The 142,361-nt window shown below is 52.7% G+C and overlaps 2 protein-coding genes across 2 annotated transcripts; one reads left to right on the forward strand and one right to left on the reverse strand.

Moving 5' to 3' along the window:
* The first annotated feature begins 5,824 nt into the window (after nucleotides 1-5,824).
* Nucleotides 5,825-47,505, forward strand: Trpv4 (transient receptor potential cation channel subfamily V member 4). Its single transcript, XM_075982858.1, has 16 exons — nucleotides 5,825-5,888; nucleotides 18,822-19,237; nucleotides 23,410-23,582; nucleotides 31,673-31,825; nucleotides 32,678-32,818; nucleotides 33,440-33,738; nucleotides 36,554-36,733; nucleotides 37,002-37,160; nucleotides 37,381-37,473; nucleotides 37,902-37,975; nucleotides 39,015-39,180; nucleotides 39,383-39,449; nucleotides 40,821-41,137; nucleotides 42,967-43,094; nucleotides 46,241-46,362; nucleotides 46,870-47,505. Exons 2-16 carry the CDS (start codon nucleotides 18,852-18,854, stop codon nucleotides 47,025-47,027), a joined length of 2,616 nt encoding a protein of 871 aa, XP_075838973.1. The 5' UTR covers nucleotides 5,825-5,888; nucleotides 18,822-18,851; the 3' UTR covers nucleotides 47,028-47,505.
* An 11,516-nt stretch (nucleotides 47,506-59,021) lies between these two features.
* Nucleotides 59,022-103,612, reverse strand: Fam222a (family with sequence similarity 222 member A). Its single transcript, XM_075982871.1, has 3 exons — nucleotides 103,473-103,612; nucleotides 77,692-77,819; nucleotides 59,022-61,440 (listed from the first exon to the last, which is right to left on the reverse strand). The coding sequence occupies exons 2-3, from the start codon at nucleotides 77,771-77,773 to the stop codon at nucleotides 60,164-60,166; spliced, it is 1,359 nt and encodes a 452-aa protein (XP_075838986.1). The 5' UTR covers nucleotides 77,774-77,819; nucleotides 103,473-103,612; the 3' UTR covers nucleotides 59,022-60,163.
* Nucleotides 103,613-142,361: the final 38,749 nt, after the last annotated feature.

The raw sequence follows: 142,361 nt of genomic DNA on the forward strand, positions 1-142,361 counted from the left end.
ATTACCCTAGACTCCGGAGGTAGTAACAGGAGGGTCAGAAGTTCAAGGTCACCCTCAGCTACACAGCAAATTCAAAGAAAGCCCAGAATACTTACTTGCAACTTTGTCTCCAAAATAAAAAACTGTCATAGTCCTCGCTTCAGACAGACTAGTCACATCTCACAGACCTTCATCTACACCAGCAGCCACCCAGGGACCCCTGTTAAGAAGCCCTAATGGCCTCTCCTTCCCTGTGTGACCGGTGAAGTGCCCCTGGCTAGCGGTGGCTAGGCCACACCCGCAGGCTACCAGGCCAACTGCCCAGAGGATTGGCCTCACACCCAACGGCTAAGCTCTTTGAGTGGCCGTGCCCATGGTTACGGTCATCTGAGGAGACGGGCTTCCACCCCACCTGGCCTCAGGTTTCTGCCCTAGGGAGAATTCCAGGAGAGTCTGATTGAAGCTGGGTCTTTGGCAGGGTGGAGTCTCAGGCTCTGGGAAGAACGCCAGCTCTTTTCAGGACCAAGGTACACAAACCAACTCATCGTCCTCGGCCTCCTTGTACTGTGTGTCTCCATGGCTTCTGGGAAGTCTGTGACTTCAGGGGGCGCTCATCTGAGCCTGGCCTAGGCTGTGTGGCTCTGGAAAGATGTCTTTGTCCCTCTGGGTATAGGCTCCCTCTCCTGTATCCATGAGGAGTTCCAGAGGACAAAGGTCAACACGGTACCTGGTGCACACCAAGTCCTACATAACTGCACATTTCCCAGTGCTAGTGTGTGTGTGTGCATGTGTAAATATATATGCTATTTATATTGCTGAAAGGAAATATTTTTAACAGCATTTAGAGATTAAGCCAAACTTACATTTTCAGTTTAAAAATGAAGCAAAAGTGTAAGAGCTGATCCCCTCAAGGATTCCCTCACTTGCAGGGCTGTGTTCCATTCCCAGCGCCACTTACAGCAGCCTCGGACTACTGGGAGCACAATTATGGTCAAACTCAAGGTCACAGACATTCTGAACCTAAGTGAGAAACCCTCAGTTGCTGCACTTAGCATCCTTGTTTGAGGTGTCGCGAGGAAAACCCATGATCTCTGCCAGCAGCTTTGGTTTTATCGGTTGTGCCGAAGTTGATTCCAGTCACCGGGGAAAGCAGGCTACGCACCGAGTCAGCCTTCTCCCCTTCTCATGACCCCTAATTTACTTTTCCTTCCTTCTTTCTTTCTTTTTCTCCTCCCTCCCTCCCTCTCTCCCTCCCTCCCTTTCCTTCTTCCTATGTGCCTGTCTTTATAAATCTCTATGCACAATGCATGCAGGTGTCTGCAGAGGCCAGCAGAGGGCTCCAGGGCCACTGGAACCGGAGTTATAGGCAGCTGTGAGCTGCCACGTTGGTGCTGGGAACTGAACCTGGGTCTTCTCTAAGAGCGGCCAGTGTTCTTACCTGCTGAGCCATCTCTCCAGCCTAATTTTCGCTTTCTGTTCTGCTTCAGTTCTGGCTTTGTAATTCAGGGAACTACTCTAGGCCCCCAGGGACCTCGTCACTAGCCCTTGGGTCCAGTGTAGGGCAGGACTGAGGGGTTCCAGGGGAGAGAGATGGGGGTGGAGGCACATGGTGGAGCCCAGGGGAGAGGAAGAGAGCCCTGGTAACAACGTCTGCTGTCATAGTTTTCTGTCTAAAGTGGGGTCGCTAAAGCCAGTTCACAAGGTCACTGGGTAGCATGATGTTAACTACGTAAGGCCCCGGAAAACCGGGAGAGTACGTGAAACTGGTCAGGTTGAGACAGTGCTGTCATCCTGAGAGCCATGTTGGCCAAGGACACGGCACAAGTGCCATGACAGACAATGGTACTGTACCCAGCGACACCATAGCCAACTTAGTCTGCATGGACATACTCTGAGATATTTCTAGAAAAGCAAATTTGCCAGATGGCAACTTTCTCAGGCCATAGCCCACCCTGAGCACGACTGTCCACTGAGCAGCTACAGATTTCCCAGGCGCTGACCACACGTCCTGAACATTGCTGTATTCAATCCTGATCCACAAGGTTACTGTCCATTATACAGAGAGGGAAGCCAGGCTCGGGGAGGCATGGCCACCTCTGCCCAGGGACACACAGCTTAGAAGTATGGCAGAGCCACACCAGAGACCAGATTTTCTTTTAATCTCTCTTGATAGCCTAGGACATAACCACATTCCATGTGAGTCAGGGGATGCAGCCATCTTCAGGATATTCATAGATACAAGGAACCATCATCACAGTCAACTCCACAGCGTCTTCATCACCCTAAAAAAACAAGTCCCCCGGGGCTGGAGAGATGGCTCAGTGGTTAAGAGCATTGCCTGCTATTCCAAAGGTCCTGAGTTCAATTCCCAGCAACCACATGGTGGCTCACAACCATCTATAATGAAGTCGGGTGCCCTCTTCTGGCCTGAAGGTATATATTGTATACTAAATAAATAAATAAAATAAATATTTTTTTAAAAAAAAACAAGCTCCCAACTCCCCAGCTGTCACCGTAGGTCCCATTTCTTCCCCTTCCTCCAGTTCTGCAACCACAACTATTGTCTCTATGGAGTCTTGTCATTTCCTAAACATTTGACTGTACAGCATACGACCTTGAATTCAGGTCTGGTTTCTTCACTTCAAAAGATTACATTCGCCGGGCGATGGTGGAGCACGCCTTTAATTTCAGCACTCGGGAGGCAGAGGCAGGTGGATCTCTGTGAGTTCGAGGCCAGCCTGGTCTACAGAGCAAGTTCCAGGACAGGCTCCAAAGCTACAAAGAAACCCTAGCTTGAAAAGCCAAGAAACAAACCCCCAAAAATCTCTACATTCGTTTATTTATGAGTTCACCCCAGAGAGGGAGCCCACAGCAGACAAAAGTATAGATACCACCAAAGCCCAACTTGGTGAACAATGAGTTTTATCGAGATTGCTTAAAAGAGCAGAAATGACTCAAAGACAGAGGCATCACCAAAGCCCAACCTGGCACGGTGACAGCTCACACATGGGACACACTGGATCACATGCACAGCTTGCTGGTTTCTGCTTCTTCCGGGTCAACTTTGCAGTTCAGCCTACCTGAATCTTCATTGCAGCTTGGCTCTACTTACTCTGTGGGGAGGGGCCTAATGAATCTGGTCAGTTTCGGGGACTTCCTGAAGCTGTTTGAGTTGTTTACCTCCCTGCTAGGAGCTTCTCTGCAGAGTGGAATGTTTCTATCAAAACTGTTACACCACATCCTGCACAGACGTCTTCCTTTTTTGAGGTTCATCTGTATTGAAGCAGGGATTGGTGAAAACAGTTAGATACACCCGCCTGATTTATCTGTTCAGCACTTGGGTTTCTTTGAAGCTGTTTGAACAACACTGCTCTGAACACTCTCCTGTTTTTGTCAGACTCAAGCTTTCGGTTCCCTCAGCTGTGTCCCTTGGGAGAGGAATTGCTGTGTCATGTGTCACTGTGTTCCTGACATTTGAGGAACTAGCTGCCTGTTTTCCACAGGAGCCGTGTGCGCAAAGCCACTCAGGCTTCTGTGTAGACTGTGGTCCTGCCGGCTCTGCTCTGCCGAAGGGTTAGCTGCTTGGGCTCAAATTATCCCAGCGATGGCGTCTCCCATAAGTGGCCTCTCGGGTGCTTTTCCACTCAGTGCTGAGAGAATCTTTCCCTCCGGGATGTCTCAGGCTGCTGATGAGGCAGGGCTTTCCTGTGACAATGTCTCAGGCGTCGTTGTCCTGTTCCCACAGCTCCTGGATCTCTGTAGCACTTGGCCCTGGGCCCATAAGCACAGGACACAGGCTTTGTGCTCTCCAGGAGGCCCTGTAGGGGGAGTGGTCATGCCCACCAGGTAAGCCATCCTGGAGCTGTGTGGGATTCCGGACTGACACTCCCCCCGCCCCCCCTACTGTGGCTCTATGGGGCTCCCTGTCACTCAAGATCTCTTATGTTTCTTCCCTCCCAGCCAAAGGTCAAGAGCCTCTTCGCTTTCTGGGTAGCGGTAGGAAGTCCACCAGGGGACCCACAGTATTCAGTGGCCCCAACTTGTATTTGCTGGGTACCCGCCACTCCGCCCTCTCTGCTTGTCCCTCTCTCTGGGCAGATCTTTAGGCTTTCAACTAACCCCGCTTCCTGAGTTTTCACTTTCCCTGCTGAAGTACACCAGGTGTTTACCAAGATCACCGTGCGTGTATGTGTGTGTGTGTGTGTGTGTGTAAGTAAGTGAGGGCGGTGAGGGAGGGGGAGGTAGAGTGTGCGTGCGTGTGTTTGTGTCTTGCTGAGGAAGAGACACAAAGACTCACACACACTAGGCAAGCCCTCTGCCCCAGCCTGTCTTGACTTAAGAGCACAGAGCAGTAGTACTCGGAATGGGCAGCCATCACCCCGTCCACAGTCACCCCGCCCACCTTCTGTATTCTCTCCTTCTGAAGCTAAAACCCCACCCAGTAAACAAGACCCAGGCTCTACTATCCCAGGCTCCATCAATCAGGCTCTTGCTAGGCAGCCCAGGTTATCCGCCTCTGCAGACTCTTAATCCTCCCGCTTCAGCCACCCCAGTGCCAGCATTGCAGTCCTTGATCAACCAGCTCTTTGTGTGTGGTGTGGGGGCCAGAGGTGTGCCTCAGGTGTTCCTCAGGGTCATCCACAGTTTCCAGGATTTCTCACTGGCCGGAAGCTCACAGGTAGGCTAGGCTAGCAAGCCGCAGGGATCAGCCTGACTCTTCCTCCCAGTGCTGAGACCATGAGTGTGTGGAACCAGGGCTTTTTAAAAATGTGCACCCTAGGGGACTGAATGCAGGCCTCACTCCCAGGCCTCTCAACCCGAGCTTTTAAAAGCATCCACTAAATGCTGTATGTCTGTCCTGTGGACTGGAGACAGCCATTTTCAAAGAACCTGGAGCTCCATGTAGGGGCTCTTGTCTAATCCGTCGCAGAGCAAGAATTTTTAACCAGGTGTCCACATAACTGTCAATCACCAGCCTCTCAGCCCAAGCCAGGTATCTCTTGAATGGAAGCCTCAGTCTCTGAGTCTGTGAGATGGGTTTGGTGAGCACAGCTACTGTGCTTGGGTCCCTCCTCTGGTTCAGCCCCAACTTCAGGTGTGACAGGCCTCAGCAGCAGACTTCCTGTCAGGGAGGTAAGGGGTAGCGTGCACACCCCTCCCCACTGCCAGACTGCTGCCAGTTCACTCCTCTGGAGACCAAGGCCACCCAGAGAGCGATATTCTTTCCCCACCCTGAGGCAGCAGCCTGTGGAGGCCCACCTTCTCTCTGGGCCTGGTTCCCTCCTGTAAGTGGGCCCAGCGCTGCTCACCTCAGGCCCAGGTAATTGGTGAGTTAATTATTAAGATTTATTTCTGAAGTTTTTTGTCATGTTGCTTCTCTTTAGGCTCCTCCCATCCTTCTCTCACCCCGCCCCCCTCTTGCCAGTTGTTTGCCCCTGAGTGCTGTGCTGTGCCCAGGCTGAGCAAGGACCTTCCTATGCTCGCCAGGGCAGTCCCCTCAGCTGAAGAAAAGTAACCATGATGAGAGTGACTGCTGTTTGGGGCTCTGTGACGACCTGGTGCCACCAGAGCTTTCAGAGAGGAGACACTGAGGCACAGACAGGAAGGATCGTGGCTTGGTGGTAGAGTGTGTGAGGGTGGCAGGGAGTCCTCAACAGCGCGGGTGCCTCCCGGGCTTTTCTACCAGCGGTGATGGACATGAGCTGCCGGGCAGGCGATGGCCTGGGCGCTGGGACCAGTGATGAATGGAAGAGCGAGGCACCGAGCCAGGTGCCTGCGCACAGACCGGGGAGGACCCTGGGGTGGGCGGGCGGGGGTGGGCGGGACCCCGCGGGGCGGCGCGGCCAAAGCGCTGCCGGAGGAGAACGCGGCGGGATCAGGAAGCGGCCGTGCTGCGCCCTCGTCCCGAGGTGAGTGGGACGGCTCCGGGGAAGGGGTCCGCGAGGTCCCGACGCCCCCGAGCCGACGGGGTCTAAGATTCGCTGTCCCCACTGCGCGCGGGAAGCGGGAGGCGCCGCCACTGTGAGTGTCACCTGTGGATTATTGGGCGCCGACATGGGCCTGAGGGGTGCAGATCTAGGTCACCTAGACCCAAGTCCCCAAACCGAAGGCCAGGCAGGGCCGTCACCTGCCCAGGACCAGCCCTAGGGCTCCTGGCAGGGATGGGCGCGGGCGGAGGGAGCTGTGAGCTGGCAGCTTCTCGGCCCGCTTCTAGGAGTTTCAGAAAGATGGCTCAGCCGGAGAGGCTGCAAATCTTTTACCTTAGCTTCACCCTGGAAACTCGTGGTCGTCTTCAAGGACAGAGAGAGACCTCCACACTCCCAACTTGGCTGAAAATTCAACTTCAGATTCCCTTGAGGCTGTCTTCCTGTCCAGAGGGGCCCAGTCCAGCCATCCTCTTGTACAGAAGAAAAACCCCAGGCTTGGGGTAAGGATGGAGCCAAGTGGATCCAAACATGTCCCCAGCAGGCTCTGCACAACGGAGCTGGGGCTGTGAAGTGGGGGTAGGGGGAAGTCTGACTCTTCTGCTGGCGGCTGGGGTAGGGGGTGGCATGAACCTTGAACTTCTAAGCACATGTCACGTGCGAGCTTTGTTTGGGGAGGTAAGAAACCCTGGCAGAGCTGAGTCCAGCTGCCTTGGCTGTTGGCCATGTGGGGATAGCTTGCCATGTGGGTACAGCTGCCCAAGGTGAGATGCCTGCCAGGCCCAGGCCCTGTCATCGCCAGTTTAGGAGCCCATCCTGGGTGGGCTCTGGGCATGCTCTGCCCTCTTCTGCGGTGTGACCTTGGCCTAGTCCCCTAGCTGCCTGAGCCTTGGTTCTTCCTCGTTAATACAGTCACTGGGAATGCACTCCAGGGCTGTTGTGGGGACAGAGCCCTGGAGGAGTTTGCCGCTCGGCCACAGGGGTTAGATGTTGGCCATTCCCTCTCTATTGCCTTAGCAGAGGCACAGGATGAAGCCATTTTCCTGCCTCATGCTCTACTGTGGAGAATGTGGGAACCTGAAGACGGCAGACCCCTCCTTCTTGCCTTTTTAAAAAAAATTTGGACGTCTCTGGGAGAGAGTGCTCTCCACAACCGGCAAACACCCTGCTTGCTTTGCTCTGGCTCACTTTGAAGCCACAAGGGATGGTCTCTTTACATGGGTTCACCAGACACAGGGGTCCTGTGAGCCCTGAAAAGGTATCTAGGTTTCTGTGGAAATACAGAAAATGGCCAGGAAAGAAGGGATTGTCCTCTCTCCTGGGCCCCACCAACACCCTGTCCCCAGGGCACTCTGGAAGCTCAGTACTCATGGATGCTGGCACTCGGGTACCTCAGCTTGGACTAGCTGTAGCCGGAGGGGTGTGAACAGGGCTCGCCTGCTGCACCCTCCTTCCTCATGTAGTGGTGGCTTCCAGGTGGGCACCCTGGTGCACCTGGGAGGGCCCAGAGGATGCACACTGGTGGTGGGTGTTGTTAAATGCAGAAGGAAAGGCTGGAGCAAGGAGGGCAGACCCAGACGGCATGAGGATGCCTTTGATCAAGGTGGTGACTGGGCCACACCTTAAAGAATAAATGCAGAACCAGAGGGGAGGGCGTTTGGAGGGACTGGTGCTAGCTAAGACACGTCTCATGTGCTACCCACTGTGGGTGTCGGGTGTGTGGATCAGAGAGACTTCCGTTTGGCCAGGGTGTGTGAGCCAGGCCAAGCCGACCTAGAAACCCTGAAAGTTGGGGTGAGGGGTGCTGCTGTGTTCATTTGGTATAGAAAAATCCCTTTAGCTACAGAGTGGAAATGATTGCAGGGCTGGCTTGGAAAGTCTGTGGGTACGCAGGCTGGGGAAATCTGGTAGTCTTCAGAAATCCAGGACCTCACTGAGCTGAACCCTGGCCCTGAGCAGATGCTGTCAAGAGGACCTTAGTGTTTTGCATTCCAGAGTGGGGCCCACGAGACTGGACATCCTTACCTCTCACGGGCCCTGGCCCTGCTCTCTGCCTCGGTCTCTCCTTGTTTGACTTTGGGAAGACAATCTAGTCTGTCTCCAGCAGGACCTGGGAGATGGTTCCTGTCTCTGACAAGATCTAGAGTCCGAGAGAACATTTGTTTCACGCTACGGGTTCTCTAGAATGTTCCACATCACTGGTTCAGAGCACCTGTTAAAGATTAATTCTGCTCCCTGCAGATACTCGTGGTCCTGGTCCCTGTACCTGCTGCTGTGAACTCTGGGTACAGGGTCAGTCTGCCTTGGTCTGCAGGGTGAAGTCATTTCCCTTAGAGTCACTCAGCTCACAAGGGACCTAAGTCTCAATTGTCCCTAATCCCTGCGACGGCCAATCCCCATTTGTTGGGACCTTCTCCGGGGATGACCTGAGATTCGAGGAAGAGGTCCTACAACCATAGAGGAGGCTGGATTGCTTCTCAACCCCTAACCCTGCTGCTTTCTGCTGGGGGTTTGAGAAAGTCGCCAGGCGTTTCCAAGCCTCTGTTTTCTTACCTGTGAAAGGGGCTCGCTCTCAGGTTCACTCTGCCAGGCCAGCCGAAGACCCACAGGCAGGCCCTGAAACCCTGGTCGCCTTCCTCACCCAGTGTCTTCCAGCCTGTCTAGAGCATGTTTCCTGGCATCCTGGAAGCCCTCGATGTCAGGCAGCACGCCAAGCTAGACTTGTGTTGAATGACCGATGGAGCCATCCAGCCACGCAGCAGTGCTGGGCAGTAGCTGAGGGCCAGGAACCCTCAACTTTCTTGCTCTCCTGGCTTAATGTTTAGAAGCCAGGTTTGAGCTCCAGCTCCTCCAGCCTCAGTTTCCCCATCTGCACATCGGAACAAGCACTCCCATGTAGGACATCAGAGCATGTGCCTTGTTGAGTCTCTGTGGACGTACTCCAGCTCAGTCACCATCTTTCAACCTTACAGTCTCATTCCCCCTGGAGACACACCTTACATCCAAGGACACTGAGTCTCAGGAAGGGAGAAAGCCGTCTCTGCAGAGACAGCTGGCTCCTGGCAGTGCTGGAAGCCAGCATCTGGTAACTGTCCCCTTGGGTCCTGGAACAGCCAGTGACTGGCTCAGCTTGCTGTCCCCTCTTGAGTCTGACCAATTCCCAAGCTCTGCTGTGTGACTCCAGGAAGTGGCGTCACCTCTCTGTTCCCAGAGCTGCCACCCAGGAATTGCTGTAGAGTTCGCCAGCACGAGCGAGACTTGTGTGACTCTGGCTGCCACCCCTGTCCTAGCCCAGCTTCCCTGCCTTGGATGCCCTTGGGTCCCGCGAGCTGGACGTTAGGCCACTTGCTCTTGTAAGTTGGCCACGCAGGAAAGCCAGGCCCTGCCTTTCTCTGTGACTCTTATTTCCGTCCCACCCTCAAGCCCATTCCTGACCGTTGCTTCCCCTTTCTGTCCCAGGCCCTGGCCACTCCTAGCTGTGTGAGCCCAGGGACGTCACCCCACCTCTCTGCTTATGTTCTCGCAATAGTAAGGGAGGGCCCCACACCACCAGGTCGGGCACACAGGAAATCTCCTCAGATCTGCTCCAGATGAGGTCAGGGGGTTGGAGTGGCCCCAGGAGGTGGAGTGGGGAGTGGGCAGCCAGGCAGTGGGAATTGGTGTTTTCCTTCAGTAGTGAGTAAGGCTGCCTCCCCCACCCACTGTCCTGCCTGCCCTGTACAAAGGGCTCCTCAGTCCCCTGGGTGACTGTTTTTCCTGAGGGTGGAGTGGCCTGGGGCCCACCCGGTTGACCAAGGAGATGACTGCCTATGGGCAGGTCTGTGTGTATGTGTATGATGGACCCATGGCCCTGGGGAGACTGGTAGGTGAGTAGCGGTAATGATCATGGAACTAACTCTTCTAGGTGGGGAGCCCATTGGCCTGGCTCCTTCCTGTGTCACCTTGACACAGAGTAGGATTCGAGAATGCTTATGAACTGGGAATGGGAGGAAGGAAAGGACAGACATGTCAGCACCCTGAGGGCCATCGGAACCCCATTTGAATATAAACTCTGACCCTGAGAGCCAGGGGACGTGGGGGAGTGTCCTGTCTAACTGAACCTCAGTTCCCTTCTCTACAAAGTGACTCAGGATAAGTATCATACTATGGGGATGCTGGATCTCATAGACAGCCCTGTGTATAGAAGGTGCTCAATAAAATACCTGTTTGTGGGTGAGAAAGCAGAAGTTGTGTAAGTCGTCACTTGGGTAGAGGCTCTGCTGTGGAGATCAATTGTCCCAAAGGAGGATGACGAATGTCTCTGACTCCATCACTGTGGCACCCCAGGGATGCCACAGCAGGTGCAGAGGTGGTACTGTCTAGCTGGGGTCACACAGTTACTTCACTCCAGAGCCAAGCTGCAGACTCCAAGGCTGTCAGTTCTTCACTACCCATGATGCCAGCTGCCAGGGCATCACTGGGGGGACAGGCTGGCCCTTGGAAGAAGAGCCTCCTGACCTCACACACTGTTAGCTCGGCTGTATATGTCTCCAAGACTCTGTGTGACATGGGAATAGGATAGTGGTACCTAGCTTGAGGAGTTAGGATGTAGATCAGAATTTGTGTAAAGCATTGGTGTAAGACATTTAATGCCCCCACTGTGGGTGGGGTTTCCAGTGGGCCTCCACCGTGATTCCAATTAGAATCTCTGGAGATGGCCCAGGCAGGGACTTGATTGGATTTATGCCTCGGGGTCCCTTCCTGCTGAGCCCCATTGCCACAGGGCTGCTTTTCTGTCTATTCAGGACTTTGTAAGGAATTGGGGGAGCTCAGTCTCCCAGCTGAGAGCTGGATGCTCTCTCTCCTGACTTTCTTCCAGAGGTCATGAGAGTGTGCAGTAGGCCCTGAGAAAACCCTTTCTCAGGTGAGAAGGTGAGATCTCTAACCCAAAGGAGCCCTGGCATCGGAGCCAAGAAGTCTGGAGTCCAATGCCCACCTAGCCACTATGTCTGTGGGCTCCCTCCCTGCTGTGAGTTGAAGGGAGGTTAGGCACAAGGACACAGATAACCATTACTGATCACTACTTTGTGTCAGAACTGAAATGATAGCACTTAATCCTTGCAGCAACTCTTAGGATGGGAGCTGTTACCTTTGCAGTACTGGGGGTAAAACCCGGGGCCTAGCACATGCCAGTCAAGTGCCCTGGACCACAGGTACATCCCCAGTTCTTGGTTCTTTGAGATAGGATCTTCTTCACCCGGCTCAGGTTGGCCTTAGACTAAGGATCCTCCTGCCTCACCCCCAGATGCTGGGATTACGAGTGAATGCTACCACACCCCGCTGTATAAAAAGCAGGCAGGTAATGCACCAAGTAATTATGGAACGATGATAGGCGCATTTGCCGCTAGGGGGCAGTGCGTTTCACCCCATTTTACAGGTAAGAAAACCAGGGCTCGGACAGGAGTGCCCTTGCAAGCGACAGGCGAGGTGCAGGATAGACAAGGCAACATTCTGAGGCTATAAAACCCTCTCTAGGGCTGTTTGTGGCTGGGACTACCCCCAGGACAGGAGCTGGCTGGGGAGAAGGAAGCCCAGGTTTTGAAATCCTCGCTTTTTCTGAGCTGGAACCTGGCGTTGGTGGACCATGGCGAACACAGAGCCTTCCAGTCTCTGTGTGCCAGGCTCTGTGGTGCAGAGGTTTTATACGTGTCCGGTCCTCCACGGTGCAGAGAGGAACCTGAGGCTGGAGGAGGGCAGGGACTATCAGAGTCCCTGAGCTTGGATGGGTCCCTTAGGTGTGATAGGTCTAATCACATAGCATCCACTGGGCCTTTAAAAATGTTCAGCTCAGTGGGTTTCTAGTGTTGCCAGCTGAATGAACGTCACCCCTAGCTCCGGAGTGTGCCATCACCCTACAAGGAAATGGAGTCCCACAGAATGTGGCCTTAGTGTCCGAACCATATCTTTCCACCAATCCACATGGCTTCTAGTCAGGCCAGCCCTCCAGAGCTGGGTCTCCTAGAGATGCCCCCATCCCAAAGAGTTCCTAGGGCAATGTCTGTGGCACAAGCCAGCCCTCCAAGGCTTTTGAAAGCCTGAGCGGCTGCTGTAGCCACAGCAGTCTTGCCCTCCTTGGGGCCAGTGAGTCACCCAGCCTTGCCCCGCTTGGATGGTGTGAGCGTCGAGGGGGACACCCTCCAGGTGGAGGGACCCCGCAGGACACTGGAGCTCTGTCTGCTTTGGACAGACAGCCACTGTGCAGCAACCAGGAAGTGGGCTGGGCTGAGACAGACTAGGTAAATACAGGCAGGGAGGGCCCTTCATGGCGTGATGTGCCCCGCTGCTGCCTGCCAGGGGCTTGGGAAGCTGCGGGCAGCCACAGCCTGGCAGGCAGCGGGTCTCACGCTGCCAAGGGACGGAGCTCCTGTTTGTTGCTCCTAGTGGTAGCTGCTCTGCAGACGCTGCTGGAGCCCACCAGCCAGCGGGACCCATCCACTCATCCTTCCTCTACATTTATGCTCTCCTGCCTCCGTTCCCTGCCCGCCCATCTGTGTCCTCATTATAGCAGTGGCAGGAGGGTGACCCTGAGGGCTCACATGCCAGCCTGGCCGCCTCCAGCATACACTGACTGTACTTAACTCACTGTGTGTCACCCAATTCTTGTGACAGTGCCCCGATTGGCACCGTTCACTCACAACCCAGGATGACCCAGGTACTATCCCAGGGTCACTAGTCACATAGCCCCCCCTACATGCTTCTTCCCCAGCCCTTTTGCCTGAGTCCCCCTACCCTTGTAAAATAACTTGTTAAAGGCCAGGCCTGGCTGGGGAAAGTGGCTCAGTGAAAGCCACGGAAAGCCCTGACTCTAATCCCTAACGCTGCATACACTGGACATGGGAGTGCAAGCCTGTAACTCCAGCACCCAGGAGGTGGAGAGACAGGAGGATCAAAAGTTGAAGGCCGTTCTTGGATACTCAGCAACGCCAGGGCCAGTTTGAGATGCATGAGACCCTGTCTCAAAAAAATCCAGTTCCCGTGCCTGTGCTTTGCCCTGCTTCCCCATCCCGGAGCCAGGAAGCGGTGATGCCACTTCTGGGCCACAGCTTCCTAATCTAGAAGACGGGCTCAGTGAACTGGTGTTTTGTCTAGTGTCCGCTAACCTTAGAGTCCCTTCCCCCAGGACTGAACCCCACAGCTGGCACTCGTGGTCATGTGGAGTTGTTCGTTTTGTTTGTTTTTACTCTTGGTCAGCCACCCAGCTCCCAAATAATCACACATGGAGACTTTTTCCTACTTATGAACGCCTGGCCTTAGCTTGCCTTGTTTCTAGCCAGCTTTTCTTAGTTTAAGTTATCCCATCTAGGTCGGGCAGTGGTGGCTCACACCTTTAATTGCAGTACTCGGAGGTAGAGGGAGGCAGATCTCTGTGAGTTCGAGGCCAGCCTGGTCTACACAGCTAGTTTCAAGATGGCCAGGACTACACAAAGAAACCCTGTCTCAAAAAACAAAATAAAACAAAAATTATCCCATCTACCTTTTGCCGCTGTATAGCTGTTCTTTCCTTCTTATTCGTGTCTGGCTGGTCCCTTCTTTTCTCACTCTTCAATCTCCTCTCTCTCTCTCTCTCTCTCTCTCTCTCTCTCTCTCTCTCTCTCTCGGTTTACATATTTATTATGTATACAGTGTTCTGCCTTAATGTACACCTGCAGGTCAGAAGAGGGCACCAGATCTCATTACAGATGGTTGTGAGCCACCTTGTGGTTGCTGGGAATTGAACTCAGGACCTCTGGAAGAGCAGTCAGTGCTCTTAACCACTAAGCCATCTCTCCAGCCCTCTTTTACTTATTTTTAAAACTCTCTCCTTCTCCCCCTCTCTCGCTGGGTGGTGGGGGCGCACGCCTTTAATCCCAGCACCTGGGAGGCAGAGGCAGGCGACTCTCTGTGAGTTTGAGGCCAGCCTGGTCTATAAAGTGAGTTCCAGGACAGCCAGCGCTACACAGAGAAACCCTGTCTCGGAAAACCAAACAACAACAAAAAGCCCTTTTATTTATTTTAGTGTGTATAGCTGTTCCACCACATGTGTGCCCAGTGCCCATGGAGGCCAGACAGGGCAGCTAATCCCCTGGGACTGAAATTACAGTTGTGAGCTGCTATGGGGTGCTGGGAATTGAACCTGGATCCCCTAGAAGAGCAGCTGTTCCCGCAGTCCCCTCCCTCCACCTCATGCTTTTTGAGATAGGGTTTCACTAAGCAGAACTGGAACTCGTTGTGTGGACCAGGCTGGCCTCGAACTCACAAAGATCCCCTCCGGCCTCTTCCTCCTGAGTGCTGGGATTAAAGGCGTGCGCTACCACCCTGTGTTCTTTCAAGAGGAGACTTGGGGGGCTGGAGGTGGCTCAGGATGAGTACCGCCTTGATGTTCAAGGCCCTGGGCTCCTGCCCTAGCACTGGAGGGAGAAGAAATAAATAGGAAAGGTTGAGCTGAGAGTGAGCAGGAGCCATGACAGACACAGCAAACAAATGGCTGAGACAAAGGCCACCAGCCTTTGCACCCACACCAGGGTCTCCTGTCCTTCATCCGTTTTTGTCTTTCCCAGAGCAGTACATGCAGGTGGCAGCTAACAGTTGTCCATTTGGAATGTGTTGATCCAAAAGGAAGGACGTAAGAGAAAGCAGCCCCCTGCCACCATCCCCAGGAGCAGAGATGCCCAGCACGCCCAAACCTGCCCCCGGATTTAAGCTGCTTTCCCGGCTCACATAATCAGGTCGGCATCTGGTAGACTCGTGCCAAGGTTTCCACGAGGCTAGGCAAAGCCCTGGGATGATGAAGCCGGCCCCCACTTCCACCCTGTGTGAGCAGAGAAGACAGCGGCGCTGGAGCCCTCTGGCCACACTGCATCCTGGGATCTCAGTACCGGGCATCCTTGGTGTAGCCTGCTGTCTCTTGAAGCTTCTTCGCTTCTTCAGTCAGGTGCCAGCTCACCTGGTAACCTCTGCTGTTGAGCTAGTGCAGAAACCAAGGCTCCAGAGACCGCGAGCCTCATAGTTAGGGCCTAGAACCAGTCCTCAGAAAGTATGATGTCAGTTTGCACACTTCCTCCACGCCCCACGGTCCAAGGGGCCTTGACCGCAGAGCGTATCATCTTGGGCCATGTTCCCGATGTCTCGGCCTCTGTGCACAGACAGGAAGTAGGGGGATCTTGGCTGGGACCTGGATCCACTTGGATCCCACCACCACCGCCTGGCTCCTGGGGCCACTCCTGAGCACCTGTGGACCATATGGCCTTCGACACCACTGGCCATCTCTGCAGGTCTGTCTAGTGTGTTGTTCCCATAGAGGGACTGCTACCAAATCTGCTCACATTGATATCCCCAATCAGACACAGGCCTGGCACACAGTGGGTGTTCAGGAGGGTTTTATAGCATGTGGACAGGCTTGTGATACTGTCACTGGGCCCTGAGAGTTGTACCCTCGCTGAATCCATTCTGTCGAAACTGCCATTTGGGGGTGGGGGGGCGGGGAATGCTAGTTTGCCACATAGATTGTTGAAGGGGGTATCACTGTGTACCCCAGGCTAGCCTTGAGTTTGAGCATCACCACTCCTGGCTTCGATGTATAGATTTTTTTCCTTACGTTTATCTGAGACAGGGTTTGTCCTTAAATTCACTGTGTAGCAGAGGATGACCTTGAACTCTTGACATCCACCCCCCAATCCACCTCCCAAATACTGGGATTATAGATATGCCATACCATGTCTGACTGATATGTAGATTAACAAAAAACACAATAAGGACATTGGGACTGAAATATGCAGGAGTAAGTGGTTGGTTGTGTGAGGGTGTCTGTCCTGTCCTTGAGTGCACACTGTCCCAGATGTATGGCAGACATCCTCTCCTTTAGGGACATCAGCAAACCATGCTGGCATGAAGGGGAAGAAGGTCCATGCTTGTTCCCAGCATGGCACGTGTGCAAACATGGAGGAAGGAACAGAACATAGGAGAGAGGCCCCACCCCCACTCCCCCATCCCCCCCCCACTCCCTCCTCTCTGCTGCTGGGCCCTCCCTGCTTGGCTGGTGGAGGCTTGGAATGTGTAATAGCAGCCTTCAGGGCAAATTAGAACAGGGAGTGAACTCTTCCTGGCCACAGAGAAAGAACCCAGCAGCATGAGGGGAAGGAAGGCGCTGTGTGTGTGTGTGTGTGTGTGTGTGTGTGTGTGTGTGTGTGTCTGTCTGTCTGTCTGTCTGTCTGTCTGTCTGTGTCATTCTGGGTGACTGAGGATTGAGGGGAGAAGGATCCTCTCAGGGACCTTTTCCAAAGTCATATGCTCCCTGGGTGGCCTTCTTTTCCTCAGCCATAAAATGAGAAAAGTTATGTTTATCAGGGTCCTGGGGGTTTGAGTGAGGGAGATGCTGGAGGGGCGTGGCCAACTTTCCCAGGGGGGCCACAATGGAGAAGGGGGGGATGGGAAATACGGCCGGGACTGTGTCACATCCTGACAACATCCTGATACAAGGAGCGACAACATCAGTGTGGTGGGTGTCCTGAACCACATATGGCCTACTTCCTGTCACAGCCTACACCTCCCTTCCACAGGTAGAGAGTGTGAGGCTCAGGGGGATTAGAGGGTGATAAGCCCTCCCTCCCCGAGTGTCCAGGAAGCTCTACGGCCCTGTTGTTGGGTCTTACCTCCCTCTGGTCTTCAGGTAAACTCAGGGGCTGAGGAAGCAGAGTTCTGCAACCCACTTTCAGAGATCTTGGCTTTGCCACTAACCTATGTGGCCTCAGGCAACTTACTTCATGTCTCTGAACCTCAGTGTGTTTCCTCATCCATAACAGGATAATTGTAACAGTGTCCCCCTACGCGGTATCGTTCCTCAGCCTCCGCCCTGTTGGCTTTGGGGGCTGGCTCTTTTGCAGTGTTGCCCTGGGCACTGAATGAGGGTTCATGGCGTCCTTTGACCCAGTAGATGTCCGTGGCTCACTCCCCTGTACAGGAGGACGACCACGTGTCACTGAACATAGCCCCATGTCCCTGGTCTGCCATTCCAGGAGGCTTGGATGGGGGCAAGTGTGGGAGACACTTAGACTCTGTATTCCCAATGACGATGGTAGATTTTTGGAATTATCTCAAGGTGATCTGAGCTAATCATGATCTTTGTGGACATGCCAACATCATGTGACTGGACCAGGGCTGGCTGACTCCAGGTGTCCTGACTTGGGGTCCCCCCAGGAACTTGGATGCTGTCCAGCTGGGGCTCTGTAGAGGAAGAGATGAGACTTGGTGTCAGCTTTTTAGTGGGACTTGGGCATGGTCACAGGGCTGCCCTGGCCAGGGGTGTAATGATGAGTAATGTTGATGGTTGATGGCACATGGCTGGCATTGCTTCTCCCCTGACTTTCAGCAGCTGCCCTCTTAACACCCCTCCCCCGCCATGCCCTCACCTAGTGCAGAGACCAAAGTCACAAGGCCCCATCACAGGGAGATGATGGCAGATAGACAGGACCTGTGGCCTCAGAGTCCTAGCTCTGAAAGATGCTTCACATACATGGGAGACCCCAGGAGGAAGTGTGGTCACCCTAGTTTCACAAGTGAGAAACCAAGGCCCAGAGAGAGAAAGCCGACTAGACTCGGCCTCATTCCTCCTGCTATAGGTCTGAAGAAGCTGCCATTGTGCCCATTATCCAGAGGGGAACACTGAGGCTCTGGCCCTCCAGTGACCTGCCCACGGGCACACTCTGGGCAAACATCACAGCTGACATTAGAATCAAGCCTGCGTGAATCCAAAGTCCAGATTCTCTCTTCCTGCTGGCGTCAAGAGAGAAGCCAGCCCCTGCCAGACATTCCTCCCCTCTACGTGCCCGGCTTTGCCCACACAGGAGGCCCCTTGCCATGTTCCCACCTGGGCAGCCTCTCCTGGCAGTTGTAAAGCAAACATGATGGGCATCAGTTTGTTGCCCTTCTTAGTGTGGGGTCTAAGGACACACACACACCAACTCCTGTGTGTACTCAACTGGCAAGAAAAAGATTCTAGGATACCCAGGGCCTAGCTGTAGGGAGCCCCGACCTGCTGGCTCTAAGTGAGTCACACTGGGCCTGAGAATTGCAAAGTCTTGTCTTCACAAGCCGTGTGTCTGCCCCGTGGAAGCCTCAGTTTCTTCATTTGAGAAATGGGCACAAAGGATACCTTTGTCTCCGGTCTTTCATCCTGTGGAGACTCAGGATGGGTCTGTTCCCTGCCTGGGTACCACGGCCTGGCAGTTAATCTAGGAAAGAGAGGAAGAGAGAGAGAGAGCACACGTCTAAGGCAGACTTCTCAGAGGAGGGGACAGTTGAATACACAGGTGGGCAGGAGCCAGTCAGGCTGAGGGGAGGAGCATTACTTAGCCCCAACCTCAATTTAAATCTGGGAGCCTCCAATACAGACCCATAGGAGGAGTCACGATGCTGGAGGGGCTGTGGGGACCACTGCCCTGTGCAGTAGGTCCACATGGCTCCTCAGAGCACCTACTGACCAAAGCGGCAGTTCTAGGCACGCAGAGCACTGTCCCACGTCTTCTCTGCTTGCCTGTGAAGCTTGTGTCCCCCAGCTCATAGATGAGGAAACAGGCTGTGAAATGCTGATTGGTTTAGAGTCACATGGGCCAAAGGGGTCAATATCCAGGCTCTGAAGTGACTCTTAGCCCTTCTTATCCAGCTAGTGTCTAGGATAACTGAGCTGAAGGCCGATGGATGTCTCTAGAAACTCAAAGAGGCCCCTGTTATGGCTCCTGCCTGGGGCTGGCCGCTGACCACATCTGGGAGTGGCCACCTCAGCCCCTGTCATTACAACAGTGGCTTTGAAGCAACTGGCAGCAGTGCTGTTTGCCCACGTGGGAGGGGGCTTCCTGGACCTCCACTACTGGCTGGGCTTTGCCTGACCCCCTTTATCCCCCGCAGGCTTAACAGTGAAACAGATCTGGGAGCAGCATGGCAGATCCTGGTGACAGCCCCCGTGTGGCACCTGGGGAGGTGACTGAGCCCCCTGGAGATGAGAGTGGCACCTCTGGTGGGGAGGCCTTCCCCCTCTCTTCCCTGGCCAATCTGTTTGAGGGGGAGGAAGGCTCCTCTTCGCTCTCACCGACTGATGCTAGCCGCCCTGCTGGCCCCGGTGATGGGCGTCCGAACCTGCGTATGAAGTTCCAAGGTGCTTTCCGCAAGGGGGTTCCCAACCCCATTGACCTGTTGGAGTCCACCCTGTACGAGTCCTCAGTAGTACCCGGGCCCAAGAAAGCACCCATGGACTCCTTGTTCGACTACGGCACTTATCGTCACCACCCCAGTGACAACAAGAGGTGGAGGAGGAAGGCCATAGAGTGAGTATTCCTGGCTGTCTGGTGGGAATCTCCTTTGTACTGAATCAATCACCCACCCACCTACCCACCCATCTGTCCACCTACCCATGCATGCATGCATCCAACTATCTGTCCACCCATCCATCCATCCACCCACCCACCCACCCATCCACCCACCCGTCCATCCATCCACCCACCCACCCACCCACCCACTGTCTGTGTATCCATCCAACTATCTGTCCACCCATCCATCCATCCACCCATCCACCCATCCATCCACCCACCCGTCCATCCATCCACCCACCCACCCACTGTCTGTCTATCCATCCAACTATCTGTCCACCCATCCATCCATCCACCCATCCACCCATCCATCCACCCACCCGTCCATCCATCCACCCACCCACCCACTGTCTGTCTATCCATCCAACTATCTGTCCACCCATCCATCCACCCACCCATCCACCCACCCACCCACCCACCGTCTGTCTATCCATCCACCTACCCATCCACCCATCCATCCACCCACCCATCCACCCACCCGTCCATCCATCCATCCATCCATCCACCCATCCACCCACTTATCCCTCCCTCCATCACTCCCCATGCATCTGTTTGCCCATCTCTCCGTTTCTTTGTTCATCCATCCTCCACCCATACATGGACACATCTGTCATCTGTCTTTCCACCCCCTCTCCACTACCCGCTCACCAATCCACCCTTTCCTCATCTATCTATCCTTCTACCTGTCCACCGTCTCTCCATCTGTCCACTTGTCCGTATAAACATACATTTATCTACTCCCTTATAGAACTACCGATGCCTATCTGTCACTTCACCTCTCTCTCTCTCTCTCTCTCTCTCTCTCTCTCTCTCTCTCTCTCTCTAATGTAACTCTGGCTTTACAAGTAGACCAAGCTGCCTTTGAACTCTCAGAGATCCTCCTGCCTCTGCCTCCCGAGTGCTGGGACTGAAGACTTGGCCACAATACCCTATATTTCATTAGCCTTTTCATCCACCAACCCATCTGTCCACTTTTCTGTCCACCCTCCACACCCAATAGTGTACTTGTTCATTGTTACTCACGTATGTATCAACAGGTCTGTCCACCCACGCAGCCATTTTCTGCTTCATTGTCATCCAAGTGCCCGTCCCCTGCTTGTCCAGTCTGCGCACCTATAATCCACCCATCCAAGTGCCCGTCCCCTGCTTGTCCAGTCTGCGCACCTATAATCCACCCATCCAAGTGCCCGTCCCCTGCTTGTCCAGTCTGCGCACCTATAATCCACCCATCCAAGTGCCCGTCCCCTGCTTGTCCAGTCTGCGCACCTATAATCCGCCCATCCAAGTGCCCGTCCCCTGCTTGTCCAGTCTGCGCACCTATGATCCGCCCATCCAAGTGCCCGTGCCCTGCTTGTCCAGTCTGCGCACCTATAATCCGCGCATCCAAGTGCCCGTCCCCTGCTTGTCCAGTCTGCGCACCTATAATCCGCCCATCCAAGTGCCCGTGCCCTGCTTGTCCAGTCTACACTCCTATAATCCGCCCATCCAAGTGCCCGTCCCCTGCTTGTCCAGTCTACACTCCTATAATCCGCCCATTCAAATACATCCCTCTCGTCATCAATCTATTTGTCCATATGCACACCCAGTTTCCTGTCCATCCGCCATTCACTTCAGAATGTCTCTAGGACCTCCAGCCATCCAGCCGCCACTTCAGAAGAAATCATTCATTCATTACATTTCTTTTGTTTGGTTCGTTGGTTTTTAGTTTTTTTTTTTCCAAGACAGGGTTTATCTGTGTAGGTTAAACGCCTGTCCTGGAACTCACTCTGTAGACCAGGCTGGCCTCAAACTCACAGAGATCTACCTGTTTCTGCCTCCCGACTGCTGGGATTAAAGGCGTGCGCTACTACTGCCTGGCTTCATTACATTTGTCTTTTTTTTTCATCTTTCTTTTTCTTTTTTGAGACACGCCATCGTATGCAGCTCCGACTTGCCTTTCTCACACTTCTCTTGTCTCGGCCTCTTGACTCAGGGTTACAGGTGTGTGGCACCACTCCACAATCTTTCACTAAACATTTGATGGCTGCCTGCTTCTTCTCCCTTCCTCCTTCTTCCTCTTTGCAAACCACCAGCTCGCTCACCCAGCTCCGTTTTCCACTCATTCATACATCCACCTTCCCGTTCATTCCCATCTGCCCATCATCCATCCCCAGCTGGTGTGGAAGCCCTCTGTCCCCGACCTTTAGGCTCTTAGCAGACATTTCCCCAGGCTTGACCCAGGATTGGACATCAGCCTTTTTCCTTCCTGGAAACCCCTCATGGCCTCCGTGTGTATCCGTGAGTGCCCCTCTGAAGTCTAGAGAGGCCTGGAACTGGGGTCCTCTAGCCCTTGCTGACGAAAGACTGGCTGCCATGTAGAATGGAGCCTGCTCGCCTTCTCCATCTTTGCACAGCTGAGAGCTGGCTCTTAGTATCTGTGGACTCTGTGGTGTTTCTTGAGCACCAGAAATGGAATTGATTGATCCCAAGCTCCTGCAGTGAGTCAGACCAGATTCAGCGCCCAACTCAGAAGCACCGTCAACTTCAGGGTGGGTGGGGCAATGGTAGGTGAAGAAACTTGAAAATACATGGTTCTAGATGGGAGGTGCTAAGGTTGGGTTAGGGATAGGAGAGGTGGTTCTAGAAGACTTCTCAGAAAGGTGGCATCTAGACAACATACCCACACGGCTAGGAGAATGTCCCTGTCCTGGTCTGTAGACAAGGCTGCACTTCATAAGGTCCAAAGTCCATGCCTAGCACCCCTAGCCCATGGCTCCTTTGGGCCCTGAGCAGAGAATTGAAAGGGAGAGACTGCCTAGCCCAGGCCTGCCTCTTCTAGCTGCCTTTCTCTTCTCCCTTCCTGGCCCTCTGCTTCCATCTTTTCCCCTCTGTCTTATTCGTGTTCTCTCTGTTGCATCCCATTCGTTCAGGGTTGGGCTGGATGGCAACACAACAGAGCAAGGCTCTCTGTCCTCTTAGTGTCCAGGCTAGCCCTTTCTCTCCCAGAACTGAGCGTACAACCATTGCCCATTTAATGTTTGCTGAATGACTAAATGAGTGTCTCTTCATTTTCCTTAGCCCTCTCTGGGTCTTATCATCCTTCTGCCTGCCTCTGTAGCTCAGTCAGACACACGGCCCTCAGGAACGAGGGTGGCTGTAGCTAACATGGTGTTTACTGTGTTGTGGGCCCTGGACTAAGCCCCTGAGGTGATGACGTGAGTGAGTGAGTGAGTGAGTGAGTGAGTGAGTGAGTGAGTGAGGAGATGCGCTCCTTCTCTTTTACTTTGTTCCTTCCCTGCTTTCTTCCTGTCTGTCTGTACCATAGACAGTGTTCCTCAAGGGCCAGGCAGTAGGTACAGGTGGTAGAGTGCCAGCCTTGCATGCTTTCATCCCCAGCCCTACAGAAACCATGCATGGCGGCACACGCCTGCGGTCCCAGCACACAAGGGTGAAGGCAGGAGATTCAAGATCAAGCCCTCCTTCCTTCTTCCCATCCCTCTCCTTTTCTCTCTCTCTCCCTCTCTCCCCTCTCTCCCCCTCACCCCCCACAGTGTTCAATATTCAATAAATGACGGATGGATGAGTAGGTGGAGGGAAAGGCGAGTGGGAATGTGGGAGGAGAGGTAGATGGTAGACAGGTGGTGAGGTAGGATAGATGGGATGCTAGATGAGCGGATGGATGGATGGATGGATGGATGGATGGATGGATGGATGGATGGGTGGATGGGTGGGTAGATGGATGGGTGGATGGATGGGTGGATGGATGGGTGGATGGATGGGTGGATAGGTGGGTGGATGGGTGGATGGATGGATGGGTGGATGGATGGGTGGGTGGATGGATAGGTGGATGGATGGGTGGATGGATAGGTAGAGGGGTGAGTGGACAGATGGATGATTAGTGGTTAGATGGAGGGAGAAAGGGTGGATAGATGGGTGGGCAGCAGGATGAGCAGGCTTGTCTGATTTTCCTTCTGTTTTTCCACCCAAGACACGGTAGGCCAGCTTATCCTTTCTCGGATAAAGCATTCTATACGGTTCTTCAGTTTGGTCTTCCCCTTGGGTTTCATCTTCCCCCAGCCTCTGGCTCTGTAAGGAGGAGGCAGGGCAGGCAGAGGATAAGCTCCTGGTGTCCTTCTTTCTCCTTCCTCTAGGAAGCAGCCACAGAGCCCTAAGGCTCCTGCACCCCAACCACCCCCCATCCTCAAAGTCTTCAACCGGCCCATCCTCTTCGACATCGTGTCCCGGGGCTCCACTGCCGACCTGGATGGACTGCTTTCTTTCTTACTGACCCACAAGAAGCGCCTGACTGATGAGGAGTTCCGGGGTGAGCTGCCCTGGTGGGCATAGCATGTGGGAGGGTAGAAGGGGTATCTGCACGGCTTTGTGCAATGCCTTTCCCCTTTTGCAGCTCTCTTTGGACCCCAAACATCAGTAGATCATTGGGCAGAGTCTGGGTAAACACATCAGTAGATCATCGGGCAGAGGCTGGGTACATCCTTTACCTCTTGACCAAACCTCTCTGGGTCTTGACCACCACGAATATTCATTCCTGTAGAAGAATATTTACCGAGTTTAACCATGGGGACTCTCACACACTTCTAACACTAAACATGGTGCTGTGGCTTCTCCATGGCATGGCTAACAGTGCTAAACACAGGCAACCAGGATCCCCTGTCCCCAGGGCTAAGTAGGGTGGTAGGTTGGGGTTCCTGCAAATCTAGAGATCTGCCTCACCCTTGCGAGCCCCTTCCGACCTGACTCCCTGGGCTATCCCCCCGCCGCCCAACTTTCCCTCTGCAGGGTCCATTTGTCCTATCCACCCTCAGATCCCTGTGGACCCCATGTCTCTGCGAGCTGCCCTGGCCTCACCTGTAACCAGGCATGTGACCAGCTGCCACCCTGTGCTTGTACAGGGTCACTAGAGAGGATTGGCCAGAGGACCGTACAAGTCAGTGCACAGTGTGGTCCTCGCCCCAAAGCACTGCCTGCCTCAGCAAGTCTGACCTGGTTGGCCTGGAACTCAAGTCTGAGAAAGTTTGGGGAGGTGGTCACCAGAGACACCCTTTGTTTTCTGATACTTCAGAGTAAACTCGGTGCCAAAGCAGATGACCAAGGCTGAGGGTCACTTTCCCCAGAGTTCTTCAGGCTGTTCTTCCTTCCTTCCTTCCTTCCTTCCTTCCTTCCTTCCTTCCTTCCTTCCTTCCTTTCTTTCCTTTTCTTTCTGTTCTTTCCTTCCTTCCTTCCTTCCTTCCTTCCTTCCTTTCTTTCCTTTTCTTTCTGTTCTTTCTTTCCTTCCTTCCTTCTTTCCTTCCTTTATTTCTTTCTTTTTCTTTCTCTTCCTTCCTTCCTTCCTTCCTTTCTCTTTCTCTTTTACTGTTGTAATTTGCTTTTATCAACCTGATTTTTTTGGGGGGAGGCGATTTTGAGACAGGGTTTTTCTGAGTAACAGCTCTGACTGTCCTGGAACTCCCTGTATAGATCAGGCTAGTCTTGAGCTCACAGAGTAGTAATCTGATTTTTTAAATAAATTATTTATTTTACTATATTTTTCAAGACAGGTTTCTTCTTTTAATCTTTTTAAAACATGTATTTTATGTATATGGTGTGCAATCTGCATGTATACCTGCAGGCCAGAAGAGGGCATCAGATCCCATTATAGACAGTTCTGAGTCACAATGTCGTTGCTGGGAATTGAACTTAGGATCTCTGGAAGAGTTGCCAATGCTCTTAACTGCTATGGCATCTCTCCATCCCCGGGACCTGATTCTTACAAGGTTACAATTCCTTCCAGATTTTTGTGCCCGTCCATTGAGAACTACTGGGTTCTTCCAAATCTCTGTGCCCATTTTTTGAGAACTACTGGTTTCTACAAAGTACGGTGATGCCCGATCCTGTGGTGCATGCCGGCTTGGAGTTGTGAGAGGCCACAGAGTATGTTGGTGGCACCTGTCGGCCACATATTCCTCTCCTGTGCACCCCACACGTCAGGCAAAGGGAATGTTCTAGTGAACAGATCTGGTGCAAGGCCACTGTCCAGGGCTTTGGGCAGGACAGAGTCCCAAGGAGCTGGTTCTCCAAGATACTGGCTTCTTCTGGGCTTGGGACTGAGGTGGGGGACTCTTAGCCCAGATTGAAACCCCTAGACAGTATCAGTGTAGATTTGGGTGGGGACTTGGCTGGGCCTGAGGTTGTAGTGTTGAGGACAGGGGACACCAGCAGAGCTTTAGGGCTCTCTTACTAAGAACAAACTCTGTCTAGGTTTTTGGTACTGGCTTTTGTATTCATCGTTCATGGTCCACAGCAGCACCCCCAGATTGTTCAAGCTTCAGGCGTCACAAAACCTGGCTCCTCCTCTGCGTGTTTTTCTGGCTGGAGGTTGATGAGCTCATCCGATTTTCAGGGTGGAATCTCTGTCCCCACGCCCTGCCCCCAATTTGGGTAGTTTCACAATCTCCTGTTTGTCAATGGGCAATTTAAGGTCCCTGGCTCCAGCAGGCGCCATAGCCAGAGACGTCCACCTGGTGGTCAGCTGAGGAATTGCTTCTTCTCTAGCAGGGCTTAGACTCAGATTCTCCATAACCACAGGAGGAGCGTGTGGAAGCCCAGGCCCAGGACCTGGTTCTCCATTGCCCTTGTGCTGGCTCTGATGTGGGATTACTCGATGTGCCTGGGTGGCCCCTTTAGTGGGTTCTTAGTGATTCAACAAGATGCCATCGGGCACCGATGAAGTACCAGGCACCGGGTTGATGCAGGGAGAGAGGTGAGGGCTAGGGGTAGGGTGGGGCTGAAATGAGGAACCGAGGAGCAAGGCAGAGAACAGCCCTGGTCTCAGGTGCCTCTCAGGCTTCCAGGTGGGACAGCCACAGAAATAAGTACCCGGTTAAAACCGTAAAAACGTTTCTACAAGAGGTTGTACTGGAATATTAGAGCCAGTGAGGGGAAACCCAGGAGGGTTTCCTGGAGGATGTGAACCCCTGAACGAAGTCTGAATGAGTTGCACCAGCTGTGTAAAGGAAGGGAGGAGCATTTCAGAGTGGGGACAGTGAAGTGATGGTCAGTACAAAGACCCGGTGGCCCACCATGATCTCTGGGGTGACAAGTGGGTGAAGGAGGACCTCAGAGGCCGGTCACACCAGGGGAGTATCTTGGGCTTGTGAGAGGCAGTGCCTGGTTCAGGTGATGGTTACAGAGATGACAGTCAGTCAAAGGGTGTGAAAAAATAGGTAAAACAGACACACTGGGGCAGGTGTGGGGAGAAGGGAGGTGCTGAGGATCTTGGCTGGATGGGAACATTCTCAGAGACTGGGACTCTAGGGCTGGGGCGGGACCTGGGTTGCCATGGATAAAAAAGGAGATCGACACTACCCTTAGGCCAGAGATTGGGGGGGTACATCTGCACAGCCCCCAGGGCTTTGGCCAGCATTCAGTGAAGCCCCTACTGGATGCCCATGGGAAACTGTAATCACTGATGCATTTGACAGACAGCTAGCTGGTGTTATCCCGGGTCAGCTGCCCAGGTGACAGGAGAGAGCAGCTGGAGAGAAAGGCTGTCAGGTTGGAAGTTTCCCAGGCTTCCAGCTCTTCCTGCAGCTGGGGAGGTGGTCCTACACTCTTTCCCACAGGAGACCTAGTGCAGCATAGCTATGTATGGAGGGCTCATTGCTACCCAGGGTCCTACTCATCACAATGTTGGTTGATTCATTGGTGTTCCTTTGATTGCCATCAAACTAGAGGGGAAGCCAAGACTTCTACTCTGAGGTGCCAGCCTGCAGAGCTGGCCCTCATCCCATGTTGTCACACCTTGAATCCATTTTCCAGGCCTGGTTGGTGGTAGGGTGGGGGGATTTGCTTTTTATGATTGTCTGGAGAAAGATGCTAGTTCCTATAGCCAAACACATCACAGTGAGGGACAGAAACTTGGAATAGGGTGTTGGTGATGCAGCGGGAGGTGACAGGCACCTGGCAGACTGACCCCCCAAAGAAGTTGGACAGTTACAGAAAACGTTTACACTAACTGCTTCTGTGGGACCCCCAGACATTCCATCCCACTTAAGATGTCACATCCTCTGCATATTCCATCCACACTTTTGGGAGCATTGTGGCTCTTCCCTTCCCTCTAGGACACTAGTGTAAATGCTCTGTGGGACAGGAAACCCACGGGTGGGCACGTGCTGTTTGGTATGTCTGCTTTTAGAGCTGATTCAAGGGGAGACACTCGGTAGTGTAAGTACCTGCTGTGCAAACACAAGAGCCTGGGTTCAGATCTCCAGAATCCACAGAAAGAGCCAGGCAAGATGGCACATCTGGGATCCCAGCTCTGGGGAGGGGGAAACGGGCAGATTTTCCTGATCCAGTGAGAGACCCTGCCTCAGAAGTGTGGGAGAGTGATGAAGGGAGCACCCAGTGCCGACCTCTGGGCACCATGCAGGTGTGAGCACCCAGTGCCGACCTCTGGCCACAGTGCAGGTGTGAGCACCCAGTGCCGACCTCTGGGCACCGTGCAGGTGTGAGCACCCAGTGCCGACCTCTGCCCAGGGTGCAGGTGTGAGCACCCAGTGCCGACCTATGGCCACAGTGCAGGTGTGAGCACCCAGTGCCGACCTCTGGGCACCGTGCAGGTGTGAGCACCCAGTGCCGGCCTCTGGCCACAGTGCAGGTGTGAGCACCTAGTGCCGGCCTCTGGGCACCATGTAGGTGTGAGCACCCAGTGCCGACCTCTGGTCACCATGTAGGTGTGAGCACCCAGTGCTGACCTCTGGGCACCATGTAGGTATGAGCACCCAGTGCCGACCTCTGGTCACCATGCAGGTGTGAGCACCCAGTGTCGACCTCTGGTCACTGTGCAGGTGTGAGCACCCAGTGCCGACCTCTGGGCACCATGTAGGTATGAGCACCCAGTGCCGACCTCTGGGCACCATGCAGGTGTGAGCACCCAGTGTCGACCTCTGGTCACTGTGCAGGTGTGAGCACCCAGTGCCGACCTCTGGGCACCATGCAGGTGTGAGCACCCAGTGCCGACCTCTGGTCACCGTGCAGGTGTGAGCACCCAGTGCCGACCTCTGGCCACAGTGCAGGTGGGAGCACCCAGTGCCGGCCTCTGGCCACAGTGCAGGTGTGAGCACCCAGTGCCGGCCTCTGGGCACCATGTAGGTGTGAGCACCCAGTGCCGACCTCTGGGCTCCATGCAGGTGTGAGCACCCAGTGCCGGCCTCTGGGCACCATGCAGGTGGGAGCACCCAGTGCCGGCCTCTGGCCACAGTGCAGGTGTGAGCACCCAGTGCCGGCCTCTGGGCACCATGTAGGTGTGAGCACCTAGTGCCGACCTCTGGTCACCATGTAGGTGTGAGCACCCAGTGCCGGCCTCTGGTCACCATGTAGGTGTGAGCACCCAGTGCCGGCCTCTGGTCACCATGTAGGTGTGAGCACCCAGTGCCGACCTCTGGGCACCATGCAGGTGTGAGCACCCAGTGTCGACCTCTGGTCACTGTGCAGGTGTGAGCACCCAGTGTCGACCTCTGGTCACTGTGCAGGTGTGAGCACCCAGTGCCGACCTCTGGGCACCATGCAGGTGTGAGCACCCAGTGCCGACCTCTGGGCACCATGTAGGTGTGAGCACCCAGTGCCGACCTCTGGGCACCGTGCAGGTGTGAGCACCCAGTGCCGACCTCTGGGCACCATGTAGGTGTGAGCACCCAGTGCCGGCCTCTGGTCACCATGTAGGTGTGGGCACCCAGTGCCGACCTCTGGTCACCGTGTAGGTGTGAGCACCCAGTGCCGACCTCTGGTCACCGTGCAGATGTGAGCACCCAGTGCCGACCTCTGGTAGGTGTGAGCACCCAGTGTCGACCTCTGGTCACTGTGCAGGTGTGAGCACCCAGTGCCGACCTCTGGGCACCATGCAGGTGTGAGCACCCAGTGCCGACCTCTGGGCACCATGTAGGTGTGGGCACCCAGTGCCGACCTCTGGTCACCATGTAGGTGTGAGTACCCAGTGCCGACCTCTGGTCACAGTGCAGGTGGGAGCACCCAGTGCCGACCTCTGGGCACAGTGCAGGTGTGAGCACCTAGTGCCGACCTCTGGTCACAGTGCATTTGTGAGCATCCAGTGCCGACCTCTAGGCACCGTGTAGGTGTGAGCACCCAGTGCCGACCTCTGGTCACCATGCAGGTGTGAGCACCCAGTGCCGACCTCTGGGCTCCATGCAGGTGTGAGCACCCAGTGCCGGCCTCTGGGCACAGTGCAGGTGGGAGCACCCAGTGCCGACCTCTGGTCACAGTGCAGGTGTGAGCACCCAGTGCCGACCTCTGGTCACAGTGCAGGTGTGAGCACCCAGTGCCGACCTCTGGTCACCGTGCAGGTTTGAGCACCCAGTGCCGACCTCTGGGCACCGTGTAGGTGTGAGCACCCAGTGCCGGCCTCTGGGCACAGTGCAGGTGTGAGCACCCAGTGCCGACCTCTGGTCACCGTGCAGATGTGAGCACCCAGTGCCGACCTCTGGTCACCGTGCAGGTGTGAGCACCCAGTGCCGACCTCTGGTCACCGTGCAGGTGTGAGCACCCAGTGCCGACCTCTGGTCACCGTGCAGGTGTGAGCACCCAGTGCCGACCTCTGGTCACCGTGCAGTTGTGAGCACCCAGTGCCGACCTCTGGTCACCGTGCAGATGTGAGCACCCAGTGCCGACCTCTGCCCACAGTGCAGGTGTGAGCACCCAGTGCCGACCTCTGGTCACCGTGCAGGTGTGAGCACCCAGTGCCGACCTCTGGTCACCGTGCAGATGTGAGCACCCAGTGCCGACCTCTGCCCACAGTGCAGGTGTGAGCACCCAGTGCCGACCTCTGGTCACCGTGCAGGTGTGAGCACCCAGTGCCGACCTCTGGTCACCGTGCAGATGTGAGCACCCAGTGCCGACCTCTGGTCACCGTGCAGGTGTGAGCACCCAGTGCCGACCTCTGGTCACCGTGCAGGTGTGAGCACCCAGTGCCGGCCTCTGGGCACCGTGCAGGTGTGAGCACCCAGTGCCGGCCTCTGGGCACAGTGCAGGTGTGAGCACCCAGTGCCGACCTCTGGGCACCGTGTAGGTGTGAGTACCCAGTGCCGACCTCTGGTCACAGTGCAGGTGTGAGCACCCAGTGCCGACCTCTGGTCACCGTGCAGGTGTGAGCACCCAGTGCCGACCTCTGGGCACCGTGTAGGTGTGAGCACCCAGTGCCGGCCTCTGGTCACCATGTAGGTGTGAGCACCCAGTGCCGACCTCTGGTCACCGTGCAGGTGTGAGCACCCAGTGCCGACCTCTGCCCAGGGTGCAGGTGTGAGTACATGTATACTTAGAAATGAAGGGGGAGGGAAATAGAGGGATGGAGATAGGCTCTGCTGGGTCCCGTGGTGAAGCTGGATGGTTGGAGCTGGGCATGGTGACTCACGCCTTTAATCCCAGCCCTCAGGAGGCTGAGGCAGGCAGATCTCTCAGTTCAAAGCCAGCCTGTTCTATGTAGTGAGTTCCAGGATAGCCTGAGCTATATAGTGAGGCCCTGCCTCAAAACAGTAACAAAAACCAACACAAAGATGATGGCTGACCTTTTTTAACACACACACACACTCCTACATGCGCGGAGTGTCTCTGTATCCCCACCTGGTTGGTCTATTTTTTTTTCCGAAACAGGGTTTCTCTGTGGTTTTGGAGCCTGTCCTGGAACTAGCTCTTGTAGACCAGGCTGGTCTCGAACTCACAGAGATCCGCCTGCCTCTGCCTCCCAAGTGCTGGGATTAAAGGCGTGCGCCACCACTGCCTGCACCTGGTTGGTCTTTAGCTCTCTGTTTTCAATACCCTTTCCAACATTCCTTCTGTGAACTGGAGAGATGGCTCAGTGGTTAGAGCATTTGCTGCTCTTGCCGAGGACCTGGGTTCAGTTCCCAGCACTCACATGGTGCCTCACAACCATCTGTAACTTCAGTTTTAGGAACTCTGATGCCCGCTTCGACCATCCATGGGCACTGCATGTACATGGTGCACAGACATACATGCACACCCATATGCATAATATAAAAAAATTAAAAACTTCCCTCAAGTGCAGGGTATAGTGGCACACACCTGTAATCCAGCACTCTGGAAGCTGAGGCAAGATGGAGTGTTCAAGACCAGCCTGGGCTTCATAATGAGACCCTGCGTCAAAGAGAAATCTCCCCAAATAATATTAAGTACACACCAGTCTATAGGCTGTGGCCTCCTCTATGTCAGTGTGTGTCTATTTCTGTAAGTTCATGGGCACCCTGAGTGCCATGAGAGATGGGCACTGTGTCCTCATCAAGCAGGCAGAAGGCATCTCAGAGACATGGGATAGCTAGGCCCAGGATCCTGCCCCTGCCCTAGATTCACAGCCGGGCTCTGAGCCATTTCCTACCCCTCTACCCCCAGAGCCATCCACGGGGAAGACCTGCCTGCCCAAGGCGCTGCTGAACCTGAGCAATGGCCGCAATGACACCATCCCAGTGTTGCTGGACATCGCAGAGCGGACCGGCAACATGCGCGAGTTCATCAACTCGCCCTTCAGGGACATCTACTACCGAGGTGGGTCACTGAACGGACAAGGTAATGATGAGTGAGGGGCAGCAGCCAGCCCCTTGCCCTTCGCTATTCTGAATTTCAAATTGAGGGATTGAGAGAGTCTGAGTCTCCGGGATGCAGTACCCCGTTGCTATCTGATGCCCATGACCTAGGAAACTGAACCCTAGAGGCTGTGGGGTTGGACACCTAGGCCACTGGAGGCTCCACAGCACACCATGTTGAGCCAGAGGTTCCAGGAGGCAAAGGTGTCATGTGCATAGTTCCCTGCTCCCCGATTCGGAGAGCCTAGGAACAAAAGCTGACATTTACTAAGATTGCTAAATATCAGCAAAGTCTGTGAAGTTCATGGGTGCCGGGGTAAGCGGGCCGGCTAACCTTGCTCTGACCTCCAGGGTTTATTTGGCTAACCCAGTGGCTGGGTGGGCATTCCTTTTTCCCCCCTCTATGCCATGGGCATCTTTCCCAGGTGGTGTACCCCATCAGTGGCCCTCGAGAAGCTCACATTCCTACTGGACTCTGATAGAACCCACAAAGATCGTGCATCTTACAGCGAGCAGTCAAAATTCTGAGGCTCAGAGGGCATCGCGCCCTCCAGGATTAGAGTCTGTGTCTCTGAGTTTTTGCCCTTGGCGCCCAGAAATCATTTTTCCTGTGATCCTAAAAGTCTGCTTTAGCATACAGCAAGCACTGACCGTCATGCACCCCAAATCCCACGACAGCCTTTCCGTGATTGCTGGCCAAGGCTTGGCCTTGAGGTCCCTAGCCCAGTTTCCACACCTGGTAGTCCACTCTGTAGCCCTCAGCAGGCGTGGCTGGACCCCTGCCATGCCAGAGCCTGGCTTCCTTTCTCCCCAGGTCAGACCTCCCTGCATATCGCTATTGAACGGCGTTGCAAACACTACGTGGAGCTGCTGGTGGCCCAGGGAGCCGACGTGCATGCCCAGGCCCGAGGGCGCTTCTTCCAGCCCAAGGATGAGGGTGGCTACTTCTACTTTGGTGAGCAGTGGAGACTAAGGTGGGAGACTGGGGACAGGTTGGTGTCTGCAGCCCTGGTGACTCTCCACACACTCAGCTGAGCTACCACAGGTCCTGGCCCACCCTGTGGTATACATCCCCCAGGCCATGTCTCAGAGTGGGAACTCTGCAGAGTGTTCAGACAGGACCTGGGTTCAAATCCTCACCTTGCTTCCCCCTGGGCACATGACTAACTACACGAAACTCAGTTTTCCCGTCCATAGCTGTAGGACTGTGGCAGACTGTCAGTACCAGCACCCTAATATGCAAGTACTAACACCATAGGACGAGTGGGGTGTCACAGTCCAGACTGCCACCTTGTTGCCACAATTAAACCAATGAAATACTCTGAACATCACCCTGCTAACGCCACACATGACAAGGGACTCAGAGACAAAATTCCACAAAAATCCTGCCACCAGGAGTCCAGACCCACATAGCTTCCAGATTGCACGGGCCATGTCCCCAGATAGCCAACCCCTGCCTCTCCTGCAGCCACCATGAGAAGCCCCAGGCCCACACAGTTGTGTGGAGCAGGTGGTGGCATCTGTCCCCATCCCTAGCGTGGTCCCCTGTATTGACCCCCAGTTTCCTTGGCCCCAGGAGAGCTGCCCTTGTCCCTGGCAGCCTGCACCAACCAGCCACACATTGTCAACTACTTAACGGAGAACCCGCACAAGAAAGCAGACATGAGGCGGCAAGACTCGCGAGGCAACACGGTGCTGCACGCATTGGTGGCCATCGCCGACAACACCCGCGAGAACACCAAGTTTGTCACCAAGATGTATGACCTCCTGCTTCTCAAGTGTTCCCGCCTCTTCCCTGACAGCAACCTGGAGACTGTGCTCAACAATGACGGCCTTTCTCCTCTCATGATGGCTGCCAAGACGGGCAAGATCGGAGTGAGTGGGCCCAGCTCCCCCTGGGGCTACTACTGGCATTTATGACCCCCATATCTGTTGAATGGAGCTGCGGGCCTGCTTTTCATCCAGCCCGGCTCCCACACGGCTAGCTTTACACCAGAAATAACAACACACAAATTGTATTTTTTTTAAACACTGCTTGGCCCATTAACTCTAGCCCTTACAGGCTAATTCTCATATCCCGATCAACCCATCTCTAATAATCTGTGTAGTATCAGTCTTACCGGGAAAGATTCAGCATGTCTGACCTGGCAGCTTGCTTCATGGCGTCTGCCCGGGAGAGGGGAGCATGGCCTCTGAGCTCCCTTCCTCTTCCTCCCAGCATTCTGTTCTGTTTACTCCTCCCACCTATGTTTTAACCTTTGAGGCCAAGCAGTTTCTTTATTACTTAACCAATGACCTTCTTCCATCACATATCCGTCTCTGCAGGCCCACTCCAGGAAGTAGGCATGGCGTCTCCAGAAGTTGATATGGCTCCCTAACACCCACTCAGGCTCCTCAGCTTTATCTAGACCCACTAAGTCATCCCCACTGGTTGCTCCTTGCCCCAGCCCTGCCAGGCAAGATAAGTCACTGATGTAAACTGAGTCCCAGCCTCCAGCATGCTGCCTCCTTCAGCTGGGCCCTCTCCTCTCACAGCGCCAGCACTGTGGATGCTGTGTGTGTTAGCCTCGGCACTGTGGGTGCTGTGTGTGAGGTTGGAGAGATTCCTAGCCTCGGCACTGTGGGTGCTGTGTGTGAGGTTGGAGAGATTCTTAGCCGCGGCACTGTGGGTGCTGTGTGTGAGGTTGGAGAGATTCTTAGCTGCAGCACTGTGGGTGCTGTGTGTGAGGTTGGAGAGATTCCTAGCCTCGGTACTGTGGGTGCTGTGTGTGAGGTTGGAGAGATTCCTAGCCTCGGCACTGTGGGTGCTGTGTGTGAGGTTGGAGAGATTCTTAGCTGCAGCACTGTGGGTGCTGTGTGTGAGGTTGGAGAGATTCTTAGCTGCGGCACTGTGGGTGCTGTGTGTGAGGTTGGAGAGATTCCTAGCCTCGGCACTGTGGGTGCTGTGTGTGAGGTTGGAGAGATTCCTAGCCTCGGCACTGTGGGTGCTGTGTGTGAGGTTGGAGAGATTCTTAGCTGCGGCACTGTGGGTGCTGTGTGTGAGGTTGGAGAGATTCTTAGCCTCGGCACTGTGGGTGCTGTGTGTGAGGTTGGAGAGATTCCTAGCCTCGGCACTGTGGGTGCTGTGTGTGAGGTTGGAGAGATTCCTAGCCTCGGCACTGTGGGTGCTGTGTGTGAGGTTGGAGAGATTCTTAGCTGCGGCACTGTGGGTGCTGTGTGTGAGGCTGGAGAGATTCCTAGCCTCGGCACTGTGGGTGCTGTGTGTGAGGCTGGTCTGTACCCTCTGTGTTGTGGGTCGTCCTGGCGTTGATCTGCTGACGCCACTAGCACCCCTGCCATGCACTGTGACAGTCAGATTGTCTATAGACACTGCCGGACTGTCCCTTGGGAGGCACCATTGCTTGCAGTTAGGAACCAAGCTGTGGTTTTCAGTGCTTCCCGAGGGGGGGGGGCTCAGGCCCCACTCCACCCTGCCCTCTGTGTGCTTCAGTTTCCTTTTCTGGTGTTGCTATGACAGTTCAAAGAGGCACATGCAGCTTTTAGTGAAGAACTGAGGGGGTGGCAAGTGCTCAGGAAGCCGGATAGGACTAACCACGGGGCAGCCTGAAACTCCTGTGACTTGGGAGGGTGTGGCAGAAGAATTGGAAGTTCAAGACCAGCCTCATACAGAACAAGTTCAAGGACAACTTGAGTAACTTAGGGAGGCTGCGTCTCAGTGGTAGAAGTCTTGTCTAGCACATGCAAGGTGCGGGGTTCTACCCCCGCATTGAAAGTCTGTCTGTCCATCTACCTATCTATCTATCTACTTACCTACCCACTTATCTGTCATCAATCATCTATTATCTATGTCTCTATTGATCATCTGTCTATTATCTATCTATCATTTGTCTATCATCTATTACCTATGTCTCAGTTTATCAGCCATTTATCTTTCTGTATGTCTATCCATCATGATTTATCAGTCATCTCTCTACCATTCTCTCAGTTAGGGTTTGTATTGCTGTGAAGAGACACCATGACCACAGCAACTTTTGAAAAGGAAGGCATTTAGTTAGGTGGCTTACATTTTCAGAGGTTTTGTTCCTTGTCCTCACAGTGTGACATGGTGGTGTGCAGGCAGACAAGGTGCTGGAGAAGTAACCGAGTGTCCTACATCTTGACTTGCAGGCAACAGGAAGTGATCTGTATCATTGGGCATGGCTTGAGCATGTATGAGTCTTTAAAGCCCGCCCCCACAGTGACACTTCCTTCAACAAGGCCATACTTAACTCTCACAAAGCCATACCTCCTAGTAGTGACACTGCCTTTGGGAGCCATTTCTTTTCAAACCACCACAGTCATCTATGTCTCTATCAATCATCTATCACCTGCCAATCTATCAATCATCTACCACCTGTCAATCTATTAATCAGTCTATCGTGTTTAACATCTATGTCTGTATATACCAACCATCTGTCTTCTATATGTTTAGCTATCATCTATGTCCCCATCAAATGTCTGTCTACCATCTATCTATTATCAATCTATCAGCTATTTATCTACCTGTCTATTATCTATCTATCATGAATCTGTCTATCTATGTCTCTGTGTATCAATCATCTATTTATCACCTATCATACATGTCAGTCAATCTATCATACGTGTCTCTACCAGTCATCGGTCTGTCTGAGAGCAAATGTTCCCTCTGTAGGTTTTTCAGCACATTATCCGGCGGGAGGTGACAGATGAGGACACGCGTCACCTGTCCCGCAAGTTCAAGGACTGGGCCTACGGGCCTGTTTATTCTTCTCTCTACGACCTGTCCTCCCTGGATACGTGCGGGGAGGAAGTGTCCGTGCTGGAGATCCTGGTCTACAACAGCAAGATTGAGGTGGGTGCCGGGGCTAGGAGGGAGCCCAGGATCAGGGGCTGCGGGATAGACGTTCTTTAAGGAATGTCTGGTTCTGTGGTGCTATAGAATATGAAGGAAGGGTAAGTTGAGGCAGACTGTGCAGAACCTGAGTGCTGAGGCCACCGGATTTCCTGTAGCTGGAGAATGGATTAGGGGTGAAGGTGAGGATGGAGGAAAGCCGTGCTGTGGTGAGCCTGCCTGAATCCCCAGCCTAGAAAGGCAGCTGTGCCGCCTCCACCTTTCACAGAACCGCCACGAGATGCTGGCTGTCGAGCCCATCAACGAACTGCTGAGGGACAAGTGGCGCAAGTTCGGGGCCGTGTCCTTCTACATCAACGTGGTCTCCTACCTGAGCGCCATGGTCATCTTCACCCTCACGGCCTACTACCAGCCACTGGAAGGCACGGTGAGTGCTGGCTCGGGGGCCGACGGGCAGGAGCCGCCCGGGACAAGCCTCTGTGGAGGGGACTGAAGAAGGCTTGGGGTGGGGAGGAAGATGTCCAGGCACTGAGGTGGCTCTGAGACAGGAGAGGAAGATGCTGAGGACCCAGATGTTTGGGGTGGGGGAGCATCTGGATGGGGCCAGATGTTGAGAGCAGATGAGGACCTTCTGCACCCGCCCCCAGCCACCCTACCCTTACCGTACTACGGTGGATTACCTGAGGCTGGCTGGTGAGATCATCACACTCTTCACGGGAGTCCTGTTCTTCTTCACCAGTGTGAGTGCTTGGCCCAGGGCCATCTGCCTGCCCAGTCCTCCTTTCCCTCTGTCCTCTCCTCCCTCCTCCTCATCCCTCTCCTCCCTCCTCCCTCTCCTCCTCTCCCTCCTATTCTCCCTCTTCCTTTCCCTCCTCCTCTTCCCTCTCCTCTTCCTCCTCTTCTCTCTCCTCCTTTCCTTCCTCCTTTCCCCCTCCTCTTCCTCCTCTTCTTCCCCCTTTCTGCCTCCTCCTCTCCCTCCTCTCTCCCTCCTCCTCTCCCTCCTCTCTCCTCCTTCTCCAACCTAGGTTCTCTTTTCTCTCTTCCCTGCTTCAGCAGCTGAGCCCATGGTCTCTTTCCTTCACTCTGCCTCCTTCTCTGCTATCTCTTCCTCCTCCTCCCCTCATTCCTCTGGCTCTACTCCTGTCACTGGCTGTTTCTTCCCTTCCAGATCAAAGACTTGTTCATGAAGAAATGCCCTGGAGTGAATTCTCTCTTCGTTGATGGCTCCTTCCAGTTGCTCTAGTGAGTAGAGCTGCCAGGGCAGAAGCTTCTGGGTGAGGATGGTCATCCACATAGTGGGGAGAGGTGACACTATTAGGAGTGATTTGTCCAGCAAGATGGCCGTATTCAAAAGGCTGGGCAAGACCAGGGCTTTACTATACCATGGAGAGAAAGCATTTTGACCTCTTATTCCAGTAATTGAATGCTAGTGTCTGCTGGTATTAAGAATTGTAATACTGTCTCTTTTTAGTAGGGAGAAGTGTTGCAATTGATTAGTGATGTCTGCCCAGGTCAGAGCGTATGGAGATCACTGTATGTGTGCTACATCTTTTCCATTTCCTTTAGAATTAGAAAACAATAACATTTAGCCATGAAATCTCCACAGAACTTGGGATCAATCAATCAATCTTTCTTCTTTTTAAAATCATTTTCTTTTAATTATTTCATGTGTGCACACATGGACACATGTGTGCATGTGTGTGTACATATGCGCGCGCGCACACACACACACACACACACACACACACAGGAGTCAGAGGGGCACCAGATCACCTGGAGCTGGAGTTAAAGGCAGTGTGAGCTACCTGATCTAAGTGCTGGGAATGAAACACAGGTCCTCTATAAGAACAGTATGTGCTCTTAGCCCCTGAGCCATTGCTTCAGCCCTCTGAATCTTTCTTGACAATTCCAAAGGCATGACTTTGGGGTCCTGTAGGACCTCAGAACCAGTGTCTCAAGCCAGATGGTGGTGTTTCACGCCTTTAATTCCAGCACTCAGGAGGCAGCAGCAGGCAGATCTCAGAGAGCTCTAGGCCAGCCTGGTCTACAGAGTGAGTTCCAGGACAGCCAGGGCTACATAATAGAAAGACCCTGTCTCAGGGAAGAAAAATCAAGCTGTATGGTTGACTGAATGCCAAGATGTCAGGTACCCCTGTACTCTGTTGGGGTCTTGAAGCCATTGGGACTTCTCGGTGCCCCAAAGGGCTTGAGAATGAGCCCCCTCCTCAGTCTCATTGTCCCTTCCCCATTTCTGCCTCTCCCCACCTCCACTGCCCTATAGCTTCATCTACTCCGTGTTGGTGGTCGTCTCTGCAGCCCTCTACCTGGCTGGGATCGAGGCCTACCTGGCTGTGATGGTCTTTGCTCTGACTCTGGGCTGGATGAATGCCCTCTACTTCACCCGAGGGCTGAAGCTGACGGGCACCTACAGCATCATGATCCAGAAGGTTTGGGCAGGGACCCTCTGCAGTCACAGTGTGCCTGTTCTATGGCCCATAGACCTGAGGACGGGGCACTGGGGGACAGTGGGCCTGCTCTAGCCGAGGCCAGGACAGAGTGGGGTTTGGAGAAAGAGGTGGGACAGGGGCGTGGAGAGTTGAGAACCCTGTGTGTGCCCTTTCCTCTACATCATCCCACCCCTCCCATTAGATCCTCTTCAAAGATCTCTTCCGGTTCCTGCTGGTCTACCTGCTCTTCATGATCGGCTATGCTTCAGGTGAGTGTGAGGGTGCGGGGGTGGGGGTGAGTAGGCCTAAAAGGGAAACCATCATAGACGAGGACAAGAGGTGTCCCTGCTTGAGATCCCCATGTGTGGCCAAGGTCAGCCAAGCTGCATTCTCCCCTATCAGCAAAAGCCTTCATCATCCCAGTACAGATGAGCAGTCTCAGGCCAGAGAAGCCACATAAGCTGCATGTGTTCAAAAACTACAAAATGCAGGGCCAGCGAGATGCCTCAGTGAGCAAAGGGGCTGTCACGCCTGATGACCTGAGTTTGATCCGTGGACCCACAGAGTGGAAGGGAGCACTTGACTTTCAGCCGTCGTTCTCTCACCCCCATGTGTGCCATGGCGTGTGGATGCCCTGACCCCCACATAGGCACAGCCAAATAAATGAGTGTAATGAAAACTGCAGAAGTGGCTATCTCTGTGAGCAAACTAGAACTGAAACTGAGAGGTCAGGTTAGGGTAGGCTAGGTCATAGGCCATATATGGAACAAACAGCACACATTCTCATGCTACTCGTGTTTGTGCCCAACGCAGACATTGCTAATGGATCACAGAGTGGTTTTTTTTCTGTTGTGCTTAGATCAGGTCCCAGAACCCTTCACACACACTGTTTGAGCATCCAGCTATACAGTTTGATTGCTTTGGTCTGTGAGTTGCAGAGTGTTGGCCCTATGCTTGAGATGAAGGCAGTGTGGCTTCCTACAGCCTGGTGAATGCAGGGCCGCAGCTTCCCTGCCCTGGCTGGCTTAAGGGTAGCATAGCTGGTTGCTGCTAAACCTCCAGAGCTCCATCTGGTCTTAGCAGGTAAAGATGGCACCAAGAACAACTTGGGATATGTGCAGGCATAAGGACCCGCACAGAGTAGAGCCTCTGGGACAGTAAGACAGTTGTGATCAGCCTTGGGCTTCACCTCTGGATGGAGTGGGGGAGGAGGGAAGAGGGGCCTGTGTGGAGTCTGTCCCTAGGAGTGCTTCCAAATATGCAAGTGATAGACTGCACAGGGCTTCTAGGGACAGATGGGGTAGGGCCACCCTTGCCCTAGGCACCGTAGGATGTAGCTGCACCCCTGACTCCACCCACTCAATGTCAGCATAGCCACCCTCCCATCTCTTGTAACTACGGATGATCCTGTCTCCAGAAGTCACCACATGTGCCCCGAGAGATGATGAAGGATGGGTAGCTCCAGCCTCCATTCTGAAATCCCCCAACTCCTCAGAGAGTTTGGGGGTGAGCAGAGGTGCCCCCGAGGCTCCACATGTGCTTGCTGACTTGGCTTCCTCCTGGCTGACCTGACACTAGTGCTCGCCCCTCCCATCTCTCCGGTGGGAATCCCCTCTCAGCCGTGCGTGTCCCTCCCACAGCCCTGGTCACCCTCCTGAATCCGTGCACCAACATGAAGGTGTGTGACGAGGACCAGAGCAACTGCACGGTGCCCACATACCCCGCGTGCCGCGACAGCGAGACCTTCAGTGCTTTCCTGCTGGACCTCTTCAAACTCACCATTGGCATGGGCGACCTGGAGATGCTGAGCAGTGCCAAGTACCCCGTGGTCTTCATCCTCCTGCTGGTCACGTACATCATCCTCACCTTCGTGCTTCTGCTAAACATGCTGATCGCCCTCATGGGCGAGACGGTGGGCCAGGTGTCCAAGGAGAGCAAGCACATCTGGAAACTGCAGGTGAGACATGCATGGACGTTCCTCACCTCCCATGCATGCACAGGCAGGTAGGGCCGCTGCCCATGTCTTAGAATTGCTTCATTTTTTCCCCTCAGTTTAATTCTCTCCATTGCAACTGTGGGTCCAGCTCAGGGCACCCAGCTGGCTTCATTCAGCATGAAGTCACGATGTCTGCCAGCACAGGGCCTGCTAGTCACTGTGACATAAATCCCCGAAGCAGAACCACTTATAGAGGTTCATTTGGCTCATGGTTTTGGAGGCCGAGAAGTTCAAGAATGGTGCTGTATCTGCCAAGAGTGCCATCCTGCTGTGGTGGGCGGCTTGGCCCACGAGACAGAGCTGGTCTCACAGCTTGAGTCTGTCTTCCAGTACTGCCTCATGGGGGCTCTGCTTAGGCCGCATCTGATCCTAATTGTTGACTGCACCGAATCAAACCCCTTCAACATAGGAACTCCTGAGGGATACACCGAAGCCACAGCAGACAGCAGGGGCATTTTAACGGGTTTGTGCTGAGTCTCTGCTGAGCCTTGATTCAAAAGATAGCTCAGGGTAAAGCGTTTGCCATAAAAGAAATTAAAGGACCTAAGTTCAGATCCCCAACCCATTTTGTAAAGCTGGGTATGGGAGCACTATAATCCTGTGCTTTCATGGCAAGATGGGAGGCTGGGATGGGAAAATCCCTGGAGGCAGGCAAGCTAGCCTGGGATGCAGACAGCAGACACGAGACCCTGTCTCAAACAAGATGGGAGCCAATGCAGCACCGTAGGTCCTTTGACCTGACATGCGTTCATGCCTTGGCACACTTGTGGCCGCACCCCATCCGCATGAACAAAGTGGTCATGGCGCCCCCTTGTGGAGGACTCAGCATTCTCCTGGGGGCTTTTCTCTGCTCACATGAAAATGCTGGCCCATTGCTCAGGGATGGAAAAGCCTGTGGCAGGAGAGCTGTTCCCTGCCGGGGTTCTTTGGGATTCTGGAAATCAGGGACTCCGGATCCATGCACATCCACAAACCTGGAAATCCACAGTGACTATTAAGGTCACCCCCAACCTGGTCACCCTTCGGGTCTAAGTGTTGAGAGACTCCATATGGCTCTGCTCCTAGCTTTCCCATGTGGCCACTTCTCTGAGCCCAGGTCTCCCTAGACCACTTTATTTTCATGTAAAGTGAAGCAACTCCCCCACCCCCTTTAAGCCCTAGCTCCTGTCCCTTCTGTGAAGGTCTGGGGCCCAGGCCATGGCAGCCCTCCTCCCTGCCTGGCAGTCTAGGGTGAGCAGGAGGTACCGCACCTACAGGAGAGGCCCCTGCTGCTGTGACATGGACATGGTCCTGGCCACAATGCCCTGGGTCTCTTTGCTCTGTTCTCCCACAGGGTCCTCTGGGAAAATGGGTTTATGGAGGTGTTCAAGGTAGGAGGCGCCTGAGGCTGGCGCTCTGCCAACCTAGCTCAGCCATTCAGAAGAACTATTGTTTCAGCTGGGCGATGGTTGCAATGCCTGTAATCCTGCAGGCAGAGGCAGGCGGATCTCTGAGTCAGAGGCCAGCCTGGTCTACAGAGCAAGTTCCGGGACAGCCAGGGCTACACAGAGAAACCCTGTCTCCAAAACAACAACAACAAAGAACTGTTGTTTAAAATCATGCACGGTGGTGCATGCCTCCCAGAATTTGGGAGGTGAAGGCCAGCCTTAGCTACACAGGAAGTTTGAGGCTAGCTTGGGCTACATGAGGCCTGCCCTAAAGAAAAAAGGAGTTTATTTGGCTCATGGTTGCTGTGAACCAGGCGCCTGCTGGGGCAGTTTACCCACACACCCGTGTCCTTCCTCCGGCAGTGGGCCACCACGATCCTGGATATTGAGCGTTCCTTCCCCGTGTTCCTGAGGAAGGCATTCCGCTCCGGAGAGATGGTGACTGTGGGCAAGAGCTCAGACGGCACTCCAGACCGGAGATGGTGCTTCAGGTGAGAGAGAGATGGCCCCAGAGGGATCGGTTCCAGAGGGACGGGCTCCTGCCATGTGCTTCTGGGTTTCCAACCCATTGCAACCTGAGGCTCTGAGGTTCTAGAATTCAGTCCTTCAGGAGGCGCTTGGTCTCTCAGCCTAAGTTCATTCAATTGTGAGGTGGGCACAGTGGGGCACCACCTCCTTGGGCACCTAGAACTTTTAAGGTGGGCACAGTGGGGCACCACCTCCTTGGGTACCTACAACTTGTGAGGTGGGCACAATGGGGCACCGCCTCCTTAGGCACCTAGAACTTCCAGCTGGCATCCTGTTGGGATGTTTGTATGCCCAGAGGCTCCATGCCCCCCTGGGGGGCTGGCGGAAATGGAAGGGGCTCATCCGGGTGCATTATGCTCTGTCTGCTGCCTGTGGCTGAGGTTGTGTTATGTCTGAAATGGGGAGGCTGAGGGAACATCAGATTGGGGGCTTGGGACCCCCAACTCATCTGCAGAGTGACCCATATTCCTGATGCCTTTACTCAGTTAGAAGGTAAAGTATTCCGTGACAAGGGCTTACCAGCCAGCACAGAGGCTAGCACGCCCCCGGGAGCGAGGCCCTGTCACTTTGCTCATCTGTGAGATGGGGTGTAACAGCGCCCCCTCCAGAGATCTTCAGAAGAGGAACCCCACATCACACGCCTTGTCAGTTTATAGTAACTGCAAATGCAGCTCCCTTGCTGGGTCTCATTGTGAGCCATTGCTCCACAAATAGAGGCTGTGGGGAAAGTAACAAGAAATAACTTCGAAAACACAACTTACACTGGCCCAGTTTGTTCCAAGAGACTATCACCAGACTTTACCAATGTCCTAAGAGACTATCACCAGACTTTACCAATGTCCTAAGAGACTATCACCAGACTTTACCAATGTCCTAAGAGACTATCACCAGACTTTACCAATGTCCTAAGAGACTATCACCAGACTTTACCAATGTCCTAAGAGACTATCACCAGACTTTACCAATGTCCTAAGAGACTAGCACCAGACTTTACCAATGTCCTAAGAGACTATCACCAGACTTTACCAATGTCCTAAGAGACTATCACCAGACTTTACCAATGTCCTAAGAGACTATCACCAGACTTTACCAATGTCCTAAGAGACTATCACCAGACTTTACCAATGTCCTAAGAGACTATCACCAGACTTTACCAATGTCCTAAGAGACTATCACCAGACTTTACCAATGTCCTAAGAGACTATCACCAGACTTTACCAATGTCCTAAGAGACTATCACCAGACTTTACCAATGTCCTAAGAGACTATCACCAGACTTTACCAATGTCCTAAGAGACTATCACCAGACTTTACCAATGTCCTAAGAGACTATCACCAGACTTTACCAATGTCCTAAGAGACTATCACCAGACTTTACCAATGTCCTAAGAGACTATCACCAGACTTTACCAATGTCCTAAGAGACTATCACCAGACTTTACCAATGTCCTAAGAGACTATCACCAGACTTTACCAATGTCCTAAGAGACTATCACCAGACTTTACCAATGTCCTAAGAGACTATCACCAGACTTTACCAATGTCCTAAGAGACTATCACCAGACTTTACCAATGTCCTAAGAGACTATCACCAGACTTTACCAATGTCCTAAGAGACTATCACCAGACTTTACCAATGTCCTAAGAGACTATCACCAGACTTTACCAATGTCCTAAGAGACTATCACCAGACTTTACCAATGTCCTAAGAGACTATCACCAGACTTTACCAATGTCCTAAGAGACTATCACCAGACTTTACCAATGTCCTAAGAGACTATCACCAGACTTTACCAATGTCCTAAGAGACTATCACCAGACTTTACCAATGTCCTAAGAGACTATCACCAGACTTTACCAATGTCCTAAGAGACTATCACCAGACTTTACCAATGTCCTAAGAGACTATCACCAGACTTTACCAATGTCCTAAGAGACTATCACCAGACTTTACCAATGTCCTAAGAGACTATCACCAGACTTTACCAATGTCCTAAGAGACTATCACCAGACTTTACCAATGTCCTAAGAGACTATCACCAGACTTTACCGATGTCCTAAGAGACTATCACCAGACTTTACCAATGTCCTAAGAGACTATCACCAGACTTTACCGATGCCCTAAGAGACTATCACCAGACTTTACCGATGCCCTAATAAAAGGAGGAAACTGTGTCAAGGAATGTTTGCAAGTAAGGAATGAATAGAGAGAGTATGGTAGATCCATACACAGGAATATTATTTAGCCGTTAAAAAGACTGAGGTTCTAATCCATGCCACAGCATGGATGAACCTTAAAAGCAGTGCTAAATCAGTGGTTCTCAACCTTCCTGACGCTGCCACCCTTTAGTACAGTTCCTCATGTCGTGCTGACCCAACCATAAAACTATTTTCCTTGCTACTTCATAACTGTAATTTTGCTACTGTTACGAATCATAATGTGGATATTTGATTTTGTGACCCCCAAAGAGGTCACGACCCACAGGTTGAGAACCACTTCCTAAATTGAAGAAGCCAGATGTAAAAGGCCATGAGGCCTATGGTTCCATTTATATTTCTAGAAATTGCCAGGACAAGCACACCGTATCGATGGATGCCACAGGAGCAGGGGAGGGGAAATAGGGAGCTATGGTGCGTGAGTGCTGAGAAGTCTGGGAAACTGGTGACAGCTGCCCAGCCCTGCGGATACAGGTGATAGGGCTATGGGCTAGAAAGGGACTGGGGGGGCATGCTGGGAAGTGCTAGATCAGGGAGGTGACACGGGGTTGGTGACAGGAAACAGTATTTGCAGGCTATAGTGATATTTTGTTTATGATCTAACAAATAAAGCTTGCCTGAAGATCAGAGTGCAAAGCCAGCCTCTCTAGTCAGCCATACAGGCCAGGCAGTGCTGGCCCACACCTTTAATCCTGGCACTAGAGAGGAATATAAGCCTGGATGAGACAGGAACTCGTTCCCTTTTCAGCCTGAAGATTTCACAGAGCTAAAAGCTCTCTCATGGCTTGACTGCTTTGCTTTTCTGGTCTTCAGGTTGAACCCCTGTATCTGTCTCTGGGTTTTTGTTATTCGTGCTACAGCAGGCTCCCCCCAAACTGCTTCTCTCTGCCAGGGTGGATGAGGTGAACTGGTCTCACTGGAACCAGAACCTGGGCATTATTAACGAGGATCCAGGCAAGAGCGAGATCTACCAGTACTATGGCTTCTCACACACCGTGGGGCGCCTCCGCAGGGGTGAGTGTGGCTTTGGGGGGGGGCCTGGGCTGTTCCTGCCCCACATTCTCCTGAGCAGGTCTGTCTAGAGAACGGGGAGGTGGGAGGGGCCGCCAGGGGGTCCCCTGCTGCATTGGATGGTGCTTTTGCAATTCCAGACCCAAGCCCTCTCTGTTCCATGATGCCAGATGGGGTGGGTTCAGGGTGACAGGAGATCCTAGGCAGCCTCATAGTGGGGAAGTTTTTTGTTTTTTTTGTTTTTTTTTTTTTTAAATTAAGCCTTAAAAGCAAGACACACTGGTGTAGAGGGCATGCCTCAAGGCATTCTGACCCAGTCTTCAATCTTTGTTCCTCCATGTATTGCGGTGTGCTCCTGGGCAGATATCTTGACCACTCTGAATCCATTTTCACCTCTGTAAAATGCATATGATAATATCCTCCTTCCTGCAGGGTGCCCAGTACTCAGTGGGGCTCAACGCCTGCACAAGCTGACCATCAGCCCTTTTGCTCTCTGTATTCTCTGTCTAGATCGCTGGTCCTCAGTGGTGCCCCGTGTGGTGGAGCTGAACAAGAACACTAGCCCAGACGAGGTGGTGGTGCCCCTGGACAACCTCGGGAACCCCAACTGTGATAGCCACCAGCAGGGTTATACCCCCAAGTGGAGGACAGAGGATGCTCCGCTCTAGGGGCTGTTCCCGGGCCTAGCCTTGGCCTTGCTCCTGTCTACTGTCTGCCTGCATTTCTGCATTTGTCCCGTGTCTTCCCACACCCACTTGTGTCCCCAGAGGTGAGGGCCTATGGACGCTCTGGGAGGCCCCAGGACCCTCTGGTCTCCACCAAGGCTTCTGCCCTCAGCTCTGCCCCTCCCCATATGGGGGATGGGACTCCTGGCCACCTGTTCACTCCCATGGAGTCATCTAAGCCCCTCAGAGCCCCTCTACTTGCAGGGCTCAGGCCCCCTGGCCCTCTTGTGCCTTATTTATTGCTCTCCTCAGGAAAATGGCGTGGCAGGATGCCACCCACAGCCGAAACCCCGCTGGGCTGAAGCTCATGCAGGGATACTGCAGCCAAGCCCTGACCTGCTAGCCCTGGCTAGGGTGGGCCTTCCATACTTTGTAGAGATCAAGGCCGTTGGCGCTCAATAAACATTTGTTTATTCATGGTGGAGATGGTGGCAGTAAGGATGGAAGTGGGAAAGTGACAGGCACAGTGTCACCAAGGTGGGAGGACTAAAACCCTGTGGGTGAGAACCAGGCACAAAGTGTTGGCGGCAAGGAAAAGACTGGTGGTGTGAACACAGTGGAGGTGGAAGAGGTGGTGGGTGTGATCCCGGTGGAGATGGAGGAGGTGGTGGGTGTGATCCCGGTGGAGATGGGGTGGAGATGGAGGAGGTGGTGGGTGTGATCCCGGTGAAGGAGCAGGTGGTGGGTGTGATCCCAGTGGAGATGGGGTGGAGATGGAGGAGGTGGTGGGTGTGATCCCGGTGGAGATGGAGGAGGTGGTGGGTGTGATCCCGGTGGAGATGTAGGAGGTGGTAGGTGTGATCCCAGTGGAGATGGGGTGGAGATGGAGGAGGTGGTGGGTGTGATCCCGGTGGAGATGGAGGAGGTGGTGGGTGTGATCCCAGTGGAGATGGAGGAGGTGGTGGGTGTGATCCCAGTAGAGATGGAGCAGGTGGTGGGTGTGATCCCGGTGGAGATGGAGGAGGTGGTGGGTGTGATCCGGGTGGAGATGGAGGAGGTGGTGGGTGTGATCCCAGTGAAGGAGGAGGTGGTGGGTGTGATCCCAGTGAAGGAGGAGGTGGTGGGTGTGATCCCGGTGAAGGCGGTATTTGAGAGACAGGTAGGGATGGAACAGTTAGTGGGCGGCAGAGATGAGGGAAGGAGTGTGATGCTGTGGAGAGTCACAGCGCCAGTCAGGGAGGAGACACTGGTGGGGACAGGGATGCTGGTGTGGGAGTAGCATGGAATGGTGCTGGTGGGACACAAGGAAAGGCCCCCATACACCTGTAGACTCTCTACAGAGCTGGTGGGACACAAGGAAAGGCCCCCATACACATGTAGACTCTCTACAGAGCTGGTGGGACACAAGGAAAGGCCCCCATACACCTGTGGACTCTCTACAGAGCTGGTGGGACACAAGGAAAAGCCCTCATACACCTGTGGACTCTCTACAGAGCTGGTGGGACACAAGGAAAAGCCCCCATACACCTGTGGGCTCTCTACAGAGCTGGTGATATCGCCTCCGACCTCTGACCTCCCCAGCTCAGGTCCCGCTCTGGCCAGTGCCCCCATCCCTCCCTGAGGCATCCACAGAATCATGGGTGTCTGGGGTGGCTGCAGTGGACAGAGTCCCGGGCTCAGGGCACACTGGCTTTCCCCTCTACTAACCTAGACCATGGCATCTTGTGCTGGAGAGGGGCATGTCCTCTCTGAGCGTCCATGTCCTTGTTGTTGGAGGAGGCAGATGATGGCAGAGGAAAGGGTGAGGGTGAGGAGGAAGCCAGACCTTCACCATCCTTCCTGATGGCCCAGTTCTCCCTCTGTGTTGGGGCCAGGAGCCTGTGGTTGCCCAGCCTCCCAGGGTGTCTTGCTGCCATATTCCACATCAGCACCCAGAGAGGGCGGCTACTTAGCATTCTCAACAGGAGTCCCAGAAACCACTGAAGGGACTTTGGGTGCCATGCCAGGCCCGAGCCCATCTTGTGATCAGGAGACAGGGTGACCAACCTGACTGAGCCTCCCCAGGACCACAGGATAGCGGCCGGAAGGGCCAAGTGACAGGCCAGGTGTCTTCCCCTTAGGCTGGGTATGGGGAGAAGGAGCTGGGCCAAGCGAGGCACTGAGCAGGGAGGGGCTTCCTGATCAGCATTGCTTAACTCTGGCTGAGGTGGAAATACCGTGGTCACAAACCCAACTTCTGAGCTTGCTCTTCAGGTGGTCACAAAACAAGATGGCACCTGGCTATTCCCTGAAGATGCATGCTGGAGACACGGGAGGGGGAGTGTCTATCTTGGAAGCTCCTGATTTGGGACAGTGAGGTTGGAACCATGGGAGAATGTTCCAGAGGGCTCTCCCTTCAGAGCAGAGAACTGGGCTCTAGCCTTGCCTCAGAAATTTTCAGAGTCCTGGGGACATTTGCACAAGCCTCAGTTTCTCAGGCTGAGGGATGAGTGGATAAACAGTGTGCTATAGCTGTGTCATGGAATCCAATTTAGCCACTAAAAGGGATGAAGATGCGGTGATTCTTTAAGATTCCCCAAATAGACAGGGTTGTGGTTGTAGTGGTCACACAATTGTGTGGTTCACATAGCCAGTCAACAGAAAAACGAGTATTTATCGTCCCATGCGGCAGAAATCCCTCTGATGCTACCGAATTCCAGGGCTGATCTATTAAGAGCCTGGTTCTACCACTCATGGAGGTTTTCAGTTTCAGCTACATGTGAGGCCCTCTGGGCTGTGCAGGCTTTTTCCACAGGGACACAGTGTGCCCTGGAACCAGGCACCTCCAGAAGGCACAAGGGGATGGCTCTGCCTCTGTCTCGTCAACCCACGCCATAGACCCCTCTAGCCTAGCCTCTGCCCTCAGACCATTGACCACAGTTGTGTCGTGTCTAATGCTTCAGCCAATCAGCAGACAAGAAGCAGGAACTATCTAAAGGTAGAGGAAAACAGGGAGGAAGTGATCCCCTAGCAGGTTAGAGCTGTGTGAGAAAGGAGGATGAGAGAATCCAGGAGGCTTCGCAAGCATCTGCTATGGTTCGTTCCCCGCCCCCCCATATCCTGGCTCTGCCTTAGGCAATGTCACCAAGAAAGGCTGTGGTTCGCCCCCCTTTGGATATCAGTGTGGCAATTTCTCAGATAATTAGAAAACAACCTTCCTTAAGACCCAGTAATACCACTTTTGGGTATATATCCAAAGGATGCTCAACCATGCCACAAGAACATGTGCTCAACTATGTTCATAACAGCTTTGTTTGTCATAGCCAGAACCTGGAAACAACCTAAATGCCCCTCAATCGAAGAATGGATAAGAAAAATGTGGTACATTTATACAATGGAGTACTACACAGCAGAAAAAAATAACATCTTGAATTTTGCAGGCAAATGGATGGAGCTAGAAAACATTATTTTGAGTGAGGTAACCCAGACCCAGAAAGACAATTATAGTCACTCATAAGTGGTTTTTAAACATAAATCCCAGAGAACCTAGACAACTAAGAGGACCCTAAGAGTTATACATGGATCTAATCTCCAAGGGAAGTAGAAAAAGAGAAGATCTCCTGAGTAAACTGGGAGCATGGGGACCTTGGGAGAGGGTTGAAGGGGACAGGAGAGGCAGGGAGGGGAGCAGAGAAAAATGTAGAGCTCAATAAAAATAAATTAAAAAATAAGATGGAGGGCTGGAGAGATGGCTCAATGATTAAGAGCATTGCCTGCTCTTCCAAAGGTCCTGAGTTCAGTTCCCGGCAACCACATGGTAGCTCACAACCATCTGTAAAGAGGTCTGGTGCCCTCTTCTGGCCTGCAGACATGCACACAGACAGAATATTGTATGCATAATAAATAAATATATATAAAAAAGTAAGATGAAAAAAGAAAGAAAGGCTGTGGTTCATTGGAGAGCATTAAAAGGTCACGCTTTAGCCAGGTATGGGGACACAAAGCTTCAGAGGCAGGGGCAGATGGATCTCTGTGGGTTCAAGGCCAGCCTGGTCTGCATAGCAAGTCCCAGGCCAGCCAGAGCTGCATAGTGAGACTGTCTCAAAATGAACAAGAATTCAAGCTTATATAATGAATTCAAGGCAACCATGGGCTACATGAGATCCTGTCTACAGAGAAAATAAAGCAATGTCTTTGGTTTTCAGTCTCAGGCTACCCCCACCCCCAAACTATCCCCCTTCTCCCAGTGGAAGCACCCTGGCTCCTTCAGCCCCTCCCTCCGGCAGCCATGATCCTCTCTGTGGCTTGTTCTCCACTGACCCTGGGGTCAGTGCCTGCCTGACTGGTCACCACATGGGGTCCCACAGCTTGTAAATGACTGAAGGTCAGAGTTTGCCTGAGCATCATCCCGACTTGAGCTGGTTCCACTTACAATGTCAGACTTGACAATGGTGGGCAAGGGCTCCGCTTGCGGCCAGGGCCATGCTGTGAACTTTGACTTTTTTTCTCCCTGTGCCAGTGATCTCTGGGACAGATTTCTGAGAAAAAGCCAAAACTCCCACGGTGAGCATTGCTGTGTCACCAAGCTGGGGTACTCCAAGAATCTGCTATTTCACTTGGAATACCCAACCTATGGGGACCCGTCCTGGCACAGTTGGGCAGTGATGTCACAATGAATCTCATAATTCATGATCCCAGCCCGAGGCCTGAGGCCTAGCCCATCTCCTCTAGTGTTCTTTGAGGTTCTGGGATGGAACCCAGGACCTCGAGCATGGTAGGCAAACACTCCGCCACCGAGCCACACACCAACCTTCCTTCCATGCTTTGAACAAAGCGTAGGGTGTTTTGCTCAGGGGCACACAACTACCCCGCAAGTGCGGACCTACAACGACATCCCACCCCACATGCACTCTTGCATCCCCAGTGGCCCACGCCACAGGGGACTCTAGTGTTTCTTATGGAATCTATAATGGCGCAATCCTCCTTTTGTTAACAGGAACAGACCCCCTCAAGGCTTCTTTGTCACCCCATTTAAATCTTGTGGGGAATCTTACGAAGTTGGCACTCTTTAAAATTTTTCTTAATTTTTTATGTATATGGGTGCTTTGCCTGCGTGTAGCTGCATGCACTGCGTGCAGAGGCCAGAAGAGGGCGCAGATTCCTTGGAACTGTCGTGAGCCGACTTACGTACGGGTCACAACAGGTCGGCTAGGACCTAGGACCATTGAGCCATCTCTCCAGCCCCTTTTTAATTAAAATTGTTACCTTTGTTTTTGTGTGCGTAGGCGCACACATGCCATGGCACAGGTGCAGAGCTCAGAAGACAGTGGTCATTTCTCTCTCTCTGCTATGCATGCCGGGGACTGAATTCAGACCATCAATCTTGGTGGCAAGCATCCCTGCATGCTGAGCCATCTCACTGGCCAAGCCTTAGCACTCCCCACGAGTAGTAGACATACGTTTTCTGCTGTGTGGGACAAACATCTGAGTACGACCTGGTGATTGAGTCCTGCTGGTTTGCCCAGCTCGGGCTGGCCGTGAACACAGCACCGTAACTCAGCCTCCCAGCTGGAGGGGTCACAGTCCTTCACCACCTGGCCAGGCTCATAAATAGGTCCATATCACTGAAAATGACCATGAATCCTGGCTTCAGACATGGCTGGATCCAGGGACTCAGCTGAGGTACTCACCACCCTGTCTTTTGGGCCTCAGCCCAGCTTGTGGGTTTTGTCCCAGGACGACTTTCCCAAGGTGTTGGCCCAGGTTTCCAGCTTCAGCCACCATTCCAGCCACAGACCCAGGGTTGCCTCTTACCTGGCTGGCTCAGGACATGTGTCCATTCCTGAGCCAATCTCTGAGGGCAGGGAAGCGGACTGCCCTTTCATTGGTTAGATCTTATTGGTCTAGAGTCCCTTTTCTTTGAAGGCAGGATTAAGAAGCGGGAGGGATGAGCCATCTCCCTCCCAGGAAAAGTCAGCCTGTAGCAGTTTCCGCCCTGTATCCCAGACTGGCCTTGAGACCTCAGTCCTGTCTCCACTGCCCAAGTGCAGGAGCAACAGGTGTCTGCCATCACACCCCACTTCTTGTCCACTCCCCTCTTAGCAGTTAAACCGTTTCGTCCCCTGCTGTGAGCTGAGCATAGTGTCCTACACCTACCTGGGCTTGAGCAGGTGACATGTTCACCAATGGGATGTGGGCAGCCCTTCATGGCCAGCCTAAGGCAAGGCTGAACACCTGCTGGTGCAGAGCCACATGCCCCGGGCAACTTTGCAGAGCTCACAAAAACCCACAGGTGCCTGAGACATGAACGAGTTTGGATAACGCTGAGTTTTCTTGAAAAAGAAAAAGATTTGTTGTTATTATCTTGCCTGCATGTATCTGTGCACCATGCAAGGGTAGTGCCCACGGAGGACAGAAGAGGTGTGGAACTGGAATTGCAGATGGTCGTGAGCCGCCGTGTGGATGCTAGGAACCAAACCCAGGTCCTCTGTGCGAGCAGCCCGTGACCCAGGCATCTCTCCAGCCCTTTGGTTTGGTTGTTTGGCTGGTTGGTTGGTTTTTCGAGACAGGGTTTCTCTGTAGCTTTGAGGTCTGTCCTGGAACCAGCTCTGTAGACCAGGCTGGTCTTGAACTCACAGAGATCCACCTGCCTCTGCCTACCGAGTGCTGGGATTAAAGGCATATGCCCCACCGCCTGGCTTGGTTTGTTTTTTTTAATAATTTGGTCAGCTAGTTAATGGATTCAGAAGCCAGCCAAGCCCCAAACCAGAGTTCTGCGACATTTGAGAGGCCAGGACTTTAACCAGGGCTACAAACAGTGAAGGTGAGATTTGAACCCAGCACCATGCCCTCATGGCCTCTGCCTTCCTGTGGAGGCCCTGTCAGCTGATCCCCAGACCCCGTTGCTCTCTTGGTGGCCTGTCCCTTCCTTCCTAGAGAGGCTCATTAGGGGTGAGCATTCGTACAACATGTGTGACTGATCTGTCCCCCAAGTTTAAAGCTCTCTGGGAAATAATGGATACATTAGAGATCAAAGCGAAGGGGCGGGGTCAAGTGAGGCTGGGAGGGAGCACTCTGGATTTGACTGAACAGTTGCCTCTCAAGGCTGTTACTATTCAGATGAGTGCCAGGGGTTTTATTAGCTGTGCTGGCCAGTTTGTGGTCATGTGACCTCCACCACAGGCCTTGGCCCTGTGGATATGCCTCTGCTTTGATTGGGTGATTAGGCAGCTGGGGTCTCTGGGTCTCTATCCCCACTTCTGGCCTGGCAGAAGCATGGACTTGAGAGCCAGGAACCTCCTGAGCCTTTCATTTTTGAGGACTCCCAGGTCCCTGAGGGCAATGAGGGGATTTTCCCAAGAGGGAGTGTGGGAGGTGAGAGAACGGGAGGACAGCCATGGCCATCAGAGGTCCACAGCCCAGGGACTGAAGAGCCAAGGGGTGTGGGGAGAGGCCAGGCTGGTAGTGCTCTTTGTGAAGGGAGGTTCAGGCAAGGGAAGCAGATGGCCAGGCAGAGCTGGCTTTGTGTGAGCATGAAGCTGGGCCTCCTCTTCCTCATACACCCTGCTCTGCACAGCACGGACCCTCAACACACATGACATTGGCATGGAATAGCCCTGTGGCCCAGTGCTGATCCCCAGGGGAGTGGGACTGCCCCTCCCCCAGCTGCGCCTCACTGGTGGGTCTGGAAGTGGTGGCTGGAACTGTGGTAGCTATTTTGTCACTAGGAAGGGATGCTGAGACCAGAACACGGGTGTGATGGTTTGAATAAGAATGGCCCCCAAAGGCTCACAGATTTGAATGCTCAATCACCAGGCACTATTTGGAAAGGGTTAGGAGGGTATAACCTTACTGGAGGAAGCCTGTCACTGAGGTTGGGCCTTGGGATTTCAAAAGCCCATGCCAGGTGTTGTAGTAATTCCTTCAGCCAACACGGGGTAGGACAGTCTTTCAAATTTTCCTGCCTCTGGAAATGGTCTGTTAGATACTCTAGACCTTAGCCAAAGTTGGTTGCCTCAATGTTGCAAATGAGACTTTGGGTGATTGCCCAGGTAGCCAGTTGTCTCTGTCATTTCTTGCACCTATTGGAAGTTGCTTGATTGCACTTCCTGTTTACTTGGGTATTATTATTTCCCTTCTCAGGTCTTTGATGGGGTTGAAGACTAGATAGTCATAGTTACTTTGTTTTCTTGACTGAACCAAGACATTTTTAATATAAGAGTTAGACTTCTCAGGATAGGATAACTATTGAAATAATCTGCTATTTGTTCACTATCTAGACTGGACATTTAGCATATATTTCTTGCTTGATGTTGTCATACTGGTTGTAGTTCTAATTTTTGTATGTTTTTGTCTCTTCTTTTCCTTGGACAATACCTGATATTTGTTCTTATTGTATATAGTCTTGTATTGGGCTTAGAACCCTCTTATTTAGACAAAGAGGGGAGATGTTGTGGGAACTCCTTCAGCCAATAGCCTTTTAGATGTGGTCCATTTGGGTGTGGTCTGAGGTGCAGAAGAAAAGCATGCATGCAGCCCCCCCCTTTTTTTTTTACTAGATTTGATCTCAAGCTTCCAGCACCCACAGAGGACCGTGGATCTCTACCCTTACTGTGCATTTTATCCCCAAATAAACCTTTGTTATGCTCCATTCCGGGCTATTGTGGAGCTCTTTAATATGTCTATAGTATTGCTCTCTCTGCCTGTAGATCAGGATGTGGAACTCTCAGCTACTGCTCCAGCACCATGTCTGCCTGCTGCCATGCTCCCACCACAATGACGATGGACTAAGCCTCTGAAACTGTAAGCCAGCCCCCAGTTAAATGCTTTCTCTTATAAAGCTGTGGTCATGTGATGAAAAGGGAGGGAGCCCCTGATGACACCATTGGGCTACTTATGACTCAGCCAACCCCTGGGCTACCCTGCACTTAAATTATCCTTTGATTGTTTGAGAGAATACATTTTCTTTCTCATCTTAATGAGGGAAGCCGTGGTTTCTGTCACTTACCACATAGGTAAGAAGTACAGTGTTTCAACTCCATTTTTTAGAGAAAGAAGTGAGAACCAATAAACGAACCCAGTCCAGGACACAGTGAGGATGTGGTGGAAGCAGGATTTGAACCTGAGCCCTGTCTTATTACAGGGTGCAACTTCTTGGGAGTTGTGGGAGGTGGGACCCAGGCCTTATAAGCATTGCACCACTGAGGTGTCTCTAGCCCCACAAGGATTTGTTTAAAATTCAATGTCTCAGGCCTTTACAAAGGTGCAGAAGTTTAACAGCAACCGGTGTGCCAGCACCTGGAGCCCGGGACTTGGGAGAAGCCTATTTTCTCTCTGTGAGGAGAAGGCAGCCCAGCTTCTAGAGGGTTTAGGATCAAATTGTTGTGTGATCTGAGGCAAGTTGCCTTCCCTCCCTGGGCCTATTTTCCCCTCAGAGTAGGTGTTCTCATCTGTGTGTGCTAGGATCTGCCTGCAACCTCAGCATTTGGTTATTTATTTATTTATTTTGGGTTTTCGAGACAGGGTTTCTCTGTAGCTTTGGAGCCTGTCCTGGAACTAGCTCTGTAGACCAGGCTGGTCTTGAACTCACAGAGATCCACCTGCCTCTGCCTCCCGAGTGCTGGGATTAAAGGCGTGCGCCACCATCGCCCGGCTCAACCTCAGCATTTGGGAGGCTGAGGCAGGGGCATCTCGAGTTCAAGGGTCCCTGCCCTAAACAAATGTATTCACAGTGGTTGTGCTGTGCCACTGTCCTCACCTTCCTAACAGGTCCCTAATCTACGAACCTAGATATGGGCCCAGTGACCGCTGCTTACGGATGGAGTCAAATACTTGCTCCCCTGCAGCTCACTATGAAGCCTGTGTTACAACTGAGGAAACTGAGGCCCAGGGAGAAGGCACTCATTTTCCTCCAATGCAACATAGTTTCTCTGAACAGTCTTGTTCCCTGGTACATTAATAAAAACAAAAACTTCAGTTCAGATATTGGCAGGGTCGTGCATGCAGAACTTTTCAGAGCCTTTAATAGGCCATGTGACCTGCTTATCTCTGGGGTCTGGTTCCTGTTTGGGGAAGTTGACCTGGTGTCTGTCCCAGTTGCTCTCAGTCCCTGGCTGTCCTGATGCGGTAAGATGCAGAAGTTGCACCTTGGTGGCTTTGCTGTTGTGGCCATGAATGTGGTACAGCAGGCCTGACCACCTGATCTCAGCCTGGAAACATGGGAGCCCAAGGTAGTTCCAGGGGGAAGAGAGCCTGTTGGAACGGAGACAGAGAACCACAGCGGGGATGGGAGAGGGTAGGGTGGAGGAGCTGCTTCTCTCGGCTTAGCTGCCTAGCTTGCCTCCCCGTAGCCCAGCCACGCAGGCCAACCTGATTCTGAAGGCAAATAAAACCTGCAGCATTTGTTGCCTCCAGGTGTGCACAGAGCAGCCAGGAGTGGAGATGGAGTGGGGGGGCTTCTTTCTGGGGGGCCGTGACCTCACCAGACTCACCTGTGCAGAGCACTGTGCGCCAGCAGGAGCTCCTTGGCCCCGAGCCTGCTTTGACTGCCCACTTCCGTCACTCTGGTGGCCTGACCTGCCCCGCCCCAAGGCTGCCATGTCAATCCAGGGTCTCCGTGAAAGCATGGGTCAATGCCACAGCATCTAGAATGCTCTTCAGGTCAACCACCTCAGCTCCGGAGGGGAAACTGAGGCCCAGGGAGAAGGAACCCAGCCACAGGGCAGACTGGTCTGCCCTTCTAGGGCCACTCCTGCCGCCTGTGTTTCCATCACAATATGCCAGTTTCGTGGGTTTTTTTTTTTTTTTTGGATAGTTCAGTATAGCAACTGGGGCTCAGACCCTGTCCAGCTACCTGCTATGCCCGTCTTGGCTCTGGGTGGCCCACTGGCTCTGTTTTAGACAGTTGCAGGGCTGCCATTATTTTGCAGGTGTTCCTCAGGTTCCTTGTCTGCTCTGGGAAAGATGTGACCCCATTCCTTACCTGACAGGGCCACTGAGGTCATCATGTCACTGATTCTTTGTGACTCGACCCTGGTGGTCTTTCCAGCACTTACCCCGTGTCGCCTGGTCTCCCATATCCCCTGGGTTAGCAGATGTGCCTGGCTCAGGGTGAAATTCCCAGGGAAAAGCCTGGACTTCTGCACACGGTGACATTGAGACTATTCCCTTTGAGTGGACTCTGGGTTACTGAAAGGTTTCAGGAGACTGTGGCCCCAGCTGAGGGCCTGGCTGACTTGGGACATTCCTACCTCTGCCCTAATCCCCACCACACTGGCCAGGGTTCCGTGTGGGGCTGGAGGGCTGCCCCAGACTGGTTGTCCCAATTTTTCTTGGCATAGATTATCTGACTGGGATCGAACATGGGCACAGTGAAACCCTCATGCTGTGGGATTGGACCCCTCTTCCCGTCTCCCATCCTGTTGGGTGCTCTGAACTCAGATTCCGCCCCCCACTCTCTCCACCCCTACCGTAGGACAGGTCTCATCTGTGTGGGCACCAGGCCCATGGCACTATAAACTCAGGCAGGAGACCTCCCACCTCCCAAGGATGAGTCTCTAGCAAGGTTCAGCTGGTCCCTGGTGAATGACCTCCCAGTGACATGTGTCTGGCCCAGTGTCATCTGGGCTGGCCAGGATGAGGCAAGCCTGTCTCCAGGTATTCTGCCACCATTTAAGCTGGGAGGATGACAGACAGGAGCTGGGGAGGGGCTTACGATGGGGGGTTCGGAGCCACCCCAGCACTAGAGAGCTACCGGAGCTCAGTTTTGATTCTGATTTTGCTTCTATGGGTGGACCATTGGCCACCAAAGATGACAGAACACATGGGGTATCACCCAGCTTGAAGAGCTTCATAATAACTTGGGCACAGAACACTGTGTATGCCAACCCTCCTGCCAGGCTCCCTGGGGCGCCCTCCCGTGGATCCCCAAGGGAGGGCGTCAGCGAGAGTGGAAACATCTTCACAGCACATGTCTGAGACACCATCTGTTTTCTGGTTTTTTTCTTTCTCTTCGTTTTTAAAACAACAAAGTGCAGACTGCACTTCTCACAGTAGAATATAATGGTCAATTTTAGTATAAAAAAACATTCTCAGAGATTTGTAAATGCACTTAGTGCTTGGACAGGCCTTGGAGAGATATGGTACCACTTCTGGAGTGAGTGCTGGGGCTGGGACCCAGGGACTGCAGGCCTTGACTTCTTGGGCTTATCTATGCCACCTCTCCTGACAGCAGCGCAGGTCATGCCTGGGGCGGGGGGTGCAGAGGAGCTGGATGGGGTATTCCAGTTATAGCCAGGAGGTCACCCTCTCACTAGCTCCCAGGAGACCCCACACTTGAAGGCAAGATCATCCACGTGAATGGAGTCTGAATTTACAGGCCCCTCGCTAGCCCGTGACATCTCTGTGTGGGTAGGGAAATGGTGTGCCTTCCTCGGAATGCAGGCAACTCTAACAAATACACACGTTTAGGACGTGCGTGGAGTCTCCTTGGGCACGGTGCCCTTGTGCAATGCACCAGCTGTTCCCGGCAGCCCTATACGGTGTAGTGGAGGGAACAGAGAAGAGGTTGGTCCAGGGTGGAGAGAGAAGGGTGGGATGTGATTCCTATTAGGAAGGATGGGGAGGAGAGTCAGGAGGAACAGGGGGCTGGTAGTCCTGAGGCCTCTAGGAGTCTGGAGTCAGAGTGGTCTTCACCTAGAGTAGTTGGTGGGGGGGTGCACTTTGTACCCAGGGACTTTCTAGCAGGAATCCTTCCTGCTCCTTTTCTGAGAGACTAGGGGACTATGGGTAAAGACCCAGTATGTGTGGCTCATGCTGACTGAAGCACCCCTGGTCTGAATGCCTCTGCTGGAGCTCCAGAAGGAACTTCCTGTCTGCAGAAGGTCCTCTTTCCCGGCTTCGATAGAGGAAGGATGGGCCTTGCAGGCAGCCCTGGACCCTCCCTGTTCCCTAGGGCAGCAAGTTGGGGGAGAAAGCCCTGGTGAGTGAGGTCAACCTGCCTGCCCACCGCAGTGTGGAGCGAACCAGCCTGGCTTCCCTGTGGACACACGGCCACAGGGCAGGCGGGACGGCCTGCTAGCATCCTGCCCTGTGCTGTGGCCTGCTAACCCCTCAGCACCCTGTCCATCTGTCCATCGGTTCATGTGCTCGCAGAGCAGACTTTATCTGTAGACGGGTAAGCGGATGTGGGCGTGCTGGTGGTCCAGCAGCCGGGGCACGGCCACTGTCTCATAGCCCTTGCCGAGCATTTGCTCCTTGATGCAGGGTGGCCGAATGTCATTGATGAGATACTCCAGCGACTGCAGGCTGCTGCTCAGCACCGCTGTGTTGCACACGCTCTTGCTGGCCAGGCCCGAGAGTGCGTCTGCAGGAGGCCCAGTTAGCTCCCTGGCAGCTCCTGGCCCCAGCTCTGTCACTACCGCAGCTGCTGCTGGATTGTAGCAGTCGCTAGTAGGTGTCACCAGAACACTGTTCCAAGGGGCAGCAAAATACTGGCCCACGGTGAAGCTGGTGGGCAGCCCCACACCACAATTGTGGGGCGACCCGTTGGCCCTCTCGAATGCCCGCCCGCCACAAGTCTCAGGAGACTTGTTGGCTATGGTGCTGCTACTGTAGGCTCGAAGTGGCTGGGGTGGGGGTGGGGGTGGCTTCTGAGGCCATAGCAGGTAATCCAGGCCCCCTTCTGCATACCCTGCAGGTTTGGTGGCCCCAGCCAGTGTCAGGGCTGGTGTGGCTCCCTGGCTCAGTTCTGCCCCTTTCCGGCAGTCTGGCAGACCTGCTGTGGCTGAGTAAGCCATGCTAGGAAAGCTGGGCATCGGGCCATGCTTAGCTGGACTGGGGTGGGGCACAGCCACACCCTGACAGGCGCCTGGGGCAGCGCCTGGGGCCTGGCACTGCTGGTTGAGCTGGTAGAGGATGCTATGGATGGAGGGCAGATTGGAAGGGGGCAGGGGCAGGCCCCGGCCCGGCAGAGGGATCACAGAGGTGGCAGTAGCGGCTGCAGGTAGGCTGGGCGGTGGGGCAGGTGCCTCGGGTGGCTTCGGGTAAGCCAAAGGCCCCAGAGTGCTGGGCACCGGGTAGGGTGCGATGCCCACTTGCACAGTGGCCGGTGACAGTTTAGTCCGCTTGCCCTCCACGCTCTTAAGCACACTTTTGGTGTGCCCAGCGGGCACAGCTGAACTAGAGGAGACGACCGCAGCCTTGACAATGGCCAGCAGGCCCTGGTAGCCGGTGCTGTGCTGAGGGTAGGGACTGTAGCGCTGGCCGCTGGTGTCATAGCCGTTGACCGTGCGGCTCAGGTGCTTGTGCTGCGGCACTCGGATGTTGGTGGGGAAGATCTTGATGGACAGTGGGCTGTTGGCCACCTTCTCCGCATAGGCATCCAGCTCGGCTGGGCTTGGGTAGCGGGCGGAATGCATAGAGCTGGCCACTGACTCGCCTGCAGGGAGACAGAGGCACAAGTGAGTGTCAGGCTGGTAGCTACAACCCCTCAGTCCCCACCAGGGCTCTGGGAGCTGCCCAGTTCCCCTTCCCTCGCTGGTTTTTCTTCTGTTGGTTCCACACTTCCAACTTTTGAATGAAAGCATGAAGTTCACAGAGGAAACCGCACACACATACAAAGTTTAAATAGAGTTTGCCACTTTTTTCCTCTTTGAGATAGGGTCCTGGGTGTGTTCAGGTTGGCCTCAAACTTGATGCATATACAAGAATGACCCTGACTTTCCTCTCCCTCCCAAGAGCGAGGGTCACAGTTGTGTGCCATCATGCCCTGTTATGCAGCGCCTGGGATAGAACCCAGGGCCTCCTAGGCAAGTTACCCTACCAACTGAGCATCCCCAGCCCCACTTCTGGCAGCATAGACTACCTGTGCTGGCATTCCAGGCTGGGTGTGATGAAGTAGATGCCGGGTGCTCACGGTGGCTGGCCTGTTAATATTGTGTGTGAGATTCTAGATTGTGAGACTCACCCACTATAGGTGGTCACAATTGGCCCTGCCGGGGTGTGTGTGTGTGTGTGTATGTGTGTGTGTGTAAGCTGCTGGTTCACAGACCCCTCCTGACATCGTGAGCCATTCCAGTAAACCAGAGCACATCCCAGAGCTTCCTCTGAGGCAGGGGCACAGGGAGGCACACAGGAGGACCTGTACTGGCGCTGGCAGGGTTTGGGTGGAGCCCTGGCTCTGTAGCCCTAGGCAAGCTGCTTGGGCAAGCTTCAGTTTTCCCACGTGTGGAATGGGAACAATAACGGTGCCAGTCATAGGGTGACCTTGGCGGTGCTGAGGGGCCCAGCGTGTGGGCCACACAGTGGGTGACAGGGGACTTAGGTAATGGCTTCATCATGCTGAGCCTTCCTTTCCTCATCTATGCAGATGTTGTTCCTAAGGCTGCCTCTGAGGGGGCTGTGAGGACTCAGCAGGTCCATGTGTAGTAGGCTGTGCTGGAGGAGACCAATCTGGCCCAGGGCAGAGTCTTACCAGAGAGGGACACACCCATGAGGTCCTTTCAGTTAGAGGCTTCCTATCTGTCCTCCCAGAGCCTGACCTGAATGGCTTTGGTCCAGCATTAGTCTGGATGGTCAGGCAGGGTGGTGACTAGGTCAGCCTTCCCAGACACAACTGCCAGGAGCAGCTGGGAGAGCTGAGGCCAGCTGAGGCAGGGCCTGGGCACATCAGGGCGGCTTCTCACCAGAGTGGGCATGGCAAACAGCTGTAGACAGATGCTGGTCACGACTAGGGTTGGACCTGGTGGCTGCCTCAGCCCACAGCACACAGGACAGAGTAAGCACGATCCGCCCGGCCCCTCGGGCCAGCAAGGCCCAGGTGCAGCATGGCAGGAGGCGGTGACAACATGGAACAGGGTGTCACATTCCTCTACCTCTCAATCCACTGGCCTAACCTGGGCCCGGAAGGTAAGTCCACCCGGACCCTGCCCTGGGCCTCCCCAGCTCCGAAGTAGCCTAAAATAAACGGTGTGGAGAATGGAAACGCCACTTTGGCCAACGGAGGAATCTTTCTCTGCGATTGGATTTAAACTACATTATACAAGCAATTTCATGGGCACTTAGCACCGCTCTGAGAGTCCCGCAGAAAAGGGACCCGCTCTTCATTTGCCAGCCATAAATCAGCAGTTGCTATAATGAGCACAAAAATGTCACTTTTATGCAATTTTACAGATGAACAAAACTGGTGAAATTAGCTGTGGAAACCTACCAGACTCAGCAAAAGCGCTGCCGGGAGGGGAAAAAAATGATGGCCGTGTGTATTTGTGTTCCCCTTAAACTCTTCCCAGGCAAGCGTCTGCCATTGTGGTGTGAAAACTCATTTGTCCTCTGCACTACGCTCTCATTCGGGGTTTATCTTGAGTATCCAATGAGCCACCAACTGTGAAAATGATTAAATCTACAAAATCTATCTAATGGATGGAATAAATTAGGTGTTCAAAACCTTAAGAAAAGGGAGGAAATGCTGCTTCCCTGGTCTTCTTACCAAAAGAGGGCGCACCTGGCCCCCATCTGGTCAGCGGGCTTCCTGCAGACAGTGGTGTCTGGAGGCAGAGGCTCGCGGTGGCCAGCGCTGGCCAGGTACAGGCTCTGCACCCACCATTTTCTGAGTGGTGTGTGTGTGGAGGGATGGCATCCCTGTGACGTACATAGGGGTATGACATGTGGCAGCCGGCCCGGAGCTCTGGCTCCCTAGTCATTCTGACCACCTGGCACTCCAGACTCTGCCGTCCCCTGGAGCCACAGCAGGCAGGGTTGAACTGTATAACCAACAAGACCCTTTGGAAGGAAACATGGTTTTCTGTGGGCTGCTTCGCCCATGACACCCAGTCACACGGGGACCCTAGAGAGGCCTAGGGGATGAATAGAAGCGTGGCCATGTGAGTCTTGTCCAGTCCCAGCCGAGCCTCCTGAGGGACCCGGAGTAGACACTCAGCCAAGTGGCTCTTGGGTTTCCAAGTCCCATCAGCCACACAGTGTTGTCACCTGACCCAAGATAAGACGACACACAGGTCTCCATTTTGTAGGTTAAGAGGTCAGAGGTCACAACCAGCCAAGGGCAGAGCTAGACCGGTCTGTCTTCTGGGTCACCGTCACTCCACCCCAGGCAGCGCCCAGCAGGGCTGGGTCATGTCTGACGGCTGAGGGCCACCACTCTCTATAGCCATCACCTGGCTGCTCAGGCTGGTGTTGGTGAGCCTCTTCCTGGGCATGGTGACAGCGAGGCTGCTGGGGTTTCCCATCACAGGGCTGGTTTAATCATGGGCCCCACATACGCCTTTGAGATGATACCCCCGCCTTAATCCTTGGTCCCTAAAAGACCCTTTTTTTCTGGCTACCCTGGAGTGGTTCACAGCACAGCCTGTTCTGCAGTGGACCTGGCTTGGGATCCTCGGCTACTTGGCTCTTAGGCCCAGGTTGCAAAGTCCCTGTCACAAGTGCTCACACCATCTCAGGGTCTGGTAAAGGCAGGGCAATGGGACTAGGGAAAGGTCCTCATGGAGAGGCTGGAGAGCTGAGTGTCAGCGGGCTCTTTAGGGGAGCCATGGAAAAGCCCAGCATCCACCCAGCCATCTAGCCTGCCCTACCCCCGTTCCAGTTGGTCTGAGGAATCTCAGTGGCAGCTGTCATTACTGAAGGGACCATGGCACTGCCTGCAGCTGGCCACCAGACTCAGGGCTCCCTTAATGGTTTGTGCACAGCTGGGCCCCACTCCCATAGGACACAGCAGACGCTTGAGCCTGTCCCTTCTCGACCCCTGACACTGCTGTCTGCCGTATACCCTCTGCTTCCTGGGCCCTATCATGCAGGCAGGGAGGAAAGGAGCCAGCACCCTGGATGGGATGGTGGGCAGCAACAAGCCCCGGAAACAGAAGGGGGGCAGGCTGACAGATGTGGTGGACACATCTGCATTCTTGGGCACATCTTCCCTAAGTAGCCACGTCTGGTCCCCCTCGTTTGATATGAACTGGATTAGTGGCTTCATTATACTGAGAAGAATGTAGTATGGGTGGGCAGGAATGTTGCTAAGTGACTTTCATGAGGTGACAGGGTCTCTCTATGTAGCCCTGGCTGTCCTGGAACTTACAAAGAGACCTCATGAAACTCACAGAGATCCACCTGCTTCTGCCTCTCGAGTGCTGGGATTAAAGGTGTTCACTACCACCCACGGTGACTCGGTAAAAGGCCACCTGACTGCCACTTGGACCCAGCTGTGTGGAGAGGCCACACAGGTATCTCATGTCCAGAAGACCCTAAACACTTCTTCCACCCCCAGGAACATCACGGGCCAGCTTCTCACTGTCAAGTCCGGGGTATAGTGGCCGCTTGGCACTGACTCCTGGGACGGTTTGACATACTGCCCTGGGAATGAACAGTGAGGTCCAGCAGACTGAGTGGTGGGCTGGGAGGGTTTGTGGCTTGGACGCATAGGTCAATGAGGTGGCAGCCTTTGAAGAGGGGAGGCATACAGGATCTGAGACAGGGGCCAGCAACCCAGAGATGGGTGCTGGAAACCAAAACATCCAGGCCCCAGGCCACTGTGGTCTTCTGGTGTATGCTCCACATGGACGGTTCCCCAGGGAGAGAGACCATCCATTATGATTGGGGTATAAAATAATCCCCTGAAGGCCCATGTGTTGAAGGCTTGGTCCCTTGCTGGTGGCACACATAGGGCTGACGAGGTCTTAGGGTACTAATGGATTAATACACTGATGTGTTCATCTCGAGTTGATCATAGGTGGGCCTGGCTGGAAATAAGAACCTGACTGGGGTGTGCCTTTGAGCAGGGGTGAAGGTGATAGACCAACTGAATACCAGTGGTCTTTTACGTCCCAGATCTGCCACGTGTGCCCTCAGGCTGCCACGGCCCCTCTCCAAGCTGGTACTAAATTGATTCCCACTGCTTGAGTCCGGAGGGTCTTGGGAGCAGGCACAAAGGACAGGCCTTCCTTGGTGTTCCTGGCCCGTGTCGGCGTTGACAATGATTTTTTTGGAGCTCGTGTGCTGCCCCCACTCGGCTTCTCTGTAACGGCCTTCACTAAGATGCGCTGTTCAAGGTGATACTGGCCACCTGACCTAGACCTCTCTCTGCAGCCTCCTTTCCTGTCAACAGGCCCTCAGCACACACAGGGTCGCATTTTCCCCTGGGTCAGGCACTGTGCCCTCGTGAGACAGCTCTGGAGGGCCCTGTGCTCCGAAAAGGTTAGACACGCAGGGTTAGCATCAAGTAAGGGTGACCCGGGCTGCCTCTCCCTGCTTAGCTCTCCCCCAATCCATCTCCATCCAGGAAGTCCCCATTAACGGCTTGTCTGGAGATTTAAAAGGCTGGCAGGAAGTGCCGGGCGAACTGTCGCTGCCATTAAGTTAATGTTATGGGCCTTTTACAGGTGCGTTAAATAGACGCGGTTATTAACGAGTATATTAAGCCAATTAAAACCAGCCCTCTGAGTGGGGTTTAATGTTGCCTCAGGGAGATGAGAGGGCTTCACTGCACTGCTGCCAGCAGCAGGGGGGAAGGGAGGGGAGGGCGGGGCTCCGCTGTGGGGAGCTAAGTGGTAGAGCAGGGTCATGGTTACCTTGACTATGCAGACTCAGGCGGTGGGTGTTCTTACCAGGATGGGGCTGAAGGCTGGGTTCCAGGGACTTAAGCATGCAATGAGATGCCTCTTCAAGGAGAGTGGGGAGCCGCCATCCCAGAATTCCTAGTCCTGGGCTCCAGATGCCCTGCAGGATCTAGGCCTGTATCATTGAGGTGGCCCAGGGCTCAGGCTGTTTTGGGAGGTTTATACTGGGGCCAACTTCACTTGACAGGAGAGGGCAGGCCTGCTCAGGAGCTTGGGGCTCAGAGGCCTGGGGCCCAGGAGCCTGGGGCGCAGGAGCCTGGGGCGCAGGAGCCTGGGGCCCAGGAGCAGCACATTAGAACTGGGTCTCCCCGAGGTGGCCCAGTCACCTCCTGACTCACGGGAAGCTCAGATTTCTCGAGTACAGGCCGGTGCTGTCACAGGCCTGGGAGAGTGGTAATAGCATCCTCTTCCGTCCAGCCCCTGCCCTCCACAGGGGACCAGGAAGTCCCAGGGCACCACCCTTCATCTGCATTCCCCTTCACTGTGACACTATGCCCTTGGAGGTGGCAGCCTCCTGAATGCTCAATTAACGTGACACTAATTAGCCGGTGGCACCAGCAGAATGCCTAATGAGACCGCTCCGGGCTGGGGGTGGGGGGAGACGACTGGGCAGGGGAGAGCAGCTGTTCTCTGGTCTTTATTGGGAAGGACTCAAGCAGTCACGGGGTGGCAGCTTGGCACCTTGCTGGCTGTCCCAGGGACCCCAATCTGTTGCAGGTACTGACCCCTGGTGGTCAAACAGAGGATTAGACCCTGGATAATTCCAGGTGCGCTCTGGAGAGTGTGTGCGTGCCGCGCGCGTGTGTGTGTGTCCTATGTGCCGCGCGTGTGTGTGTCCTATCTCTTGGGGCAGGGGGTAAGGATTAAGTGGGAGAACGTTCCGATGTGTGAGCACATGAATAAAGCCACAAGATCTAATTACGGGACATCCTGCACCCCCACAACCCCCCCCTTACTCCCTACCCCCCCTCCTCACCCCCAGGCTGGCTGGAGCCCTGGGGTGGCCACCGTCTCACTTCCCTCCTTCCCCACCCTAACTTGCCTGTCCCTCACGATTTCTCACTTGCCCTTCAGCCTGGCTGTATCAGTCACACGTGACTCTAGTCTGTACCATGCACACAAGAGCCAACCTGACTCGTCCTTGCAGTGCATGCCAAGCCTCCTTCCCCGGGGCTCATGGCCTCTGCCCACTACCAGACACCTGCTTTCTTCCAGTTCTGTTTCCACCTGCTCACAGTTCAGAAAACAAAATGAAACACCAGGGCTGAGGGTGCACCTTGGGCAGAGCAGTTGCTGAGTAGGGAGAAGGCCCCGTGTTCTATCCCTAGCACCGGGAGAAACAGCACAGAAACAACCCTTAATTCTATTCAAAACAGCATCAAAAAAATAGGAACAAATTTTAACAGAAGAACAAAGTAATCTGAAAGCGATGAAACGTTCAAAGAAAGAAAATAAATGGGAAGATATCCCATGTTCATGGACTGGGAGACTCAGGACAGCAGCTGGGCCTCCTTGCAAAAACTAAGAAGCAGGTCCTGAAATTAGGGAATCCAGAAAAGTCCAAACCATTTCTAATTCTGAAACTTAACAAAGAGTTAAAACAATCGGGCCATTGTGGGAACCAGACAGAAAGAGAGAGGCACCAGCAGGTCAGGGTACAAATTCATATAACCACTCAGTAGAGAAGAGTGGTCTTTCCAGTGACTGTGTTGAAGATAACTCGATATCTAGATATTGGTGGCGAGAACACCAGCTATATTCAAAATAATGAGGTTGGACCATTTCCATATGCAAAGATCAACTCAAGAGTGTAGTCAGAAGAGTACAAAGAAAGTTAAAATGTTCCAAACCCCTTTTATTTACTCTGTGTGGTGGAGGAGAGCAAGCCCCACATAGGCACAAGATGGCAACTCTTCCCACCATGTGGATCCCGGGCATCAACTCAGGTCTGTAGACTTGGTGGCAGCACCTCCACCCACTGTGCTGTCTCACTGGCCTGAAGACTAGAGATGCTCGCAAGAAAACACGAGTCATACAGAACCTGCACAAAAGCACCTGACAATGGACATGACGTCACCAGAATGAAAACAGTTGGTGCTTCAAAGGGGAGTCAGGAAGTGTGAGGAAGACAGCTGTACGACGGGAGAGGATTCCTGCAACTCACGCCGTGAAACAGGACTAGGACCCAGAACACACGTGGGGCCTGCATACTCTGAGAGAAAGGCAAGTAATGGAGTTGAAACAGGAAATGCACAGACTTCCTCAAGAAGATACATAACAGCCAGGAAGCGCATGGAACATATTCAGAGCACTCGAGACTAATAAAGTCGAGGTGCTGGGCACAGGCACACACCCCAGCACCCGAGAGGCGGAGGCAGACCCCGCCTCCAAACAAAACAACACATCATAGGGCTGGAACTCGGGTCCTCGCATGTGCAAGGTAAGAGCGTGAGGGCAGCGATCTTCCCCAGCCCCACCACCAGGGAGGCTTTATTAGAACAGTTCTGCTGCTTCATATTAAATCACATGCGGCTATGTGGCCTATAAGGTTGAGAGCGGCTGTTGGCACGCAAAGGCACGCAAAGGCAGGCAGCCTCTGCGGCAGAACGCTGTTAGAGCCACACTTTTGCTCAAGTTGCCTTCTCCCGATGTCCTACGTCTGGCCCTGACACGTGTTCCTTTTCTTTTGCTGGCTTGCTGGCTACTAGGATCCCTTGCCCCATGCAGTTTTTCTTTTACATTTTTCTTTTGACAGAGGGACGGCAACCCACGTAGAGGTCAGGGGACAGCTTACTGGAGCCAGTTCTCTCCCATGTGCCCCAGACATCAGCAGGCTGGGAAGCAAGCACTTTCACTTGCTGAGCCGTCTTGCTGGCCCCTGTAGAAATGCCAGCGGCTGGAAGGTCACTGGGGCAGACTCCACTTGGCAGATCACAGGGAATGTCCCGCAGTAGGGAAGGGTCAGTCAGGCTGAAAGTCTACCGCTCCTGAGTTACATGCCCTTCAGTGTTTCTCAGTCACGGCAAGGAATGGTACTGGGCTGGGAAGGGGACAGGCAAAGTGCTGGCATTGGCACCCACCCGTGATGGTCTCCTTCCTTCTTATTCCTGTCATAGTGTCCAATCAACGTCACACACATGGCTTGTGTGGGGTCCAGCCAGCACCTGACCCCTTAATCCATCCATCTTGGATCCTGGAAGGGGGGTAAGGTTCTGGCACAAGCTACCCACTACTCTTGCACAGCTGCCCAGCCCCCCCCCCCCGTGCCCTTGAGCATAGCAGAGCCCCAGTCCCTGAACCCTCCCCCACCAGCTACACATTACCTCCCTGGGACTCCACAGAGCTTGTATTTCAGCAGAACACAACTCTGGTGAGGGCCTGCAGAGCTGAGACAGAGGGTTCTGGGGGCTGAGCAGGTCTGGCTTGGGACCTTAGGACTCTGGCCAGTTGGGAAGGCTCAGCTCTTAGGCCTAAGGGAGGGGAGGGGACACACATCCTCCGTTCTTTCAAGTCACTTTCTGCTAGCGATGTAAGCTCTGACCATTTCTGGTCCCTCGGGTGTGTGTTCTGGGCACACGTGGCGGCTGATTCTTGTCACAGTTCTTTAAGTCGGGCTACTGTGATCCCCTAGTACAGGAAAAGGACAGGGCCTCAAGCTGGCTCCCTTACTCCTTGTATCTTCTGATGTTACCCATCACAGGTAGCCAGAGCTAGACTTTTTTCTATCCACTTTCTGTCCCTTTGCTTTCTAGAAGGGGACACAGGTCCCAGGAGACTGATCAACTTGTCCAAGGTCACGCTGTCCATAGCCTGGCCAAGACCTTCCTACCTTAGTGGTAACCAGCGTGGCCCAGAGCTCAGGCCAGCCTTTTCATCCTAAGTTCTGCTTGGGACAAAGAGAGGAGAGGGCTCCACACCTATCACCATACCTAGAAGGAAAAGGCAGAAGCCTCATCCAGGTGTCAGGGTGGGTCTGGCAGCGGAGCCTGGGACATAATTCCCTCGTCTCCTTCCTTGTTCCCTCTAGGCCAGACCCCATGTCTTCTCCGGTAGGTACAGACCGGGAAAGGACTGGAGTGGGAAGAGGCGGGCCATGATGGCCTTCTGTACTCTTCTGCTCCAGCCCTGGAGCAGTAAGGAAATGTAGCCACTGCCCAACCAGCACAGTGGCCACACCTACGCTCCCAGCACTTGGAAGGCAAAGGCAGGAGGATGGCCAGGAGTTTGTGGCCAACCTGGACTACACGGCGAGACCCTATCTAACAACGACGGCAGATCCTGGGAGAGTGAGGCCCTCCTACAAGAACTGAACTGACTAAAAATGCCCCAGATGCCCAGCTGTGTCTCAATGTGCCATTATCCGTGTAAAGTGCACATGCCACTAAGGCCTGGATGCAAACAAAGACGCATACTGTATAGATCAAGTGGGGTGAAAAAACCGTAGAAAAGTCACAATGCACTCACTGAGCAGCAGCATGTACCCCTCAAGGCCCAGAGACACCCCAAATGCAAAGCCGAAGTCCCTCTCTAGTGACAGGAGAGGTGCAGGGAACACACTTGGCTGGAGAGAGCACAGGACTAGGAATACAGTCACAGAGCCATGCCGCACCTGCTCTGAAGCCCGGCAGCGATGGAGGAGGGGTGGCTGCATCCATGACACCGAGAAAGTCCCATCAGGACATGGCCTCAGCCTTCCTGAACCATGAACTTCCGGCAGACAGCTGGGCCGGACAAACTCACTTCCTGCAAAGGTAAGCCACACTGAACAAGCATGAGACCTCATCAGAATGAAGCTCGGGCAAGGTCAGGGTTGATGTCAAACTACATCCCCAGAGATGACTGTCACCAGAGAAGAGATGGCAGTGACAGTCCAGTGCTTCAAGGAGAGACAGACTGCAGGGGAAACATATAAAAGCAACTGTGTTTGTGAAGCGGGAACACAAAGCAACTGTGCAAGAGAAGAGAATGTTCCTCAAAGTGCAGGGGGGGGGGGAGAGGGAGAGCAGAAGAGAGCAGGCATGCACGTGAGAGAGCGCAGGCGCAGAGGGGAAGGAGGGAAACAAAGGTAGGAGCCTGGTTTAGAGGCTGCAATCCTGGAAAGGGATGAAAACAGGTCATCCCAAGACAGCCTGGTAAAGTAACTGGATACAGAGGACGTCTAAGTTTGAAAACAAGGGGCAGCGGTGGGGTGAGCGCAGGATGGCATGAAGTTGTGTTTTCTTTAACCCTCCCAAGTAGAGGTACAAGGAATGGAGCCTTTGGAAGGTAGGAAATCATGACTATGGATTGCCCACGGCTGCCCTGCAGCACCCTGGAAGCCAGCTAACTTTAGAAGACAGAGCAGAAGGCTAACACGATGGTGCACGGATCCTATTTCTTGAGGACACAGAGAAACAGAAGCAGGAACTGGGATAACGCCAGAGAGGCTGAGGCGAGGGTACTGCTGACCACAGAAGGGACCGAGGGCCCGGTTATAGCTCAGTGTCATTCTTGTCTTTACTGGACGGGACCAGGAGATGCCATGCACAGCTGCTGAGGCTGCAGACATGAAGTCAGCTCCACGGAGCAACCGCAGAACACACTGATTCCATCATCTTCTTCAGGGAAAATGACACACACGACTCTGTCTGTAAAGTACCTGCCTTACAAACACGAGAACCTAAGTTCAGATCCCTGAGTGTATATGAAGGAGAGGCGTGGAGACAAGGGGATCCTTGGAGTGCCTGAGCATCCAGTTTTGCCAACCGGCGAGCAATGGGTTCAGAGAGAGGTGGTGGAGGGCAATAGAGGAAGGCAGGAAGGAAGGCACACCTCATATGTAGTAAAAGGGGAGTGGTGTGTTAGGGTCACAAAGCTTAGTCTAGCTCTACAACAGGAGAGTCACACGGAAAGACAGTAATCCAGAGAACTGGTGAAGGTGTCAAGAGAAATGTGAGCTCAAAAGCAGACTGAGTGTCTTAAAATCTCTTCCAGGCCCCAAAGTGCTAAAACAACTTTGTTAGTTAAGGATTTTCTTCCCATGAAGGTTTGCAGGACTAATATCTGCACATTAAACAGAACCGCAGTATCACTACGGATTCTACGAGAAGAAAGCAGAGGGCGTTGGCTCCTTATCCAGGCAGGTGCAGGGGAGAATACAAGTGTCCATCAAACCCTGAACCAGACAGTCCTCATCGGAAACACGAAACAAAACTAAACTAAACCGAAGCTTACTTTGTACCATGAAGCGCTGCAGAAAAGAGCTGGTATTTTTTGGGGGTGATATGTCTTTAGACACACAAAAAACCTTTAATTTATTTTTAGAGGCATCTCCGATCATAGCACACACACATGCGCGCACGCGTGTGCACGCATACACACACACAATCTTCTTGCTTCGATGGACAGGCAGAGCTCGGGAAAGTCAAGATGAAGAAAAAAATCAGAAATCAAAACTTTAAAGCAACTAGAAAGTAAAATTCAAAATACAAGTCTAGACTTTGTGGCCTTTTTCTTTAAAAAAACAATAAAAATCACTGTCAAGCATTCATTGCCCAGCTCAGTGGGTAAAGACACTTGCTACCAAACCTAAGACCTGAGTGCAGTCCTTGGCCACGGGAGAAGCGGGGAACTGACTCCTGCAATGTGTCCTCTGAGCTCCACCCCCAGCTGTGGAGCACACTACTTCTCACACGCACACAGAGAAATTGTCATTTTTAAAAAATTAAGTAAAAATCAAAAAATTTAAGTCTCTAATTCAAAAAATAACTTCAAAAGGCAGAAAGATTTTAATAAAGATAAAAGCATAAATCAATGAATTAGAATCCCTGAAAGGGTAATATTACTAATAAATACTACAGGCTGATCTTTGGGGAACGGCAATAGATCACGTCATTAGCTAATGTAATCGAGATCGGGCACGAGGCTAGAGGACGGCTCAGTAAGAGCCTGTGATCCTTCGGTCCCACACAGGACCAGTGTGGTGACACGTGACTGTACCCCAGCACCGGAATGCCTGGGGCTCGCTGGTGGCTGAAGCAGCCCTAGAGCCGTGCGGGAAGCCGCACATGAGACAGGGATCAAATCACACCACACTATGTATCCTCATCGAAAAACCTGCATCAAATTATGTTCAAAATTCTTTATCAGAGCCATTCAAGGAGCAGGAAAACAATTAAAACAATTACCAGAGAAGAAAGAACAAGCAGCATTAAAAGGCTGCCAGCCCCACCGGCTCACACCCCAGCCTCACCGGCTCACACCCCAGCCCCACCGGCTCACACCCCGGCCCCACCGGCATACACACTGGCCCCACCGGCTCACACGCTGGCTTAAGTTTTACCCTGGAACGGAGCAGGCTTTACAACTCCACTTAACTGTCACCAAGCACAGGAGTGCGGGAAGGCTGCAGGTGGCAACAGCCAACAACAAACCAATTGTTCTGATGGGGGGCATGGGAGTAAGGTTAGAGCTACATGACAAGACCCTGTCTTCAAGAATGCTGAAAAACTCTAAAGCAAGAACCTTAAATAACAGATCCAAGCCTAAAATAACATCCTGAAAGTATGTTATAGAGGGCGATCCCCCCCATGACCACATTCTGGGGTTCAACCAGAATGCAAGGATCCTTCAACACAAAGGTGTCCCGTGACATCATTGCTCACAGGCTCATAACCTGTGCAGCCACCTGGAAATGTCCACGCCCCGTTCATGATCATAAACCTTTAATAAAAGGGAGACTGACTCAACTTGAACAAACACTCATTGCACAGCCAGCATTTCCTTGGCAGAGCTATCTGCAAGCTACAGTATTTGGAATGATGCGTACCACTATCATCAGTGTTCCCGAGAAGACAGCCACACAGTCCCCCTACTCAGCAAAACAAATTAAAGATAACATAGGAGCCAGATATGGAGGCCAGGGGCCCACATCTTTAATCCCAGCACTGGGGAGGTTGAGGCTAGCCTGAGCTACATAGCAGGCTCCGGGCCAGCCAGGGCTACATAGAAGACCCTGTCTTAAAACAACAACACACACAACCAAACCCAACACGGTGGTGCACACCTGCAAGTCCAGCTCCCTGAAGGGGGAGGCAGCATGATGAATGCATTCTCACTTAGACGGCGAGTCTGGAGCCAGCCTGGACTGCACGAGGCTGCTCTCAAAAAGCATGAAATTCTCATTTTCACTGAGTACTGTAAAACGGGTGAGATTAAACTGGAAAGTCCTTTTAGCAAGAGGATGCAAGGTGGCAGGGGGCAGCAGTGTTCACAGGATCAGCCTCGCGACGCAGGAAGTAGCGCATCAAAAAAACGCTCTCCTCTCCGGAAGCAAACTGGCCGCAAACGTGTTGAAGCTAAAGGCAGTGGCTGCTAGAACATTCCCGGGGACACGGGAAGAGTGTGAACCGCATGCCTCAGGACACGAGAGGAGCATACAGGCATGCCTCAGGACATGGGAGGAGTGTGAACACACAGGCATGCCTCGGGACACGGGAGGAGTGTGAACACACAGGCATGCCTCAGGACACGGGAGGAGTGTGAACACACAGGCATGCCTCAGGACACGGGAGGAGTGTGAACACACAGGCATGCCTCGGGACACGGGAGGAGTGTGAACACACAGGCATGCCTCGGGACACGGGAGGAGTGTGAACACACAGGCATGCCTCGGGACACGGGAGGAGTGTGAACACACAGGCATGCCTCGTTTTTGGAGGGAAAGAGTGTTACGTGACTCCTGGGATCCATCTGTCAAGGTGTGCAGTTGCACCATGAATGCCACCCCTAAGGAAGTGGCTCTTCAGGTCAGAAGGCAAATAAACAAGGTTACCATGGAAATCTGGAGTGGGTTACTAAGGAGCATGAAGCTATCTGTGTTATCAGTGCTACAATGTGGCTGACCTTGGAGAACCAGCCACACTGGGCCAGTCACACGGCTCAGCAGGTTAAAGGGCTGGCTACCAAGCCCAAGGGCCCTCAGTTTGATTTTGGGGACCCACATGATGGAAGGAGATAAGTGATTCCCACAAACCGTCCTCTGACCTCCCCATGTGCCTGGTGTGTATGTGCTCACACATAAAATAAATAAATGTAATTACAGAAAAAAATACCCACAAAAGAGCATGCGTGGTGCGCAAGTCAGTTGTGACAGATGTGAGCTGAACTTCTCTGTGGAGAAGGGGCGGAGGGAGGCGGCAGCTGTCGCTGGGTCTGAGGCTGCGTGACTGCTGATGCTAATCAGCCTGTGAGTCTGCCCAGAGATCACTGCGGGCTGAACGGGGTCTTGGCTCAGTAAACTCGCCAGTTTTCAACCCTCAGCAACGAGAGCCGGCTGTGGTAGTGTGACCCCTGTCCTGGCATCAGGAGGTTAAAGTCATCTTTGGTTACATGGTAAGCTCAAGGCTAGCCTGGGCTACACAAGGCCTTGCCTCAAAACAAACAAACAAAAAAGAATGAAAACAAAATGGGGTGGGGGTGGATAAATACGGATGAGCCTGGTGGACCTGGCTCTAGCTCAGAGGCAAGAGATGTTGCTTAGCGTGAATGAGGACCTGGTTCAAACCCCCAGAGTTGCCAATCAGAAAGGAAAGAGACCAGTACCTGCCTGATTCTGATCACACAAGATCTCAACCTCACACTTTAAACCAGTAAAGTTACAAAACAATTTTGTTTTGGTTTTGATACAAGGTTTCTCTCACTATGAAGACCAGGCTGGCCTCGAACTCAGATCTGCCTGCCTCTGTCTCCTGAGTGCTGGGGAAATCTTTTTAATACTATATATATACACACGTGTGTGTGTGTGTGTGTGTGTGTGTGTGTGTGTGTGTGTGTGTGTGTGTGTGTAAAAGGAAGCCTTTTGAATCAGGGAGGTCATCTACTTTTAAACAAGAGAGTGGAAGGAAGCTTGGGGAGATGGTTTCCCTTCAGAGAGCAGCCTGGGGAAGGGTCCCCCACATCTGACTTAAAACCAAGCCACAAAGGAGCTCTGGTGAACTGGGACAAACCAAGGGAGACATGCTGTTCTCATGTCACACACAGTGGCTCCTACAGGTAACCAAGACGGACAAAAACATGCACCCCATCAGAAAACAGCCCAATAGACGCACAGAATGTTCAAAGCGAAACAAACGGCCTGATTCAAAGACGCTGAATTGGTGTCATCTGAAATGAGAATTACACAGTAAACCCACCGCCCAGGGGCCAGAGCCTGTCCTGGTGCGCACGACCATGTGGGGAAGTGGTCCTTTACATGGCTGCACACTGTCCCAGGGTGTAACCGTTAAGGCTGCCAGATCACACCCACCAGAATGATGAAGGGTCTAACATGCCCTGACGCCGTATCTCCTCTTCCAGAGTTTCCCCACGCTGCATTCACACCTGGTGACAACACCGGGTTTATTGCCACATCACTTATCAGATCAACAAGCTGTGGACAGTTTAAAGAGAGGGCTGGCCAAATAAATCATGGCTCATCCTCGCCAGAGAAAGGGACACGGAAAGAGGCAGCTCTCTGGCAGGTGACCTGGAGGATGGATGGCCAAGTGAGGTGCTGGACCACATCAGATGTGCAAGCATTTGCCAAAGCACATAAAACATCTGAGGGCACACAGGAAGTGGACACCAGCTGCCTCTGAGGGTGGGGCTCCAGGCTCTCATTCCGTCCTTAGGAAGGATGGACAAGAATTTTGCTTTCAGGATAAATAAATAGTTGGAGCAGCAGCACCAGTGTGGACAGCTGCTTCCAGGCTGCAGGGCAGAGGCCATGCTGCGCCTCACTGGAGACCCATGTCCCATCCCTACTTTCTGTCATGAAGTATGCAGTCCAGGCTGGCCTCCCTCCCGAGTGCTGGGGTGACGCCCAGAACTCTGACGTGGAGGCACGTTGTGGGTGTCTCCCAGGGGGATGAGCCCAGGCCTTCCAAGGTATCTCAGTGTAGAGATTCTGCATGAACACCCCAGCAGGGGTCACACTCGACACCCCAGCATGGCCCACTCCGACCTGAGGAGCAGAAACCAAATCCCGGGATTCAGAGTGTGCAGAGGAGGGAACAGGGAACAGGAGGCAGGGGAGGGGTCTCACTCACACTTGCGAAGCTCAAGGCTCTTGCTGGGGCAGGCCAGGTGTTGGCTGGGTGGGTCCTGAGTCCTCTGCAGGCAGGCCAGCATGACTGAGCTGGGAGCCCCAGGCGGGGCACGTTCTGCAGCAGGGTTCCTGTGAAGAGGGAGACGAGGCACTGGTCACTGAGAGCTGCACCAAGAACCTCCCACCCTCCCCGGCACCCCAAGGAACATCAGAGACCGGTTGTTTTTTAGACCTCTCTCTATGTAAGCCTACAGCATATGTTCCCCAGCTTCTGGGATGAGGGGGTGCCACCATGTGTACCTCGGGCCAGATGTTCAGAACAGACAGACATTCTATCTCCTTCCGATGGAGAAACTGAGGTATCCATAGGTGCCACAAAGCCATCACAGGACAGGATCAGAGGTGGCCCCTCCTACCACATCAAAGCCAGAACTCATGAGCCTCATAAACCCTTGGCTAGCTGGTGTGTGGGCCACAGCCAACTGTTTCAGACTCCCAGTCCTGTCAAGCTGTGCTTTGGCTGGTGGTAGACCCCCACTCTCTCATAATCCTGTGATAGATCTGGCCCTAGCTCACGGGGTCATCTTTGCGGTCCATACAGGAGCATTCAGGTGTCCCTGATACCGTAAGTACTGGTGTGGCACCTGTTTGGGGGTGTTCTCATGGTACCCTGGAGGAGTGTCAGGAAGGTGTCCTGAGGAGGCGGCTTGGGATGCTCACTCCAAGTAGGAAGGGTAGGCCAGAGTCACCCACAGCAGCCCTTAGACTAGACGGCAGCTCAGATGGGCCATCCCATAGCCCGTTTTGTTATTCACCTCACCAAGTCAGATGCCAGGGGTAGCGGGGCACAGGAAGTTCATGTGTCCCCACAAAGCCTGCCTTCCTGAGGGTGTGGTAGCTACCCTGAGCACTGGGCCCAGGACAAGCCAGTCTTGGAGGCCACTGTGGAAGAAGGGAGCGTCCCAGTGGGGCCCCCCCATTCTTTCTCCCCAGCCTGGGTACCCCGAGGTCCTTGAATCCTCCCCATCCCACCCATCCCTGTCCCTGGCAGCCAGCCTGGGGTGCCTCCATCCTGCGCCGGTTGCAAACGAGGAGGGGCTGTTTAAGGGGAGTGAGGGAAGGTATTTAATACTAAACAGGTGTCTGAAGCCCAGAATTCTGCTGCTTCTGATAATGAAGTATTCATGAGCAAAGCCTTTTTTCACCACTTTCTTAGGATACTAATTTCACAACAAGCTCCTTGTTACGGCGCAATTATTCCAATCTTGTATTCCCCGAGACGGTGGCAGCCTCCCGTCTGTCCTGGCCTCTCGGTAAATGAAAGACAATCACGTAACCACCTTTCATTATGCTCTATTTTACTTTCAGCAGAGGTACCCGTGAGTAAAGATTTCCTCTGAAAGGGACTTTTATTCAGTTTCAAAACCAATTTTCTCCTATTACTGTCTATAAAGAAAAAAGAAAGAAAGAAAAAGGAAGTGGGGGATGGACAGATGTGGGGGAGGGTGGAATGCTCTTCCCCTCCCCCAGTCTCAACACAGCGAGGCAATAAAAGCAGCAATATCCACTTCTCGGCTTTGATTTCTGGTAATTTTAAAATATGCCATTACAATCAGGCAGAAATGGCACAGCTTAAGGAGGAGTGAAGTGCAGCTTATTGCGGGCTGGAGTCCTTGACGGCGGAAAGCAGGGAGGCTCTTCAGGGACGGGGATGGGAGCAGGTGGCAGAGACAGGCCTGCCGAGGCCGCCGCCGCCGCCGCCACATGCCACAGTCTGGCCTGGAGGCCACAGTCCGCCCCATTTACACAGAGTGTGCTGGTTTCCACACAATGTAGGTGCTCGCTTGTGCACATGCAATATATACCTGTGTCACACTGCATCACACGAGTGGGGTCCCTGGGGACGCAGGACTGGTCACACACACACAGCATCTGTTTCCTGCCACCCTGAAGCTCAAAACCTGCCTATGCTCTTCTCTTCACAGGTGATGCTGGACTGGAGGGCGCAGAACCTGGGACCCCCCGGGGCTGTCTGGCTCCCACAAACCCTTGGCTAGGTGGAGAAAGGCCAGAGCCTAGAGTCCCCCAGTCCTTGTACGGCTGGGAAGTGCTGTCTGGCTTATAAAAGCCATTTCATTATTCTAGGGTCCTAACCCAGGTGCATGAGGCCAGAGTCCCACCTCACTCCAGGATGAAGGCATCCTGGCAGGCACCCACCCTGGCACACGTGCAGCTAACGCGGGCATGATGGACTACAGCTGTTGACTGGGGGCAGCCCGCCTGCTGGGGTACTCCTGCTGCCCAGGGCCTCTTGTCTCCAGAGCTGGGATGTTCAAGCAGTCCGAGGGCCATGGGGGCCACCAGGCTGGGGGAAAAAGATGACTGGTGTCCGCTTCTGGCTCCCCTCAGCTTCTCAGGGCAATTCTTCAGTTTCCACCTCTGGAGGAACCAGGTTCACTGACCCCACAGCCTAGCACACCAGCTTCACGGGGAGGTGGAGAGGGGGCTTCTCAGCATCCTCAAGTCTCCCAGATCACAATCCATTCTGCCCAACCCTGTGTCCTGCTGTGGGGACCGGGGAGGGATAGATCTCAGAAGAGCCGGGGCCAGGTTGGCCTTTAAATTCTCCCCACATCACCAGCCCTCTGCCTGACCCAGGTCTCTCAAGGCTGCCCCAAGCCCTCCTCCTGGCTGCCTCATACCTCCAGACCATGGCAGCTGCTGTACCTGGGCCTGTGGCAACTGTCACAGCCATGTTTATTTAGGGCTGTTTCAGAGGGCTTGGCTGGCCATCAGGGGGTCCCTCAGCACAGCCCTAGTCACACTGCGTTGTACTCGCCAACTTCATGTCTACCGGTCTCCGCTGGACCGTGAGTTTCTATTGGGTGAGGGCCGCGTCTTATTTGTTTCCATTGCCCCAGTGTCTGGCCAGGAAAGTAGATGTTGGGGAGAAGACTCCACACTTGAGTGTTTTTTGCTCTTAAAGAAGACCTGAGTGTGGTTTCCAGCACCCATGTCACTCCAAGTCCAGGAGGTACATACACGGCACACCCTAACACAGACAAGGCACATGCATACACACGGTACACCCTCACACAGACAAGGCACATGCATACACACGGTACACCCTCACACAGACAAGGCACATGCATACACACGGTACACCCTCACACAGACAAGGCACATGCATACACACGGTACACCCTCACACAGACAAGGCACATGCATACACGGCACACCCTCACAGACATGGCACATGTATACACACGGTACACCCTCACACAGACAAGGCACATGTATACACACGGTACACCCTCACACAGACAAGGCACATGCATACACACGGTACACCCTCACAGACAAGGCACATGCATACACACGGTACACCCTCACACAGACAAGGCACATGCATACACACGGTACACCCTCACAGACAAGGCACATGTATACACAGCACACCCTCACACAGACAAGGCACATGCATACACACGGCACACCCTCACAGACAAGGCACATGTATACACAGCACACCCTCACACAGACAAGGCACATGCATACACGGCACACCCTCACAGACAAGGCACATGCTAACACACGGTACACCCTCACAGACAAGGCACATGCATACACACGGTACACCCTCACAGACAAGGCACATGCATACACACGGTACACCCTCACAGACAAGGCACATGCATACACACGGTACACCCTCACAGACAAGGCACATGCATACACGGCACACCCTCACACAGACAAGGCACATGTATATACACGGTACACCCTCACACAGACAAGGCACATGTATATACACGGCACACCCTCACAGACATAGCACATGTATACACATCACACAGACATGGCACATGCATACACACAGCACACCCTCACAGACATGGCACATGTATACACATCACACAGACATGGCACATGTATACACATCACACAGACATGGTACACCCTCACACAGACATGGCACATGTATACACATCACACAGACATGATACACCCTCACACAGACATGGCACATGTATACACAGCACACAGACATGGCACATGCATACACATCACATAGACATGGTACACCCTCACACAGACATGGCACATGTATACACATCACACAGACATGGTACACCCTCACACAGACATGGCACATGTATACACATCACACAGACATGATAAACCCTCACACAGACATGGCACATGTATACACAGCACACAGACATGGCACATGTATACACATCACATAGACATGGTACACCCTCACACAGACATGGCACATGTATACACATCACACAGACATGGTACACCCTCACACAGACAAGGCACATGTATACACAGCACACCCTCACACAGCCATGGCACATGTATACACATCACACAGACATGGCACACCCTCACAGACATGGCACATGTATACACATCACACAGACATGGCACATGTATACACAGCACACATACGTGGCACACGCATACACAGCACACATACGTGGCACACCCTCACACAGATATACAAATAAAGTAAAACTAAGGCATCCGATGAATGGTGCACCAAAACATCTGGTTACTGTGAGATGAAGGCCCAGAGATATCGACGGTCTGGCACAAAGATACCAGCAAGCCAGGAACAGGGCTGTAGTGGGCACCTGAAACACTCATGCCTGCCTTCCCCTTGCCCAGCCTCACCCAGTCTGCAGATGGTGGGTCCTTCAACCCTCCAGCACAGAATCATCACCGTCGGGCCCAGCCGAAGGCCATCTGGAGAGCCACACTGTCTGCAAATCGGACTGTTTATAAAGCTCAGGCCTTTTGTGACTTTGATAATAAAGGGGGGCGGGGGAGGGGAGGGGAAATGTCATAAGCCTCAATGATTAGAATGCTCTGGCCCCATCCCTGACGTGGGGGCTGATAAGACGTCTTATCTGGGAGACACCCAAGGAAAAGGTCCGCTCCACCAGATAACACCCCCAGCTGTCAGTGTGCCCTTTCATAGCGGGACTGGAGATAAGGGGCTGTCACAGGGGAGGGGAGGCGGAAGGAAACTTTCTGAGCCGAGAATTATGCCTGATGCCTGCATGGCAAACAAGGAGCAGATGCTGCCTAAGGGCTGTCTTTATTTTATTCAAAGAGTTGTCTTGGGTAAGAGGATGGCCTTGCTACCTTCTGTCATTGATCCCTCTGTGTCTGGCTGCAGGGGGCAACAGGCTCCCAAGAGGTGGGAGCGAGGCCCTGAACTAGCAAGGTGCTGGGTACTGAGGACAGCACTTAGTGCTTGCAAAAGCCCTCCGCATCCAGATCTGAGTGCATCCCGTCCCTCAACCTAACCACCATGGCAGCCATGGCTAGAGGCTGGTTTTAGCCTCCTTTCACACAGTAGGAAATGGCCACTGTGTGTCTGTGGGGGGAGGAGGGGCAATGTGTACAAGTTCAGAAGGATTTTTTAATTGGCAGAGCCCAAGGGTGTCAGATTCTGAGCCTCAGGCCACTGTACGACAAGTCCATCACAGGTGGGAGAATCCCAGAAGCCCCTGGCTTTGGTCAAGCCCACAATCTGCTTGGGTTCGACCTTGAGAGGGGTTGGAAAGAGAGGAGAGGCACAGAAAAAGTCCTTCCTGGAGGCCACCCCCACAACTGTCCAACAGAACAGAGCCGGTGTGCTGTGCAGCAGGGGGAACCCTGCCCTCCCTCAACCCACTCAGGCACTTGGGCAGTAACACGTGAGAACACCTTCTGGGGGGCGCATCCCTAGCCACATATGTAAGCATGACCTGCCACAAGGGCCTAGGGTACCACCCACTCAGAACTACCCCTCCCAGCCTCCGACCCCTCATAGGGAAGACACGCCCACCTGCTTCACAGCCTGTCCCCAGAGTAGGGCGGAGGTGGAGAAAAACCTGGGCTCTGGGAAAGGTGTGAGTCCATGAGGCTGCAGATTCAGCTGCTTCCAGCCTCCATCTCTGCCTTTATCTAGAATCGCCTAAGCAGCAGGTCCCTGTGGCTCTACTCAAGGCCAGATACAGGCCACAGCCTGAAGAGGAAGGTCACACCAGGTCCAGCGGGGTGAGGAGTTCAGAGGAGAAAGGCAGCTCCAGGGAGCAGCTAGGCAAGGGCTCGGCACTGAGGTCTGGGTGACCCTGAGGATGTATAGTGGCCCTGATGAAACCGGATGGGGAATTTAGATGTGGGAGCACATCGCCCTTTGACTTCAGAATAATCCACAGTACCAGCTGTATGTGAGAGCCAGGCCTGGGTCCCTGGCCTGTTGTCATATAGAACCCAGAGTGGAAGGAAGAAGCCGGGAAACCTGGGAGTTCCCACAGGCTCTGCTTTACCTGTCAGAGAAGGCTCCCTTCTCTCACACTGTCCTGACCACACAGCTGCCCTCCGGACACAGGAAGAGCCCTGCAGCGTTGAGAGGCCCAGACCCAGGAAGGAGACACAGCACCAAGTTGGTGGTCCTGGGGTTAAAGCCAGGCTGTGTGGCTCTGAAAAGCACTACCCCCTCTGCGATCCAGCCCACTGCAGAGACGTGCCAAGGGTTCCCAGCCTGCACAGACCCCAGCGGGACTCCTCTCCCTCTCCCTCCACTGTGTCTCCCTGCCTGACTCCCTCGGCCTCCCCGGTCATGTTCTTGGTCTCTCTTCCCATCAGTCTCTCTTTGAGGCAGCCAGGGCACAAGCCCACCCCACCTCCTTCCTGCTGTTCCCTCCCCCACCCCGGGTTCCCAGAGCCCAAGGCCTTCCAGGGGACCCTGTTAATAATTAAATGTTAATCTAAAAAGCAATTTGAGCTGCGGCTGGGCAGATCTGGTTAGAGATTACATTAGCATGGAGGAGGCCAGGGTAATTTTCTTTAACCCCTCTCTCCATCTCTCTAGCCGGGAATCTTCAAGTCACGGGGTAGGCACCGCTGATTAAACAGGCCCAGGGCTGGGCTATGGATAAGGGGCCTGTGAAAAGTGATTATTTCCTACCACCAATCGGGCTGGCACAAGGAGGGGACTGTCACTCTTTTAAGGGTGGAGGTGGGGGTAGGGGAGCCCCTTCGACAGGAGCCTCATCTCCTGCCGGGATTTCTACCCCCACCGCACAGGCCAGAGGCAGCTAAGACGCCCAGCTCCGTGGCTCTTGTCTAGCTCAACACTTCTCCATCCGGTCCTTTCCTGCTATTTCTAGCTTCCTGTCTGGGGAGGGCACTGGAGCCAGGGAAACACGAAAACTAAAGTGGCAATCTTGTAGGCAGAGCACTTGGGTGGGCCTCTGTGCTGGCTGGTTTTATGTCAACTTGACACAAGCTAAAGGCACTCGGGAAGAGGGAGTCTCAACGAAGAAAATGTCTCCAGGAGACTGGCCCGTAGGTGCGTTCTCTTAATCACTGATTGAGGTGAAAGGGCCTGGCCTCTGGTGGGTGGGGCCAGCCTGGGCTGCTGGTCCGGTGGTGACTAACAAAGCAAGCTGAGCAAACCTGGACGAGCCAGTGAGTAACTTCCCTTCATCGGCTCTGCTTCGGTGACTTCCCTCAGGGACAGAGTCTGACTTGAGAGTCGTAAGATGAACTAAACCCTTTCCTCCCCGCGCTGCTTTTGTTTGTGGCATCACTACAGCCACAGGAATACTAAGCCAGCTTCTCCTGTCACAAGGCTCTCTCTCCTCTGCAGGCTGTGGACCTGGCTTCTGCACTTGCTGCTCCTCATCAGCCCCTCCTTCTGGTATAATATTCTTTGTTTGCTTGCTTTTCTTTTGTTTTTTGAGACAAGGTTTCTCTGTGTAGCTCTAGCTACACACTTTGTAGACCAGGCTGACCTCAAACTCACAGACATTCACCTGCCTCTTGCTTCTGAGTGCTGGGATTAAAGGCGTGCACCACCACCACCCAGCCAATATTCTTTACAATGCTTCTTAACCTTCACTTGAAGCCCAAGTTCCATGGGGCTTTGAAGATGTCCATGAAGACACACAATGCAGTGTGACTGACAAGCGGCTCCTAAAGTAGATCCCAAACCTTTCTGTGTGGGTCACCAGTGCCTACATACAGTAGGTCCCCAGGCAAACATCTCCCGAGGGAAGAATGGGTAAAATGTGGGTCTTAGCAAGCGGCTGTAAGGCAGGGCAGGGGACTGCAGGTAGGCGGCTGGCCCAAGTCCTTCAGCACCACGGCCAGCTCCCAGAGCACAGTCCCAGGAAAGGGGCGGGGCCAGCTCTGGGAGGGCAATGATGCCATAGCCCCGGGAAAACAGCCTTGTCTGCCTTTCTGCAAGTATGCCAACTTCTGGGAACAACATATGAAGCCCCTACCGTGTGCCAGAGCCTGTGCTAACACTGAGCGGTCACAACTCTGAGGAGGTAGGAAACTTAGTGGAACAACACGGTAGGAAAACAGGTGGCTATCGGATGGGGCTATCCTACCCAGCCTACCCAGCCTGGGGGTGCCAGGAGGAAGGCCTCCCAAAAATCTCATATGGAAGGTGGCAGTACTGTGTCCTGTGCTGTGAGTTCTGTCCCTGAACTAATCGCAGTTTTAGGTCTGAACTTGATTTGAGCCTCAATTTCTTTATCAAACTCCTTTCCACAGACTGGCAAATGACTCAGGGTAGAGGCAATCACCACACCCTGGGTGTGAGGGGTCTCTGAAGAGGCAACACTGTATGCAAAGTTAAAGCCATGTAAAGCGGAAGCACACCCCAAGTCCCAAGCCCACAGTTTAAGGTAAGGGGCAGTAAGAGCTGGAGGGGAGGTCTCTCTGTGTGTTCCCCATTGGCTCAACATGTCACAGACATCACATCTAACGCGCTCTACCACAGAGACGATTGCTTTACACCTGAGGAAGCTGCATGATGGAGCTGAGCAGGATGCAGAGTTGTCGGTTGATGGAGAAAAGAGAAGAGTTCCTGGGAAGAGTGGGACCCTGGGAGGAGGCTGGCTGGCTGGAATGGTCCTCAAATGAGTGGCAGCAGGGAGAAGCATCTGGGGCTGGGGGCGAGTGGCGCCTTCAGGATACGGCTAGGATGAAGACGCTGCCCCACGGCAGCAGTGAGGCTAGGAAAAGTGCCCACCCATGTCCCCAGTCACAGGGCACCACAGTTTCCAAAGAACCCAGCCCAAAAGCTGGAGCACCTGGTTTGAATCTCAGGTCAGCTGTGAGGCTGTTTCCCTTGGGAGGGAGGTGCATTTCTCTTCTTTGTCCTTCCGGGAGCTCATCACTTCTAACTTTGGACGAGCGTCATGACTTGTGTTTTTGCTAGTTTTCAAAATATTTGGAAAGGGATTTCAGTCTTTGTCTGTCAGGAGACAGGAGGCTCAGGGCAAATCACACACGGGACAGACAGCAGCTGTTGGGGAGGAGGGCTGGATGAGGGCAGTCAGTCAGAGGACCAGAAGCTCTGATACCCAGAGGCAGAGAAAGCACTCTTCAGGAGCCAGCGCCAAGTGCCAGCAGGTCCCATCTAGTGACCCTTTTGCCACAGACTTGGCCCTGTGAGAGCCAAGGCCCCAATGCTCCCATAGTGCTCTTCACCCTCACGGTCCAGACCAAGTTTTTCACCTACAACCCATCCCACCCCCACTGACTTCCAGGTATTTCTAATATCTTCCTCGGCACAGCCTGCATGGTCCCTGTCCTCTTAACTGCCTGGTCATGCTGGCTTCCTTTCTGATCCTCTAGATAGAGCTTTTACGTTTCTGGTTTGGCCTCTCCGCACAGCACTGTCCGACAGAGTTAGGAAGGCTCCTTTGTAAGTATAAATTCTCTACAGCCAAAAGGAATTAAATTTAGCAGTGTACCCCGCTTAATCCTACAGGTTCACAGCCAGACCTCAAGGTACTGACAAGGCATGTCACGGTCCTTTCTGCACTATGCCTTTGAAATCTACAGGAGACGGACTTGGTAGCCACCTGTGGAGAGCACCTGGCTACATTGTCCCCAGCCTGTCCCTGTCACCATGTTCTGCAAGTGGCAGTCCCCAGACAGCCCATCTCTTTTTGTTTCTGCATCAGCTCCATCTTCTCCAGGAAGCCCTCTTTAACCACCCTCACAGGGCCACAACCCATCAGCACCTTTAATGATGCCTCGTGGCACTCTGGGGTCAACCTCTTGCTTCAAGGCTAGGGCACTGTCTGCCAGAGCACTGGCTCCACTGTGTGCACGCTGGAGCACACAGTAGGTATTTAAGAGGGCGAAGGAGAGGAGGAGAAGTGAAGGGAGTGAGCCGGGAGCCCCTAGCTGCCTACTTCATTTCACATTCTAATGAGTGCTGAGAGGAGGAGGCTAAGGTGTGCACGCACATGTACATGCATGCATGAGGCCATGTGTGTGCACACACGTACATGTTAACACATACACACACCCTCCCCACAACTGCTGAGGAGCAGAACCGAGGACGGGCCTCCTTTCAAAATCAGTCCACATGGAAAAATGGCTGTGACAGCACAAAGCCAAGACTAAATCAGCAATGGGCCGATTGCCGAGTGACAGTTACAAATGATCTGATGTGGAAAAGACGGGATCAGATGTGTGCAGAACAAGGGCCACCCGGCGCCTGCACATGCCAGACAACAGGCTGCTTGGGGGGCAGGTGGCTCCCCATAGCCTGGGCTCAGCATGTGGCCAGTGAACTAGGACCGGGCCTGCCTGCTCAGGGGGCCGCTGTTGCAAGGCACACATGGGTGCTCCTCAAACACTCTACAGCGGGGCAGACTCCACCCCCACCCCCCCCAAAGGGCATCCAGTGCTTAGCTCAGGGCACTGAGATGCAGCTGCTTCTAGCATGTTACTTCCAAACGAAAGCAGAATGCTGCTTTTCATGACAGGGAAGAGGGTGTCCACAGCCCAGCTCCTGTGCTGTTATCAGGACTCAAGGTGAAGCAGGCTACTTGGCACCATTAGAGACTCCATGACGGACTTTGGGACAAGCCTCTCCCCTAAAAGGGGAGAGAGGCTTCCAGACCCATGTTCTGTTACCTGATACAAAATGTCACCCCCAAAACTCCCACTCAAAGTGTTCTGTGAGGTTAGATCCAGAGAGGCTGTGTGGCTTCTGCAGGGGTGCCCAACAGTTATGCAGTAGGGCCTCAAGCCAGGCAGGCGGGCACCGAATGGAAGGATGGCTGGGCCTCTATGCCCAAATTATCCGGGTTCTCACCCACCCCACTGCACCACATAGTTCAGCACCTTAGCCTGACAAACTCTGGCACAGTGGGCCACAGAGGGCTGAACACACATCTCCCATGACAGGTAGGGCAGGGAGAGGAGGATGGCTTCCTCCTGGGTTGTCACCTGTCCTTGGGGCTGAAGGGCTGGGGAAGTCCTGAAGGAGGGGTGCCCCTTGCTTCCTCTAGTAGCAGCTAGGCAGAAGACCCATCCTTCAGGCCTCTCATACCCAGAAGGGCAAGCTACAGAGGCTGTGGAAGGAAATAATTCGTCCAAGGTCACCTGGTGGGCCTGGACATCATTCCACGCCTACTTGACTCTAAAGTCACTGAGATCGCTGTACTAAGGGGAAATCTTGGGTCTGTAGATAGGCACTGGCTTCTACTGGCGTGGGCACTGGGCTACTTTTGAAGGTCACTGTCCTGGCCCTACTTAGTTGCCATGATGTAGGTCAAGAGGCTGATGCCAACAGGGCCATCTAAGGCCAGTGAACTTGCCCTCAAATGGCCAGCACAGCCATGTGCTGTGGGAGTCCCTTCTGTGTGCTGTGATTACCATTAATGAATAAAGGAACTGCCTTGGACCTGTAGCAGGGCAGAACTTCCCTAGGCAGGGAAAACTAAACTGAATGCTGGTAGAAAGAAGGGCGGAGTCAGAGAGAAGCCATGTATCCCACCCGAGATAGACGCTGGAACTTTACCCAACTTTACCTGGTAAACAAAGCCACGTGGCAATACACAGATTATTAGAAATGGGTTAAATTAATATGTAAGAGTTAGCCAATAAGAAGCTAGAGCTAATGGGCCAAGTGGTGATTTGATTAATACAGTCTCTGTATGGTTATTTCGGGTCTGAGCTGCCAGGCAGTCGGGAAACAAACAAGCAGCCTCCTCAACAACCATGGTGTCCTACTGACCCAATTTCTATATCCACAAAGTACTACCACCATCTGTCCTGGTAGGTTCAGCTCCAGGAAGCACAAAACAGCTCTTCAGCTAAAGTGCAAACTCCAAACTGATTTCCAATCCAGCTCTGCTACTCACCAGCAGGGTGGTCCTAAGTCACAGAGTCCCTTGCTGCCTCAGTGGCTGCAGAGGAGACTAATCTGGTTGACAAGAGCACTCGAGTGTCACTCTTGGCTCTCAGAGACTACAGAGATGAACACTACAATGAAATCAGGGATCTGTCCATAGTGGCAATGAAGCAGCAGGGAGGCCAGGGACTTGGTCCAGCAGGTAGGCAACACCTTAACTCTCAGAAAGAGGAGGGGGCTCCATGGGGTACATTCGATGAATCTTCTTTTGGGGCTGGGGATGGTTCAAGACAGGGTTTCTCCATGTAGCTTTGGAGCCTGTGCTGGAACTCACTCTGTAGACCAGGCTGGCCTCGAACTCACAGAGATCCGCCTGCCTCTGCTTCCCAAGTGTAGGGATTAAAGGCATTTGCCACCACCACCCAGATCACTGAACTTTTCAAAGCGTTTGCGTGCAACAGACTACAAGACCCACAGAAGATGAGGCACACACCAGCAGCCTGAACCTCAGGCCTTGACTTCTGGGAGCCACTACAGGACTGACAGCATTCTGGAAAGGAGGCCATCTGACCAGACATCTGCATACTCCAGGGCTAGGGTAACCTTGGTACAAAGCCCAAGCATGCCCAGCAGAGGCTGGTGGGGCTAGAGAGCCAGGCGGAGTTCAGCAAACCACGGCAGATGGGGAACCACCACAGAGAAGGTGCCAGGAATGAAACTTCAGTCCTGTTTCCCATTACCCCCTCCTAACCTCGCTGGAGGGGGGACTATTACTATCCTGATGTTCTAGGAGGAAGGACAGAGGCAGTCACATGCTAGTCTTGAAACTGTAAATCCCCTGCCTCAACCTTCTGAGGGCTGGGGCTACAGCTCTTCCAGCCTAAACAAAGGGTCTGAAGTCCAAATCATGGGGCCAGAAGGGGCTGTGTGGGCCATGTGCAAGAAAGGACACAGGCTAGAGATACCAGGGGTCCTCGGAGGCCAGGTGGGGCCCTGACCCCTCACCTGCAGACAAGAAAGCGCAGTGATAAAGGCACTGGGATTCAGTCTGGAGTTCTTCCATCTGCCCGAAGTGCAGGCTTGGCAGGACCACTGATCTCTCCGTGCTCTGGCTTCCCCATCTCTAGAAAGAGCTTCATGACAGACCTATCTTACAGACTGGGGAGAAGAAGTTTGGTGCACAGCAAATACTACTCCTTTATTAAGGAAAAAATGTAAAGGGTTGTAGGTATGGCTTAGCAGTTGAGCATTTGCCTAATGTGGTCTTGAGTCTAATACCCAGCACTCAGATAAAAGAAACCAAAACGCAGAAGCCTAAGACCGTGTCCAGCCAGTATGGGGATGGTTTGGTCACTGGGGCATCTCCTGCCTTGGTAGGTGCCAGGGTGGCAGCAGCGGCACAGCTCAGCCTTGCCAGGGCACATGCCAGCAGGAGCGCGCGCGCGCTTGTGTGTGTTGCTGCAGCAGCTTCTATGCAAACATGTTAATTTGTTTTCATTTTGTGTTTTTTTTCCTTCGCAGGATAATTGGGTGAGTTTGAAGTCTTGGCGAGGCTGCTGATTATAGCTGTTTGGGTGGTGCCCTCACGGGGCTTGGGCCCTGCCTCTTGCCTCTGGTAGAGCAGACGCAGTGGGGTGTTTCCTGGGGGCATTGGCGGGGACTTGGGGTGGGTTCTGAGGGCTGGAGGGCTGACCTGGGACCTCTGACGTGCTCCCCGCCCAGACAACACGGCATGCATTGCTGAAGCGTGTGCGCCTCCCTGCGCACAGCTTTTCTTTGTGTTGCTGACTGCATGCAATTAAAAAAAGAAGAAAGAAAGAGAAATGTGGCTGGCACAGTGGTGCATGCCTGTCATTCCAGCATCTGGAGGTTGAGGTTGGAGGAGTCCAGGAGGCCCAGCACAGCGTTGGCTACGGGGAGTTCTAGGCCACCCCAGGCTACAGTGAGACGCCACCAAAACAAACAAAACCCAGAAAATTAGCTTTCCACTCTCATCTCTTAGTCATCAGAACCAAACCAACCTCACAGCTCACGTTTCTGAGGGCAAGAGGCCGTTGTTCTGGTGGGAGGTGGGTGCCTGTGTTTCCCACTCCGGAGAGGGGTGGTGGCTTGGAGATCTGAGCTCCCCTAGGAGCCCAGGTGACTTTAGTCACTCTCCAAATTTCTGAGTTTTCTCTCGCCTGGGATCCCCTGCCTTGCCTTGGAATTCAAAGCCAACGGCTGGATAGATATCACAAGAACTGGGGGCCTCAGAGTCCAAGCTGAGGTTGGGGCTCTTTGTCCCGTGGGGATCCTGCACTTGACCCCCATCCGTGGACTCACAGCATTGACACTGCTGCTGTGTCTGCCCACATCTCATAGAGAGGGACCAGTGTCTGAGGCTAGGCCATCTTTGGTTCTCATTTCACCAAGGGCATCCTGTGTCAAGTTGTAACATTTGACTACTTTATCCTATCAGGGTTCATAACGGCCTGGCCCCATGGTGACACACAGCAGGCCCAAAGCAAATGAGGTGATTGGTGGAGGAGGCTCTGAATTGGGTGGTGGTTATGGGAGATGACAGACTTCCGGCTGGTCCTGGGGGTGGTGGGCAAACCTCTGAGAAGGGGTGGCAGCTGGCAGCACCCTTCCCCCGCTGAGAGACACAACAAAGGGGCCTCTATCTCTCTCTGAGCATTTGTTCCTGGCCTGGCTGGGCCACACCACCCCTCTCCCCGCTCTGCTGGTCGTCCAGCCAGCTGAACAGACACAAAGGCCAGTGTGTCCCTGAGGAGCCAGCCTGGCCCCAGAAGACCCTGCACACAGGGAACATGAGGCTCAGAAGGGTCCAGGGAGACTGTGTGGTGTGAGGCGAGGGTTCCCATTCAGGGTGTGCAGTGTGGGGTGAGGCTTCCATCCAGGGAGGGTGTGCAGTGTGGAGTGAGGGTTCCCATTCAGGGTGTGCAGTGTGGGGTGAGGGTCCCCATTCAGGTGCAATGGGGAGGGGACAGAGGACAGGAAGGATTCTTGGTTTCGAGTTCCAGCTTCTGTACCTCCTAGTCATATAATCCTGGGGGCCAGGGCTGAACCTTGGTTTCCCTTCTGTTGAGAGGGGTCTATGACAGTGACATATCCAGCCACCTGGGCTGTCAAGAGTTCAGGGAACTGTTCCATTTGGGGGACAGACGGTAGGCAGGCTTAAGCATCCATGGGCATCTCTTCAATTTTACTTGGGAAATTGACAAGTAAACCAAGCAACCCCCTCCCACCCAGCAGTCCCAAACTGAGGGCACTGACTCTCAGGCCAGGCTGAGGTCCTGTCTTTAGTGGTGGTATGACAGTGACTGCTGTCACTAAACACCTACTGTACACAGGGACCTAGGGCAACCGCATCTCTTCCCAGTCCCACAGCTGCCCTGAAAGGGTGGCAACAGGATTGCACCACACTGAGTCGAGCCCAGCAAGAAGGGCTCAAATGCCTCCCTCCCTCCCTGTATATAAGAGGTTGTTCACCCTCAAAGGGTCTACAGTAACAAGAGAAAATCCACTCATGATGTCTTCGGGTCCAGCAAGCTTGACATCTTGACCAAGGGGATGTTCCCCAAAGGCCCAGGGTAGGAATTGAAGCCCACAGGTCATGTCCTGGTGCCTGGCTATATAGGAGGCCGGCAACCATTCCAGCAGCAACACTACCTAGGCTTTGTAGGCCGTGATCTCACAGACCCTGGAGACAGTCTTCAGCAGGATTTTATTTTCTTATTTCACTTCTTAAGACTGAGGACCAGAGCCCTAGAGAACCTGCAGCCTGCAGGGGGTGGGGCCAGAGATCCAGGCCTCTCACCTGCTCTTCGCCCCTGTTGACCCCTGAAACTCTGACCCTTTCTGCACAACAACTGTTTCCCTGCTGTCCGCCTGAGCTAGGGCAGCCAAGTGAACAGCAGAGTACCGAGTAATTAAGACGACGCACCATCCGGGTGCCTGGGAACGCTGTGGAGTTTCCCTTTTATGTTTATAGCAATTGTATGAAAATGTGCGACACGGAGCGGCACCAGCTGACAAACGAGATGAGACAGACAGGATTCCGGGCCGGCTTTTTTCTGGGCCTGATTGGCATTAATTGTGAGCGTTTACAAAGCACAACTCGGCGCCTGACATTTGCTTCAAGCGAACGTTTCCCTTCTAATAGTTTTAATGATTACATCGGGAGCTGGTGATCACCACAGGGTGGGGGAGGCTGTCTGGAGCCTGACTTCCCGGCTACCTGCTGCAGAAGGGCTGTGCCAAGTGCCAGGTTTTGGGCACAGGAAGGAACCACAGTGTGGGCCTAGCTGCTGGCACCTACGGTGTTGCCAGTTTATAACACTGGTGAGGAGATACTGGGGAGTCCCAGCGCTGGGGAGGTGAGCAGAGAGGGGATACTGGTCTGGCTTTGGCTGGAGGCTCAGCTCCTCATGGACTAAGAAGGACCCTACAAATGCTAGTTGTCTTACTGTGTGACTTGTGGCCAAATCCCTTCTGAGCTCTGGGCTTGGTCCCCTTACCTGCCAACAGGGGTAGGAATTCATTCAGACCAGGATTCTGCACACAGCTCTGGCCTGTCTCCAGATGTATCACCTTGGAGAACCCCTTAATCTTTAGTCTATTTCCCTTACCTGAACTGAACTTAAAGGGATTTCTAGACCCTAGGGAAAAGGGGTATGGGGAAACTGAGAATTCCCCACATCCAAGGCCCTACACAGCTTCCTCCCCGGGGAAAAGGCTGCGAATCCTGACTGACTCACCAGCTGGCTCACTCATCCCTGGGCACTCGGGAGCTTACACGCTCACACGGGCACTCGGGAACTTGCTCGCTCACATGGGCACTCGGGAACTTACACGCTCACATGGGCACTCGGGAACTTACACGCTCACACGGGCACTCGGGAACTTGCACGCTCACATGGGCACTCGGGAACTTACACGCTCACACGGGCACTCGGGAACTTGCTCGCTCACACGGGCACTCGGGAACTTGCTCGCTCACACGGGCACTCGGGAACTTGCTCGCTCACACGGGCACTCGGGAACTTACGTGCTTACACGGGCACTCGGGAACTTGCTCGCTCACACGGGCACTCGGGAACTTGCTCGCTCACACGGGCACTCGGGAACTTGCTCGCTCACACGGGCACTCGGGAACTTGCTCGCTCACGTGCTAGCACACCCACTCTCTTGTGCACTCGCTGGACTGTTTGTGTTTGTTTGCTCACAGATCTGTGTGTCCACCCACTCACATGCCTGCCCCCTTACACGTGTGTCTGCTTGTCATGCAGTCACTCGCTCACATACTCACCCAGGAATTCCCAAAGAAATCAAGTGCCCCATCCGGAACCTGAGAAGGCAGCAGGGGACAGGGCTAAAAGCGTCTGCAGGGCCTCCTTGACAGAGCGCATGGCCGCACATGAATAGATGACAGTTCTAAACGCACTTCATGTGTAGAACTCTGTCATCCTTAGCTCCAATTTACAGTCGAAGAAACTGAGGCACAGTGAAGTGGAATCAGACGGCATCAGAGGCGAAGCCTCTCAGAAGTTGCCAGACCAGCCCCCCCATTGCCTTTCTGTTGTGGTAAGGACTTGAATGCACAGCCAGTCAGGGCATCAGGGCAAGAGCCCCAGAGGACACGGCAATTAGTGGTGCTGTCAGCCCCACTACCAGGGTTCCATTTCCTAGAAACCCATCTCTCTTACACACATGGCTACATGCTAAGTCTGGCCAGAGGTCACACGGAAGGCCCCCACCAGGTGCATGAGAAGAGCATCCATGATACACACAGAAGCCCAGAGATATGAAAGAACCTAGTGGGGTTGGGAGCAGCTGGCTGAGCACTGGCCCTGCCAGATTCACTCTGCAGGAAGTTCCCAAGATGAACCCCACTTCTGTACTGACTTCAGCCGAAAACCTCTGACAATATTTTGAGGTAGTTTGGGATTGCAGTGGGGAGAGAGGCGGAAAAAAAAGAGGGGGATTTTTTTTTCTCTTTTGCATATGGTGGCACAGATGGGCCCATGATCCGTAAAAACTGTCTGCAATTAAACTCCCACTTTGCATGGCTGGATATGTCAGTCGTCTGAACCATGAGTGGAGGGCTCCACACTGACAGACAGGAGCTGTGAGGGGTGGGGGCAAGGCAGATTCCACAGGATGGGCAATAGCCCAGGAACCTAGGACCGGGGCCTGATGGATGACTGGATGGATAGGGAGGGACAGTGACCATATCAGCTCTTTCTCTCAGAATCCACCTTGGCGTTTACCAGATAGCCAGAAAGCTGGGTGGGGCCTTGGCTAGTGCTGGATGCCTGGCTTGCAGGGCAGTGATGGAGAGTGAGGCTAACCATGGTCAGATCCTGCCAGGAAGCAGGCCTGAGACCTGGGACAGGTGGGCAGGTAGGTGCTGCTTGCCACAATGAGGGCTCCTTGGCCACAGTTGCAGGGGCAGGGCCAAGGAGCCAGAGCCTGCAGCCCAGTTGGCAGGGGGATGGAACACAGTGCCAGGAAGAGCAGCCAAGGGTCAGGCCCGGCACACTCTCATTCCCGGAGGAATTGCTCCAACTTCCATTTAGGGGAAGCAGGTAGGGAAACCAAGGCAGGTGTCTGCCACGCTACCCCATGTGTCCGCCTCCTCCCAGTCCTGCTAACTGGGCTCCTAGTGCTCCAGCCGCTGCCCCGGGATGCTCCGCAGTTTGGGTTAACGAATGCCTCGTTTGGCTTTGGGACATCCTGAGATCACTAATAATTGTCCCATGATGAAAGAAATAAGGCCCTGATGGACCTTTTCCTGCCCACACCACGCTGCGAGAGGAAAGTCATAAAAACAGCTTGCTATCTCAGCTACTGAGGCTCCGACTAGATGTCACTGCTAATTGGGTATCACACCCTTGTCTTGTTCTCTCAGAAGCTAAATCAAGAAAGCGCCACCGCTGCGGACTAATTATATCTCCGGCCTGCAGCCTGCAGCTTGTCTCTCCCTTTATTGAGTTAAAAAATGGTCACGAACCTTCATCTTTCATCCCCCCCGCCCCCAAGTGCCGGGCCTACACTGTTCTCTGGGTGAGGCTGTTCAGGTGCACACTGCACAGAAGGTCAGTAAGAGGCCTCCGAGACAGGCAGAAGGGCTGTGGAGAGCTGAGAGGGCCCCTGCCCCAGGTACCTGCTTCATGTCCTCCCTCCCCAGCCACTCCCCTGTCAGGCCTGGGCGGAGACGGGGAACGCTGGGCTCTCTCCACTTAGCAGCTGAACCCCGTGGGTGCTCAGGGGCATTTCTGCCCTGTAAGCATGCATGCATTTACTCAGCCTACATGGATGTCTATCTGTGTACTAGGCTCTCCTATCTACAGCTTCGAGCAGCCCAAAAGCAGGTAGGACCAAGCACACAGCACCCTGGCTGGTAGAGGTACTAGACACTGAGATAGTACCTCATCACTCCCCTGCTCAAAGCTGCCACCACCAAATGCCAAGGCCAGCATTTGGCTCCTCCCAGTCCCCTCCAAGTCACCGAAACAGTCCCCCAACCGCCGTGCCATCCCTGCCTGCCTCGAACATCACCAGTCCCGCCCGACAGCCATGCTGTCCCTGCCACACACACCGCTCTTCCCAGCACGGCCACCAGCCCGTAGGGCTTCAGAACACATGTCAGGCAGCTCGCCTGGGGAGCTGTCACTTCTGTCTGACACCCCCAGGCTCGGTCTGAGTCCCAGGTCTGACGTGTGTTAACCTATACTGCTAGACTGTGCTGAATGAACTTTAGCTTCTTCATCTTTGAAATGGACCAAGTTCTTCCTAGAGGCCCAAAGAGGCGTGCGGGTGCCCGGGGGTGATGAAGCGTGTCCAGGAAGGACTCAGTAAACATTAACTGTAAAGAGCTACAGGCACTCTGGGACTGGCATGGCGGGCAGTACCTGCCCCTCACACTTACACAGTGCTGAAACAATTCAAGAAGGCCCCCACAATCTTCAGCTGCCGTCCCATGGCCCTTGGACAGCAGGGGACCCTGAGCTTGTTAAGGCCAGGCAGCCGACCTGTTTTAGCCCATAGGCTCTGATGACTGATGGGCACTGGCTGCCCAGAGCGCTAGAAGGAGTCCAAGGTCAGGAAAAGAACAAGGCCGGGGAAGAGGGCAGCGATTGATTGGTGATGTCTGCCAAGGACGACCTGGCAGAAGGGGAGTCAGGCCTGCCACAGGACTTACCATCCTTGACATTTTTAAGGGACGTGCTTGCGTCTGGGGAGAGATGGGGGGCAACTTGCTCAAGGCTGTGCAAAATGTGAAGAAATGGCTAGTCTAAAATAGGTCCCTTGGCTCCTGCTCAGGCATTTCCCCAGGACAACCTGCCCGGCCCTGCCCTCCACAGAAGACCCTGCTCACCTGCCATGTGGCCCTGGCCTGAGCCCCCGATTCATCTCACTGAGCCTCACTTCTCCACTTAAACAACAGGGATAAAACTGCCCTTGGCGGGACAATGGGGCCTTAAGCGAGTGTCCCAAAGCTCATGGAGCACACAGCAGATGTTAACAGTGATTCCACGACAGGCAGAGGAGTTTAAAGAGGACCAGAAAGCAACAGGACCTCCACTTCCATGGAACCCTCCCTGCTCTGTTTCTCCTTAGCCCCTACATGCTTTGAGAGAGCTGAAGGCCCCAGGGGCAGGGACCAGGGCCATCTCACCCCAGCCTCCGGCTTGCTGGCACGGCGGTGGCACACAGTGAATCCCTCTCCCGCAGTACTCAGGACTGGCCACCTTTTGTCTCCAGAGCCAGGAGCGGAGAAGCCCTCCGGCTGGGCAGCAACGGTCATTTCCTGTTCACTACCCACCGGCTCTCATTTTAGCCAGGCCTCACAGCCTTCCTTCTCAGGTGGACTTTGGGCCTACCTGACAGATGAGGAACCTGTGGTCACACAGATGGTGACAGTGTATGGCCTCAAGAAGCTGCTACCTCTGCCTCCATCGGTGCCAAGCTTGGCGCTGGCGCCAGACGCAGCTGATGGTGGGACTCCTTCCTCCCAGGGAGGCCCATCTCCCCTCAGATCCTGGGTCATTAAGTCTCCAAGAGCCTGTTCACTGGCCTCACCTCCTGACCTTCCAGGCTATTGTCCCTGTGCCTCTATACACTAACAGGAGTTGGGGGGGTGGAGACAAACAGTTGCTAGAGGTGGGGCACTGGCTTGTTTTGGAGCTGAGATAACTGGCCAGGACCTGAACCTTGCTCATGCATCCCCATAGGGTCCTCCACACACAAACCTTTCCTACCCACAACCCATAGGAGAACTGCTATTGCCAATAACCTACCAGGAAACCGATTTATATGGGAACACACATACCCAATGAGGAGAGAAACTAGGGTCCCCAGATAAGCCTAAGGACCCCAAGGCCCCTGCTGACCTCCCTAGTACCTAGACCATAAGGAAGCCCCTCTCCCCCTTGGACCACATGGGCCCCTTAGCTTGGACGTCAAGATGATCCCTTCCAACACCCCTAGTGGTTTCTCTCTCCTTCACCCCCTCTCCCCTCTTAGTAGCTGTCCTTCCATGCTGATGATGCTTCCTCTGCCAGCAATACCCCCAGCATCCTGGGGTTGTCTGGAAGCCCTCCCTGAACAGATACTGCCGTTCACTCCTGGGGTCCCCTCCAGCCTTGCTCACACCCCATCTATCAGAAGTTCTCTTCTTCCTGAGGACAGGCCAACAGTGGGCAGACCAGGGGTCTCTCATCAAGACTGAGACTACGCGTCTATCCAGGCGGACTAGAGACAGGGCAAAAGAATCAGTCCAATTACCCCTCCTCACTGCCCATGTCCCCACTCCCACCCTGACTACAGGAATCCACTGCCCCCCATCACCTGCAACTCCCTGACTGTGTGACCACAGGCATGAACTTATCCTGTGTCCCCAGTGAAACAGATCAAGGGTCGGACAGGGACTGAGTTATCTATTGGTCATCTGGCTCCTAGAGGCCTCTATTTCTCCATCTCTGAAATGGCACTAACTCCACCAGGGATGGCCAGGAGAGCCCCACCAGCCACTGTCTTGGCTAGCCTTTTGTTTGATGCTCGCAGTAGGCCCTCAGCTGTTTCTCAACTAAGCAATCAGTGGTCCAGGTGGAAGGAATGCTCACGCACACCCCCCGACAGCCTCCACCCCTTCACAGAATCCCTCTCCCCACCCCCAGCCCGGGCAGACAAAAATAGTCATTAGGCAGATTTCAAAAGATGTCAGTAGCTTATAATTATAGTCGACAACCTTCTGAGATAAAAGTGATTACCTTGGATGCAAATCGCTTAGCAACCAATCAGGGCGGCGGGCGGCGCCCGCGGAGGTGACCGGCCGGCAGCGCAGCCCTCCTCCCTCGGCCGCACCACCGCACAGGCGGCGAGAAAGCGCACAATAGCTCTTGACACGCAAATGGGTTAACACAATAAAGGCGCTCCGGCCGGTGCTGGGGGAGAGCGGCAATTCCCGGCCCGCGGGAGGTAATAAAGCGGCCCTTTTGTGCGCGCCTCCTCGTTCTCACCCCCGCCCAGCCCCAAGGAATCGCTGCCTGATTGAATTACGGTTCATGAATACGAGCTGCTTGCCTGCTTCCTCTAACTGGGGAGGGTTGGCAAAGCAGAGTGGGCAAGAGGGAGGTTGGGGAGGGCGCCCTGGCCAGGCCCCACAGCCCCCTGGCACTCAGATGGGAGCCACGTGTGCTCACCACGTGGGGGCCCTCTTGCTGAGGCGCTGGAAGGGTAGGGAGACCCCAGCCCAGAACCGGGTCTTCTGCTTTGGGCTCCAAGACACTGTGAGAACTGGAGATTATGCTCATAGCAGGTATAAACTGCATTTATGGAAGACTCTCTGTATGCTGTGGCCTATAGTGAGCCCTCACGGAATCCCTGCCACGCCCCTGGGAAGTGGGTGCTGCCTGTGCTCTTCACAGATGAGGACACCAAGCCTCGGCAATTCAAAGCCATGCAGCAGGGTCACACAGTCAGGACTCTGCAATAAGATTCTCTGGGGAGCTTCAGGTTTCTTATCAAAAGCATCAGGCAACCAGCCAGGGCCTGCACCTAGCCCAGAACAGCTGAGAGGCTCCAAAGCTCAGGGCATTGGACAATACGAGGAGGGACCCTTACGTGGAGGCTGCCCGGAGAATTTAAAAGGCTGTAAGGGTGCTACCTGCGTTGTCACCTGACAACTCCAGGGCCACCCTGCCCCGTTCAACCCACAGACAGCTCTGACACTCCTCTGGTACAGCCTGGATTATCTATTGGCCCCTTTGAGTACTCATGTGCCATCTCCCTCAGCTGTGCCCCTCACCTGCTGCTGGGCCACAAGCTCCACCCACTAAAGTGCTGTTGCCATCTGTAACCCGGCCTTCCACTGGCAGAGCCTGCCAGGAGCTCTGAGTGGCTGAGGTCCCCGGGTGACCCATGGCCATCATACGCCCCTCTAAGCAAGCCCGGGGGGGTCAAGCAGATGACACCGGAGCTGGCAGGTGGGTTTCATGCAATACATTCTTCCTGTCAGGGCTACAGAAGGGCCCAGCAGGTGAGGGCAACAGGGTGAGGTCACCAGGCCAGGGATGATGCCACTGTGCTCAACTGGTGCTATCTCACCCAGGATCCCATCTGAGGGCAGGGTGTCATCCTGAAGCCGGGGTCACTGAGGCCAAGCCACTGCAGCTGCCTGGCTGAGCACCTACAAAAAGACCATCACTTCCTTGGCTCAAGCCTCTGATTTCTTACCCGCAAAATGGGTCACGGCACAAGCTACTCCAAGCAGCAGCTGAGATGCTGCGAAATGCCTGGCACTCCCCTGCTTGTCGTCTGGCGCTCACTGCCAAGCCCAGGGAGCCGAGGGAAAGGAACAGAAGGAGTTGCCCAACTCTGACAGCCTTTCCCTCCGCCTTGGCTGAGGGAGTGTAAATACTACACAGAGGGCCTCCAACCGCCTGTGTGTGTATCTCTGGCGCGCACTACAAGTTTGTTTCTAAACTGGGAAGTGTCGAGAGGCCGTGAAAACAGCACTGTACCCACAGCCTCCCCTGCTCCCCCAATCTGCTGTTGCTGCGCTGTCCTCAGAAGCTTGTGTTTAAGGTAACTGCTTCCGCTGGAAATACCATCACCCTATCAAAGCGCCCTCCCCGGTATTTATTAACCTGTTACTAGAAGGTACTGGGAGGAGGATGGGAAAGGCTGTCGGTCCAGAGAGACCAGGCCTGGCTTCTTCCCCCTCACCTGCCCCTCACTGCGGGAGCAAAGACACCAGCTTCTCCCGCCGTTCCTAGGAATCTGACTGCAGCTGTTTCACCCACATCTGACCCTGGCAGTCTTAACCGGGACGGGCATAGACAAGGCAGCAGGACGTGGCCTAGGAGTTCTCTGAGCTGCGACTGTACAGGGCTGCTGTGTGTGGGGAGAGGGGGTTCTTGCCTCCCCACCCATCCCCCTGGCCCTGGCAGAGATGGACGTATTCAGACCTTGGCTCCCACTGGCCCTGCATTTGCTTAATCAGCATCCATCACACTGCTTGTCAAAATCATCTTAAACACCGGAAGGAGAATGGCTTAGGCAGGAGTCCCAGCTGAGCCAAGGCCCCTCACCTTGGGGTTGAACAGCAGGGAGGTTCCCTGGGCAGACACAGAAACCTGCAGACACACTGACCAGGAAGGTCGCAGCTCCTCTCTCTGGCTTGGAGCAGAACATCCCCATTTTCAAGAGAAACAGCCTGCTTTGGAGGCTGCTGAGCCTGCTTTTCTCTGGGGACCCTGGGAACTTCGGCTGCTGGCTGGGTACATGCTGGGGTTCTCCGGGGCCTTCTTTTGAGCATCCTGCTTACAAGTGGGAGGTTGCTCTTCTGGCAGTTATGGGCTCCCAGGGGACACAGGGCAGAGTCCGGAACACCTGTCCTTAGGGCCAGGAAGCATCAGCAGGGCCAGCTGGCACTGCCTCCCTCCCCCACCTGAAGTGTTGACTGAAGACTGAGGTCATAGGACTGCGGTGGACAGGACAGAAGGAGTTGGCCTTCACCTTCTACTGCTCGACGTGCAGCTCTGCTCATTCTGGCTCTGGCTCAAGGCTAGCTGCGTGTCACCACCATCTGACATCAGAGGTCAGGCAGTGATGTCACATGCAGCCTGCTGGGAACATGCTGTCTTTGTGAGTTATTTGTAACAACAGAGTCACAATGTCTCGCCTCAGAGGACACAATCCCCAGACAGAAGTTTTGGGGCTCCACATCTCTGGCTTTTCAAGATCTCAAAGGTTGCTTTGTAGCCCCTCCATGCTGGCCCACCCTGGACGTCCCCAGTCAAGCCCTACAAAACTACAAGAGTTCAGGGTAGAGCCACTCACTACCTTAGTTAGCTCCATGGGTGGGGTGACCTTTCCTATGGCATGTCCCAAAGCCAGCAGAATACCCACCAGGAGTCCCCACCCTCCACTACAGCCAGTTCAAATAAGTTATGTGGGCAGGACAGGGGCGAACAAGAAGCACTGCTGCCTCTGGGCGCTCAACAACCGAGGGTCCCTTGAGGACCAGTCCAGATTGCCCGACTGCCAGAGGCTGCCCCCAGCTCAAATCCAAATCCCCGTGCCCCTTAACTCACTGTGTGTTAGCCACGCAGGCGAAAGGTACCAAGTCTCAGAGGCCACGACGCTCCAATCTGCGGGTCGCGGCCATGCAGGAGTGCTAAAGATTGCCCGAGGAAGCCGATGCTTTTCTTCGGGTGGGAAGGGGAGTTGTCGGTGAGGGCGAACCCCACGCCCGAAAGCGCCTTCCAAAGTCGGGGAAGGGGGTTTCTCTGCTCAGCACCGGTCGCGTCCGCCCGGGACCCCAGCCGCTCGCGCGCTCAGGCGGCGCATCCTCGCCGGAGACCGTGCTCCATACGTCCGGCGGGAGGCGCTGCGCCTCCCTCCGGGGCCCGGCTCACCGCGGCAGCTCTGCCCGCGCCTCTCCCAGGGCGCCCTCTCCGTCCGCGCAGGGAGGCCGGCAGCCGCGGCCCCTCTCGCCAGCTCCAGCTGCAGCTTGTCTTTGTTGCTTCCTCTCGCTTGCCCGCCCGCCCTCTGCTTGCAGTTCCCGGGTTTGCCCTCGGGTGAAGAGTCCGTCTCCTCGGAGGATTGCACGCACCTGCAGCGGCTCCGGCTCCTCGCCTGGTGTGCACCGGCCCCCGCAGGTTGCAGAGAGCAGCGCCGAGAACGCACCGGCCCCTCCTCCTCCCCTCGCTTCGAGCCCCGGGTGTGGGGGGAGGGGAAGCCGGCGAACAGCGGCAGTGGCAGCCGCAGCGAGCGGTAGAGGCTGGGATGCAGCCTCGCGGGCCTTGGCGCTGAGGACCAGCAAATCCAGCTGGCGCAGGGCAGACTCGAGGATGGAGAGCCGTGCACCCGGCGTGGGGCTCGAGCGCTGCAGCAGAGGCGGTACGGCGGTCTCTCCCGCACCCGTAGCCCCAGACGGCTCGCGGCGCTCCCGGAGCTCCTGGGGCCGTAGCCTCGCACCTCCCGGCACCCTCGCCTAGCCTCGGGCCCGCCTGTCGGCCCGGCCTGGCCGGCGCGCACAGCCTCTTCGCCGACCTGCCTGCCCGGCAGTGCTGCCCGTTGCTCCGCTCCGGCGCGACTGACAGGCGCGAGCGCCTGCTGCAGCCGCTGCGTCTCGCCCCCAGCCCGCCCCCCGCGTCACTGCCCAATCAGCAGCAGCCGAGAGGCGGTTACCACGGTGACGCGGCGCCGCGTCCTCCGCGAGGCGGGGCCGGGGGCCGCCACGCGTGCTTTTCGCGGCAAAATTCAAAGGCCGGCAGGGCGGCTCTCCAACCTCTTTCCCCAAGCAGGGACGAGGAGGGGCCTGCTCCTGAAGGACTTCAACTCCCGGCATGCAGCGCGCCTAAACCCGGCGATGGGGCACCGACTGGGAGCGCAGAGCATGCTGGTAGTTGTAGTCCCTTTTTTGAGGACCTAGGGTTGGAAAAAGTGTTATTTATTGAATGCCTATTTGAGGGTGTATAATCTGCATTATTTTGTTTACTCTTGGAGCCGACCTTATGAGGAGTGTGTTAAAGACAATAAAAAAATTGGAATGCACAAGGGTGCACAAGTGTGCAGGGCCCAGTGTCAATCCTTAGGACAACACACACACACACACACAACACACTAACACACCCAACAAAGTGCATATTATCCCTAATATTCAAAGGTGTGAGATCAGCATTATGACATATATTTTACAGTTTGGTGCTTTTTCTCAGTTTACTGAAGAAATTAAGGTGACAAGATGGGCAGTGTCCTGAATGTTTCGTTCCACGGGTGTTTGGGGCTGCTGGTGGAGTTTCGGCATCAGTGCTGAGATCTGTGGAACACAAACTACATGCTTACATCTTTGTAAGCTACATCCCACAGAAGTATACCATGACCCCGGGAGGCAGACATCAGTATTCTCTCAATATGTCCTTCAGGCTGGTCTCAAATTCCTAACTTCAAACAATCCTCCTGCCTCAGCCTCCAGAGGGCTGGAACTGTGGGCACAAGTCACCATACCTGGTGAGGCACCACTTCAGATGGGGAAACTGAGGCACGGCGTCACCTAAGTCTAAGTAGCTGCTTCCGTTCTTATTTCCTGACAGTCCATTCTTCTTTACTTCACACTGGATCCTGGGAGAGAGAGTTTCCTCCTTTGTGAGGTGTCTGTCACAAAACAAGTAGACATCCAACTTTGCAGGCAGAACCTCCATGTTCCTACAGAAACATAAAGCACTGGAGATACCCCTCCCCCAGTGTCCATCTTTGGCTTTATCTTAGTGATGTCTGGGGTCCCCCAGAACTTGCTTGCTGCTGACCTTGGCCATTTATCTTCAGGGCTCGGTGTCTGTTCCCTGTCTGTAAACTGAAAAGACAGGACATTTTAGTCCCCTGTGCATCACGCTGGCGTGCGGGCACACAATGAGTTACTGCCCAGAAAGAAGAACATGGGCGTTCAACAGGCGTTAGCAGTGGTCCTCCGCTCTGGAGGGCTAGCGAGCGTATCCCGGATCCTGTGTAGATTCTAATCAGGCCTTAGCCTACTTTTAGGAGCCAACCAACCCCTTCCTAGAACCTGGGAGAGGCACTGGCAAGGGACCTCCAGGGCAGGCCCAAGTAGGCCACCCGTTTCTTATCTAGGGCAGAAGCTGGCCCCGTTTCCGGTCTCAGGGCAGCACGGTGAATGAGGTTCCCAGCAGATCCAGGTCTCCATACTTGTTCTACTTCTTAGTGGCTGCCTGGCCTTCTTCCCCTCCTCTCCTGCTCCCTGAGTGCTGGTGGGGGTGGAGATTTACCTGGAAACACAATCAGCTGCCAGCTGCTTCCCCTCTAGGCCAGCTGCCAGAGCAGCCCTGACGTCAAGGGTGAGTTGCCCAGGCAACTCGAGGGCTGGACCCAGGGCAAGGACAGGTGGGAAGACCAGATTCAAGCCCGGACAGGGTGGGAGACAATGACAGCCGAGGTCTAGGAGAGGAGAACTGGGGGGTGAAGGTGAACAGTGATGAAGGGGTGAAGCTACGTCAGAGATTCTGTCTGGGCAGGTCACCGTGACAGCCCCTTATCCTGGTGTGTGCTCCTCAGGTTACATGCCCCTTAGCCTTCGCAGCAAACCTGTCTGGTGCAGGTAGAATTACCAGGTGAAGAGGGGGCCACGGGAGTCTCCCAAGGTCACCCAATGACAGAACTGGAAGCCAAACACCAGAGCCCTCCGCCTTGGTTTAACGGTTTATCATGTCCCTCACCAGCCACTGACTGACAACGTGTGACCTTGACAGTCTGTTTCTTCTCTTTTCTGCACCCATTTCCTGCCAACCTCTCCCCGATGTGGGTCAGTAGTTTCCAAAGAACCTGGCATGATTCCAAAACAGTGTAGTAGAGCCGCTGGGGTGAGATCTGAAGGGACCGCCTGCCTCTAATGGTCAGGAAGTTTGTGAGGAGCTAACCTTGGGCTTGGGGGTGGGGGCAGTGGGCTCAGTTAGTAGAGAGATAGCTTCCAAGAATTGAAAGTCCTGCAAGATCTCAGCCTGGGTCTCTAGTGTGTCCCCAAACAGACATTCACAGTAGACCACCTCGTTGAGGTCATAGTCCTGGCCTTTGCTCTAAGTGGTAGCCAATAATAACATGATGTGCTTGGAAGCCCTGTTAGAATTCCTTTGCTACAGTCCCCAGATCCCCAGGCAGGCCAGCCCTTGAACACTGGTTACTGGGGGACCAGAGTTTGGCCACTCCCTCAGCATTCCTGTAAGACCTTACACACTGATCTTGTTGGAATTCTCTTCACGCGTGCCTCTTTCAACCCAGGGCCTTAGTACATGCTGTCCCTCTACCTAGAGGGTCTTCCCTCCCGGCAGCCAACTCTTGTTCTTCCTTAAGATTACAGGTAGTGGGCTTCCTCCTCCGGGAAGCCTTCTTCACTTCCACTTATCATGGGAGCAAGGTCTGCGGCCTTCATGATATGTCTAGTCTGATATTTGTCTGTTTGCCTGAGCTTGGCACTCCCCAGGGCTCCTTAGTACAGGTCTATAAACAGTTGGTACTCAAGAAAGGTTTATTGAATTCATCTTCCAATTAATGAAAGAGGTAGCCCAGATTTTTTTCCTTTTTTTCTTTCAAATAGTTTTGCTATGTAGCCCAGTCGAGCCTTAAGGCAGATCTTCCGTCTTAGGTCTCCTGAGTGCTGGGATTGTACCTATGAGCCATCCCATCAAATTCTCTCTCTCTCTCTCTCTCTCTCTCTCTCTCTCTCTCTTTCTACCTCACTCTCTCTCTTTCAGACAAAGTCTCACTATTTAGCCCAGCAGGCCGGGAGCTCCCTTATTAGACCAGGCTGTCCTCGAACTCACAAAGATCTGCCTGTCTCTACCTCTAATTCTCCACCCTCCCCAACTGCTGGAACTAAAGGGGACTCTGTCTTCTTATTCTGTAGAGGATGAACGTGAAGAGGAGAGAGGAATGGAAGCAGACTGACAAGGGTGTACCTCCATGTGATTCAGTTCCTCTGTGAAGCTAGATTCATGGCCCCACTTGGGAGGTTAGTCCTGCTCTCTGTATGGAAGCCTGGTTGTCCCATTTCCACTGCGAGTTCCCTATACACTCAGCATGTTCTAACAGCTGTCCTGTGCCTGACCCTAGGAGCTGCAGTGACAGATGGAGACACAGACCCTGTGGAACTTAGGTTTCCTGTGGTCCTCGAGAAGGTAGCTAAGAGGGTTGGTGCAGGGTACCAGGGAAGGCGCGCCTGGAGCAGGTGCTGCCCCAGCATGGTGCAGGTGGTGCAGGACACACACTGCCGGTCACTGATGGCCCGCTGTGAGCAGTGGGCAGGAGCAATAAATAGCCAGGGGGAAAGGTGAGAGGCCTCAGCAGGGGACAAGGTCAGTGCAGAGACCCTGCCTGCTTGCTTTCCGGCTGGGGAGCTCAGTGAGTCCCAGTGGGTTAAAGGCTGAGTATGGACAGAGTCGCCCTGGATTCTGGCAGGGGAGCAGGCGACCTCAGCCTCCCACCCCGCCCCCCCCCCAGTCGCCTCACCTGCCCTGGTTGCTCTAATCTAGGCCACAGCCAGGAGGGAGCCGAGCCCCCATTGGTGCACACCATGTAGGTTTTTCAGAGATAATTTAATCAGAGCTATTAATAAGCAGAAAAGAAAGAGCTCTTTATGCTTCTCAGGGAGAAAAGGGGAGGGAGGGAGCCCTGGTAACCTTGTCATTCGCCCGCCCCAACCCCCCAGTACCTGGAGCCCCTGCGGGGGAGGGGTTGACAGAAGGGATGGGATAGCAAGACCAGGGCGCAGGCAAGCCACAGAGTGTAATGAACAAGCCCAGGCCTCCTCAGGGATTGACCCCTACGGAGCACCCCACCCACAGCCCGCCCTTGTCCCCCTCTGGCCCCTTCCTGAATGCCACACCCTTGCCCCTCTCCTCCCACAGTTAGGCGGAGACAGCCCCTCTACCCCACCCTGCCTGCCCCTTTAGCTCTTTGCACCTCTGGCTTAGTGTGGTTCAGGTCCCATCTCAAACACACCTGCCTCCTCTTCTGAGACACCCTTCCCTACCCCCGTGATGGCTAGTTTTAGGTGTCACATTGATAGGATCTAGATTTCACCAGGGAGAGGGGTTTCCGTGAGGGATGATGATCAGGTTGGCCTGTGGATGTGGGTGGGAGCGGGGGAGGGGGAGGATGGGACAGGACAGGACTGTATTGAGTATGTTAACTAAGATAGGAAAGAGCTGCCCATTATGGGAGGCACCATCCCCTTGTCAGAGGATCCAGGATCTATTAAGACTGGAGAAAGCAAACTGAAGACTAGCAAGCCCTTCTCTCTCATCTTTTCAGTGATGTAATGAGACCAGATCACTGTTATCAGGCTTTTAAAAGTCACAATGGGCCGGGCAGTGGTGGTGCAGGCCTTTAATCCCAGCACTCGGGAGGCAGAGGCAGGCGGATCTCTGAGTTCGAGGCCAGCCTGGTCTAGAAAAGCTAGTTCCAGGACAGGAACCAAAAGCTACGGAGAAACCCTGTCTCGAAAAAAAAAAAAGAAGTCACAATGGCAAAACAAAAAGAAAGAATGTGACAATGGCAATCACAGCCCTTTGAGGGGGTCACTGTGACCAGCCACTGCCCCCAGTACTTTTGAGTTTTGATCTGTAAACCTGGCACGAGCCATGGAGAAGACACACTGGTTGGGTTACAGATGAGGGCTTTGGTGACCTTGGTCCTTGCTCAAAGGTCAATGGAACTTGGGACTGGGATTTGGACCTTCCTGGGTCTTTTCCAGTCAGTGTTTCCAACTTTGCCGGAGGCTGTCAGTAACCAGATACAGAGACTGGAAGTGAGGGTGGCCCCTGCCCCAAGCCCCCTGGTAGGTGCCGGCCTCTACAGGCCAGGCCTGGTTCTCCGTGACTGTGAGTGGCAGAGAGATTTCCAGGGGATTAAAGCCAGCTGCTGTGCCTCCCCTCTGACCAGGGAGGCCAGTGGGTCCTAAGCCCTCCTGGCAGATTTCCTTTTGTATAAAAAGTTATTGACTTATCAAGGTTAAAATACATTGTGTGCAGGCCAATAAAACAGGGATACGGCCGCATCCCGGCTGTCAGTGCAGCTCGGTTTTCATGGCAACAGGCCCTCTCCGCACATTAAATGTTCACTTGTGCAAAGTTCAGGCGTTACATAAACAGGGACTTAACAGCAGCACTGGAAATCAATGTCTGGCCAGGCATGGCCTGGGGAGATAGCATTGATTGGACCCTTTGTCCTCCTTGATAGACCGGTCCCTTCCTGCCCAGTCCCCACCAGGGAGCCCCAACCCTGGGCTCTGACCCAAAGCACTCCAGGAGAGGGCCCCTCCCCTCCCCTTTCTGGCTGGGATCCAGCTGTGAGGGGCTCTGCTAATCTGTTTTATAAAACATTGTCTTTCAGAGACCTTTCCACTGCCTTTGAATGTGCTGTGCCCAGTTAATGGAGAAGACATTCTGCCACCCTTCAAATATTTCTACGTTAGTGCCAGACCATAAACACCACAGACACCAACCAATATGTGCCCCGCTGGGGTCCGACAGACTAGGGCTTGAACCCAAGCTGGCTGTCTGACCTTGGGTTAGTCACTTTACTTCTCTGCGCTTTCTGTTCTCTCACACGAGAACATGTTGTTAGTCCAGTGGGAAGAACTTCTGGTTTTGGTCCTCAACACTGAAAAAAAATGTAAAAGGATGAACATAAAGTGGTCAGAAAAGCTGGACCAGGGGCTGGAGGATGGCTCAATGGTTAAGAGCACTGGCTGCTCCTCCAGAGGACCTAAATTCGATTTTCGGCTCCTGTATGGCAATTTACAGTCTATAACTCCAGTTCCAGGGGCTCTGACGCCCTCTTCTGGCCTATGTAGGAATCAGGCACATGCATGCTGCACAGACATACATAGATGAAATACTCACACATAAAAACAAAAACCCAGCATCAGCCTCAGGGGCCTAACAGAAGAGAGCGGGAAGCCGAGAAGACAGAACTCACATCTTGGCTGTTGGTTGTGTTGTCTTAGGGAAGCTCTCCTTCATTCTGGGCCTAGGCAGCATTCACTCTTCTGGAAGGTTCTTGCAAGAGCCTTGGGATTGGGCTAGACCCACAGAAGGTGCCAATACAAAGCTCCCAAGCTAGACATAACCACACACGTGTAATCCCAGCACCCAGGACACCAAGGCAGGAGGATCATGCCTTCCAGGTCAACATGCCTTCTTTCTGTCTCTGGAAAGAAAAATGAAAAACAGGGTTCATCAGATGGCTCAGTGGTTAGGAACACATACTGCTCTTGTAGACGCCCTGAGTTCATTTCCCAGCACCCACATCAGGCTGCTCACAACGTCTGTAACTCCAACTCCAGCAGATCCAACACCTACATACAAATATCCCGACACAGATATACACACATACTGAAAAATAAATCTTAAAAAGCAAAACAAAACAAATTTAAAAAGACACATTGACTCTGGTCCTTTTTCCAGGTTTCTAATTTTAGCTCCGCCCATTTTCACTGGCTAGGAAATCTCATGGTTTTCTGTGAAAATGGAAAAGGCTAAGCTAAGGACAAAGAATTGTCCACTTCAGGACGGAGCCCAGGTAGACAGTAAGAGCTCAATACATGTTTGCAGAGAGGCATTAAACTCCTCAGGACATAGGGTAGCCCAGAGATGGGGGGGAGGGGGTGAATCAGTGTGTCAGGGATGTGTACTGAGACAGCAAGCTGGTTGCCCAGGACCAAGCCCCTTCTGGGTGGAATGAAGGCTGGGAGCAGTGCCCAGTGGGGTATTTCTTTTCTGGGATGGCTTTGCCAATAATGTTGAGTAAGTGCGGTGCTTGGAGGGGCTGGCTTCTTCCCTGTCAATTCTCCTGTCTACTCCAAGGCAGAGAGCAGGGCAGGGACAAAGATGGATGCACCTGTATCCCAGAATGGCCGCAGAAGACAGCTGCTCTCATGCCCACCATTGACCCTGGCTTTGGACTGAAAACCCTGGAGTCTGCCCATCAAGGTAACTGGCGCTGTCTGTACCAGTTCCTCTGACACCCCAGCACGTCCCTCTCTGAGTGAGCTGCCGGGGTGCCCTCATTTGATAAGGGCACTACAGTAAAGTATTAATGGCAGATGCTATGTGGTGGGTACTTTAGGTTCGTCGTAAACGTCTTTCAATGCGTCCCCGGGTGTTTGAATATTTCCAGGAAAAAACACTTGGAAGGGATGAGCAGTTCTTGCACTTCCAAACTCTTTCTAGAAATGTTAGGGTTTTGGGAAGAGGCCTCGTGGGTGGAAGTTGGTGGCAAGGCGTGGCGAGGGTAAGGTAAAGGACAGCAGTTAGCGCCACAGCACTTACTTCCACCAGCTTCCTCAAGAGCAGGCTCAAGTTCATCATGAAACTTGGCATTTGGTTTCTTTTTCTTTTTTCTTTCTTATTTATGTAATTTGTTTGTTTGTTTGTTTGTTTGTTTATTTATTTATTTTTGAGATAGAGTTTCTCTGTGTAGCTCTGGCTCACTGAGATCCACCTGCTTCTGTCTCCTGAGTGCTGGGATTAAAGGTGAGTGAACCAGCTGTTTGGTTTCTTTTTACAATTTTTTTTTATTTTATGTGTATTAGCTTTTGCACAACATGGGTGCAATGCCTGTGGTGGCCAGAAGAGGGTGTCAGATCTCTGGGAACTGGAACTAGAGAAGGTTGTCATCCTTCATGGAGGTGCTGGGAACCAGACCTGGGTCCTCTGCAAGAGCAGCTAGTGCTCTTAGCTGCTGAGCCATCTCTCCAGCCCTGGCATATGATTTTTTTTTAAAGAAAAGAATGTTTACAGGGCTTGGGTATGTGGTCCCATGAGAGTAGAGTGCTTATGTAACACACACAAGCCCTGGGTTCAACCACTGAGCATATATGGCATTCATGGTATCAGATGCTTGTTATCACAGCACACGGAAGCGGGAGGATTGCAAATTCAAGGTCATCTTTGGCTGCATAGTTAGCTTGAGGTTAGACTGTGTTACCTGAGACCCTGTCCCTAACAGTTAAAAAGCAAAGCAAAGCAAAACAAAACAAAACAAAAACACATCAACCCAGTTATTTCACTAATAGGGAAACTGAGGCCAGAGTGAAGAAGAGTGTCACTCCAGGTAGCTACTTAGGAATTCAGACCCTCTGGGGCTTCTGTGGGTTCTCTGAGAGACACCACCCTGGGGACTGCTAGGGGTCCAGAACCCCCACCAGCTGCTGTGTGCAGTAACTTATGTGATACTTGTCCAAAGCATCCTGGAGGTAGACAGAGGCAGTTGGGAGGTGAACGGACATGGGAGCAGATGTGGTGAGCTGTCTCCTGGAGGGAACTGTCACCCTCCATCCTGACGCATCCTTTTTCTGTAGCTGCAGAGGAAGATGGACGAGGAGATGGGGCTGGGACATTCCTTTTCTCCTGCAATGGATTTGGACCCAGAGCAGACGCCTCTAGGGCCATCAGGGGTTGAGAGAAGAGGAGAGAAGAGGTCGTAGTGCCAGGGCAGGTTAGCAGTGAGATGGGTGTGTAAGGACTGGTGGCAGGAGGCTGGGTGTATTCTGTGAGCCAGGCTCCTAGTTGCTAGCTCATCCCTCATCCCATCCTCTGCTCTGCTGTGCCAGGTTCTGGGTGCCTCTCTGGAGATGCCAAGATAGGCAGTCACTATTCCTGCCCATGGGAACCACAGCACACATCAGAAGGTACCATTCCATCCCCAGCAAACAGTAAGCCACGTGACCCTGAACAGGTCGGCCATCTCTCAGAGCCTCAGTTAAAATAAGGCTAGTCATAGTTCCAGCTGATAATGTGTGTTCAGTTAGGCACAGAGGTTAGCTTGGAAAACAGCGACCCCTTCCCTAGACTTCCAATGACGAGAGAAGGGTGCAGGTAAGACAGGGACATGAGTTCGAATCCTGGCTTGTCTTTCCCTCTCTCGGCCTTGGTCTCTTTGTCTAAAATGAGATAGTTGTGATAGTGACCACATGGTCTGATGGCTGTGATGTATTGATTTATGCACGAAAGCGTTAAGAACCGTGGTTGGCCCATAGCTAATATTCAGTGAGTGTTAAGGACCATCATTAGTGCCGCGACGGGCAGAACTAACCCGCTGGTGAGTATTAGCCTCATGACGAGGGGAACTTGGAGACCATCTAAACCCAGCCTGATGCCTGTGTGCTAACTGGACCCACCTGGGAGGCAGCACTGGAGGGTTGGCTTGGACAGGGCAGAGTGAGCTTGATGCTGCTCCTAGTCACGATGCCTGCTGTGGTGAAGGAAGGGAGGGGAGAGAGGTGTGCTATCCAGAAACCAGGCCCCAACCCTGGGGAACCAAGGCTTAGGATGGGACTAAGACTTGTCCAGGGCCACACAGGCCAGTGGAAACTAAGCCTGTTTCTCTGCATCCTTGCCAGGCTCTGGTCTTTGTCATTTGATCCTGTGGAGAAAAGTCATTATTTCCCCATTATATTTCCCAGCCTGCTTTCTGGAAGGGAGTTAATTGATTTAAACTTTTCCAGAACGAATGCCCCTCCTCCTCACCGCTATTATGACTGTGTCACGGAAATGACTAGATAGCATCCGTGATGGCAAACACAGAGGTCTCTGGAGAGTCGTGGCGTAGGATGGAAAGTGTGGCCTTCCCTGGGGCCGCCTCAGGAGCCTCTACTTTGAATGGCAGCTCATGAAGGTGGTGTTGGCTCTGTCGACTGAAGCTGTCTCCTCTGAACTACATACTACGTGCTATGCAGGGATCTCTACATGTGCAGTTTACTAATGGGGAAACTGAGTCATGGTGAGCCTCCCCCTGCCAGCACTGCCAGGCCCTGAATTCCTTGTTCATTGCCATACACAGTCACAGATCAGAGAGCATGGCTTAGGCTCTGCTTGGCACGCGAGAAAATTAAGGCGCCGAGGGCGGAATGGTTGCCCTCCAGTCCCGTCAGAGCCAGGTCCTTTCACCCCGCCGGCCTCGGCAGCCTTGCCAGTCAATTCATCTTCCTGCTGCAATATTTATTTACGCACCCCATTTAATCAGGATATGCCATAATTAGCGGTGGATTTGTGCCTCCTGCCCGCGGTGTTATTTATGCCGGGTTCCGAGCAGCCACTTTCCCATGTGGAGTGTTTGCTGGGCCTGGATTTCAATCAGATGGGGCCAGGGTGGAGTTGTCCCCAGGGACCTCACAACGGCACTGCCCCCCTCAGAGTGATAAATGAGGTCTGTGCCGAGTGAAGCTGCTGGGCTTCTGGGGGGCTGCTGGCTGGGAGTGGAAGGGGGGTTGTGCCAATCCCAGGATCTCCTCACTGTGGTACTGCCCCTCCCCCAGTACCAAACAATAGCCTGGCACCCCAGCCCAAGTAGCCATATGTGAGATGACACCTTGAGGTTGTCATAGTTTGACTGGCCCAGCATAGGTGGCATTGTGTATAACTGAGGATCCCTGGTCTTAGGGATCCCAGGCCTTGAGTTTGGGGAACAATCCAGTGAAGCTGAGAACTGCCTTTAGGGATCAATTTTATTTCAATTATTTACTTACTTTTTTTTTTGTTTTGCTTTGTTTGTTTGTGTTATTAAGATTGGGATCTTTTGTAGCCCAGGTTGGCCATGAACCTGGTCATGAACTCTGCCTCCTGAGTGCCAGGATGATGGGCACTGGCTCCCACACCTGCTTAGGTCTAACTTTAGTTAATGGCAGAACATCTGTAACTCCAGAGGACCACGAGGGACACCCTCAGTCATCACTGGAAACAGTCTGGGCAGGCTTGGACTCTTGGCCTGGCAGAGAAGGGAGGGAGGAGAGATAAAAGTCAACCTTTGCTGGCTTGTGTTGGGCTCTGCCCTCCCATGCTCTCTGACTGCTCGGGTATAAAATCGGAACAAAAGCAGGAGCTGCCTTCCAAGATCTCAGAAAGTCTCCAGCATACAACAGTGCTCAATAGTTACGCATGATTGCTAGAATTTGACAGTTGTTAAGAATCACTTTTGGGCCAGGTATGGTGGTGCACGCCTTTAATTCCGGCATGCTGGAGGCAGAGGCAGGCGGATCTCTGAGTCTGAGGCCCCTGGTTTACAAAGTGAGTTCCAGAACAGTCAGGACTCTATAGAGAACCTCTTGTCTTGAAAAAACATTCTAAAACCTTTTTTATTTATGTATATGTATGCCACATGTATACTGGTGCCTGCTGAGGCCAGAAGAGGGTGTCGCATCCCCTAGAGCTAGAACTGCAGGTAGCTGTGACCTACTTGCTGTGGGTGCTGGGAACCACACTTGGCAGCCATCTGGAACAGCAGGGAATGCTCTTGGCTGCTGAAGTGTCTCTCCAGCACCCCCCAGGGGGGTGGGGGAGATGGGGGGTGGGTTGGGTGGGGGAGATGGGGGGAGACAGTGGGGGGGTGGGGGAGATGGGGGGGGAGCAGCTCATTCTTGAAGTAACCTGGCAAGTCAGATACACAACATCTCACAGCCCGGAAACTGCTCACGGGGTGGCCTTGTGACCTTTGATTTCCAGATGCCCTCCATCAGGGTGCTCTCAGGAATAGCCTCTCATCTGGCCAGTGAGCGTGCGACTCTGAGCTCTCAAGGTGTCTCAGCTACGGAGACCAGTCCCTCTGCCTTACTTGTCCTGACTGACTTCTCATTATTCTGTCCCAGGTCAAATGTCACCTCTGCCAGAGTTTCCTTGCTGAGGTCACCTTGGATATATGTCCTGCCTCCCAGGGCAGATGTGGTACCCGATTGTGTGGTTAGCTGGGGTCAGGACTGCAGAGGGACTGTCCCAGCCTCTGTCTCTGCCAAGAGCCAGAATGCTGGTGGCTTGTGTGCTATCATTAATTCTCAGCTCCAGTCATTAATTCACTCCCTTGGGGTGGCTTGGGCAGGAAGCCTGGTGGGGGTGGTTAGCAGGGTGCTGGGCTACTGTCTTAGTTGTAGCAAAGGAGGCTGATGGGACCAGCCCTACCTGGTGGTGATCCAGTCCAATGTCCCCACCCTCTTGTGCCATGGTGTTTCTCATCTTTAAATTGGTTTGGTGCCACCCTGAAGCCACTTTCCACAACTGAGGATGGTGACCTTCAGAATTCCCCCGCCAGGAAGCTGCAGTATTCAGATTCTAATGTCAACGGCGCCAAAAGTTCACATTCAGGTCAGGGCCCTTGTATTAGGATGGCACAGGGGAGTGTTTGTCGATTGACTAGAAGAAGGAAGAAGTGAAGGAACGATTTCATGGAAAGGCTAATTCCTATAGGGTGTCTGTGGAGGGGTGGTGGGGAAAGGATTTCTGAGTCTAAGTCCAGGCCTCTGGACACCTGTCCCCCTCGGCCTCCCACAGTGCTTGCCTTCCTGGGGCTCAGCCAGGAGGAGGAGCAGAGCGGGAGCAAGGGCTGACTTCCTGTATTCTCTCAGGCTCACACTTATTGTTTGACTTTATAGGCCCCTTGCCTTTATGAGGGTTATTTGTAAAGCCTGGGGCTTCAGTGTGCAGCATCAAAAAGCAAACTCCTGTGTCAGAAAATGTCACAAGGATTAGAGAGCCTTTGAAGTCCTTTCCTGGCTGGCGGTGGCTGCCCAGCAGCCCTTACAAAAGGCTTCCAAGCCTCTGAGCCCCAGCCAGGGCTTGGCCCCACTGTGGGGTGGAAGTGGCCCCGACCAGGTGGGTGACACTTCTCCCAGGCCCCCTGCACACCCTGGGTCATCTGGGCCTCCAGATGTGAGTAACATCTGTCTCTCATGGTTATGGACAGGCTAACCCCTCACCTTCTATGTCCCTCCCTGAGCCTTGGCCTATGGCTAGTCGGGCTTTGAAGGGGACACTCACTGGTGGGCAGGGGACTGGACGGGCAGCAGCTTTCAGCGCCTTCAGCTCCTCCTCCCACCCTCAGAGCTAGCTATCTACCCTGGACCCTCCTCCTCAGAAGTCAGCTGGGTTCCAGCTGGGAGACTCAGGCTAGTGCACATGCCCCGTGAGGGTTCCAAATAGACCCTTGGGGCATGACAGCGGCTCCTGTCCCTGCCGTGTTTCTGTGGTATAGGGTGAGTGTGTGTGTGTGCGTGCACACACAGGCATGAACATATGCACGTGCACGTGTGTACAGGATTCATGCTCAGATCTACCACTCCCACCACCACACTATCTCTGGGACGCTTTCTCTCCTGCTCCTTCTCAATCCCAGGATCAGAGCTGAGCACAGGGCGGAGGCAGGCCCCAGCTCGCACCTGCAGGTTGTGGGACCTTCTAGCAACCTTTGCTCTCTCAGGAAAGCCCTCCACTGATTCTCTAAATGGGAGCCTCACACTAAAAGGGAGCATCTGACCCCGAAGCCTCCTCCCTTCTCACCCCTTCTCCTCCTGCAGTGCACCTCCTCTAGGGAGTCGTCTCCCCTCCCCCCCATTGCTCTCACTAGGCATGTGTGCAGCTCTCTGGGCCCTGTTTTGTCCTTTCCCTGTAGAGTACTGGTCTCCACTAACATTAGACGGTTTTGAAAGGGAGTTGGTCTTGTGACCTGCTCTGTAACTAAACCGAGCTCCAGGGGGTAGCACTGGAGCTTAGGTTGCCCCAGAGACTAAGGTTGCCTTGCAGTGATTATTTAGCTAGAGAGAAGAGGGAGGGAGTATGGGGCGCTGGGGCTGATGGGAAGAGGGCAAATATGCTGCTTCACACACTCAGGCCCCACGGAGGCCAAGACAGCCTGCTCTCCTGACCCAGGACCTCCAGAGGAGTGACAAGCGACTGTCTAGCCTCAGGAGAGGGCGCTAAGCTCAGCCACTGGCTAGGAGCAGTCCAGGATGCTCTTCTGGTCCCTGGGCAGTCCTGGAACCCAGATGAGTCCTTGGAAGGGGAGTTCTAAGCAGAAGTAGGGGCTCATGACCAGGGGCTGGAACACCCAGAGGGACCCAAGGGTCCTGGGGTTCTGGGCAGGGTTTCAGGGCTCCTACTACAGACATTATCTTTTTTTCCCTTTCCCAAGTACCCATGGTCCTTGACCCAGAGGATACCCTGGTGATTGATGACAGGCTGGGACTGTGGGTGCGGGTGACAGAGGGCACCGGGCTGCAGGAAGGGCACATGCCAAGGCCCAGCCATGGAGTCTGGAGCAGAGGCCACAGTTACATTCACCTCTCTGCTGTTAGCTGGTGTGCTGTAGTCCCCAGCTCTGACCCCACATGCAAAGGGTACAGCCCCCAGCAAAGCTGCCCTCAGCTCTGACACCAGCTGCAAGCTCAGGGCTCACCAGTTCTCCCCCACATAGGTAGGGCCCACTGACTCCACCCAAGGCTCCCAGGACCCCCTCCTCTTTGAAACGTGACTGAATGGCTCACGGAACTCAGGGAAATGCTTGCCACTGGGATGATGGTGCACAGGATGAAATCAGCCCCCATCCTGAAGCATCTCAGAAACATTTCAAGTGTAAATTTGAGTTTGGTGCCCTAAGGCTGTGGAATCAGCACTAGGGAGGTAGAGACAGAAGGATGAGGAATCTGAGGCCAGTCTACAAACAAGCAAACCCTCACGGGTGTGATGCTGCCAGGTTGGGCATGGTGGTACTTGCCTGTGAGCTGGATATCGTGAGACTGGAAAAAGATCATTAGTTCAAGGGCAACCAAACTACACAGGGAGACCCCGTCTCCAAATGCCGAGCTCAAATCGAAAGACCCTCCCTCCCAGGAACCAAGGCTACACCCTCTATCACCAGCACACAGGGAAGGATGGTGGATGGGTGGGTGGGTGGGGGCATGGATGGAGGGAGAGAGGGATGGAGGGATGGGTGGATGGATGGATGGATGCATAGGTGAGTGGGTAGGTGAATGAATGAGTGATGGATGGCTGGATGGAAGGATAGTTAGAAGGATGGATAGATGGACAGGTAGATGAACAGAACAGATAATTTTTGCAGGAACATGCTGGTTTCTTTGTTTTATTTTGTTGAGAAAAGGTTTCCTTATATAGTTCAAACTGCGCTGAACTTGGCATCCTTTGGCCCTACTTCCCACACTTCGGGATCACAGGTGCGCACCACTGTGGCTAAAGCTGACGTCATAACCACCCACAGTGAAATAAACCACTAGTACTGCAGCCTTGGTCGGATTTCATGCCACGTTGCTGTTCGCACGCTCGTTTTTCTGGCTTAGTTTCACAAATCCCAGGCAGACTTCAAACCTACACTGTCCAACGAAGACTTTGAACATCATCCTGCCTCAGCGTTTGGAATTCTGGGATTGCAGATTGTCATCACATCCTCCTTACCTTTCCTTTGGGGACAGAGTCTCATGCAGCCCCGGCTGACCTCAAAGTTGCTATGTAGCCGAGGCTAGCCTTAAGCTGGTGGTCTTCCTGCCTCTGCCTCCCGAGTGCTGGGGTTACAGGTGTGCACCATTACAGTATTCTCTCTCCCTCACACCCCAAGGCTATCTATGCCAGCTAACTGGGCATCTGTGGGGACTATCTCTGGTAAGCTCTGGGGTACACTATTCCATGAGACCTCCACTCCCACTCAGCTCCTCGCTCACTAAACAGTTTAAAACCAGAGTATTTACACCATAGGAATTGGCAAGCGCTGTGAACCGGGGCCTAGTTTACTTTTTGTTAATGTCCTACATTTAGCAAGCCATGGAGAGAACATTAATGTGTGTCATGTTTACATGCGATGGTATTTAAAAAAAATAAAAACCAGGAAACATTTCCCCAGTGTTTAGAAGAGAAGCCGTTCCCACCCGAGTGCTAACTTTCTCATGGTTTCTCTTTTGATTTATGCTAACACTCAAATGAAAATATGAAGTGGAAAAAGGACTTGCTCCAAGCTGACAACCCGAGTTCAGTCCCCATATTCCTGATGGTAGAAGTCAAAATTTAATTACTACAAGTTGTTCTCCAATCCACACACACAATGTAATACAAAATTTATTTATTGTTTGTTTGTTTTTGTTTTGATTTTTTTTTTGAGACAGGGTTTCTCTGTGTAGCCCTGACTGGCCTGGAACTCACTGTGTAAACCAGGTTGGCCTAGAACTCACAGATAAATGCCTGCTTCTGCCTCCTGAGTGCTGGGATTAAAGATGTAAACCACCACCAAAGAAGAAAAATCCAGATGATCTTCACGCTTGCTCACCGTTGAGCCACCAATGAGCCCCTGCCACTGCAGTGATCCAGACCCTGGCGACAGCATTTTACTAAAATCAGTGGAATCCATGGAATTTACCACCAAAGCTTACCCTGTTTCTTACTATTGTTTTAAAATTGGGTGCTAAGGCCGGGCACACCGCTGGGCACACTGCCAGGCATAGTGACCCACACCTTTAATCTCAGCACTGGGGGCCAAGGCAGGTGAATCTCTGAGTTTGAGGCCAGCCTGGTCTACAGAGTGAGTTCTAGGACAGTTAGGGCTATACAGAGAAACTCTGTATCAAAAAGGAAAAAATAAATAAATAGATAAATTAATAAAGAAATGAGTGGGGTGCTAGGGACTCACGCCGATAGAATACGTGCACCTTCCCCCGGTTCCCAGAAAGTGGGGCTGAGCCAGTGTGATTGCCAGTAGTTGGATCACAGCGGGCAGGGCACTTAAGGAGGCAAAGTTGGACATACAGGATTCTAAACACCAGTCTCAGAGAGGCAGGCTGTCTGCTTAAAGTCAAACGGCACAGAAGCAGTGAAGCTGAGCTCCTCAGAGGGTGTGGAAGGACCTTCTTTCAGCTCCCCCTGTCCCTAGGCTTCTTCCCCCTTCTTGTCTCAGGGTCGCCTTGGGGTGGTTTGGGGTGTAAGTTAACCCTGTGTCCAGCCTGAACTCCCACAAGCAGACTCATTTGTCAGGTCTCTGAGGGCCAGCCAGTGGGCCAGCACTTTGATAAGTCACTGTGACAGGGCAGACTGGGGAAATCTATCAGACTGGAGGCCACGGGGGAGGGGAAACTAGAGGTCATGGGGTAGCCTAGGGGGGGTGCTCCTGTAGAGGGAAGGATTCTGGGGACCACAGGGCCTACCCATCTTTCCATAAAATGATAGCCCCAGTGTGTAGCTCTGGAAGCTGCACCCTGCCTCCTACACCCACACATCAGGGGCTAGAAGGGTGAAAGACAGGCCAGATGGATCAGGGTCACCCCAGGGATGGCTGAGCACAGCAAGCATGACCCACACCTCGCCTGGATCTCACCTGTGTGAAGCCAGCTCTGCCAGGCAAGTGGGTCCTGCTTCCCAAGTGGCAGCGTAGAAGCCAGGCAGTCTCAGCTGGTGATAGCATGCTTGCTCTCCAGAAGCGGAGGAAGGAGGATCAAAAAGTGCAAGGTCATCCCCGGTTATACGGTGATGTCAGTGGAGCTACCTGAGATCCTATCTTAAAAAAGAAAGAAAGAAAGAAAGAAAGAAAGAAAGAAAGAAAGAAAGAAAGAAAAGAGGTGAACAGCAAATAGCTAGGCAGGAGGAAGGATAAACAGGGCTGGCGGAAAGAGAAAATAAATAAGAGGAGAAATCTGGGAAGAGAGATTGTGGAGTAAAAGAAGAAGGAGAGGAGGACATAGGGGCCAGTCACTCCGCTACACAGCAAGCCACAGAGTAAGAAGTAAAGAAAAGTATACAGAATAGAGAAAGCTAAAAGCCCCAAGACAAAAGGTAGATAGGATAATTTTAAAAAAGTTGGCTAGAAATAAGCCAAGCTAAGGCTGGGCATTCATAAGTAAGAATAAGTCTCCATGAAATTTATTTGGGAGCTGGGTGGTGGGACCCCCAAATAGCAAAGAGTAAAGAAAACAACCAACTACAAACAAAAGGCTTTACCTTGGTGGATGGTGGTAGTGCACGCCTTTTTAATCCCAGCACTCAGGAGGCAGAGACAGGTGGATCTCTGTGAGTTTGAGGCCAGCCTGGTCTAGAGAGCGAGTTCCAAGACAAGCTCCAAGCAAAGCTACAGAGAAACCCTATCTTGAAAAACCAAAAAGAAAAAAAAAGAAAAAGAAAAGAGAGAAAGAGAGAGAGAGGGAAAAAAGAAAGAAAAAATAGAAAAGAAAACAGATTTCTAAAAGGCTGTAGAACAGTGACCCAGACTGGTGAAGCCAACATAAACCCCAGCTCAGGGACCTCAGGCAGAATTTCACATTCATTTCCCTCACAACCCCAAGCACTTCCTAGGGTTCCTATAACACCGTGGAGAGGATCAGCTGGCACTGGGTTGACCTCCCAGCTGTGTCTGTAGCTCCTTGGGCTGCACTGGGAGGCTGTGGATGGGTAGCATTGGGGAGGAGCCTCCCATCCATCAGCTAGACTCCATCAGGGAGCCTCTTTCTGATAGGCATGAGTACCTTCCTAGAGAGTGGATCTACTTGCTCAGTTTTCCACAGTAGTTCAGGGGTTCAAAGACATAGCAGAACCTACCAGGGGATCCCAGACAGCTTCTGTTTTCAGAGCATCAGGTTGCACCTCCCTGGACCAGAGGAGATAACACAGGAGCCCTGGTGCTTCTGCAGGGCTGGGTGGGGCTAGGTGGCGGGGAGCCATTGTCCTGGGGAAGTTGAGGCTCCTAGAAGCTCAAGGTCCTTACCCAAGGTCATAGGGCTCAATGGACAGAACCAGGATACATGTGTGTGTGTGTGTGTGTGTTTGTGAGTGTGTGTGTGCGCACGCATACACATCCAAGTAGTATTGAAGATGGAGCCTGCTATGTTCCATGGGGTTGCTCAAGGGGTTTGAACCTTGATTGTTTGATCTCCAGGTTTGCTGTGGATTTGAGTGTGGCCTTTCCCTGATGGGTGGAGGTCCTGCTTATGGCTTTCTGTAAAGACTGACCAGGCTGGTCCTATTTGTGCACCAGAGAACAAGCCGTGTGTCCAGCTCTGCCTGGCCTGCCTAGGTCTACAGAGCTCTGGAGGGGCTTCGCTTCGTTAGCTGCTCGTGTCAGCAAATACCACTGTCTGAGTGTGGATTTTCCCTGGTCCTCAGATTAAGTCAGATCAAATTCCAGACCTGCCACCAGCCCCACAGGTAACGCAGCTCTCAGAACTCATCGAGGGTTGGCGACAGAATCCTGCCTGAGTGCAGATGTGTATGTCCAGGAGATGGGACGTCAGACAGCCGTTGGGAAGCCATGACCGCATGTGGTGGAGCATGCCTGTGGTCCCAGCAGTCCAGAGCTGAGGAAGGCGGATTCAAGACTGATTCTATTCTGAGCTCCATAGTAAGACTTGTCTCAAGAAAGCAGGATGCTCCCTGGGCTCATTCTGGGTCATCTAGCGTTTAGAGTGGTCCAGGGAACACATAGGCTTTAACGCCTACAAAAACCTCTTAGAAGTTTGTAATTTTATTCTTTGAATGTTGCTTCAAGTAAACTACGAGTAGGAAAACTGATTTGTGTTTTTGTTTTGTTTTTGCCACGGCTACTAGGAGACTCAGCGTCAGTTTAGACTAAATTGCTGTGGACTTTAACCTGGGTTAATCATCCTGTTCATAGGTTACCACAGGGGAACTCAAATCCTTTTTAAAATGCCTTTTAAATTATTTGTAAGGGAATACTGACCTTGCAAGAATTAGAGAAGGGAGCTTTTTTTGGGTACAGATTCTCACCTCTGTCTAGCAGCACAGGCCTCCCCCACTCGCTCTCTCTGATGAGAGTGAGGTGCTTCTCTGCTCCCAATAGCATTTATTCTTAGACCTTGTATTGTATTTCTAATTTTAATGGTATAATTTTAACTAGGCAGAGATTTTTTTCTTTAATGTCAACTACTTCAAATCATCTTTTGGAAGCAATCCAGGCAGCTACATAAAACACCCCGGATCATCAGCTGTACACACCCCTTCAAACGCATGTGCACACACTTACGCTGGCGCATCTGGTCTGAAGGCTTGCTGCTTCTGGGATGTCGCGTGTCCATTTCTTCCCCCGCCTAGCGCTGTTGTGCTGGTGCCTCACTCCAGCCCCGACTCCTGAGAACTCGGCCAGTTTCCCACTGAGGTGCCAGAGCTTCCAGAGCGAAGAGAGTTGAAGGAGGCTATAGGCCGAGACCCCAGCCATTGTGTGAAGTCCCGAAGCCGAAAGACTTTTCCAGTCCAGCTCTCTCTCTTGCTAGGGAATTTGACATCTCTGGTTCTCGCTTGCTTTCTTTGAATGATGGGGAGAAATATCAATATCTACCTTCTAGATCATCACATGCTATGTGGCTAGCCGGCAGGCAGGGCAGAGCCAGCTGTCCCTGTCCTCACTACCATCTGCAGACAGTGACCTCAGGCGCTGGTTCTGGGAACTTGTGGGCAAACGAGAGGTAAGATTGTTTTAGTATGGACCAAAGGGATGATCAAAGCCAGGAGGCACTTCTACCGATGTTCCGTCCACCAATCGTCCAATCAGCTGCTCCTTCCTGGTTTGTTTTCTCTTGCTCTGATAAACACCAGGGCCCAAAGCAAGTCCAGCAACAAAGCCTTCATTGCCCCATGCATCTACATCTCAGTCCATCACTGAGGGACGTCAGGGCAGGATGCTGGAGGCAGAAGCTGAAGCAGAGGCCATGGAGGAGTGCTGCTCACTGGCAGAGGTCCACGCCTTCCTCCGCTGTTCTCTTTACAATCCAGCACCACCCACAGTGAGCTCCATCCTCCCAATCATCAGTCAAGGACAGGTTCCACAGACCTGCTACAGGCCAGTCTGAGGGAGGGTCCCTTCTCCCAGGTGACCCTCATTTGTGTCAATGTGACCAAAGCTAATCGGCACACCCTCATTATCAATATATAAAATTGTCCATTCACACCCATCCATTAGTCACAAACCTTCTGTTTATCCATGCATCTATCTATCTATCTATCTATCTATCTATCTATCTATCTATCTATCTATCTATGCAACATCTACTTCCCATCTCCCATGCACCTGTCCACCCACCCATCCTCTCTCTTCTCTACCTGCGTCCACGTCCCCTTACTTCACACCTTCCTAAGCCATGCAGGCCCTCCCCACTGCAGAAACGTCCCACAACCCCAGGCACACAGCAAATAAGACAGGTGGACAAATCACTCCTGGCAAGCCTTAAGAAAATTGAGCCTAGGAGCTGGAGAGACGGCTCAATAGTTAACAGCTCTGACTTCCTTTCTAGAGGGTCCTAGTTCAATTCACAGCACCCACACGGGGGCTCACAACCCCCTGTAGCTTCAATTCCAGGGACTCTGACACCTTCTCTGGCTTCTGTGGGCATTAGGCACACACAGCATACAGACATATATGGAGGCAAAACACCCACACACATAAAATAATTAAAATTTAAGGAAAATCTTAGACATTCTAACACAATACAATACAGGAATATTAATTTGACACATGCTGAGTATGATGGCAGAAAAATGCCGAAAATCTTTGTTTTCCATAATTAAACCATGACGTTTTTACAAGTGCAGACAACCTTCAGTAAAAACAATGCATTTGATCTCATACAGTCTCAAAGCTGAGCCAAGGGGCATTGTGTGGGGTGAGTGTGTGCAGTGTAGCAGTAAGCATCACACGCAGCTCTACCCATGGCTACGGTGAAATCCTGAAGTGCAGCACCAGCAGGCACAGCAGCAAACCCTTGGCTCTACTATATGCTTGATTTTGAGTTAACCTTTGCCCTTACTCTCAGATACCTTTCACTGTTGCCAAATTTTTCACACACAACCCCCGCCCCCATGCATTGAATGATTTCGAGTGTCTGCCATCCTCCCTTCCAGACGGGGTTGTAGGAACAGCACTGTGGGAAGGGCGGTCTCTTGGGTCCTCTTCTGAGCGGCTCACTACTCGTGGCATCAGCACAGGAAAGACCTGACAAGTCCTGCAGCTGAGATTTCTGTTCTTGCGCTGTGACCTCGGATGACTTTGCCTCCAGAAACTATTTTAAGAGGATTGCCTATTAAAACCCTGTTGGAATGAGATTGCCTCAGAACAGATTTAGGGGGGATACTGATCAGCCGAGGGGGAAAGCAGCCAGTGTCATTCAAAAAGCACAGACAGAATAGAGCACGGCTCAGCTAGGGCGGGAGGTCGACAACACTGACCACGAGAACACGCTGACACACGGGTAACACGCCGTAAGTAAGGGCAGCAGTCTCCTTGGCAGAGTGATTTTGGGTGTTTCTCTGGACCTTCTTCCTTGAGGAGGAGGTGCCAAGTCTATCTGTAAGTCTGTATTCCTATTGGAGGGCGCAAAAGGAAAAGGACAGAGAGGCCTCACACAGAGGAGTCTCAGGAACATTCCCTGGGCTTCATGGTGAAGGTTCTGATCAATGTGAGAGACGGGGTCTGTGGTGGTTGTAATTGGTCCCCATAATCTCATAGGAGTGGCACTATTAGGAGGTATGGCCTTGTTGGAGTGGGTATGGTCTTGTTGGAGGAAGTGTGTCACTGTGGGGGTGGGCTTTGAGGATTCCTAGGCTCAGGATAAAGTCCAGTGCTTCAATCGACTTCCTGTTGCCTACAAGATGTAGGACTCTCAATTACTACTCCAGCAGCACATCTGTCTGTACGATGCCACACACCCAGTCACGATGGTAATGGACTGAATCTCTGAAACTGTAAGAGAGCCACCCCAATTAAATGTTTTCTTTATAAGAGCTGTCTTGGTCATGGTGTCTCTTCACAGCAATAACAATCCTAACTAAGACTGGGTCACTGGGTCATTTGTGAACAGCATGTCACCTCTGTGGTCTTCCTCCCCAACATAACTGGAGGAGTCATCTCACCACATGGTCCTGTCTGGTCAGAGCCCCACATGATCCACGTGGTCACCAAAACAAGGGAAAGGCTGGGGAGATGGTTCAGTGGAAGCATTGTTCAAGCATGAGGACCCAAGTTCAGATCTCCTGCACCTACCTAAAAAGCCAAGCAATCCCAGAACAGGGGAGGTGGATGCAGGAGGGGTTGGCCTCATCCTCTGCTGAGCTATGGGTTCAATGAGGGAGCTTGCTTCAAAAACCAAGGTGAAGAGTGACAGAGGAACCTGATGTCAACATCTGGTCTCTACAAGCACAAGCAAATTCACACACGTGCGTGCACGCCCCCCCCCCCCCCCCAAGACACATGTCCCCAAACTAACAAAACCAAGGAAATTTTCAGAAATTCCCAATTAAGCTACTAAGAAAAAGCTACTGTTAAGTGGTATATAGCGAAGAAAGGGGACCATTGGTCAAAACGAAGGATCTCTGCTCCAGTTCACAGGGATCTGAGGACGCCGGCTCATCCCTTGTGACGTAGTGTACACAGAGGTTAATGTAAGAGGAAGTGATATAGTGGTACAGGGAACCGTCTGTCTGGCTAGATGATGTTCTGTAAATCTGAAGTATTTTTCCTGTACATATGATCCTGACCATTACTTTGGAGTGGGCATACCTCTGCAGCCCCAGGAGACTGAAGCTCAGATTCAAATCAGCGTAGGCTATACAGTGAAAACCTATCTCAATGAGAAAACAAACAGACAGAAATGGAAAATAAGTACAGCTGACAAGCTTAGAAAAAACAAAGGGCAGGTTTTTGAAGGAACCGGGCTAAATGGTGTGTCCTGGAATATCTAGGAGGGAAGAGGACCCAGGTGCCACCTGCACTCGATATGTGACTGTCGCTGCAGGTTTGTGAGGGTCATATTCCTTATGTAAAAAGAGGGGGATGTAAAAACCCCTGCTTTAGTCAGGCAGTGGGGGTGCACACCTTTAGTCTCAGCACTCGGAAGGCAGAGAGGCAGGCGGATCTCTGTGAGTTCAAGGCCAGCCTGGTCTACAGAGGGAGTTCCAGGACAGCCAGGACTACACAGTGGAGCCGTGTGTGTGTGTGTGTGTGTGTGTGTGTGTGTGTGTGTGTGTGTGGTGGGGGAGGTCGACCTGCATTACTGGTCTTGATAAAATGAGGAGGTGTATATAAAGCACCAGACATGGTGTCCTCTGGGGTAATTCCTGACCCTGAATTATTTTGACAGAGGAAGGCCTCAGAGAGCGGAGATCCAGACGCCAAACCATGGAAAGCAGAGGGCTTTGGACAGGGCTAGGGGTCAGGACCAGCTTTCCCCAAAGCAAGGAGAAGCCCCACCTCTCCTGTGCCTTCAAGGGCTATAGAACTGAGAGAGAGTTGGGGGTGGGAGGGGTGGAGATCTCAAGGTCAAGTCCCTGGCTTCCTTCCTAGTCCTGGCTGTCTTCTCTGTCTGCCAGGGTCTCTGAGCTAAGTCCCGGATAATTCCTCCCCGTGAGCACCTGTGTCTGTAAGCAAATGAGCTGACAGGTGGTGGCCCGGATAAACTCTGACCTGCTCAGCGGGACATTTGCCTACCAGTCAAAGGCAGTCCATCCTCCACTGCCACTGACCTCCTGGAGGCCTGCCCCATGAAGCAGTAATTACTGTAGCTACAGGCAGAGCCACAAGTGGCAAAGGCCCCTCTGAGCCCCTAGGTTGCCAGCACAGGCTTGAGGACGCCCACATCTCCTACCTGTCGGGCTGGCAGGAATTTGAAGACAGGGAATGTCTTCTGGCTCTACCACAGAAAGCTGTGCAGTCTGAGGCAAGTTCCTTTCCCCCTCTGGGCCTTGGTTCTCAACTCTCTCAAAACTCACTAGTTGCAGACTGGGCGGTGGTGGTGCACACCTTTAATCACAGCACTTGGGAGGCAGGGGCAAGTGGGTCTCTGTGCGTTAGAGTTCAGCCTTGTCCCTGGTGGGTTTGTTGCAAAGAATCATGGGAGAAATTAGGCAGAAATACAAAGCATTACAGTAGATCAGGTGGTACTTTTTATTGGGCCAGTAGCTTTGGGGAATTACCTTCATGGCTACAGCATTGATTGTCAATCAGTGAAGTTTCCAAGTAGGCAACCATGTGACTGGAAAAGTACCAGCTGGGGAGGTGTCAGAGCTTGGTGAAAAGAAACTGGGCCCATCACCTTTGGCCTCTGAACCACAGTAGGAGTAGGAGCATCTCCGGCGCAGTAACGAGGCTTAACAAGATGACATTGGCGCATGCCAGCCTGGGAAAGGGTGCTTTTCCCGCGTGGAAACGAGGAGGAGCCGGGGTGACATTTCCGGTTTCCTAACTTTCTGATCAGTTCTTTGTGGGGGGGGGGCGCGACTTCAAAAAGCCCTGCAATCAGGGTGAGTAAGGGCTCTGTGGATGGCATCATGGCCCCCGCCCCCTCCCCCACAAGGAGATGCTCTAACCTGGACTTGGAAGGAGACCCCTTGGGAAGTGCTCCAGCCAGGGCCGTGGGGACGGCGTGATGAAGACAGAGCCATTTGCTAATGCCATGTGGCTGCTGTGACAGTCTGTTAATGCCATTTACAACGCGCTGTAATTATGTCTCACACACGCTGGCGGGCGGGCGCAGCCAGCAGGAACATTCCCTGGGAGGGGCTGAGCAGAGATTCCTTCAGCAGAGAAGGGGGCTGGGCTTCCCCAGGAGGCTGGGGACCAGAGTGGGCTAGAAGCTGTAGTGTAGGAGACCAAAATCCCCCTTTTACCTAACTCCAGGGGAGGGTGTCATAGCCACTGGGGCTCTCAGGGACGGTGCCCGGGAGTTGTGCATTGCCCAGCCTGCTCAAGCCTACCTCACTGTCTGACATCCAGGGCTCATTCCTGCTCCAACCTGTACTCCTCACTCTGATTGTTCTGGCTTCTTTCCAGGCCTCAGTTTCCCCTTTGGTAAACTAAGGTTAGGGGCAGGGTGGTGGGAGATAGGCCAGCAGCAGTCCGTGCCCATCTGAATGTGCTCTGCAGTGTTTACTGGGGGCTCAGCTCCCAGGGTCAGGTTCTTATTCTAAGCTGGGGAGGGTGGCACATGCCACCTGGGGGCTGAGGTCCAGCCTGGGCTACTCTGGCCCTGGTCTCCTCAGCTCAGATGATTTTGTCCTCTTGATGCTGGTGTGTTCCTGGGGTCTCTGCCCAGGGCGCTGAGGTGTGCCAGAGGCTGCGGCCTGTGGCTCAGGCATCCATGCTCCAAACAGTCCCTCTCTCAGCTGCCCCCTGTTGTCTCTTGGTGCCCTTCGTCCTGGTATGCCTCGTGTTCTCTGCCTCAGGTGGAAGGAGCCCATGCTGGATCCAGACACACTGAGTAAGAACGTCTCCATACTTGCTCACTGGTAAACAACTTGGCTCCTAGAGCCTCAGTTTCCCCTTCTGGAAAATGGATCAACAGAGTTAAACACACCCTGTCTGACACACAGCAAACACACCCCCATATTCCTGCCTCGCTCCCCACAGTTACTTCTTCCTCTTCGGCGAGCATCTTGTGGGAAACCCTCAGGAGCGGAGAAGCCGATTTCCAAGTCATTAGTCCCCCAGCGTCGGGCTGCGGGATGGATTTTGATCAAGAGCAGGGTGACATTTGGCAAAAGTTGCTGATGAGGGATTGAATGATTAATCGTCATGACAACCGGGCTGGAGTAATGACAGGGATGCGATGGTGCCCGAGTTAAACACAAAGCGGCCGTGAGCCGGGGCGGTAAATTACTAGGCATGTCACTGCTGTGCTTTTGGAGAAAGCGGCCGTGCGTTCCTAATGAGAGGTTAACTGTGTCCCCAAAGTAATTACCGCCGATTGAAGAGGTGGCTGGTAATTAGAGGATTAGCTGTGATGAGCCTCACCTGCATGGTTGCCTTGACGATGGAGGATGGGTGGGGTGGGAAGACAAGGAGGGTCTGTCTGGACCCTTCCCCAAAGCAGGTGCCAGAAGACCCTATGATCCCATCTGCCTTGGTGTCGTCCACCAGTGGCCAGACTGGCAAAGCTCTGCAGTAGGGCCTCAGTCTTCCCATCTGTAGACCGAGGCTTGGGCCCATTCAAGAAAGATGCAGCACAGAAGATATGATTCTGGGCTCCGCTAGAAGCATTCAGACAGCTAGGCTGGGACCCAAGAGGTCACATGTGTGACATGGGACAAGGGAATGGGCGCTGGTCTCGATTTTCTCTCCTTTAGAAGGGAAAGGACAGGTCTGGGGAGGTGCTCCGTGGGTAACTTGCTGTGTTCAGATCCCCAGAACTCACAGAGAGCCAGCTCAGCAGCTCCCTCTGCAACCCCAGCACTCTCTGGAGAGATGAGACTCTAAAAGCTCAGGAGCAGTGGACAAGAGAGAGGTAGGCGGTGAGGACCAGCATCCACAGTGGCCCTCTGACCTTCACTTGTTCACGGTGGCCCATGTGAGCAACACCCCCCCCCCCCTACACACACAGAAACAGAACTGGGGAATCGTCACTGAGGAGCACGGAGCACAGTGCCAGGCTCGTCAGAGTCACCTTCCGGAGGCAGTCTTTCCAGTGACCGGGAGAGCTGGGGGAGGGGCCAACTCTGCTGGTGACCCGGCTGAGAGCCCTCCTGCCCTCCCCGTGAATGAATGGCGTGAATGTCGACGACAGGAATGTCTTGCTCTACATCCTTCGTCAAGTCCTACTGCCTCTCGGAGCCCTTGATTCCCACCTGCTGGACCACTGGGAGAAGCAACGAAATACTGAATCTTCGAGACGCATGCGCTGTGCTGCATCCTCGCTGGGCGCTTCATGTTACACAGAAGCCACGAAGCAACGTTTTGTTTTGTTTTTAATTTAGCTAATACAAATTAACTTTAGCTCCTCTCTCTCTCTCTCTCTCTCTCTCTCTCTCTCTCTCTCTCTCTCTCTCTCTCTCTCTCTCTCTCTGTATGTACTGTGAATGTACTGGCATCTGTGTGGGCAATCATGCCACGGTCTGTATATGGAGGTCAGAGGATATCTTTGTGGAGCTGGTCTGGTCTCTTCAGCCTGTCTTTCTGTGACTTCCTGTCTAGAACTCAGCTCGCCAAACTTGTGGGGCAAATACCTTTATCTGCTGAACCATCTTCCTTGCCCCCAATTTTATTTTTTAATTTTGATACAACTAAGTACATAGGGGTATGATGAACAAACTCCTGTACCTCTGGCTGTTTTGTTTGCTGTTTTGTTTTTTGTTTTATTGAGACAGGGTTTCTCGGTGTGGTCATAGCTGTCCTGGAACTTGCTCTGTAGGCCAGGCTGGTCTTGAACTCAGAGATCTGTCTGCCTCTGCCTCCCGAGTGTTGGAATTAAAGGCGTGTGCCACCATGGCCCTGCTCCCCTGGTGGGTTTTTGTTATTTTGCTTCAGGTTTTATCCTTTTTATTTTTATTTTTGTGACAAGCTTTGTGTAGCCCTGGCTAGCCTCCAGTTCCTCCATAGCCAAGGATGACCTTGAACTTCTGGTCTTCTTGCCTCCACTTCCAGGCGCACAGCACCTACCGAGGGCTCTGTGCATACTGGGATAGCGCTCTGTCAACTGTCCCATAGCTTACTTGCCCATTGTTTCAAAGCTCAGAGAGCGGAGGCGGCCAGTTCAGAAAAACAGCTGGAACATGACAGACAAAGTTGGAGAATAGGTCCAACCAAGTTCCTCTAACTTTTAGGAATCTCTTTTGCCCTAGATGCTATAGCCCCATACAGGCAGCACTTCAGGAAAGGATGCCCTGAATTGTCTCGGGCCAGTTTCTATGACATCATGGGGTGGAGCCCACCCAGATGTCTGGGGCATCTGTAGACTTTCTACCCACAGTGTGGAGTGGGATGTCTGGATTGGGGATGGTAATGGAGGCCTCAGATTGGTTCCCAGTTCAGCTGCTGGCAGCGTCTGGCAACCGGGTGCAGGCCTCGGTGAACCTGTGGAGAACAGGGCTTAATTATTCCATCCATAAATGATAAGCCTGCTCATTTCCAGGCCTTCATGATAAATTCATGCCCTTATTTAATGTGTTCGTTGCCGACCTTCCCTGCACAGCAGGGAGACGGCACATCCTAGAGGGTGAAACAGGAGGTCCTTATGGGCACCTGGGGCCACATGCCACCTCTCCTGTCTCCAGGAGGCTGTGGAGGCCTCTGTGCCGGGCACCTGGTAGGCACAATTTGCACGCCTGTTTCCCTCTGCTTGGCCCTACAGGGGAAGCCCCAGAGCACCTCAGTCAAGGAGTTTGATTCCAAGAGATTCAAATTTGAGTCCTGCCTGCTGCTCCTGAGCTGGGTGACCCTGAACCTGGGATTTTTCTGCTTTCTGCTTAGGACCGTGAAATGGCATGAGAACGAGCATGTGTCTGTTACCAGGGTCACGTACGACTTCACTTGATTTTATTTGGGGGCTCTGCTTAGGTCCTGGCTCCCCTGGAGAAGTTATCTCTTCATCAGGACACCCAGAAGAGGCCCCCAGGCCCTGCCTGCTTCTGCACAGAGCAGCAGAAACTGAAGAACACACGGTGGACAGGAGCCCAGCCTGAAAGGACCACAGCTCCCAATGCCACCCTACTGCAGCACCACCGCATGCCAGTGCTGGGGTGGTCTCGGTGACTCTGCACGACTCTGGCCTCAGTTTCCTCATGTGTCGCTGTAGTCAGGTGAAGAATTACGTCACCATTTGGGGAGGGCGATTTCTAGAAACTTGACAAAACCCACCGCCAATCTAGGAAGCTGAAAGACTCTAAGGAAAACCACAGAGCTACAGGACCTTAAAGCCACCAGAATTGGATGGCCTCTTCCAGCCTTGAACTTCGCCAGAGAAGTTCTAGCATGGCCGCCATGTACTGACACCTCCTGCATACCGCCTGCCACCATCGTGTCCCTCCCCCAGTTCTGGTTACTTTTCTTTCTGTGACAAAATGCTTGACGATAGCAACTTGAGAGCACAGCCCTTTTTTGTGAGGAAGTCATGACGTGATGGCAGGGAGGGCAGCTGGTCACACTGCACATTGGGGAAGTCACGTTGTGAGGGCAGGGACATAGGCAGCTGGTCACACTGCACATTGGGGAAGTCACGCTGTGAGGCAGGGAGGGCAGCTGGTCACACTGCACATTGGGGAAGTCACGCTGTGATGGCCGGGACATAGGCAGCTGGTCACACTGCACATTGGGGAAGTCACGTTGTGAGGGCAGGGACATAGGCAGCTGGTCACACTGCACATTGGGGAAGTCACGCTGTGAGGCAGGGAGGGCAGCTGGTCACACTGCACATTGGGGAAGTCATGATGGCAGGGACATGGGCAGCTGGTCACACTGCACATTGGGGAAGTCACGCTGTGAGGCAGGGACATAGGCAGCTGGTCACACTGCACATTGGGGAAGTCACGCTGTGAGGCAGGGACATAGGCAGCTGGTCACACTGCACATTGGGGAAGTCACGCTGTGAGGCAGGGACATAGGCAGCTGGTCACACTGCACATTGGGGAAGTCATGATGGCAGGGACATGGGCAGCTGGTCACACTGCACATTGGGGAAGTCACGCTGTGAGGCAGGGAGGGCAGCTGGTCACACTGCACATTGGGGAAGTCACGCTGTGAGGCAGGGACATAGGCAGCTGGTCACACTGCATTACAGTCAGAAAGCAGAGAGAGATGAATTCTGATGCTTAGCCCCCTCTCCGTGTTTTGACAGTACGGATGGATGTATACATGGTGCCCGCAGAGGTCAGAGCAGCCCTGTCCACATTCAGGGTGAGTTTTTTAACCAACACACCATCCACTGTCTCTGTTCATTCCACCACACCCAGATGTGGGCCAGCTGTGGCTCATCACATCCTACAGAGGACAAGAGCAGATGTGCTGAGGTACTACTGAGTCCTCCCATGCAGCTGGACCGTGGGTGTCTGACTGTTCACATGTGTTCTCATGTTTATATGAAGGTACTTCCACTGCCCTTGTGCCTCAGAGCAAACATCTGGTTGGAGAATAGAACTTTTTGGCCAGGAGAGGTTCTGGCTTGTACACTTAAAGAATTAACACAATTGTCGTTATCATTTGCATGGGACTGAAGTCACTTCCTCCTCTGCAATCCTGTTAGGAAATAGGGAGATTGGGCCCTCATGCAGTCTATAGCACCAGTCACCCCAATTGAGGTGGTTCTGCAGGGCGCCCCATCTGGTGCCAGGGTTGGCTCCTCTCTCAGCCAGTGGCTGAACTGAGCTCTGGTGAGTTTTCCTCCTCAGTCTAGGGATCGACAAACATTGCTTGCATCTGCAGTCTGGAGAGATCGCCCTTGATGCTCCAGGAGGGGAACAGGCAGAGATGGCAGAGGAAGGGGCAGGAGGTGTGTGTGTGTGTGTGTACACGTGCAAGTGTGTGCAGGCTTTCATGTGTGCTCTGAGTCCACAGGTGTGGGAGAATATGTTTAATTTTCCCTTTAACGAAACAGCACATTGCCTGCATTTCAGACATGTGGGTAACACGCTCTGTCTATTCATGTCGTCCTCACAACAACCCTATGAGATGCGCAGAGTGGAGAGGTGACTGGCTCAAGGTCACACAGCTGCTGAGAGTGGCAGAGCTGGGAGATGCCTTCTGGGTAAGTGGTTCATATTCTCGAGAGTCATCAATCTGGGGTCAGGAGGCCCAGGCAGCCTACCTGCTGCTGCCCATAGCACAGGAGGCACCCGTGAGAAAATATGCACACAGTGCACCTGTCTACCGCATCTACACTTGGGTATGCACACATGGGTATTCTGCTTACTCATGTACATCTCCTGTGTGTGCATGCTAGCGTGTAAGTTTGTGAGTGTGTGTCTGGTTACAATAGCTGTGCCTGGGTGTGTGCATACCTAAGTGTGTACACGGGTCTCCAAGGGGTTGAAAAAGCTTAGCTCAACTCAGCTTTGCTGTCACTCGCTCCAAGAGAACTCTGAGGAAGCCTGGGAGCTCATTCCTGAGATTTAGAGAAAGGGGGCTTCCTGGTTGTCCTTGGCTCAGGCCTCTAGGACACATTAACAATAGTTCAGCAAATCCCAAGCGTAAATAGGGCAATCAGGCCCGAAAATGCAGACATTCATCACCCAGATACAAATTACTCTGCAGCTGATGCAATTACAGGAACTTGGCTCAATGCATCGAGCACCTCACCCTGCACATTGCTTTGTGTTCATCCCACCCTTTCCTGAGGAGCCCCCACCACCTGACCCCACAGGGTCCCATGGCCATGGTCCCAGCTGCCTTCAATATCTTTATTCTGTGTTGATAGCAGAGCTTTAATGTCAGTAGCAGACATGCTGTGGGTGAGATTCCTGGGGTTTGCTTCAGCTTGGAAATGATCTACTGTGGACCTTGGGAGACCCTTTCTGGGTTTCAGTTTCCTCTTCCATACAAAGGAAATAAAAATACAGTGTGGTGTTATAATCACTGCATTTTGCAGTTAGGAGTGCCTGGGTTCAAATCCCAACCTAACCAACCCTGAGCTGAGTGATCTTGGGTAAGTTTCTTCCCCATGCTGAGCCTTGGCTTCTTCATCTGTGTAGTGGATACCATAGTGTCTATCTTATGAAATTTTTGTGAAGAAGGAAATACTTTTTGCCATTTTAATTGGTGAATTTGACTCATTCACTTTTATTGTGATGGTGGTGTTATAATATCACACATCAATGAATCAGCAGTTAAGAGCACTTGCTGCACAGTCATGAGGACCAAGTATGGATCCCAGCACCAATGTAACAAGCTGGGTGTCTTGCATGTGCTTGTGACCCCACCTCTGAGTGTGGGAGAGACAGAAGCATTGATGGGGTTTACTAGTTTCCAGCCAAGCTCAGAAACCACAAGACTCAGGTTCAGAGAGAGACCCTACTCCAAAAGGAACAGGTGGAGACTGATGGAAGAACATGCTTGACATCCTTTTCTGGCCTCACAGTGCATGTATCACACAGACACACACACAAACACAGAGACACACAGACATACAGACAGATACACACGCATATACTAAATCAATATTTTAAAAGATAAATCTCTCTGGGCAGTGGTGGCACATGCCTTTAGCTCCAGCACTTGGGAGGCAGAGGCAGGTGAAGCTCTGCTGTGGGAGCTCTTTTGCTCTTTCGGCCAATAGCCTTTAAGATACCAGCCCACGTGGGCGTGGTCTCCTATACTATAAATGCAGCTGTAAAGCTTGCACATGCTCTCTCTCTCTCTCTCTCTCTCTCTCTCTCTCTCTCTCTCTCTCTTTCTCTCTCTCTCTCTCTGCTGCTGGGTTCAGTTCCTGTTCCCCGTTCATGCAGAGGACTGTGATCTGTGAGTCTATCCCTGAATAAAGAACCCTTTATTATACTCAGTTCTGAGCTAGTGTAGGATTGTATTATAACGTCCATCTTCATCAGGCACCCACATGAATCCCAACTCCACACCTATTGGGAGGACTGGCCTAAAAGGCCCAAAATTTTCATGGTCCAGAAAGTCTCCCCCCATGCCTACCTGGCTTGATTTCACCTACTAGGCGTTTTTTTTTCCCCCAAAACCTTGCCACAGCAGAGCTACTGCACAGCAATGTGGCAATTTCCTTGGCTCCCACATGCTCCCCTCCCCCCTCCACTTTCCCTGCCACATGGAGACTTGTGCAACTTCCAGTTTGTGTTCTCTGCTCGTGAGCTTTGGGCTCCTTGCTCCATGTAAGGAATTGGTTTAATTGCTCTTAATTTGTCAAACAAAGCATATTTGTCAGTATTTAACCAGGCCAAAATGGTGTGGGACTGTTCATGCCGCCGCCAGTCACGTCTCTTCAACACGTGGCTGCAACCACAACACCTGCTGGTCAATAAAGATTATTACACCTACAACAATGTACTGAAATCTCATAACAAAGGTAAGTATTAGATTAATAAATAAATCAACAAATTTGAAGGTTATATAATTGCAGACATTATTACCATCCAGAACTTTAATAACCTTTTGATAACACTATGGATGGTACTCTGCAAGGCTTATATGCTTTTTCTGATGCAGCCATTTATTAGATATTGGGACTTAGTATTGTTTTTCATATTATATTCTTAAGAAAATGGTTTGATAATAGAGCCAAGAGTCAGGCACTTTTAGAAATGATACAGTCTTTACAGAGTAATAATGAACAGCTAGATGAGATGACAGGATTAATACCATTGAAAATCAAAAGTTAGCTGAAAAAATTAATACCATTGAAAAGGATAACATTAAATTGATAGACAAAATTCAATCTGTGTCAAAGGGTACTGAGAAATTATCTGAAAGAATTCATAGTGTTGAATTTGACAACCAAAATATGTTAAAAAGTTATGATAGGTTAGCAAATAGAGCATCTCTCCAGGAAAGCAATATGCACACTATCCAAATAATGTCCAAGGATGAGATGTTATCTTTAAAGGAAAAGCTTCATACTTTAGAATCACATGCACAGAATGAGGACCAGAGGCTAGGTACATCAGTGAGATCAATAGAAATATATATATGCCAAGAGATTTGGACTTTACAAAAGACAGTAGTAAAAAGATTTGAAATGATTGAAGAAATTATCGGAGCTGATGAGCAAGGAGAGAATGTATAAGGACAGAATTTAATAGCGCCAGTACCTATCAAAGTCAGAAATGACTTACCCTGGGCTTTAGCTTCCTACCCTGTAATCACCTCTGAAAAGGCATCAAGTTCTAAATGCTCAGAAGGATCCAAAGAATGTAGAAAGAAAGAAAAGAACTTGCATTCACCATTTGTTAGGGAGATGGTAAAGTCATGGGCTTCCAGCAATAAGGCTACCACACACAATTGGCTTCAATTAGTTTTAGTGATCCTGGAAGATGGGTCACAGCTACTATGGAAATGCTATTGGCAAGAAGAGGTAAAAATTTTAGACAACAGGGAAAAGCAAAAGGATTTGAGGCTTCTACCCAAGATCAAATTCTTAGTGAGGGCCCTTATGCTGACCCGCAGGATCAAGCTCTTTACGACAAACACATCGTGTCACTATGCCACACAGCAGCCTTAAATGCTTGGGACAGGATTCAAGAACTAGGAAAACAATATACTGTTCTAGATGATGGAATAAACATGGAAGATGAATCAAAAATTTCAATAGGAAATAAGAAACATATATTTTGGCAGATTTCTATAAATTATCAAAGACCAAAGCTAAGAGTACATATAAATAACATTGTAATTGAGGGATTACTGGACACAGGTGTGGATGTGACTGTCATTACTCCAGAATCTTGGCATCCAAATTGGTCTCTTCAAAGTATAAGAAGGGTTGAATGCCTAGGAACAGAAGGAGAGAGAGGAATGTTGAGACCATATGTGGCTAATATCATAGTGAATTTATGGGGTCATGACCTATTGCAGCAATGGAATACCCAAGTTAACACTCCTTCAGTCCCAGAAACTCATGTTTCTAGGAAGGATATTGTAAGGCACTATAAACAAAGGTCACCAGCCATTCAGGCTGTACAAGAACACAAATCAACTAGCAAACCTTTCGAGGTACCAACAGCCCTACCTTTAAGATGGTTAACTGAGAAACCAATATGGGTTAAACAATGGCCTTTAACAGAAGAAAAACTGCAGGCTTTAGAACAGCAGGTACAGGAGCAACTAGATGCTCACCATATTGAAGAATCAACCAGAACTTAAAATTCTCCTATATTTATTATTTAACAAATCTGGAAAATGGAAAATGGTAACAGATCTAAGAGTTGTCAACAAGGTAATTCAACCTATGAACCCTCTACAATCTGGAATTCCTTTACCTTTCTTATTGCCTAAAGGATGGCCTCTTATAGTTATTGATTTAAAATATTATTTCTTCACTATACCTTTACAAGAAAAAGACAGAGAAAAAATTGCCTTCACAGTGCCTACTTATAATAATTCTCAGCCTACTAGGAGATATCAATGGAACATCCTCCCACAGGGAATGCTCAATAGCCCCATCCTGTGCCAATACTTCATAAGTCAGCAATTGGAAATAATACATAAACAATTTCCTAAATCTATTATTTACTATTATATGGATGACATTTTGCTATTTGATTCAAATGCAGATACTTTAGAAAAAATGTTAGAAGAACTAAAGAAAGTTTTGCCTAAATGGAGATTACAAATTGCTCCTGAAAAAATACAAAGAGGAGATTCTGTCAATTACCAAGGTTATAAAAAAGGTTTACAGAAAACTAGAACACGAAAGGCACAAATTAGGAGAGACCGATTGCAGACTCTTAATGACTTTCAAAGCTTGTTAGGAGACATTTCCAGTCTACAACCAACTGTTGGAATAACACCTGATTTAATAATTCATTTAAATAAAACCTCAGATAGTGACAAAGACTTAAATAGTCCCAGGAAATTAACAGCTAAAGCTGAGAAAGAATTAACTGTCATTGAAGAGAAATTACAGGAGGAATGTGTATCAGGTGAATCCAAATCTTAATTGCATTCTACTTATATTGTCTTCCAGAATTGTTCCAACAGGAATTTTAATGTAGAGGGAAAATATCATCTTAGAATGGATCTTTTTACCAAAAAAGCCAAGTAAAAAATTAAAAACTTATGTTGAAAATGTCTCTGAATTGATTATAAAAGGAAAATTGAGACTTTGTCAATTAGCAGGAATAGACCTAGCAGAGATTATAGTATCTTTTATTACTAATGAAATTAAAAAATTATGGGATGATAATAAGCCTGGGCAAAGAGCTTGTGCTAATTTTTATAGGAAAGATTAATAGAAGTTTCCCAAAAGTGATAGAATTAACCTTATAAAGAGAACTACTTGGATCCTTCCCCATATTGTACATGACACACCAATAATAGGAGCCCATACATTTTATACTGATGCAAATAAATCAGGAAAAGCCGGTTGCAAATCAGAAGATTTAAGTAAGGTGGAACAAAGTCCTTATAATTCTGTCCAAAAGGCAAAGAAAGACTTTCCTATCACATGGCAACAAGCTAAGGAGATTATAAAAAGATGTCCTACTTGCTCTTTCTATAACCAAATACCACTACCTGTAGGGAGTAACCCAAAGAAATAAAATCTGGCATATGAATGTGTTTCATTTTGCACATTTTATAAAATTAAAAAAAAAATATATATATATATATATATATATATACCATGTCAAGACACTTATTCAAGTTTTGAATAGGCAACTGCTTTGAGCTCAGTAAAGGCTGATTCAGTAATCATGTATTTATTAGAAGTTATGACCATCATGGGTATACCTGCACAAATAAAGACATATAATGGTACAGCATATATCTCTAAGAAAATGAAACTGTTTTTTGCTTATTATAATATAAAGCATATTATAGGCATACCAAACAATCCTACAGGTCAGGCAGTTATAGAAAGATCAAATTGAACTCTAAAGGATATGCTAAACAAACAGAAAGGGATGGAAAATACCCCCAGAAATAGATTGCATAATGCTTTATTAACCTTGAATTTTCTTAATGCTAATGAGAAAGGAACAACGGCAGCAGAGAGACAGTGGATAATAAAAAAACTTCCAAATTAAATCAGACAGTGTATTTCAAGGATGTGTTGACCTCAGAATGAAAACCAGGAGATGTGCTGTTTCCACAGGAGAAGAAAAACTATGAATACCATCAAAATTAATAAACATTTGATTTGAAAAGGAAAAGCCTCTTAAGAGAAATGATGGCTCATTCACAGAGGTGACAACCATACAGGTGATAAGAAAACCTCATAGGGGTTGGAACAAGGTTCTGTTCTTGTCTTTGCAGGAAAATACACATCTTCAAACAGT

The sequence above is a fragment of the Microtus pennsylvanicus genome, chromosome 1, assembly GCF_037038515.1.
Source record: "Microtus pennsylvanicus isolate mMicPen1 chromosome 1, mMicPen1.hap1, whole genome shotgun sequence".
Classification (NCBI taxonomy): domain Eukaryota; kingdom Metazoa; phylum Chordata; class Mammalia; order Rodentia; family Cricetidae; genus Microtus; species Microtus pennsylvanicus.

What these genes read in the sequence shown, in the direction of transcription:
- Fam222a (XM_075982871.1), bottom strand. Translation starts at nt 77,773, where the DNA reads ATGCTGGCCTGCCTGCAGAGGACTCAGGACCCACCCAGCCAACACCTG. An exon ending in GAGCCTTGAGCTTCGCAAGT is followed by an intron (nt 61,441 to 77,691) that starts GTGAGTGAGACC and finishes GTCTCCCTGCAG; the next exon opens with GCGAGTCAGTGGCCAGCTCT.
- Trpv4 (XM_075982858.1), top strand. Translation starts at nt 18,852, where the DNA reads ATGGCAGATCCTGGTGACAGCCCCCGTGTGGCACCTGGGGAGGTGACT. An exon ending in GGGTGGCTACTTCTACTTTG is followed by an intron (nt 32,819 to 33,439) that starts GTGAGCAGTGGA and finishes CCTTGGCCCCAG; the next exon opens with GAGAGCTGCCCTTGTCCCTG. An exon ending in CCAAGACGGGCAAGATCGGA is followed by an intron (nt 33,739 to 36,553) that starts GTGAGTGGGCCC and finishes TTCCCTCTGTAG; the next exon opens with GTTTTTCAGCACATTATCCG.